A 121,896-nucleotide genomic window follows, 5' to 3' on the forward strand; every position below is an offset into this window, starting at 1 on the left:
CTGGACCTCCAAAGCGGAACGTTCCTGTTTCACTGCTGTGCCACCGGGCCGGCCCCAGGCAGATGTTTTTTGAACACTGCCAGGTGACATCTTCTTTATGGAAGGTTTATAACACGAATGTGTCTACAAATTCTTTGACACATCTCCCATTGAGAGGCGGGGTCTGTGTCCCCTCCCTCTGAATCTGGATGGGCTGTGACTGCCTGGACAAATGGTTGTGGCAGAAGTGATGCTGTGTGATTTCTGAGGTTATGTCCATGCAGGCCATGTAGCTTCCACCTGGTTCTTTTGGGATGTTCACACTATGGAAAGCAGCCATGCTTATGAAGGAAGTCTGGCCACCCTGTGACCACCAGTCTGATCGACGGCCCAGCAGAACCCCCAGCCACAGAAAAGACTAACTATTGACCATGTGAGTGAGGGAGGCATCTTGGACGTCCAGGACGGTGGAGCCTTTAGATGACCACGGCCCCAGCTGACATCTGACTTCAGCCGCATCAGAGAGCCTCGAGAGAAAACTGCCAGTCAAGCCCTTCCTGAATTCCTGACCCACAGAATCGTAAGCCAAATAAAATGGTTGTTTTAAGCATTGAAGTGTTGGAGTAGTTTGCAGTGCAGCGAGAGTAACTTGGGCACTTCTCCACAGTGGTTCTTAATCTTTATTTTCAGGCTCCCTAGAAAACCTTTCAAATGAGGGCCCCATGGGTTTACCAGAGTAGATGGCATTTCTAGCTCACTGGCTCAACTCTGGTCCCGTCCAGCCCAAGAAAACATAGGAGAAAGTGAGTAAGAATGGCATTATTATCGGGACAGCCTAGAATCAGCACTAACATATTTTAAAAAGTTATCCATTAGTTAATTGCAACACTTCAGCTGTTATCTGGGAGGCAGTACAAGGACTCATGAGCCCTTCTTTGGGGTCTGAGAGATTTTGGTGTGAGAATTTGGGAAAGATACTTCATATCCTCTGAGTCTGTTTCTTCATCTGTGCTGATAAAACTCAGCTCATGGAATTTTTTATTAAGTAATATAAATTTCCTACATTAAATAATACAAGGTAGGAAAAATGCATAATACAAATTGTCTCAATACACAATAGTTAGCTGAGGTAAGATGAAGAGTTGCTTATAACTGCTGCCCTTCTAGGCTGTGAGTCCCTCAAGGCTGGGCACCACGAGGCTTCTTACGGGAAACCACTCCCTGCAGGAATACTTCTATAAAACTACTATTCAGAGCCTCCTCAGTGGTTGCCCTGCTTCCACCTTTGCCCTCCAATAGTCCATTTGCCACCTTGCAGGCAGAGTGATTCTAAGTTGGATCATGTCACTTCTCTGCTCAGAGCCCCCTGAGGGTTCCCATTTCGTCTGGGGTAAAAGCCAGAGTCTTTGCTAAAACTGACAAAACCCTAGATCTTTACCTCATCTCCTATTTCTCTTTACCTCACTCGCTTGGCTCCAGCCACTTAGACCTGTTTGCTGTTCCTTGAAGCGCTCCCAGAGTCACCACAATCTGTTGTGTGGATTGTGCCCTATAGGAAGGACCCAGCCAAGGGGGCAGAGAGCTGAAATCCAGCCTGGGCTGCACTTACTGTGCTGTGCTTCTGGCATGATTGACACCAATGTGCCTTCTTGCCCATCAGCAGCCCTGACTTTCCAACGTGTGCTCCTGCCCCAGGGCCTTTGTACTTGCTGTTATTTGCCTTGGACTCTCTCCTTCAGAATACCTGACTTATTCATTAACTTCCTTCAGGCCTTTCCTCAAATGCTACCTCATCAGAGAAATTTTCTCTGACACCTGTGGAAGTAGTAAGCCCCACCCTCCCTTGCCCTGCTCTCTCTTTCTCCATATCACTAATTGCCATCCGACGGGTACTGTATGTATTTATCCTTGCTCTCCCTCCTCTGGAAAATGTCTAGACAATGATTTGTGAAGAGCAGCCCCTGGACCAGTAGCATCAGCCTCACCTGGGAACTCGGTAGAGATGCAAATTACCCCACCTCACACCTGCAGAATCAGAGGCATTGGAGGTGGGGCCCATTACCCTCGAGGTAATCCTGAGGCACACTCAAGTTTGAGAATCCCTGGGCTAGGAAATGAGAGAGAAGGGCTTTATCTGTTTGTTTGCTGCTGCACCCTCAGAACTTAGAACAGTGTCTAACATAAAGCAGGTGCTCCATAAATGTTTGTTGAATGACTGCTGAATGAATGGAGCACTTCTCAAGAACAGGGCTCCCTTTTAAGTGCTTTGTAAGTATTAATTCATTTAATCTCCAATCAGTGCTATGACTCGGGTACTATACTTATCTCATTTTACAGCTGAGGAACCTGAGACAGTCCAGGTAACTAGCTCAATGTCACACAGCTAGGAAGTGGCAGAGCCCGGAACCCAGAGCTCGCCTGTTTAACCACAGGCTACATACACTGCCTCTCAGCGGGACCAGGGGTCCCCAGCAGCAGTGTCAGGCTGCTCCAGGCTGCTAGCTAGGAGGAGCTTTTTATAAGAAAGACAGAAGTCCTCCTGTCTGAGCGAGGTTGGGAGCTGAGGCACACTGTGTTAAGGGCAGGAGACACAGGTGCAGTCCTTTTCCCCCGCTTCCTGGGAGAACAAAATTGGAAGCCATTCAAACTCTGAGCCTCGACTGTCCTGTCTGTGAAATGGGCCAGAAGCCGGGGGTCTGGAAATTTGGAAAAGGACGGGGTGGCAGCCAGCTCCTCCTGGCTAAAATAGGCACTGTTGGCACCCCACGTCACCCCATGCCACCCCATCTCTGACTTCAGAGGCAGCTGTAGTGGAACGTTCTGGGAGGGCCCAGAACCTCTCCCTGTGAGGACTTTTCCTCAAGTGTATGCCCTGCCTCTTCCCTGGTTCTAACCCAGGGCCTTCTCTAGTGCGGAGGGAGTCCACTCAGCCTTCTAGGAAGCCTGGCCTGAAGTTGATCCCCTTGGGAGCAGCCCTCAAGTAATGGGGAACAGGAACCAGCGGAGAAATGGCCCGGCCTCCCGCCTTTTAGGTGGACCGTTCTAGGAGGCATGTGGTGCACTTGAGAGGCTGCAGCAGGATGAGGCCTCCTTTCCCACAGCAGCAGTGATCTCAGGACACTGCCTCAGATGGCCTTTCCTCCCTCCCTGTCTCCCTCTCCCTCCCTCCTGTCCCCTGGGCTCACCTTCCAAAGAAGTCCCTGCCTCCAGGTCGCTGTGTCTAAGGCTCTGCTTTAACTCAGAGACCTGCCTTTCTCCAGATTAGAAAACAGGAAGCTGCTCAGGGAGAATGCAGCGCTGGTGCATCTTGGCTAGGAGTGTGGCTGGATCAGCATCTGTGGGCTGTAAATGTGCCCAGCAGCCTGAACTCTGGTCCACGCCCTGATCAGATAGATGGGGAAATGGAGTTTTTCCTATTTCCTCTGGCGGTCAGCTCATTCATTCCATCTTTTGAAGGAGCTTTGCAGAGGGACTGACATCTCTGGCTTTTGTGTTCGGAAGCTGGGGCCAGAGGCTAAAATTTGCTGAAAGTTCAGCTTTTATCCTTTAGATTCAGAAAAGACCTGCCCCTGTGGCCTGCTCCAGGTAGATGAGAGAGAAGAGCTCAGCTGCTGGTGGGTCATGTGGCCAACCTGGCTCTTCATCTCTGCCCACAGGCAGGAGTTATTGTTCTCTCTCCGCAGCTCATCTCACACCAAGACCGACCACAATAAGGGAAAACAACCTTCAAAGAGCACAGCGAGACACGCTTTCCTTTTAAAAGAGCCCCTGATCTTATTTCTGGGCGGTGGGTGATGGGTGACGTTTCTTTTTCCTTTAGGCTTACCTATGTTTTTTAGGTTTTCTATCAATACCCCAGAACATGTATTTTTTTGTGCAACATAAAAGGTTAAAAAATAAATTCAGCTGCACAATTTGTGAAATAAATAAATGAATCATCAAAATAGGTGAATAGAGAGGGATTTTATATATATATATAGTCATATTCTTACCTTATTCCTCGATTCTTAAAGTCAAATTCCTGCATTCTTTGTCCAAATCTCTCTACCAACCCCAACCCCCACTATTGACCCCACAGAAGCTTTACAGGAAACAAGTTTTTTGGTTTTTTTAATTGAGGTAACATTCATTGGTTTATAACATTGTATACATTTCAGGGGGGAATCATTATATTTCGATTTCTGTGTAGACTACGTCAGTTTCACCACCCAAAGACTAATTACCGTCCCTCACCACACACGTGTGCCCAGTCACCCCTTTCAGCCCCCCACTCCCCACTGCCACTCTGGTAACCACCATTGTAATCTCTGTCTCTCTGTTTGTTGTTGTTGTTTTTACCTTCTACTTATGAGTAAAATCATACAGTATTTGACTTTCTCCATCTGACTTATTTCACTTAGCATAATATCCTCAAAGTCTATCCATGTTGTCGCAAATGGCAAGATTTCATGTTTTTTATAGCTGAGTAGTATTCCATTGCGTGTATATGCCACATCTTATTTATCCATTTGTCTCTTGATGGGCACTTAGGTTGTTTCCAAGCCTTGGCTATTGTGACTAATGAAGATCAAGAGTACTACCATCCTCATTTTAGAGATGAGAAAACTGAGGTACAGATAGAGTAAGTAACTGGCCCAAAGTCCCACAGCTAATAAGAGGCAGGGCGGGGATTGAAACTCAGAACGGTTAGCCCCGGAGTCCCTGCACTCAGTGAATACACTCAATTTCCTCCGTACTTTTTTCTCCATGTGATGACCTCTTCCAAGGATCCCTCTACTTGGCTGGTAGAAAATTCAGTGTCAGATATTATTGGGGTTCTCTTCTCATTTCCACAGGGTCAAATAAGAATCCTCAGTGTGGAGCTAGGAAGGGGTCATGAGTCCAAGGTGCTCCCTTCTGGTCTGTGGTTCCTCGTTCCATAGTGGTGGCCACCCTCAGGGCTGGTTCTCCCACCTGGCTCCCAGCAAACCAGAGAAGCACCCCTCTGGGCTGCGTGGTGCTGCAGATTCACACGTTGGGCCCCCCAACGGGGCTCCCATCTATTGAGCCTCAGTGGGCACTCAGGGCCCAGGCGCTGACCTGTGTGGAGACCCCAAACCCCACTCCAAGCATATAGTTTCAGGTCATTTCTGCTTTCCTTCTCAAGCCAAGTAACGGCCTCTGAATCCTCAGCTGTGTTGAAACAATGGATTTATAGTTCCCGAGGTTGCCTGGAGGAGGGGGCAAGGGTATCTTAGTGCTGATCCCTCCTGCCAGGGTGGGAGGTGGGCAAGGACAGACGAATAGCGTGTAAATGTTTGTAAACTATTTATCCTATTGCAGATTCCCACGAGTCAACATGTGAAGTAAGGGAGTCAGGAGCGGAGGGAAGGCCAAGTGGGAGAACTTACGGACTAGAAGGTAGAAAAGAAGAATCACTTGAGGATGCTTGTTAAAAATACCTGAACCCCACTCCAAGTTTATGGAATCACAATTCCCCAGGGGATTTTATAAATATTAGAGTTTGAGATCCTTTGGTCTGCAGGATCTGGGAAATTTTTGCTTCCCCCATGAACTGGCATTCTACTGTTGACCAAAGAAAGTTACGTAATATACAAGGTCAATCAGGATGGCCAGAGCAAACCTCGTGGATATAACCCAGCTGCAAGGGGTGGCAATGATGTGTGTGAGTGGGAATGTAGGGTTGCTTCTGGAGTTTATTCATAACAGCAGTCAGAGGGAAAGTAGGTTATTTGTTGACTGAGGTTAGGAAAAAAGAACGTGTTCAGGAAAATTACCCATAACTTGGGAATAAAGTAAAAAGACGATTGCTTGACATTTTAATGCTATGCTAGAGCATTTTGTAATAAGCTTGCTTCAGGGTCATCCGAATCTCAGGGACTATAACTTTGACTTACTGTTTGAAATTTGATTAGATTTCATTTGTTTTACAGCTCTGAAAAGTTGGAGATTAAGTTGTATTAAACTGAGAAGGGATTTTTTTTTCCTTGTCCAGTAGAGAAGATAACCCCAAAGATTAAGTTTTGATTGCCTTATAGGACATTAATCAGCATTGTATCTGACTTAGCACTTCTCTTTCAGCATTCCTTTCTTCCACTGACCAGACAAGCCAATTTTCTCCGATTCTCATGGACCTGGCTTTGTCCTTCTGCTAGCTTCTGCATTAATGAATTGAATAAAACTTAGAATGTGCTTATTATCTATTCATATGAGAATTATGATAACCTTCAAATTATGCCTTCGCAAAGCATCCTGAGCATTTTTAGGTCTGAGGAGAAAGCTGAGGGAATAAACAGGAAACGAGTCAAAGGGATAAGAGTTAAATTCATTAGGAGCAGATAGAGAGACAGAGCTCTAGAACAGTTGAGGTGAGCAGTTCAGGATGAGGGCCACGAACATGACGAGGCTGTCAAGCGTCTTGGGTGTGGCCCCACTGGGGTAGACCCAGATTGTTTTGAGACACCATTCTGGTTGGTCACGTAACTCTTGCTTTGATAGAAAGCTCCAGGCTAAGTTCTATGCTCAATTGCTATTCCTTTCCTCAGCCAGCAGTATTCAATTTTTCTTCCTTTCTTGCCTTTTTGTCACTTAGTCTCTCTCTTTTTGTTCTGTGTTTATTATTTGAGGTAACTTCCTATTATAAGCTATTTAAATTCCTGTTATAACTAAGCAGAGAAAAATCAATCAATAAAGTAAAGGAAGATGCCTCAGTATTGCAACCAGACCTAAGCTGATGTGGTTGTTCACAATTTTTTAGGCTCTTTGTTTTATTTTATTTTAGTTTTTGGTTATCTGTAGTGTCCAATCGTTAGAAGCTAGAGCCATAAGTCTAGATGTAGAAGAGAGCAAGTTTCAGGTTGAATTTATCCAGTTAGACATTTATGTTTAAGCAGGCACAAACAGGCAGAGCAGGGTTAGGGTTAGAGTTAGTTTACAGGCCAACTGTTTGGCAAGATGGAGAAAGTGCTGGTTCTTTGTCTTGTAGGGGCTCTTGGAAGCACCCTGCATGAAAGACAGGCTCTCCAGAGGCCAGTGTGACCATGTTCTAGGGGCAGGATTTGGCTCACCGTTTAGGTGAGTGAGGGGACCAAGAATCCTTTCAAATCGGGGCTTGACGCAGAACCTTTGAGAGTCAAGTCTCAGGGGACATTCCCAAAGCATGCTGGGCTTCTTAAATTCTCATACTCTCTACAATGATGGGGAACATCTCTAGCATTTCTGGCAAATCCACATATCTGGAACATCACGAGTTTCACCAAAGAAAATCTATTTCCAATGGTCATTATGCTAACTAGCAAAACACCTGGTGTTGGTTAGGTATAAAGATAGTTGAAGCACTGGCAGTAGCCGTCTCTGGTGTGTGGCCTTTTGATTACATTGTACTTGACCATCCAGATCAGGCAATCCACTTCTCCTGTGGCATAGATGAAAACTGAAACCCACACGCCATACTGTGGGAAAATGATCTAAAGATTTTACCAACCACATTACATCCAGGATATGGGAAAATTCACTGTGCTCTATGTGGCTAATGTAGGAATTAAATTATAAGCCAGAATGTCTTTTTTTTTTTAAAGATTTTATTTTTTTCCTTTTTCTCCCCAAAGCCCCCCGGTACGTAGTTGTATATTCTTCGTTGTGGGTCCTTCTAGTTGTGGCATGTGGGACGCTGCCTCAGCGTGGTTTGATGAGCAGTGCCATGTCCGCGCCCAGGATTCGAACCAACGAAACACTGGGCTGCCTGAAGCGGAGCGCGCGAACTTAACCACTCGGCCACAGGGCCAGCCCCAAGCCAGAATGTCTTTAATCACCCTTGATTAAAATTAAGTTTAATAATTTCCATAGCTGTAAATTTGAAAGGATAGTAAGTTGTCAATGCAAATGCCTTTGAGAAGGTAAAGCACTGCTTTACGTAGATTAGGAAGATTAGAAAATATTTATATACCAGTTGCAAAAAAATGGGATTAAACTTAATTTTTAACCTGTGTCTTGTCATCATAAAGTTTGGGTTAAGTCAGTTTTCTAGAAAAGCAGAGTTTCCTGTAATAGTCAAAAGTTTACTTAATATAACCCTTGGAAGGACCTTTGACTAGTAACCTTGAAACCATTAGTTTGTGTTTCAAGGAACTATATTTGTTGGAATATTTATTATAGAGAGCAGTGTTTACCTCTTAAAATTGTAAACTACTTTTGTCACTGGAGGTTGAATTCATGGCCAACCTTGGGGTCATTAATCCCTGACTATGACCTCTTGATCTGATTGTAATTAACTAGTCATTGTATGAAAATTGAGCATTATTTTGGAGGGAAGAATGTTATTCTTCCTTGCACAAGTTCTACCCAAGTAAATGTTAAATACGTGACTTTAGCAGATAAAGACACAAAGCAAATTCTCTTTCTCCCACAATGGGTTTGGACCTGTTTCCCCGCAGCCTGATGAAGTTGTATAACAGAATTACTGAACTTTCTGGGTACAGCTTTGAAAGTGAAAATATCATATGAATGACCAAAAAGCCCAGGCTTTGACTGTGCAACGTTAGCTATTTTTTTGCTTATATTTGGTTTCTCAACCCCTTCCTGTCTGCTCTTTGTCATGGGGGCAGAAATCTTGTCTCTCCAAGCAGCATAGCTTTGGGGATTAGTCCTGGATTCCAAGAGGCCAGTGAAGTGCCACTTCTGCTGTGAATACTCAGCCAGCATTTGTTGGTGATAACTGGGGCTCTTCATCTCTCCAGGGATCCAGTTTGGCGTGAGGACAGAAATTGGATAGTTTAAAAATCCTTGATGCCTTCCTCTCTGGGACAAAATGAGGAAAGCCTTTATGTCTCTGTGTCTTTAGGGAGTGCAAGTGGGGAACAAGACTGTAGTCCTACGTATCTTTTCCAGCTTCCAGATCAAAAGGAATTTGAGAGAGATGAGGCTGATGTTGCCAATGGAAGCTACTTCTTCCACTAATAAGCACATGTTCTTCTGATGGGGGTCTCATATTGGTTTATGGAATCGACAGTGATTTCTATTCTTCATGGCTGCCAGCATCTTATCTCCCAAAGACCCCGCAAAGATATTCTGAATCACAGATTACATTATTTGAGTCATTTCCCCTCTTGCTATTTCTTACCCAAGAAGGGCTTGTGAGAGGTGGCTTATCACTGAGATTCTTCCACAGCCTGGTTTTTATACAGATCTAATTAAAAACAGTACATTACAAATTTGTGCCTAGCATTGCCTAATTCATTCTACTGGGTGTAAGTAAATGTCTTTAAGTTTTTAGAGGAATATAACTGTAACCGTGTTTTAGGAATTCCTGAGTTTAGTACCAAGTCTTCTCTTGCCAGTCTTAAAGCTCCCCCTCCCTGGCTCCTTAACAATCCCTTCCCTTTCTGAAATCACTGTGAACTCCCTCTCTTGTGTAAACTTCCCAACTTGTGTAGGATCTGAACAGTATTAATTCCTTGGTTAAATCCCATTATCTCTGCCCGTTTCCTTCCCTACTTTCCTGGGATCATCTCTTCATCTTCTGCCATCTGGCTTCCCATCAGTGAAGATGAAAACGGAAATGCTCTTATTTGAGGCACTTTTCAATAAAAGAACAGAGAATGTAAAGAGAGTAGAGTGAATAGATATGATCAGCTATCCAAGAAAATGGCTGTTAATTGCTGATGTGTCCTTTGGGCAAATTGCATCACCTTTTTGACCTCAAGTTTTCTCTTCAAAATAACGAGTTTTGACTAGCTGATCCATAAGATCCTTTCCAGGGCTAAATTCTGTGAATGTACAGGCATTTGCTGCAGCTGGATGTTGTATTCAGCTCTAGGATTCCTGGTAGCAAAAGAAAATTGGAAAAGATGTTGAATTATATGGCGTTCATTGGCTGACAGAAAGAAGTGCAGGCTTGCATTTGCAGAGATGGAATAAAACTCAAGCAAGGAAGTATACTATAGGACCCTGGGAAAGGTTTTAAACTGTGTCTACCCAAAGTCATAGTGATGACTCTGAGTTACAAATGACCAAAATTCAAACTGAGCTAGCTTAAGCAAATAAAGTGATGTACTGACTTTCACCAAAAAAAAAAAAAGTGGAAAGGCAGGCACTTGAATGTCCTCATGGTTTCATCTCTGCTTCCTTCTGTGTTTTGGGGTCAGGCTAGCTGTGCCACAAAGCTGAAACCATGGCAACAGGCAATCTTAGTGTTATATCTTTAAAACTTCTTAGCCAGAGATGTTAGGAACAAAATCTAAGGAAAGATTTTGATTGGCCAGGCTTGGGTCACATGATGATTCCCGGACCAATCATGGTGTGGGAACTGCAGCTCCTGCTGGAGCAGAGGGTGGAATGGAAGTTTCCCATCGGCAGGGTGGTTACCGTTCCAGGAAGGCAAAGAGTATGACTGTTTCACCTTGTCTTGGTGGCTGCCTTCACCTCTTCTCCCCTATTCAGGTCTACCATCTAAATGTGCCCTTCTCAAAAGTCCATTATACTCTCAAAGCCCCTATGTCTTTTGAAGAGTTTACCTGCCCAGTCTTCTCAGTCTCCCTCTCTAAGAGCTCTTCATAGCGGTGACTAGCAACCTTGATAAATTAATCTGTGCTGCAAACAAATTGGCTAGAGGTGCTAAAGGCCATCTGATAGAGACCACCAAGGACACACCAACAAAGTTAGGTTAACTTGCTGAGCAAGGGGACCACCCACCAGACGGATGACTGGGCATGTCACCAGACAAAGGAACACACAGGCTTGCTATGTGATTGGGGGGAAAGGGTGAGGTTCTGGTAAAATTTTGACAAAGTAGTGTTGTGCTTGTTCAAAGCAAAGCAGGGCCGTGTATAAAGGGGTTGACATGAGGCCTGAGCTGAGATGAGAACTCAGGGGTCCTTGGAAACAACAAAGTTAAGATAAATGTGGAATGTTGTGTGCAAAACCCTTATCTGAAGCTCTGCACCTGGGTTGGAAATTGAGGCTGTTTTTCTGTGTTACAATGACTTGGATCCTCCAGGGAAGAATGAGGTGTTTCATTCTCCCTAAATGTGGTTTCAAACAGTGTATGATTTTAGAGAACAAGTTTTCTCATGTGTTTTTGTCAGTAAACAAAGGCATTTTTTTCACAGCTTTACAGACAAGATTCTTCCTCCTCCACTCATCGGATATACACTTGATCAGGGTCTCTCTTGACATAATAGCATGTCTTTTGTAGTCAAACATGAAGGAGTGAGTTAAGGTGGAAACGCCATGTCAGTTACAAGGAGGTTGGAGACGGTCTTTTGGTGTTTAGGTATATTATTGAGGCGATTATTTGCCGTTTATTCACTCTGCAAATACTTGTTGAGACTCTACGAGGTAACAATCATTGCAAAGGAGATAGGATTCGTATCCTTGAGCACCTCACAGTTTAGTAGGGGAAGCATTGTGGAAGGAAACAAAGCCAGAACTCCACGGCTAGTGCAATAGTGCATTTTGGCATAAACGTTTGCGAGAGCAAAGAGGAAGTAGTGAACTCCAGTCTGAGGAATTTGGTGCCATTCATGGTGAGAATAGTGTGGGAGGGGGAGTGTGAGGTTTTAAGGTGAGGAGATTTCGTTTTGAAGAGGTTGGCAAGTGCTGCAGACACTGTCCATTCTGCGTTTCAGATGCGCTCGGTGCATCTCCGAGCTCCGTGGACAGTTCCTGAGCATGCGCGCAGCCTCCCACCGCAGAGCCTTCCTTTCTCCACCGCTGGCTGTCTCCGTTGCTAAGGGAGTTTACTCAGCCTATTCACAGGCCAGCCTGGAAGTGTGGATCCCTAGGGGCAATCGTCAACCACTGACGGGTGGTGCTGGGTGACTAAATCCCAGCCATCTCTCGCTGGGACGGTTCTGAGGGTCGTTCTGAGTTTCTCAGAGGGTCCCCAACGGGATGCAACCCCAGTTGCCTACAGAGGTGATGCAATTATCGAGGCACACTTTTTGGCTTTTATCCCTTCAGGTCTTACTTAGTTTCTTTCTTTTTTTAAAAGATTAGCACTTGAGGGCCAGCCCGGTGGCACAGCGGTTAAGTTCGCACATTCTGCTTTGGTGGCCTGGGCTTTGCTGGTTCGGATCCCGGGTGTGGGCATGGCACCACTTGTCAAGTCATGCTGTGGGAGGTGTCCCACGTATAAAGTAGAGGAAGATGGGCATGGATGTTAGCTCAGGGCCAGTCTTCCTCAGCAGAAAGAGGAGGATTGGTGGAGGATGTTAGGTCAGGGCTAATCTTCCTCAAAAAAAAAAAAAAGAAAGAAAGAAAAAGATTGGCACTTGAGTTAACATCTGTTGCCAATCTCTTTTTTTTCTTCTCCTCCCTAAAGCTCCCTGGGACATAGTTGTATCTTCTAGTTGTGGGTCCTTCTGATTGTGCTATGTGGGACACCGCCTCAGCATCGCTTGATGAGCGGTGCTAGGTCCGGGCCCAGGATATTAACCACCGAAACCCTGGGCCACCTGAAGTGGAGTGCAGGAACTTAACTACTCTGCCACAGGGCGGCCCCCAGGTCTTACTTTCTGTATTCCCTCTCTTGCTTCCTTGGATTGCTTTCCAAATAAATTGCCTACACTCAAGTCCTTGTCTCAGGATCTACTTTTGGGTGAACCTGAACTAAGATAGCAAGCTTCTCTCCTGTGGGAGAATAGCACACAAGGAGAAGTGGGAAGATGGCTTGAGGATCAAGGAGAGGATACAGAGTAGAGAAAAGTGGTGAATGCTCTGGAGTAACAGAGGAAATAAGGACCTTGCTACTTAACCAGGGTCGGTGTTAGAGTTCAAGACCTTGAACCTAAAGTCATTTGGTGTCTAAGCTGCTGCCTTGGGGAATGAAAGGGAGTCTAGAGGAGGGGGATGCTGTTGGGTGGGTGAGTCAGAGGGGAGAACATGGCTCCCTGAGCAGGAGGGAGGAGAAGACTAAAAGCACTGGTTGGCATTAAATATCTGAGCTTAACTGTTTTTGCTGAAGAATTTTACCTGTGATAGCCTAATTATTTCCCTGAGAGAATCAGAACATTTAGTGAGCGCAAATGTGAAATGACTCCAAGTAGAACAAAGCTTTGCACCTGCTAACCCACTTCATGAATAACTAAGGGATAATTGATGAAGAGTGAACTAGCCTATCGTTTCGGAAGTTATCTTCTGTGTAGGAGGCTCTCTAGGTTTTACGTCAAATTTAACAATCCTGGAAAAACACAGAAAAGCTTGAATTCAACTCTGTTAATGACAGACTGTCCTTCTATTGACCGTTTGTGTCAGGAAACTTCATCTGACCCTGTTTCCTTGAATACTTATGCCAAAAACTAAACAACACTCCTTTCCAAGTATGAGTCTTTGGATTTTGAGATAATGGTGATAGACATGTGTACAAAATGTGACTGAGAGGGTAGCTGACCAGCTCCTCCTCTCCATCCATCCTCCCTTTCCTCTTCTATGATAATAGAGTTGAGCTGGGCACATGGCTGCCTAGTTGGAAATCAAATCTCAGGTTGTCCCTGCTGCTGGATGTGGCTGTGGGACTAAGCTCTGACCAACGGAATGTGAGTGGAAGGAATGTGAGCAACTTCTGCCTCACTTTTTGGGAGGAAGTCTCTAGATTTAACTCTTTCACCCTTCCCAGTGGCTACCCTGGTGGTCCTTGCAGGAAGCTCAGATGCCATTAGCCTGGTTTCTGAATGATTGTGGAGGAAAGCCTCTTGCTGACCTGGAATACCCAGCTTGGACTGAACTGTGTGAGAGGGAATTGACCTACGTTGTTCTTTAGGCCATATTATTGTTAGGTCTCTTGTTACAGCAGCTTAACTCTTACCCTAACTCGTGTATGCACACATATAAGTACTTGTATATTTCCTTTGCCTCTATCCTGATCCCTGATCTGGTTGGTGTAGGCTAGTTTAGAGCATCCAAGATGAATACAGACACTTGAGCTTTATCTTGCCAGGTAAAGCTTGTCAATGCAGGGAGTGTTTGTCATTGTTCAATTCATTAATTTATCCATCCTTCCATCCAAGCGTCCATCCATCCATTCATCCATCCAAGTATCCATTCACCATCCATTACACATGCTATTTTGAGACCTAATGTGTACAAGACTCTTTGCTTGGGGATACCCAGGGAATATGAATGACACAAAGATGAATGATACCCAGTCTCTGCTCTCAAGGAGTTCACAGTCTAGAGACTTTAGGTGGAGACTAAATCATTGAAATAGGAATAATTATAGTTAATTTTTCTTTTGTAAAATTTTAATCAAAATTGAAAAAGGTAGGCCTGGCCTGGTGGCAGAGTGGTGAAGTTTGTATTCTCCACTTCAGTGGCCTGGGGTTTGTGGGTTCAGATCCCGGGCGTGGACCTACACACCGCTCATCAAGCCATACTGTAGCAGTGTCCCACATACAATGTAGAGGAAGACTGGCACAGATGTTAGCTCAGGGCCAATCTTCCTCAAGCACAAAAAAAAAGAAAAAAATTGGAAAAGGCTAGTTTCATTTATATTACTTTATTATTGTTATTACCACTATTTTTTGAGAATGCTGTCTGCTGTCCCTGGTGAATTTTTGTATTCATTTCTAAGACCAGCGTTTACAGATGATCATTTTCATTTAATGGCAATAAAGCATGCTTAAGCACAAGTGATGTGTCAGTCACCATAAACACAGTCCTTGCTCCTCCCCTCGCCCCCCCTTTCTTTCCCCCAGGAGAGTATTAAAAAGAGCTGGAAAAGCTGATGTGTCATTGTACCCTCGAACCTTCCTGTACTCTAGGGAATTCCAGAGGCTCAAACAGTTTCTTAAGGGATGAAGATAAGAAGAAGAAATTGAAAGGACCAGCCTGAAAGGTTTTGCCAGGTAGGAGGAAATTCCTTTTGCCAGGCACAATTTTGTAGGTGGGAAGTCTAGTTTGTTTCCATTTGTTTTTGCAAATGCACTGCTTCTCTTTCATTTCCAGGCAGAGAGAGGCAGAGACATAGACAGACAAGAGAAAGAAACAGAGACTAAAAGAGAGACCTCGAATAATGAAGAGATGGAGAGAAATTGAGATAGGGGTAGAGATGCAGAGAAAAAACACCCCAAAGTATCTGCTAGATACACAGAGCAAGAGTAACCTCTAAGATGCAAACAATGATGGACAGAGATCTGTAACTCTCTGAACTTTTATTGAGCAGGAAGATGTGAAATATTTTGAGATTGCACTTGGAATTTTCTGTCTGCGTGGAAAGGGAAACGTGACTTATGGGGACTCATGCAAGTTCCACGAGTTATTTCATTGATGCATTATCTCTTTGGGGGATATTAAAAATGAAGAGTCGTGTTAGAATGGTAAGACCAAAGGAAGAAGAAAACACTAAAGATTTAACAAATAAACAGGCTTAGTAGAGATATAAAACTCTGTTATAAAATGACTCTCCCTCTCAAAGCATCCCCATGGGCAATGGGGACAATTTTGAGTTAGGAGTTCTTTTCTTCTGTCTAGCTTTCTAGGATTCATATAATTTGACTGTCATTTCTCTTTCCATTTGACTACCATAGACAATTTTAATAAATAATTTAAATGATTATTCAAATTGTTTATGAGAAATTTCAAACAGACATCAAAATTTAAAGAATTCACAGAAAATACGTGTATACTCACCACCTAGATTCGCCATTAACATTTTAGTATATTTTTATCACACACCATCCCTCTATCCATCCATTAATCCATCCTATTTTTTAATGCATTTTAAAGTAAATTTTAGACATCAGTACACTTCTCCCTAAATACTTCAGCATGCATATTATTTACAAGAGTTCAAGAAAATGATCTTTTTATAAAGCACTTCAAGAAAAGTTATTGTGTTGGGGCCGGCCCGGTGGTACAGCGGTTAAGTTCTCATGTTCCGCTTCAGCAGCCTAGGGTTTGCCGGTTTGGATCCCGGAGGGTGGACATGGCACTGCTTGGAAAGCCATGCTGTGGCAGGTGTCCCACATATAAAGGAGAGGAAGATGGGCACGGATGTCAGCTCTGGGCCAGTCTCCCTCAGCAAAAAGAGGAGGATTGGCAGCAGTTAGCTCAGGGCTAATCTTCCTCAAAAAAAAGAGAGAAAAATTAATGTGAAATTGATCAGGATTAGATTTTGTGTGCAATTTTTAGATAACTGGGGCTGATATTTCTACATTTAAATTCGCTGAACAAACCTGGGGACGGTGACAACTATTAAGATGTGAGGTGAAAGGATCAAACATTGGCAGAGAATTAATCCACAAGATCTACAGGAGAAAAATCGATTATACTTTTATTCTCTTTGTATTGATCTTCAGAGGCTCAGAAATAGGCCCAGGGAATACAAAATACAGAAGGACCCTTTTTTAATTTCAGTCCCTGAGTGTGTGGCCCACAGGCCTTTAAAATTTGTCTGCCATCACAGATTCCTGTCTGGTGGTTTCCAACTCATAAGAATGGGCTTTGAAAGGTCTGTGGATGTGTTTCTTCTGCCACTGGCCAAGAGTGATGGAGCCCTGCCTCCATTTTTGCAGAAACAGCAAGTATGGCACATTACAGAGTCACTAGGAAGTGAAGTGATGAATTTGTCTACCTGATATTTTGGCCTGAAATATCCTGAGCCTAAAAACACAATCACTCCTTTTAAAAAGATCATACAGAAAATTGTTTTGCCCAAACATTCCAGCCTAATCTTGTATCTTATGTTTAAGTAACTCGCTATCTAAGTGAAATTTTTTGGCTGTGAGTTTTAAAAGATTCAACATCCTCGTCGCGTCTCTCCCCTGCCTCCTTGGGTGTGGGTTGCAGTCACAGTCTGGCTCCATTTTAGATTTCTCAGAGGTCTCAAACCAAGTCTCCTTTAAATACTATGCCCAGGATCTGCTTTTACTCATTCTACAAATTTGCCGAATGTTTACTTTTTTTTTTTTTCAAGATTTTATTTTTTCTTTTTCTCCCCAAAGCCCCCCGGTACATAGTTGTGTATTCTTCGTTGTGGGTTCCTCTAGTTGTGGCATGTGGGACGCCGCCCCAGCGTGGTCTGACGAGCAGTGCCATGTCCGCGCCCAGGACTCGAACTAACGAAACACTGGGCCGCCGGCTGCGGAGCGCGCGAACTTAACCACTCGGCCACGGGGCCAGCCCCCGAATGTTTACTTTTATCCTGTTTGTTATGATGATATTTTTAGCACAAGCGAATTAAAAATATAATTGTAATTAAAATATATAAGTGAACCCAGTTGGCTCTGAGTTCTCCGTTTACTAAAAAATAATGGCCTAGAGGGCACCAATCTTCCCAAGAGTGCCTCTAAGTCTTGGTATAGAATATTCTATCTTAAGAACAGCATGTCATGTTTTTGTTTTTCTGAGCAAATGAATTAATGCAACAAATATTTGTCAAACACCTGCTATGAGCCAGGCATTGGAGATGCATCAGGGACACAGAAAGATTCCTTGTAGCTCTTATATTCTAGCTGAAGGTGGGGGCGTGACAAAAGATAATAAAAACCACGATAAATATTATATAGCGTGTTAGAAGGTGATAAGAGCTATGGGAAAAGAGGAAAAGCAGAGTGGGGTAGGGGGTTGGATATGCCTGGAGAACAAGGGTGGGTAGCAATTTTAAGTAGAATGGCTAGGGTGGACCTCACTGAGAAGATGATATTAGAGCAAAGACTTGAGGGAGGTGAGGGAATCAGCCACGTGTATATATCTGGATATATGGGGAGAAGCCTTCCAGGCAGAGGAAACAGCACATGCAAAAGACCCTAAACGGGGAGTGTAACTGGCTTGTTTGAAGAACAGCCAGTTGGCCAAAGTGATCAGAGTATAATAAGTGAGGATGAGAGATGAGTCAGAGAGAAAACGGGGCCAGATCACCATAAGGCCTGTGGCCTATTTCGTCTTGAAACAGGGAACCAGTGGAAGGCTTTGAGCAGAGGCGACTTCGGTTTTAAAAGATCTCCCTGGGTATATTTTGAGAATAGACTTCAGAGAGAAAGGTTAGAAGAAGGGAGACCTATGGAGGTTGTTGCAGTCATCCAAAAAGAAAGATGATGGTGGCTTGAACAGGCTATTTGCAGTAGACGTGCTGAGAGAGGACCAGTTTCTGGATAAATGGCTTTAAAGGTAGAGCCAACAGGATTTCCTGACGGGTTGGATGTAAGGGTGTGTGTGTGAGAGAGAAGTTAATGATAACTCCATGGTTTTGGGTCTGTGCTAGGAGAAGATTGCAGTTTCCATGCACTGGGAGAAATGAAGGGAGGGAGGGAGAGAAGAAAAGAAAGGGCAAACAAGGGAACTATTCTAGGTGCTGAGCAAATATAAATGATGAAGATGTGGTCATAACAAATCCCAGTTATTCACTGAAATAAGTGTACAAAGTTCAGAGGAACAGCAGAACAGGGAGTGACTCCCCATCAGCCTTGGGTTAGGGAGGTGACATCTGAGCTGGGTTTTGAAAGATGAATAGGAGCCTGCCAGGTGTGTGCGAATGTAAGTGTGTGTGCATGTGTACTGGGGCCGAGGAGTGGCGTGCAGCCTTCTAGGCAGAAGTAAGGAATAAGTAAAATATTCTGAATTTGCGATCTGGATGAACTTGGCATAACTCACCGTCTTATAATTGTGTAACCTTCGGAAAGTTTTGTAGCCTAGTCAATGCATCCTGCAAGTTTTAAAGCAATATTTTTATCTTTCTGAGGGCTGGATAGGTTTGTGTTGCTGCATTTAGTGGGTAATTTTTCAATTGTCTTTAAAAAACTTATTATACATGATTTGAGATATTCAAAAAAGATACAAAGACTGGTTCAATGGCACTTAGTTATTTTAAGCTGAAGTCCTGGAGACAAAAGTGAAAGATTCAGCTCAAAGAACATAGACAGCTAGATTAAAAGAGCTTATCTCATCTAGATGACCTCACTGCCACCAGCCTGGTGTCCCTCCTGGTACCCTACTCCTTCAATTTAGGAAATCTTCTCTCACTGCTGTAAAAAGTGTGTCAATCCAAAATCCCACTTTCATCATGGTGTGGTTATTTCCTAGATATAATGGAGCAAATATGTGTTCGCAGCTCTTTGATTTAAGCAAAGCATTTATCTTGGAATAGAAAATGCTGAGGTTTGGTTCTGCCAATGAGAAAGTTCTAAATTTGGGGGATTTTGTTCCATAGATTATTGCTTGACAAAAGTGATGGTGACCTCTCAAGTCATGTACCTTTTTACAAAGTCCTTCCTCCACCGTTAGCTCTTGCTGTGCTCACAACCACCCTGCCACGTGGTGGTGGCAAGGTATCATTGGCTCTATTTTATGCTGACAGAGCTGAGGCTTAGAGAGTTCAAGAGACTTCCAAGAAGCCACATCACAAGAATGTGGCAGGGCTGACACTTGAACCAGAAAATTCAAAGTCAACTTCTGTGCAATTTTTACTGCTCCGTGCTACACTTTCTCTCCAGTTTCTGGAGCAACATTCTTCTTAAAGGACATAAAAGAAATAAAGGACTTTGTATATGATGCCCGGCTAGACAGTTGCAGAGGGCAGTCAGACTTGCCCTTATTCACTATCATGACCTGCTCTTTCTGTTTCCTGGTGACAGGAAGTAGGGAGTGGCAGAGTGCCCTGACCTGCCCAGGGTGTTTGGAAAGGCCTGCTTTGCTTAGTAGATTTTAGACATCCTTCCTGAATGAAACACCTCAGAAAGATGGAGTAGTTATTCCTATTTCTCTGGCAAGACCAAGCTCATGAAATGCTTGGATGATGGAGTTTATAAGCTACACATAAGTAGAAAGAGTTTGAGTAAATATTCTTTTTTCTTTGGATTAAATCATTTAGCAGTTTGTTCAATCATTTATATAATGATCATAAAAGGAAAAGATTAATTAGTTGGATTCAGTGTATCCAAGACTACAAAAATTTCTCAGGCTGAGGCTCTGCCCTCTGTGTGTTCACAGCCCAGTGAGGGAGATAACAATTAAGCAGACCATGACAATGCAATATGACAATTGGCGTAATTGAGGTATGAACCAGGCATTACGGGAAACCAGATGACTCAGGATATGAAGAGGGTTTAGAATAGTCAAAAACTGCCCAAGAGCTGAGATTGCGTTCAGTTCTAAAATTTTAAACATTTCACAAATTGTGTGCTAACCTTGTAATTACCACGGCTAATGGGAATATCATGGCCATCAGCACCCATTTGTCGCTTTGTACAATGCTCTGCTGAACTCTGGCATTCTAATCCTTATCCCTCCCTGGAAGAACACGCCAAGATTCTGCATCTTGTTATTTTTTTTCTGAGCCTAATGGCGCATTAATTGTCATTGAAATGTTTGACATAGCCTCCCTCAAATATTTTACAACAAAGTTGTATATATATCCGAGCCGTCATAAGATTTGTGAATGGGCACAGAAAGCAAATGTTACTGTTTATGCAATAGGTTAAGGCGAACCTTTAGTTTTTTTAACTGTCAAACATGCTGTGTGGATTCTAACGTGATGTGTACAGAAGAATCTGAGCATGTCCTCCAATTGTTTGCCTTCTGGAGCTTCCTGTTGCCCAGATGTGGTACACTACAAGACCGTCTTGTAAGAAAGCCAAAAATACAGTGCTTAAAATAACCCTAAGTGACCAGAAAAAAAAAGAACATAGCTCTAGATTTTTGAGAATAATTAGAAAGCAAGTTGAAAAAAATGTGTTAAATTAGTTTTGCACGTTTGCGTTGGGTCTTTCATCCAAATATTTTGAAACTTCTGCTTATCCCTCAGTCATGTCTATATAAAGAAAACATTTTTAATAGGTCATCTATTCCCTTTCCCCACTTAGTTGATAGACACAAATAGACACTTGATTTTCTCCATATGGAGCTAGACATGCTGTTGAAGGTAAGTGGACCACACATATGCCTGGGTGGGAACCATTGCATGCTAAATACATAGAAGAATGGTTTTCAATGTGTGGTCCCTTGGACCAGCTCAGCATGCAAGTTCTCAGGCCCTACCTCAGACCTACTGAATTACAAACTCTGGAGGTGGGGTCCAGGAAGCTGGGTTTTAACAGGGCCTCTGGGGGATTCTGATGCTGTGCTCAAATTTGAGAGCCGCTGGCGTAGAACATTAGTGATGGCATCTTTTCATTTTATAGTTGAGGGGTCCACAGAAGGAGAAGAGAAAACTTGAAGGAGACTGGGATATAAAACACTGTTGATTTAATTAAATGAAGTTAAGGTGGTTTATGGTTGAAGACTGAGAAACTCTGCCCAGATCCCCTCTTCTGTCCCACCTGCTCAGTTCAGGCATTTCAGGAAACCAAAGGTCTCCATTAGACTTACCACGCCTTCAGAGCTTATACAGCACAGGTGTATGAGCTAGTGAAGGCTTAGCTGAGTCCCCTACACTCCAAAACCTTAGCTCCCGAGGCTTTGGATGAGCTCTACTTGGGGTGTCTAATACCTCTCCTGTGTTCTTGCACATGCTGTCCTTCTGCCTGGAACTCTCCTTCTCCACTTGCTCACTTGCAGATTTCCACTCATCCTTCAAGTCTCAACTCCAGTGTCACCTGCTCTGTGAAACCTTCACCCAAGAAGGTGCTCGCCCAGTGTGTTCCTCGGCACCTTCTATTTCTATATAATTCTATTTCTATACAATTTTACTCACCCTATGATATTGCAATTTATCCATCTCTCTCTCCACTAGAGTTCCAAGTCCTTTCAGGATCTCTCTATTCCATGATTTTTAGTGCCTAACATATTGTCTGGTAAACAGTAAACACTCAGTTAAAAAGTTGCAAGAGTATTGCAATGCTTTCCTCCTCTCTCTCTATGAATTGTTGTAATTCTGCTGAAGATTTGAGAGTAAGTTGCTGACCTCAAGACTCTCTGCCTGATAATATATCATGTGCATTTCTTAATAACAAGGATATTCTCTTACATGACTATGACACAATGACCAAAATCAGGAAATTTAACATCAGTACAGAATTATTATATAATATTCAGTTCATATTAAAATTTTACCGACTACTCCACCAAATGTCCTTTTATAGCAACTCTTTCCAATCCAAGATCACGCTTGCCTTTAGCTGTCATGTCTCTTTAGACTGTTTTAACCTCAGCTGTTTCCTCAGCTTTTCTTTGTCTTTCATGAGATTAATGTTTTAGAAGAGCACAGACCAGTTGTCTTTTAGACTGTCCCCAAGTTTTGTATTAAATGATTTTTTCTTCATTACTAGATTTAGGCCATGGCTTTTGAGGAGGGCTACCGTATAAGTGATGTTGAGTTTTCTCATGCATAACATCAGGAGAGATGTGATGTTGGTTTATTCTATTATTATCCTATTAATGTTGTTGATGTCAACTTTGAACACTTGGTAGTGTCCACCATGTTTCTCCATTGTCAAGGTACTTTCTTTGCCCTTTGTAATTTATAAGTAATTTGTCAGGGGATACTTGGAAACTGTGTTAAAATCCTGCTCCCCAACATGCTTTTACCTGATGGTTTTAGCATCTCTTGATGATTCTTCCCTGGATCAATTATTACTGTGGTGATTGCAAAGTACTTGCTTTAATTGAATGACTTAATCTTAAAAGATGGATTGTTCTGGTGAGTTAACTATTTGAGCAGCATACTTTAAGAGAAGTTGCTCTCTTCCCCAGACCCATTAGAATTATTTCCAGAAAGAACTGACATCCTATACCATCCCTGCCTAATTACACCTCATTTAATCGCTTCATTTTTTGCTTCCACGATGAGCCCTACATATTCAAATGCAAAACCTCTTCAGCAGCTTAAATTAAATATAAACATCTTCATGAAATAGTATATATAATATAGATGTTAAGTCCTTAATCTACAGACATTTTTCTCTTCATTGAAATAACACACACATAGACACAGCTGTGAAATGTTTATATACTTTTGACTTTCCCACTAGATTTCCATAAACAGCTCTAGTGCTTTATTTACAACTAACTAAAAATACTTCTCATTTCTTATGACTAAGTGCATTAATGCTAATAATTAGGACATAATGAAATATGAAAATGTAGATACCGTACTTGAAGCTTTTATATTTCATCTAACTTTATTAACCCGACTTTAAAAAATTGAAGTACAGTATTTTATTGTGATAGTAATCATCATCATCATCATCATCATCATCATCATGGTAAATTTATTTTGGAACATTCTTCCTGGTACTTTCAAACTTGCCAGCTCTTTACCCTCATACTGTCCCTAATCCATTAGAAGAGTTTATTCTTTAAGATTCATCCATCCATTTATTTGCCGTTAGATGAAAATTTATTGGGGAATAGGATATTTACAGTCTTAGAGCATCTTCCTTCAAGTTACTTATATGCCTCCTTGAGGAGGTATTAATGGGAGGTTGATGTAGAAACCGAGGAACAGAGAAATCCAATTATATCACATCTATTTATTGGAAAATCACTGGGTGACTGTCCCGGGGAATGCTTATAATATAGTGGGGTATACAGTAGGTGTCCCAAAGCAGCGCGAAGCTCTCTAGAGTCCTCACATAAACCTTGAAAGGTGAACCGGCTTGCTGTGGTTCCTGGAGCAAATGGTCAAGCTGAAACCAGAATCAGGGCCTTTGGGCTTCCTCTGAAGTCAAGACTTCTCCTGGTATTTTCTGTGGGCATAAAATAATAAAATAGATGCGGTTATCTCCATCCTCTAGTTACTCTGAAGGAGTAAATTAAACGTGCACAGTAGCAATGTGTCCTTAGGGAAGGAGGGTGGCTACGCTTATACTTTCTGGAAAGAGGCCCTCAATCCTTGGGGAGCTGCTATTTCTAGGCACCACGATGTCATTTCCACACAACATTTTGCTTAAAGGTCCCAAGACTGAAAAGCGATATAGGTACTGTGAGATTCTTGCTTAAACTCTTTGATACGTTTAAGAATGTGCTTTAAAGTTTACTGAATTTCTTATTGTTTCCAGTATGTAAAATTTCTCTTCCCAAATAGATTGTTCAGTTCTCTAAACATGAAAGCAAGGTTTATAATTCCATTCTCTGGAGCACCAAATACAGTGTTTTGGATATAACATTATGCTCTTTGAAGACCTAATTGGTGGGCAAAGGAACTTATGGCTTGAGCTCACGTTTTTACCCCATGGTAAATTGCTCCTAGGTCCTCATCTTACAAGAAGTGGACTCTGGGGGATCGGTGACAGTCTGGACTTGGAGACTTTCATTGAAGGGTTTGAAGTCGAGCCATGCACTAGAACTGGAGTTGGGTTCCCTGGGACAGAACCTGACAGTGCATGGCTGTGTAGCTCTGGTACGCTACTTAACCTCTCTGGGACCCGATTTCTTTATTTCCATCAACAAAGTGAGCAGACTAAGGCCTGATCTGCTGGCCTTTCCCAGGTGTGAGGTGAGGAACGTAGAGATATTAGTCTAGTAACGTACAAAGCAGCAATCAATTGAAAGTGAAAATTAAAGGAATTAAATAAAAAATATAAATTAAAATATACAGAATGAAATAACTGCTTTCTTAATACACAATGCAAAACATTAGTCTCCCTTTACCTCTACAGATTCTGAGTTTCAAATTAAGGGGAATACTTTTTTATTATTACATAGTGGGTTTCCAAGAAGACTTACTTTATTTAACAAACACTTAAAGAGTGCTTTTTATGTGCCAGGCATAGGTACGGTGTTTTACAATAATGAACTCACTCAGTCCTGATTACAAGACCATGAGGTTGATGCTATTATTGCCCCCATTTTACAAATGGGGAAACTGAGGCACAGAGAAGCGAAGCCACTTGCCCAAGATCAACTATTAAGTAGTGGATCTGGGATTCAAACCCAGGCAGTCTATCTTCAAGAATCCTTACTTTTAACCCCATTACACTCTGCTGAGGATGGCCGTGAGGTTGGCTGGTTAAGAAGATAAAGATGAGGTGTCCCCTGTTCCAATTGCAACATCTCAGTCAATGTGATTGTCACGTTGGTCTTATTTTTCAACACATGGGCTTTCTTAGAGCAGAAAAACAGAAATGAAATTGGGAGGGGATAATTTTTATGGAGGCCTTTGAAATGGGATCCAAATTTAGGGGAGGGAAGTATGATGTTCTGCTTCTTCTGGGAACATATAAAATATTTTCAGGCTAGCTTGATGTTATCAGGCAGATGAGCTCCTGCAATATCTGAATATTTCCGTCTGCCACAGATGTTTACCAGGTCCTCCAACACTTGTATAAAAATACAAGCAAAACCATCCAGAAATGTTTATGTCCCACCAAATGAATTCAGTGTGTGAAGCGGAAGTTCAACCCCACGCGCTATATGCTTTCTCCTTTTATAGCCATATCTGGGCAACTTCAAACAGTGGAATCTGAGGTATACACTGTGGGTGTTTACAAAATTCTTCCTTAGTTAGGTCAGCAAGACCATTTTCCCTGCACAGTTAAGATGATGTGGCAACATGTCCTTAATTTTTATAAAGCTTTCATTGGTCTTGGGAAGGACAGTTGCGTTTTTTTAAAATCAGTTTTATTGAGGTATAATGAACATACAATAGGATGCATTCATTTTAAGTGTGTGAAGACGTAATTTTAATTCTGAGATTTCTTTTTCTGTCTAGGAACATATCGAGAATGGAGACTTGGACGACGTTTTGGGGGCTCATCTTCCTTGCAACTAATTTTGGTTTTATCAAGTCACAGAGAATTGGTAATGCATCAGATTCTTTAAGCCGAAAATGATGACCTTGCCTAGGAACCTAGAGATAGTGACAATCTTAAAAGCACATATTACAGGAGCTTCATAATTAACAAAAGGAAAATGATTCTTTCAAGGAGAACTTAGAATCTGGAAATTTCTAGTGAATAGTGGGCACTGATTTTTTCAAAGCTTAACTTGGAACGAGAAAACAAAAATATTAAAAAATACTATACTTTGGACTGCGTTTCCAGGCTCTCAAATGCTTTTGTAAACATGGGCCTGTCCTATTGACTCTGCATTTTGCTTTGTCTCCTTCTATTCCGAGGGGTAATTGTCATCACAATTACCTAAGCTACTGATAGATAGCTTCACCAAATGCTGGTGACACCTCTGCAATTTTTTGCAGTGATTAACAGATTGTTGGGACTTTTCAAGATGAAAGTCTCATCAAGAGAAGATTGTTTGAGTAGCCTGAAGCCCCACTGAGACAGTATTGAGGTTTAAATATTCAAATACAATTACATAGACTGTTACTTGTTGGGAAAAAAACATGAAGCTGTCTAAATTTTCCCTTTGGCTCCGACTCCCCTCACTTGTGAACAGAAGCTGTGACAGTCAGTCTTTTCAGGTTTCAAACACTTAAAATGACAAAGAACTAGTGGAGGGGTTAAGAAAGTAACAATGTATGAAAATGTAATACATTTCTCAAGTTGCACAGGATGGAACCAATACTTATTTGCCTGAAAAATATTCTCTAGGAAAGATCAGGGAGACATTTGTTAGATCTCTTCTGAAAGAGATGTTAAGGGGACAAGCCAGTCAGCCACCCCTGGAGCATTCAGTGAATTCTCTCCTCTCAATAGGATTGCATTCTGGAGGGCCAAAGGGAAACAAAGCTTAATGGGCCTTAAGCTCATTTATTTTCTGACTTTTCCATACTCATGACTCTACTTGGCTTTATGACCAAAATCCGGCAAACTTCTGAGAGAGGTGGGACTCAGGACTCTCGAAGTGGACAATGGATTTAATGCCCCTGGAGAACACCAACCTTCCCCAGCCCTCTGGTCTAAACTCTCACGTGGTCTTTGCCTCTCTCTCATATGGACTTTTGATTTAATCTTCTTTATGGCAGTCCAGGGTGTGGACTGGATGGCAGGAGACCTGGTTTCTAATATAGTAGTCCCCCCTTATCCATGGTTTTGCATCCTGTGGTTTCAGCTACCCATGGTCAACAGCAGTCTGAAAATGTTAAATGGAAAATTCCAGAAATAAACAATTCATAAGTTTTAAATTGAGAGCCATTCTGAGTAACATGATGCAATCTTGAGTTGTCCCACTCCATCCCACCTGGGACACGAATTATCCCTTTGTCCCGCATATCCATGCTGTATAGTCGCTTAGTAGACATCTCAGTTGTCAGATCGACTGTTGAGGTATCACAGTGCTTGTGTTCACGTCATCCTTATTTTACTTAATAATGGCCCCAAAGCCAATTTTATTATTAGTTATTATTGTTAATGTCTTACTGTGCCTAATTTATAAACTAAACTTTATCATAGATATGTATGTACAGGACAAAACATAGTCTATATAGAGTTCAGTACTATCTATGGTTTCAGGTACCCACTGGGGGTCTTGGAATGTATCCCCTGTGGGTAAGGGGAGACTACTCTACTGGCTTTTTGAACAGATTTACACAAGTTACTTTGCTTTTCTAGGCCTTATTTTCTTTATCTATGAGATGGATGAATTGGTTTCATTATTCTATATCCGTACAGTTCAAATACATGGCCACTAGCCACATGTGACTATTGAAATTAAAATTCAGTAAAATTTAAAGTTTAGTTTCCCAGTTGTGCTAGCTACATTTCAAGTGCTCAATAGCTACGTGTACCTAGTGGCTACAGTATCGCGTTGCATAGTCTCATGGGATTATTTCTAGTTCTAAACTTTTCTAAGTCCCTTATTTGGTTTCATTAATGTTCAATATTTCCCTCCTTGTAAGTGATGTCTTCCTTCCTCCCTCCCTCTCTCTTTCCCAAATATTTCCTTCCTCAAATATTTTTTGAGTGATGGCTCTATGCTAGACACTCAAGTGGTGGACAAACAAACAAAAGATATGGTGTCTGTTTTCGTGGAGCTCACAGCCTGGTGGGGAAGATTGTCATTAACTGAATAAGCACACTGATAAATGTTACATTACAAACCAAGATCAAAGAACCTGATTCTATGGAAATTTACCAGAGGAAAAAGAAACCCCATGGAGGGATTAGCATGTTAAAGGCCAGTGGCAACTGGGAGCATGAGAGTTTGAGAAACCAGATTAAGGAGCCTGGAACCCAGAGAACAAAGTGGAGAGGGTGGAGAGAGAAAGCCAGAGAGATAGTGCAGGGCTAGTCCCAGCCAGTGTTTTAATCCTCCTGGCACAAAATCAAATGCAAGTATGTTTGACCAGCGTGGGATAATTATCCCTGGTTTTCCAGCCACTTGAAACTAAAATCTTCGTTAGCTGGTTTCTGCCTTTGTTCCTCCTCTCATCACTAACTTATGTGTTCTCTTCCCATCATCACAGATAATCAAATTGTGAGATATGAGGGTCTCCCGCATGAGAAATAGATAAATCATAATCTCCTCTTCCTCTTTTTGTCCACACGAGCACTGTACTTAATCCACGTTTTACTTCTTGTCACAGAAAAGCAAAGTTTGAGTCAGAAGAGGCCAGGTCATCTGGTCAACCCCTTATTCTAGAGAACTGCAATCTGAGAACCAGAAGATAAGCTATTTGCTCAAGTCCTGTAGCCACCTGGTGCCTGATCCCTTCCATGCAGAAGACCGGGGTGGACCCAGCTGGAGTACCACTTGGTCTGGCCACTGTTGGGGTTGTGGTTCCCAGGATGAGAGCTGGGTTCGGGAGAAGTAGTTGCACAATGCAGCCTCGAGTTCAGGCAGCCAAAGGACAAACGTGAGCCACACATGTGGTAATGCCATGAGTCAAACTAACAGAGGCTGGTGGTAGCCAGGCAGTGCCAGAGATGAAAGCTGGAGAGCTGCTGTCTTAGGTCAGGTTTTCTAGAAGCAGATCTTAGGACTGGGATTTGGTGGGCATGTTATCTTGAAGGAGTGCTCTCTAGGACAAACCTGTAAGAGAAGTGAGATAGGGTAGGGGGCAAGGAAGCCAAGGAAGGATGTAGCCTTAGGTAAAATCAAGCCTTGACCTGAGCCACACGAGATGCTGGAGCATAAATAGCACTATGAATTGTTTCAGTTAAGGCAAGAGGGCCAGGTGTTTGTATCCCCACTTGATCAAACATTTGCCACCCAGGGTGGTGGTGGTGGTCGTGTAACTTCCTGGGTGTCTCCAGATGAGGCCACTTCCTTCAGCCAGGAGCAGGTCTCTGGACAAAGTCTCACAGGGGAGCAGTTAACTGTAGCACTTGAAGCAGCTGTGGAATAGATGTGCTAGCCAGCAAAGGAGATCTGGGGGGGGTGCCAACAGCATCCTCTACTGGTAGAAGCTGGTTTCTTTTATCAAGTTTAAGCAATGAGTGGAGGGCCACAGTCAGGAATCTAATCGAAGGGTCAAATGTCTGTTAGAATGGAACAGAGGGTGGCAGGTGAACAAGGGTAGATGGTGACCATGAGGGAGCAAAGGAAGATGATGGCGTGCCTGGGCTGTGCGCGTATTGGCCATCATCAGAGAGCTGGGCAGGCAGATCTGTGGGGGGTAAAGGCAATGAATTGGGAAAGATGGATTCCAGCCAGCCAGGAGTTGTCAATTTTGTAATGTTTTATCTTAAATTGACCCTATTCCCCAGCCTGCAGGGAGGCCTCTATGGGAGATGTCGTGTTTCTGGTGGATGCCAACGTCAACCCCCAGCATACCCGCAGCATGAGGAACTTCTTGTACACCCTGGTAAACGGCTTCAATGTCAGCAGAGAGACCATCCGTGTGGCGCTGGCCCAGTACAGCGATGTGCCCCATTCAGAGTTCCTACTTTCCACCTACCACCGCAAAGGCAATGTGTTGAGACACATTCAGAAGGTTCAGTTTAAGCCTGGGGGCAACAAGTTGGGCCTGGCCCTGCAGTTCCTCCTAGATGACCACTTCCAGGAAACAGCAGGGAGCCGGGCAAGCCAGGGTGTGCCTCAGGTAGCCGTGGTGATCAGCAGCGGCCCAGCTGAGGACCACGTGCGGGAACCTGCTGAGGCATTTAGGAGGGCAGGCGTCCTGCTTTATGCCGTTGGCCTCAGAAAGGGAGCGTTGGCAGAGCTCCGGGAGATTGCCAGTAGTCCTGTGGAGAAATTTACCTCCTTTGTTCCCAACTTCTCTGGTCTGGACAGTCTCGCTCAGAAGCTTCAGCAGGAGCTCTGTGATATTTTGGCAAAGGCAGCTCAACCTGCTGACCATGCCTCTCCAGGTACAAAGGCTTTTCCCTTTTCCTTTCTGATCAAGAAGTCACTGAACTCAAAGCTTTATCTCTTATTCATCCTCCCACCATCCTTCTTATTTTCCGTGTGTGTGCATGCTTAATTTTACTATTAAAATTTCACTAAACCATCTGTACTCTATGCTCCTCTCCAATCATTGATCAAAAACTTATGAACTCTTTTTATTAATCCTGTGGGCATTATGCTGGTTTTATATATGGATGTAGTGTAAGTCCATTTTTGAAGGAAGATATAGTTGCTCCTAGAATGATGTTATTCCTAGATTAACTTACCCATGTTGCCTGGATGCAGGGCAGAGGAGGGGAAAGGGCAGTAGATCCCCAAGGAAGCTTGCTTATTTTATTGCCAGTGTGTTGCTATGGTACTGGTTAAGAGGATGAATTTAGGGAAAAGAAGCATCTGGGTTCAAATCCAAGTTCTCTTCTTTCTGTCTCATCTTGAAGAAGTTACTTTATCTCTCTGAATCTAAATTTTCTTCGTAGAATGAAAGTATCTGCCTCAGAGAGTTTTTAAAAGCATTAAATAAAATTATGCAAGTAAAGTACTTATCACAGTGCTTAGCCCATCAAAGGTGCCTGTTAGCGTTACGGTCGTTACCTGTGATGATACACCTGTCCTCAGCTTTGTACTTCTGCTGGTGGTGATGGGGCATGTAGAGGAGGAAGAGAAAGCCTCTACCATCTGGGTCCTTCTGGCCGGTCTACAAATTAAATTGACATGAGACAGAATAACAGGAGAAAATCAAGCGAAGCTTTATAACATGTATACATGGGAGAAACCCAGGAAAACTGGGTAACTCAGCCAGCACGGCTGAAGGTCTCACCTTAAATACTGTCTGCAACTAAAGACAAAGGAGGATGTTGGGGGTAGTGCTTTGGGGCTTCAAAGGGGAGGAAGGCAGTTCACATGAAAAAGCAAATGTTTGGTAGACAGAACTTTGATAAGGATGGGCTTAGCAAGGACCCTCACAGTCTACTGATACCCAGAGTTATCTGTGGTGATGGCCTGTCCTGGGGATGGGGCTTTTAATCTTTTTTTTGGCTATTTTGTGAGGAAGATTGGCCCTGACCTAACATCTGTTGCCAATCTTCCTCTTTTTGCTTGTGGAAGATTGCTGCTGAGCTAACATTTGTGCCAATCTTCCTCTTCTTTTTATGTGGGATGCTGCCACAGCACGGCCTGAGTGTTGTGTAGGTCCGTGCCCAGGATCCAGACCCACGAACCCTGGGCTGCTGAAGCAGAGCCTGCGAGCCTCATCACCATGCCACCAGGCTGGCCACGGCCACAGGCCTTTTATTTTAAATTCTTTTTTTTTTAAAGATTTTATTTTTCCTTTTTCTCCCCAAAGCCCCCTGCTACATAGTTGTTTTTTTTTTAAGTTGTGAGTCTTTCTAGTTGTAGCATGTGGGATGCCGCCTCAGCGTGGCCTGATGAGCAGTGCCATGTCCATGCTCAGGATTCAAACCTGCGAAACCCTGGGCCGCCGAAGCTGAGCACGTGAACTTAACCACTCGGCCACAGGCCCGCCCCGATCTTATATTCTTTTAGGCAGTTAGGGGGAGGGTCAAAGTTTTTTTTCAGAGTCTTTTGTCTTTAAAATTAAGCCAAAGAGACACATTTTGCGGTGGCCACTTCTGATCCCCCACGGGCATTAACTGGGAAAATTCTTTATAAATCAATTACTAAACTGTATAAGAAAGCATAGAACTTTGAGCAGAGGGGAAGATTGCTTGTGGATTCCATCAAAACCCACAAGAGGTTAGAGCCTCCGTTACTTATTCATTCTTTTGGTATTTCTGCATGGGGGAGGTGAATTGGAGGAGGTGCTAAAACTTTCGACCCATTTGATGCTGCAACTGTGTGCTGGTAGATTGCATTTGTACAGCCAGATTACATACCTTACTTTGGTATAGTGCTTTAAAGTTTACAAAGAGGTTTTATATACATAGCAATGATAACTACCATTTGCTTGGTGCTATATAGTTTCCAAAACTTGTTTATATGCCCCATCTGACTGATAGTTAGATACATGAGGCAATTTTTTGTTCGATACATAGAAATATGTATGATACATAGGGCAATTAGTATTTGTTTTTACATGGATATGTAAGGCACTTAGTATTATTATTTGCATTTTTTTTTTGAGGAAGATTAGCCCTGAGCTAACATCTGCCACCAATCCTCCTCTTTTTGCTGAGGAAAACTGGCCCTGAGCTAACAACTGTGCCCATCTTCCTTTACTTTATATATGGGACGCATGTCACATCATGGCTTGACAAGTGGTGTGTAGGTCCACACCTGGAATCTGAACCAGTGAACCCTGGGCTGCCGAAGGGGAATGTGTGAACTTAACCACTGCGCCACCAGGCTGGCCCCTATTTGCATTTTTTTATGTGAGGAAACTGAGGCCAAAGGTGCTATAACTGGATGGCAGAGCTGGGACTTGATCCCAGGTCTTTCAGAGCAGATCCATCCCAATAGAATGGTTATTACAGATTGTGTCCCCAGAAGCAGAGCCTGAGGCAAGGATTTGAATACATGTTACTTCTTACAGAAGAGCTCCCAAAGGTGGTTGATAAGGATGTGAAGGATGCAAGACAGAAAAAGTAGAGGAAAGTAAAGAAGGGTGTGATCTCAGGCAAAAGTTCCAAACAGAGTAGTTTTAGCTTGATCTTACAGGAGTTCTCAGGAGCATAAGTTATGCCTCAGGGTTGTCTTGACCTAAGGCAAGGAGCTAGGCTTTTATATATTGCAGGCAAAGCAGCTCCAGTAGCCAAAGAGAAATCCTCCAAAGATCAGTGTGCAGAAATGGTAAAAAGAAATCCAAAAGGACTTGTGCAGAGTGTTGCTATTGTCTGCTGTGATAGATTATCTTATTTTATCCTTAAAACAACCCTGTGAGAGTATGAGCGCTGGTGTAAAGATTTCAGTGCTGCTGCAGAGAAGAAAATTGAGTCTCAAAGAGGTGAGTGATAAATAGGTCACAGCACTACTAAGTGGCGGAGCTACAATGAGATTTACCACGGAACATGGACTACATTCCTGCTCTCTGAGCTGTTGGTGCCAGCACACTCCCAGAGATGAAGTTTATTCCCACTGGAAAGAGGACAGCCCCTTTCTCAGTGTGCTGCTACATTTATAGAAGTATTTTTCTTCTGAATGCAATTCAGGGGATTGTTCAAGTGGATCTCAAGATTGGAGGTCTCAGTAGAGCAGGTTAGAAGCCTCAGAAGATGATGGAATGGAGGGAAGGAAGGCACAGGGGATGTTGTTACTTCTCTGAGCACACTGTCATTTAGGGTGTCTAAGGACCACTGAATATAGGCTTCCTGGCATTGCTCTCCTTTCTGTACACCATTTAGCTCCATTGGCTCTAAGAATTTTGAGTGAAAGCCTGCAGACCCCATCCCTTTTGTCCTCTCTCTTACAGCTTGCAGAGAAGCAGTCCTGGCGGACATTGTCTTCCTAGTAGACAGCTCAACCAGCATTGGACCACAGAACTTCCAGAAAGTGAAGAACTTCCTTCGCTCTGTTGTCTTGGGGCTTGACATTGGTAGTGACCAGGTCCAGGTGGGACTTGCTCAGTATAATGACAACATCTACCCAGCCTTTCAGTTGAACCAGTACCCTCTGAAGAGTGTGGTCCTGGAGCAGATCCAGAATCTACCCTACCGTACAGGAGGCACAAACACAGGGAGTGCCCTGGAGTTTATCAGGACCAACTACTTGACTGAGGCAGCTGGAAGCCGGGCCAAGGACAGGGTTCCTCAGATAGTTATCCTGGTGACAGATGGGGAGTCAAACGATGAAGTCCAGGAGGCAGCTGACAGGTTGAAAGAAGATGGAGTTCTTGTGTACGTGGTAGGAGTCAACGTCCAGGATATCCAGGAGTTGCAAAAAATAGCCAGTAAGCCATTTGAGAAGTTTCTCTTCAGCACTGAAAACTTCAACATCCTGCAGGATTTCTCAGGAAGCATTCTTCAGACTCTGTGCTTGGCAGTGGAGGGTGAGATAAAAGGTAAGAAGCTGTGTGAAAACCCACCCTTCCAACCAGGACACCTAATTCCAATGTGAGCCAGGATACGTTGAATATAGTGGGAGGGCAGGAGAAGCTGTCCACCACTGCGAGACAAGCTGGGGAGCCTTCCTAGATGAAGAAACATTGGACCTGGGGATCGAAGGATAAATGAAGTTCTCATGGGCAGGAAAGAACATGGGTTTTAGAGTACAGAAGACCTGTTTTTAATCCTACCTTTGCCACATTTTAGTTATGTGAGCATGAATGAGCAGCGTCACTTCTTCACTTCACTTTTCTCATCTGACAATGAAGATAATAATACTTGCTTAGTAAGATGGTTTATGAAGATAAAATCAAATAAAGTACATAAAAATCTCTAGCACAAAGTGGTGGCTCAGTATGTGTTAACTTCCTTTGCCTCCTCTATTGGTTGAGGAAGAATAATTGGAAGGTGCTTTAGCCTAATAAAGCAGACAACAGTGGCAGCAGAGTGTGAGAGGGAGAAAGCTTCGTGATAGAGTCTCATGTGGAGGAGGTGAAAGTATAATCTACACAGTGTTGCATAAATGGAGTACCTCTCCCTCTTCTATTCCCCACACAAACCCCTCCTTGTGTTCCATTTTCATGAGATCTTGACTTGATTTACTTTCTCCTTTCCTTTTCCTTCCCCCTTCTCTCTTCAATTCCAGAATCCACCCAGGCCTATGCAGATGTGGTTTTTCTTGCTGACACCTCACGGAACACATCATGGACCAGTTTCCAGTGGATGCAGAATTTCATCTCCAGAGTTGTTGGCATGCTGGATGTTGGCAGGGATAAGTACCAGATTGGGCTGGCTCAGTATGGTGATCAAGGTCACACTGAGTTTTTGTTCAATACGTACCAGACCAAGGATGAGATGATTGCTCACATCCACGAACACTTTGTGCTCCGGGGTGGCTCCAGGAGGACAGGCAAAGCTCTGCGATACCTTCATCAGACCTTCTTCCAGGAGGCAGCGGGAAGCCGGTTTCTCCAGGGCATTCCCCAATATGCAGTGGTCATTACCTCAGGCAAATCTGAGGATGAGGTCCAGGATGCTGCACAGACATTGAGGGAAAAAGGCGTGAAAGTCATGTCTGTGGGCATACAGGACTTTGACAGGAGAGAACTGGAGGGGATGGGGACCCCACCCCTTATTTATGAAATGCAAGGACAAGATGGAGTCAGACAGATGATACATAATGTGAATGCGGTGATTCAAGGGACTGGGCAGCCCGAGTTCAGCACTCAGGCAGAGAAAGAGGCTGCAGTGGGTAAGATTTGGTCTCTAGGTGTGTAAGTCACTGAGAGGTCTGTGCATAATAGAGAAGTCTGGGGAAAGAGCAGAGAAGAGGGTGCATTCTGGATTCTTCAGTTCTGGGACATTAGCACCAGTAGATGAGGAAGAGGAGGATACCTGGGCTACCTCAGGCACATACCTTGTATTAGTTAACTATGGTCACAATGATGTTGCATAACAAGCCATCCAAAAAGTCAGTGGCTTAACAGAATCATTTATTTTCCCAGATGTGCTGGGGGTCAGCTGATCTTTGTTGGGTTCAACTGAATGGCTTTGCTGATCTTGCTTGGGCTTATTCACAGATTTAGCATTTGGCTGAGGGTTGGCTGATCTACATTTGGCTTTGCTCCGTAACTCTCATCTTCCTGGGATCATCAGGCTAGCATGGGCATATCCTTCCTATGGTAATTGCAGAGGTGCAGCAGGGAAAACCCAATTGTATAAGCACTTTTCAGATTTCTACTTCATCATCTGCTAACATTCCATTGGCCAAAGCAAGTCATATAGCTATGTCATCATCAATGGAGTAAGAAAGTATATTCCACCCATGGAAGTGAGGTGTAGGGAATGAATATTTCTGAGCAATAATCCAAGTTACTCCATACCTTTTCCAGAAGAAGGAGCATTCAGACTTCTCTCCAGAGATTAAATAAAGTCCCCCCTTAAGTTGGTATTCAAGGTGCTCAAGGGAGATGCAAATTGGCATTTTGGGTGGAACAATTCACAGTGTAGTTTTTGTCCTGTGCATTGTTGGGGTTTTAATATCCCTTGTCCCTGCCAGTAGCATCCCTGAATCTTAAGACAATCCAAAACATTGCCATATATTTCTAAATGTCACCTGGGAATAGGTACCACTGTTGGTTAAGAACCACTGAGTCTTATCTCCTGCCAAGTCCTTTCATATACTATAAGGAGTAGCCTAGATGAACTATTCACCACTTGCTGTATATATGTCAGATGTTTTCACCTCTGTCTATGCCCTTGAATACACTATACCATCACAATCAAAACATTATCCTTCAGTTCTCAAGTTCCCCTTAGCGTAGCATCCCTACAACTAGAATCTTGGTGGAACTTCCAGTTGATCCCCACAAATGGGAGTGACCAATCCTTCCTTTCTCTGAACTATCACAGCTCTGCCCAGACCTCTCAACATCTAGAGCCTGAGGGTACTTGGAATTTTACAGGCATAAAAGACAAACACATGTGAGACAAGAAGAAAATCCAAGCAGAGATAATAAGGAACTAAGAAGCACCTTCCAGACATTACATTAAGTAGAAATAGAGCAAAATGAGGGTATAGTGGAGAACCAGGCCCGGGAGGAATTGCATTGGCCCCTCAATAATGAATGTGATTTTAATATATAGGGAGAAGGGAGGAGGGTACTCTCGGTAAGTGGAAGAGCGTGAGTAAGAGTGTGGGAGTGGGAATGGGCTGAGTGAATGGGGAAGCAAGTGAACAAATGGAGCCAATTGGGGTTGGGAGGAGGCTTTAGAAGTGGTGAGGGATGAGATTGGATTAGGTAGGATGGACCCTGATTATGGAGTCCCAAAGGCACTGGAAAGTAACTGTAAGCTTTTAAGCAGGAAAACATGACATGACCAGAGTGGTCTTTAATGGAGACTTCAGTGGGCAGCCTGGATTCCACATGATACTTCAGACTCAGAAGGACTTTAAGGCTGAGCTGTCATCTGTCTACATAGGGAGGATACCTGGCTCTAGACCAATGGTGGCTCTGACCATAAGGAAAGGGGATGAATCCTGAAGAAAACGCAAAAGGACAATAATAGCTCTTGGTACCAGTACTAGGTGAAGGAAGGGAGAAGTCAAAGATGCTTGCAGTTCCTAGAGAAGGTGTTTTAGACTTGGCAAAATCATAGGCAACAGCCTCTTTTTAAATTGAGCATTGTTTTGGTTCTTTATAAAAAAGGACCAACAGGGAAATTTCATGACACCAAGAGACCAAAGATAAGTCAAAAGATTATACTGTTGCCCCTATATTCTCTTCTCTAAACTTTGTTCCACAATATTCAGTTGTGTACACATTAGGTTCAACCTTCTGTACATGTGGTTTTGGCTCTCTGCTAGGGAGATTTCTTTTTTTATATATCAAAGCAGATTTGGACCTTTTTTGCATGTGGGCACAGTGGGTTTCCCAACATTAGTTACTGCCTTAAATTGGGAGGGAGGTGTCTGGACTCCTCTCGGAGGGGAGTTTATGCAGTCAGAACTCTGTGACCCCATTTGAGGCAGGTTGAAGGGAAGACTGTTTCATAGCAAAATGAAACAGCCAGTTAGCTCAATTTTTGGTGAAAGATTTTTCATAGGAGCTTGCAACATTTCATGTTACCTCTATTGAAATGACATAAAATTTGTCAGAGAAAGGCACGTGAATTAATAGTCATAATTTGTAATTTCCATTTTTTACCAAGAGAGAGGAAAAATGATTAAGTCAAGGAAGTTTCAGGCCTATAAAAAAGAATTTGATCCAGGGTTCCCTAGCACTGGAAAACTGAAGAAAAAATTAGTTCAGCAAGACTCAAATGCTTTTAATGGACTTAGATGAATTGAAAAATCATTTTAAAGCACTTGCTTGTGGGTGTTCGTGTATTTACAGATTTTGCAAGTGATGTGAATACTTTTTCACGTGAAGAGTTTTGAGATAGGTAGGAACTCTGTGATGCTCTTTGACCATCGTGCCAAATGATGGTCATAAAGGCTTCTACTGAATTCTAAACTGCATTAATATGTTAGTATAATATATATTATTACAATTCATAGTAGTAAATATATTATTACAATATATAAAATATAGCGTAATACAACTTTTATGTACAAAATGAGTGTTGCCTTTATTCCCCTGTTCTCACGCTAAAGCCCTTCTTTCTGTTTTGTTTCTTTACAGTGTGTCCAGTTGCTATCCCAGCTGACTTAGTATTCCTCATTGAGGAATTTAGCAGGGCTGGACGATCGAATTTCCAACAAGTTGTCAATTTCTTGAAAACCACCATCAGCTCTCTAAGCATTCATCCTGATGCTGTGAGAACTGGCTTGGTCTTCTACAGTGAGGAACCACAACTTGAGTTTTCACTGGATACATTTCAGAATTCAGCCAAAGTCTTGGAGCGTTTGGACAAATTAACCTACCAGGGACAAAGAGGAAGGATCAAGACTGGGGCTGCTTTGGATTTCCTAAGAAATGAGGTTTTCATTCAGGAGAAGGGCAGCCGGTCCAAGCAAGGTGTACAGCAGATAGCTGTGGTCATCACGGATGGCTTCTCCCAAGACAATGTGTCCAGACCGGCTTCTCTCCTCCGGAGGGCAGGAGTTACTATCTATGCAGTGGGCACCCAGCTTGCCTCAGAGAGTAAGGACCTGGAGAAGATAGCCTCATATCCTCCTTGGAAGCATGTCATCCTCCTGGAATCATTTTTGCAACTCTCCGTTGTGGGAAGCAAGATTAAGAACCAGCTCTGCCCTGAGATTGTGGGCACAAGGGCTTCCATTTCTAGGATGGGCAATGCCCTGCAAGAAGGTAGGAAGACCTTTCCCAGATTTGATTGTTTTTTAAAATCTTTACTCTGCTGCTCCATTCATTCACCTACTCTACCCTCCATCAAAGAAAAGATTTTGGAGTCAGATCATTGAGAAACAGAAACACAAACTTGTAAAATCCTTATTTTGTCTTGATTCCAAATAGTTCAGAGAATATGAAGTAAAAAGTGAGCGTTCCTCCCTCTTCTGTCTTACCCTCATGCCTTTTAAGAGTTTGATGAAAATATGCGTATGTGTATTTACAGTAAAGCCCTGGGGATCTGAGAATGGATTGACCAAACCTTTAATCACTTAAAGAAGAAAATTATTTCTAAAGAGATAGACACATTCTTGAAATTGGAAAATTTTAACTTAAAGCATAATAAATGAACATTAATTTGGCAATCTTTTGTGTAAGGCCAAGGCTTCTTTGGATATGAGCCCTGCTGATTGGAGTTCCCTATGTTTTCTTCATCAGTCATCCAATATTGTATTTCCTATAATTTCCAGTTTCAGTTTCTTTGAAGTGAGATGAGAACTTAGCCACTTTTGAAACAATCTGAGTATAGAAGTCCTTATTGATTTTTTATGATCTCAAAAATTCAATCTTTGTAGTGTTGTCTAGTACACCAATAATTTCTTTTAAAACACCTTGCCTTTATTGTTTTTTTTCTAAGCAGTTAACCTGATTTTCAGAGACACAATAAACCTGTTTTATTCACACTCATGTCCTATTGATTTGTACCATATTTGATTTGTTGTGTTATTATAATAACAAAACTGCCATAAACAGGCTGGGGACAAACCCACTTTGTTCTTGGTCGGCTTATTCTTCCACTGAGGGGAGCAGAACTGTATGATGTCCTACTGCTCCAGAGGAGGGCTCTGGATGTACTGGAGGAGCATCACTTGTGTGTTACAGAAGGAAGGGAGAACGTCAATTATCTGGTGAGCTATTTAAGAGGAGGTCAGTTAGGAGAGCTCCTACTATACACGTAGTTAAAAAAAAATACCAGAAAAAACATAATGGTTAAGTATATACACCTTGGAGTCAAACTTCCTGAATTTTAAATCCCAAATTTGCCACTTACTGGCTCTTATAAATATCTGTGTGTCTGTCTACCTACTTGTCTATTTTTGTCTACCTATGCTAGTATTTCTTAGATTCAAATCAGAATTATAGAAAGAAGATGACAGCTTGAAGTGTAGATAATTAACTTAAAATTCAAGGCTGTGATTATATCATCAGGGGGAAATCACTGAGCTTTCTTTTTTTTTTTCTTAAAACAATCATTAAATGATCCTGTAATTTCTTGATTACTTGTGCTGAGGTCTAGAGATTTGAAATATCTGAATAAATTCTCCTCTTTCTCTCTGGCCTGTATTTTCAGTCCCTTTCTCTTTTCTGGGAATGGGGAACAAAATTGTTAAATATGAATTTTATTTCCTTGTACATCCCCTGCCTATATGTAGGGGAGAAGAAAACACAACTTACAAACAGTATAAAGAGTTGAGAGTTGATTTCTTTCCCAGACTGCATAGCAGCTAAAAATAAACCTGGAATCAGGAAAATCAGCCCGAAGTCTAGAGTGGTTGGGGGTGGGGTAGCTTAGGTAAATAGAAGTTGGGGCAATTTTACCAGAATTCGGTCCTGGGTGATCATAATGATCATCACATATACCATTTGTTGGTCATTTGCTATGTGTCAGACACTCTGCTAAGAACTTTGTGTATCTAATAGATGTGGATGCATAGCAGCATCCAGCTTGTAAAGAACATTCTCTTTCTCTCCCCTGACTCGCCAAATTTCCATCTGCCAAGATTAGCAGGAACGTGTAGTGCCAGACAATATTCAGGACTCTTGGCTCCTCTGGACACTGTCAGGGCAAAGGCCCTGGGCTGCAGGGGAGCCTCCTCGACCACTGCTGCCCGGGGCTGGCTACAGAGATGGCCCTTCCTGCACAGCGGTCCTTTTCTCAGCCTCAGGCAGCCATCCACCTGTCACCAATGGGTGCTGGCTTGCTACAAGGTCTGAATTTCCGCCTTCTTTTTCTATAATTTCCCCTCCATTCTCCAAGCATTCAGTGAACACTTACCATAGGGGCAGACCAGTCCTCTTCGCATCCCTTCCAGTGCCTGCCCCTCTAGGGGAGGGTTGCCAGATAAAACACAGGATGTGCAGTTAAATTTGAATTTCATTCAGATGAACAACAAATACTTTTTCTAGTCTAAGTACGTCCCACATGTTGCGTGTACAAGCTCCTTCCAAATGAAGGTCTGAGCAAGGGAGCCCAGTGCCTGCCTCAGACCGTTTCCCTCTCAACCAGGAAGCATGAAAAGGCTTTTGATCCTTCCCTGAGTCAAGAGAATCCAGAGATTAATAACAAAGGCTGGGCTGCCCTTAATGAAAGGGGCAAGGAGAAAATTATGTTTCATTCTTTTTGCGAAATCTGCTATGTGACAAAAATAGAACACTGGATGATCTTAACGGTGAATTTTTAATACTCAGCTCGGCTGTGTTTCCCTGACCTTATTTCATCCTCACAATAAGCTTACTGAGTAGGTGTTAAGATTCTTGTTTGACAGATGAGGCAATTGAGATGCAAAGGGACAAGCCGGCTGGAAAGTGGTGGAAACAGGATCTAAATGCAGAGCCATTTGCCCTTTGGAGTCTAGGCCTTAATACAAAGCGATTCATATGAGTAAGGCTCAGTTAAAACAGAAAGTTTTAAATTAATTAAACTAAGTTAAATTTCAGAAAATGCAGTCTTTTGCCCATGTATTTAAAAAGTGTGACTTGCGTGGGAAGCAGGAATATTGGATCCTGAGACATTTTGTAGCTTCAGATATGCTCTGATGTTTTACTCTTAGCTTGTTCTAAACTTCCTCATTTGAGAAATGTCGAATAATATTTACTTCATGTTTTAAGTGAGGTTCTCCAGAAACAGACTCTGAGATAAGGATTTGGATGCAAGTGATTATTTGGGAGGTGACCCCAGGGGACACTGCTGGGGGAGTGGAGATGCGAGAGAGGAAGGGAAGACAGCCAATACAGGCTGAGTTAGCATGAGCAGGTTATTGTAGGTTATTGTGGGCAACTGGGTCTCAGTTCTGCTGGGGCCTCAGGGAAACTATGCAGAACTCATCTCCCAAAGGGCAAGGAAGCTGGGGTGTTTATCCATCAACCCCTGTCAATCATTGGTTGGTGGTTGCTCCCAAATTCACTCCCAGGTATTCTGGCCTGCCCAGTGTATGGGCTGATCAAGCTCCTGGCCAGACAATAGCCTTAGGCAGAGTCACAGGTGCTTTCGGTAGAAAGCTATTGGTTCTCAAGGGAACAATGAGTGCTGCGGGGGTGTGGATGCAGATCAGGATCAACAGCTTTGGCTGTGCCGTCTCACACTCTGTTCTAATGGGTTGCTCTTCTTATTGCCTAGGCTGTGTGCACATTGAGAAGGCAGATATTTACTTCCTTATAGATGAATCTGGCAGCATCAACCAAGAAGATTTTCTTGAAATGAAGGCATTCATGAAAGGGGTGATAAACGAGTTCCATATAGGACCTGACAGAGTACGGTTTGGAGTTGTTCAGTACTCAGATGGAATTAATAGTCAAATTATCCTCAGCCAGTATTCCACTGCAGCAAGGATGAAGGTAGCCATTGATGGCATCCAGCAGAGGGGAGGCGGCACCATGACAGGTCGGGCCTTGAGTAATATGGCTCGAGTCTTTGCAGACACTGCTCGCAGCAATGTACCTTGGTATCTCTTAGTCATCACTGATGGTAAATCTGCGGATCCGGTGGCTGAAGCTGCAGATGCACTGAGGGGAGATGGAGTCATCATTTACGCTATTGGAGTCAGAGATGCTAACACTATTCAACTTAAGGAGATAGCTAAAGACAAGATGTTTTTCGTGCATGAGTTTGACTCCTTGAAGTCCATTCAACAAGAAGTGGTACGGGACGTCTGCTCCTCAGAGAGTAAGAGCTTTTTTCTTTAATCTTTCTCTCCAAGTATTTATGTCTAATCTATTTGAATAGGTTTCATTCTCAAAGTGTGGATTCACTGATCCAAAAGTGAATATTGGACACAGAGTGACCATGGCCTAGTATGAACCAAGCCGGTCAAACTTTATGTCTTTATCATACAGCTGTGTCTTATTTTGAGACTGGTTTGTGCTGGGTCACAGAAAATTTATTTGATTGACTTCCTCTTCGACCCCCTGTAAAAATATTTTCATGTTGTATATATGTCACCCCAGACTGTCCCTGGGGCCTTGTAATTAATTGGTTTCAGGCTCTGAGTGAATGTTCTGTTCTGCTCCTTTTCCCCACAGCCTGTAAGAAAAGGAAAGCTGACATTATCTTCCTGATAGATGGTTCAGAATCCATCTCCCCAAAAGACTTTGAAAAGATGAAGGGATTCATGAAGAGGATGGTGAGCCAATCCAATATAGGTGCTGATGAAATTCAGATTGGCCTTTTGCAGTTCAGCTCAAGCCCCCAGGAAGAATTCAGGCTCAACCAATACTTCTCAAACGTGGATATTCAGCGAGCCATCGAGAATGTTCAGCAAATCTATCATGGCACCTACACTGGGAAAGCCCTTGATTTCACTCTGCCCTTTTTTGACAGTTCAAGAGGAGGGAGACCCAGTGTTCCTCAGTATTTGATTGTGATCACCGATGGGGTGGCCCGGGATGATGTAGCCGTACCCGCTAAGGCTCTCAGGGACAGAAATGTAATTATTTTTGCCATTGGGGTGGGAGAAGCCAAAAACTCTCAGCTCTTGGAGATTACCAATGACCAGGACAAAGTGTACTATGAAGAAAAATTTGAGTCCTTGCAGAACCTGGAGAAGGAAATTCTTTATAAGGTCTGCACTCCACAAGGTGAGTGACAGAGGGTTTGTTATTTGATCCATAAGCCCGTCATAGATGTCAGGGACACTGTTGGCTCTCTCAATGAAACAAAACTGATCCTTCCAGTTGGAGGAGTGAGGGAGGGTCACTGTGTGGGGAGGACATCTGGCCTGAACTCCTGATGCTGTGACTTACCTTCCCCTGGGGATTCTTTTAATCATTCCCACGGCTGTCGCCACTCTGGACTCCAGAGGCCCGAAACTTCTCAGAACTCTGTCTCTCGAAAGTCCTCCCTTTCTTCTTTGTAGATAGATCAAACCGGAGTGGAATGTGTAAACACAACTTACTGAAGATTTGGGCATATCGAAAGGGAAAACGAAGCAGAGAGTATCAGTCAGACAGGCTGTCTTATGAGATAGAACACACTGTCTTTTCTCTGTGGCTCTGTACAGGGGTCTTCTCTCTATGTTGTTGCCAATCTGCTCCCATATGACTGAGGTCATCCTCAGTCCTGTTTTATCTCCTCAAGCTTTCATCCCAAACAGCAAGGCCCAGAGACAAGGGTTCCTCCTCCTGACAGCCTAGGTCTGCTCTTCTGCTCTTTTCCCGAGTCCTGCCTTTCAGTGGGTGATCGACCCAAGGTCTTCATGGATGAACCCACATCTCCCCCACAAGTGGTGAGATTCTATGGCACAACTACGTTATGAGCAGAATAGCTAAAGATTAGATAGTGCTTTCTTGTGCCAAGGGTTGTTCCAAGGGCTTCCAGATATTAAAACATTTAATCTTCACAAAACCCTATGAAATAAATATTATTTAACAGATGAGGAAACCAAGGCACAGCAAAGTCAGATTATTTGGCCCAAGCTGAGATCTGAACCTGAGGCAGTCTGGGTCTACAGTCTGTGTAGTAAATGCTGTCCTATATTGCCTTTTGGTATAGTACAGTAGAGCATAGCGGGGACTCTGAAACTTTATCGTGGATTTGAATCACCTGGAGATCTCGTTAAAATGCAGATGCTGATTCAGTAGGTTGAGGTGGGGTTCTGCATTTCTATGAAGCTCCCAGGTGATGCTGATCCTGCTTGTCCTCAGAGCACACTTTGAGTAGGACGGTAGTATAGTATGGTATGGTGTGGTGTGGTATAGTATAGTGAGGTATAATGAAGCGTAGTATAGTATAGAAGTATAAAATAGTATAGTATAGTATACTATACTATATATCATATAGACGAGTATATAAGGGAACCCATAAAGCCTAATATTTCTAAATCAGCCCCATGGGAAGCAGATGCTATTATTATGATACCCAACTTCCAGATCAGAAAAACAAGGGAGAGGGTAAGAAACACAGATGGGAAATAGTGGCAGCAGAGTTTGAACTTCCCTGTAGCTTAGTGTCAAAAGCCTGAGCCAATTTTCTGGATTATTAAATCAATATTTTTGCTTATACCATTTAAAGAGTATCACTACTTTGCGGCGTCCTTGGTGAATTCAGAAATCAATTGAGGGCCAGCCTTGTGGCTAATGGTTAAGTCTGGCATGCTCTGCTTTGGTGGCCCGGGTTTGGTTCCTGGATGTGGACCTACACCACTCATTGGGGGCCATGCTGTGGCAGGAACCCACATACAAAATGGCAATGGATGTTAGCTCAGGGCAAGTTTCCTCAGCAAAAAAAAAAAAAAAAAAAAAAAAAAAAAGAAATCAATTGAAAAGGAAAGAGTACATGTGTAAAATTAGTTTTTAAATAAGCATGGATTATGGGATATCCTGCATTAGGTAGTTCAGATTCTTCAGGGATCAAAGTCTCATTTTTTTGTTTATATGCACCTGGGTATTATCCTGGGAGAAGAGAAGAGATATAGGATTCCAGCTTCTCTTTTCAGTTCATTTTGCTCCATGTAGCAAATTAGGATTTATATTTATCTTTGTCTTTTAACATTTTTGATAAAATTAGCTGGGTACATTAATAGTGGCTTGAACCTAATTAATTCTAGAATTCTAGAATAATAAAGCTGAATTATAAAAACTTCAGAAGTTATCTGGCAATGTTCAACCCTCTCCATTACAAAATAAAGCCAGCTGACAAAGTTCCTGGGGAAAATGTAGATTAGAAATGTTGGAATAATACACTATGCTACAAAAAGGAAATTCCTTTTTTTCTGAAATTAGATGTGGTATAGAAATGAGATTTACATCTGTGAAAACTCCTTTTGGTGAATTTCAATTAGAGATTTAAAAAATTAAAACAAAGCCAAGATGTTTTACATGAAAGAAGAGGAGGAAGTCATTTTCTGTCTTGGCCAGCTAGCATGGAGTATAATATTTCGAGGATTGAAAACTCACGGCTCAGCCATGACTCTCAGGTCCCTGAGAAAGTTTAAGCCACCATCCATGACCTTTTTCATTAGTGAAGAGTCTAGTATTTACTTATTTTCCTCAAAATTGCCCACCCTCAATAGCTGCAGTTTTATTTTTATTAATTCTGAGCCAAATAGTCCAATGAGTGCTGGTCTAAGGAGAAAATGTCCACATGTCCTGGCTTGCCCTGGAGAGTCCCAAGCTATGCTTTTTGTCTAGAAGTAGTTAATAATTGTGGCCCTTTTATGATTGATATTTAAGTCATTGACATTTTAAGTCATTCATCTAGATTCTAATGCAGGTGTGTCTGTGACAATCAACTTTTGCCTCCTCAGTGGAATTTTGTGGATGGCCTTATTATTCACCTGTGAGAGGGTGGGTGTAGTCTGAAAGATCAATGGGCCTTCAGATTCTGGCTGTACCCTTCTGTGAAGGCTTAAAAGTTTTCAAGTAGAAGAAACAGAAATTGAGTGTGATTTTCAGTCTTGATCTTTTCTGATATGGTTTCCTGAAACAAGGTCTATGTGTGGGTGGCGAATGAGGAAGGAAACTTCCAGGGGAGAAGGAAATAGTACAGCTAGAGCTGAAAGAAACTCAAGGCTCATTTATATTTCTTTCTTCATTCATTTGTCAAACATGTGATGAGCTTCTGTATTAGGCATGGGAAAAGTAAGATGACATAGTCCCTACTATGAAGGAATCTTTATTTAGTGGGAGAGAAGGTCAAGTAAAGTAACAACGGACATGCAGGGGCATTTAATAACTTGATTGAAGCGCTAGGGACATGAGTCAGACAGGCTTTGAGAGGGGGTTACGTGACCTGCTCCTCGAAGGACGTATATGAGTTAACCAGACTGGGGTGGAGGGGGCGGGATAGGACACTCCAGGTAGAGGGAATAGAATCTGCAGCGGTGTAGAGGTACGAAACAGTATTTATTGTATCAGTTAGCTTTGGCTGTGTAACAAACCATCCCCCCCAATTAAACAACAACCATTATTTAGTTTGCACTTCTGTGGGTTGGCTGGGGGTTCTTCTTTTAGGGCCAGCTTGGTTGATATCTTCTGGGCTTGGTTGTGCCTCTATAGCTGACTAATTTGATTTACTTCTCCTCCACTTTCAAAGGATGCAACGTAGAGTTGTCTGTAGGAATTGATATCTCCTCCCCCACAAGGCAAGTTCAGCAGAAGCTTCAAAGGTTGCTGCCACAGCTGATGCAACAGCTGGCCTTGCTTTCCAACATCAGCTGTAGCGTTCCTGGGCAGTTCAACACGATGTTCCGCTATTTGGTTCCTGGCCCAAATGGGCAGCTTATCTTTGACTCAGGCTTTGAGAAGTACAATGATGAGATCATTCAGAAGTTCTTGGTTCATCAGGCTGCCAAGAGCAGCCATTTGGATGTGGATTTTTTGCAGTCCCTGGGAGATAATTCTATTCGCCTCTCTTCTGCTAAAGTGAAGGTAATAAATGCCGAGAATCCATGTCATGGGGGCCATTGGGCAGGGTTGGAGGGATAACGCTTTTGTGACTGAGGCCAAGGAAACTGTTCTTCATTGGAGATCCTACATAGTCTTACCCAGAAAAGACCAACAAGAGAAGTGTTTTCATTCAATCAACAAATGTTTACTAAGCCCTAGAGGCTCTGTGCTGAATGATGCCAGTAGGCATAAAAGGATAAAGACCTTGCCCTCAAGTTGCCCACAGTTTAGTGATCCAGAGTCTTCCACTGAAGAAATTCATTCCAAGACAGCTTGGAAGATATTTTAAGACTCCTTAGCTCCTATGGTCACTCATTGCCATGTAGAGTAGAGCCATATTTTTCTAGCCAGCAGTTTGAACCATCTTTAGTGACAGCTAATGACTGGCTAGCGTAGCCCATCTCCTCCCTTGCTGGTGCCCCAGAATTATACACCCACAGAAGTCCACAGAGCTGGAAAGATCTCATGTGATGTCTGTTAAGGAATGACATCCCCAAACTTTGACAGTTACATTTAGTTTTCCCTTCGATCATACATCCAATGGATTTATTTCTTGACTAATGTAATTCACTTTTTAAATTAAATTTTTCTATGACTAACAGTGACAGATTGTAATTGTAGAAAATACAATAAAATTTTGGTATTTTTGCATTGATAAAGATGAATATTGTAAGATAAAGATAGAATGCCTTTTTGGAAGGTATTTTTAGGTGAACACATTAAGCTGGTTCAAATTCTTTTTTTGGGGGGGGGTGGGGAGGTTGAAGTAAAAGTGAATGGGTAATAAAAGAACAAGTAAATGAAGGGGTAAAAATGAAGAGGGTGAAAGGCGGGATACAACCAGAAAAGCTAAGCTTACTCTTGTATTTTTAAGAAATGTGTAATTTATAACAGCCATGTTTCCCATCCCCCTTCCCCTCTCCGTCTCCTTCCTTCCTTCCTCACTCCCTCCGCCCTTCCCCCTCCATCTCCCCTTCCTCCATCCCCCTCTCTCTCATAAACAATAGGTCCTCTTAGTGTTTACAGACGGACTGGATGATGATTTAGAGAGACTGAAGAAAACATCGGAGCTTCTCCGCAGCAAAGGTAGGTACAATGAGTTGCCCTGCGTGGGCCTCGCTCCTCCCACAGGGGCTGAGATACTCTTTCAGATTTCCCGATGCACTGGACTCCATTAAGCCTCCTGTATGCTAACCCAGGTGGTTGGAGCTCAGTGCCCCTGAGGCTGATGCCCAGTCTCCCTCTTTGTACAAAGCAGGGGGCTCTTCAGGGCTGAGAGACCCCAGGGCCCCACATCCCTGACACTGACCAAGGGTCTTTCTGACAGAGACAGGACTGACCAATTACCACCCTGGCATCTGCTTTGAGGGTTGAAGGTACAACTCCTCCTTGATGGCCAATGGATGTTGTTTGCTCTTTTAGGCTGCCTAGGGGTTGGTATGTCTCTTTTTCCTAAACTCTGGAGTCAGCCTAAAGCTGAGCCTTGCTCTTTCCACTGCCCTTCCTCCATCCTTTGCTTCCTAATTCTTCCTCCTTTTCCATCTCCAAGGCCTGCTAGTCTATATGGCATCCTTGTGAAATTAGGAAAAGATGCCCAGTGCTCTGGGTGGAAGCAACTCCTTCACCTGGCTCCGTGAGCGGTGTGCTGGCTGGATTTTGGTGCCCGCCAGCTCCCTCAGCTGGGTTCTTGGGCAGCACCACCTGTACGACTGTGAGTGGTTGCTCTGGCTGTTCCCATTTTGTGCCACAGTAAGGCTCTAAAGCAAACTTGGGACGAACAACCAGCAACTCGACTTGTTCAAGCTCTTTTCACCCTTCTCCCTCCTCAGTAGAGTATGTTCAGTATATTCTTCTGGGGATGATGTTTTCCATTGGTTAACAATGTGCTGGAATATTTTTTATGACAACTTGTGCCCAAGTGAATTTATCTCATAGGTTGCCACTGGAAGTTTAAAACGTTGCATGTTGCAACTTTTCTGGAAGAGATTTGGGAGAATAGGACAAAAGTTTGCAAACAGCCCGTGTCCTAGGTTGGCAATTCCACTTCCAGGAATTTATTTTAAGGAATAATTAAGAATATGTATACAACTTTAACTACAAGATTGTTAAGCAGCTTGTTTACAATAGCAAAAAGCTAATGTGTGCTTGTGAATTTACCATTCAAAATATTAACAGTAATATTTATTCTGAAATTCTACAAACAGTGATTTCTAGCCATATTTGAAAAACATCCTTGTCCATTTGTTCTGTATGTGGACAAATCCATGTGATCTTCTAGCGCCTGCATCAGTAGGATAGGCTGGGTTATGCTGCAATAACAAACAACCTCCAAATCTCAGTAGCTTAAATCAGCAAGAATGTATTCATTTCCTGCCTCATGCCCTTTCATCTCTGCCTGATGCTCACCATCCAAAGACCCAGGCCGAAGGAGGGGTAGGGGAAAGGCTACAGGGCGAATTGTGTATTGCTCTTAAAATTTCTCCCAAGGAGTGACACATGTCGCTTCTGCTCATATTTCATTGGTTAGAGCAAGCCATATGGACACTTTTAACTTTCAGGAGATAGATAATATTTTTACAGGCAAACAATTTAAGCTTAATGAAAATTTACAACTTTCTCAAAGAAGTGAAATCCTACCACGTGCCCTTAAGTAGAAGAACCAGAAAATTCATGAACAGTCCCAATGACTGCCATAATTTCTAAGAGTAAACCAAGTCTATTTCAGGAATGGGTTTAAAGGATGTATCTTAATACAATAAGAGATGAAAACCCTCTGAGAAAAAGAAGTAGCGGCTATCAGAGAGCTGAGAATCCTTTGTGGTTCTACCTAACTGCTTAACTTTCAGCCGGTAGGACTGAAAGATTATCAGATCAATTCTTTAAGAAGGCACGCCATAAGCTAGTTCTGATTTTAACAGAAGTGCAGTTTGAGACAAGACAGGTGAAAGATATGGGAAGGGTGGGATGATGGACGAAGATCTGAGGCTGAGAAAAAGACAGACCATTCAAAAGACATGCAAATAAATCGCCCACCTGTTGGTATTTTGAAGGATTCTCTGGACTCCTCATTATTGGCCTGGAGGGTGTGCATAGATTAGAAGAGCTCCAGGAGCTAGAATTTGGCAGAGGATTTGCATATAACCAACCTCTGAGTGTCAAACTGCGATCCCTCTCAAGCATCTTAGTGAAGCAACTCGTAAGTATTATTTTTTTAAACACCATCCTTCACTAGGTCTATTAATTCTAATACTTTTTAAAACCTTGAGGGAATTTTGTCTCTTTAGTGTGTAGCGTGATGTAGATTAACACAGGTGAAAAAATTACATGTGATATGGATTCTGTTTTTCAGAACACAATCGTAGAAAGAACATGCTGCAATATGTGTGTAAAGTGTTTTGGAGAAGATGGGCACAGAGGTGATGGTGGGAGCCCTGGCAGGAAGGTGAGAATTCCTTGGGTGTGGATGGGGGAAGGAGAGAGATGACGTTTTAGTATGTACAACATATCAGGCCCCGTGTTATGTCTTTGACACACCTTTTCTAATTCTGTCCTCTTACCAGACTTTTGAGGTAAATGTTATATTACAGGTGTGAAATTGAGGGTCAGAGAGGGAACATCACTTTCCCAAAGTCACACAGTTGAGAAGAGGCATTTTGGGATTTAAACCCCTATGCCAACCTGACACTAAGTCTCACATTCTTTCCACTATAGGATGCTGCCTACTTATGTTTATCTGACAAATGCTTTCACATATTACACCACTGCACAGATGTTTCTGCTTGTCTACAAAATTGTCTCCTATCTAACATTCTATATTATAGCATTAAACTCTGAGGAAAGATACAGTCAGTGGTTCATGAGTGGTTAACTGGCATTTCTCTAGCTCCAGGGTTAACTGATAGGAAAATTACTACTTCACATTTTTAAGGGAGAGTATCTCATTAGAAACGGTCCTCAGATATCCAGGGCTGACAAAGTTCCATTCTCATAGGGACTATAGCTTTATGGTGGGGTATCACCACAAATCCCCATGTAAGGTTGAGTCAAATCCACCGGCTTTGCTCATCATTTTACATTCTTTCTTTCTAAGGTTTTCCATGAGGTTGTTGCAATGAGCTCTTAATGACTTTGCAGATCAGTCTCATTTTAGCACAGTATAAAGTGTATAGTTACTTTTTGAAAAATAAATTGTAGTTATGACTTAGCACTGGATTCCGCCCCCCCCTGCCCCATTGTTCTTTAATATCAGGCTGGAGAATCAGAAAATCAAACTTGGGAACCTGTTGATATATTTTCTCTGCAACTCAAGGGCACTGAAATCTTGACTTCTCCGCTCTTTCTGTTTGCTAGAATTCAGTGGTTGATTGACTTTTATGTCTTTGTTGATCACAAATAGACCATGGCTGCTATATCTCATTGACCAGTTTTTAGACTAAATAAACACATCCGGCTATAAAATGGCAAGCCAAACTTCCTTGGGAGGAAATGGTTTGTGTGTTTAGGTATCTCAGAAGAAGTATCTAAAAAAAAAAAGGAGACTAAATAGCTGAGTTATACAGAAGTAAACAACCATTTCTCATCATGGGCATTAACACCTTTGCTTACTGATATTTTATAAAATGATGTCAAAGACCTCTTGAATAGTACTAACCGTTTTTCTTAAACTATTAAGTAGAAACTAGTTTTGGTTTGGATTTTCAAAATAGGATGGCTTAAAAAGATATTTTAGAAAAATAAGAATATGTTGATGTACGGACTATGAAGACAAACAGGTATTCAAGTTTTTACTTTAACACAGACCAAGACTATTTGTCTCTGTAGGTCTCTGCACATCATGCCCACCACTTAGCAGAATCTCAATGAAATGTCAACTCAGTGAGACCAGGGTATCTACTAGTAACAATTTTTATTTCAGGTAGATTTGAGAAATGAAGACTTTAGAGTTTAAGTTATTTATTTCAATTGGTTTTCTTCTCAGGGAGAGAAGGGTTCTGACGGATTACCTGGTTATCCTGGTGAAGAAGGTGGACGTGTAAGTACTGAGTCTTGTTTTTTCCTTCAAAGGAATGTGGTAAAATGGGTCAAGTATTAGCAAAACTTAATTGCGCTTAAGTCGTGAAAGTTTTCTCATCTAAGCCGTTTAAAGTAGGTATGCCATCCATCTAAAAATAACCGTTTATTATAACAAATGTCAAGTGGATAAACTTTGTAAAGATATAGTCTCAAAGATGTGCAGTGATGAAGTATGGTCATTTTGTTTTTTAATCAGTGAACTTGAGATAACTGAAAATGTGGTCTGTGTCTAATCTGCTGCATGTAATAGTAGTTGTTAATCATGAGCTAAATTGTAGGTAATTTATTACTATTAATGAGGTAGCTGTGTTTGTAGTGGTTTAACTAAATTGTAAAGAATCCAACGCCATTCTTATAACAAGGCCGCTCAGATGCCTCTCTGAGTGGGAGAAGATGGTGGAGGTGTCGTTACCCACCAATGGCTTCCCTATGACCATGGACACATCCCGGGGAATGAGCTGGGCAAGGGAAAGCTATCTATCATGTGCGTGTGGAGAGAATTGTTTATACAGAGAGAATTATTAGCTAGGCGACTGGGATGTGGGAGGGACCATTTTTATTACAACACATAGATAACAGAAGGATTTAAAAACCCCATGGTTTTTTTTTAGTTAATTTTAAATTACAGAAAACCTCTTTGCCACAGGTGTCTATTTTAAAACTGACTTATACATACCACTGGTTCTCAAACTCTGTGGTCTCAGGATCCCTTTATACTCTCAAGGATGGTTGAGGATCTCAAAGAGCTTTTGTTGATGTGGTTTCTATCTACTGATATTTACCACATTACAAATTAAAATTGAGAGAATTTTAATTTTTTTAATTTCAAAATAACAAAACAAAACCCCATTATATGTTAACATAAATGACATATTCCTTTACCAAAAATAACAATATTTTCTGAAACAAAATATAGAGTGAGAGGAGTGGCATTGTTTTACGTGTTTTCAAATATCTTTAATGTCTAGCTTATTAGGAGCCAGCTAGATTCGTGTATTTACTTCTGTATTCAGTCTGTTGTGATGTCACTTGCTATGTGGCCTCTTAAAAACTCTTCTGTACACTTAGGAGAGAATAAGAGTAAAAAAAGATAATAACATTTTAGTGTAATTGGGAAAATAGTTTTAGCTTTGTGAGCACCCCCTCCCAAAAGGGTCTTGGGGGACCTGAGGGGTTCTCGAACCAAACTTCAAACTGCTAGTCTATATAGGTATTAGTGTTCTCATTGCTCCATTTAGAGTAGCCCACTGTTTTATTATTCTGAACCTTAAGGCTGCCTGAACTTGAAAATAAGCAGAAATCAGAGAAAAATGCAGCTGCTGAGACCTATGTAAGCCGATCCATTTCTTTGATTATGTTTATGGGAGAACTACTCAACTTTTCTCTCTTTATTTTACTTCAGAAAGCATAGTCTTAGACGTTAGAAATACATTCAGAAATGTGAATTGTGGACTTTTGCTATTTTGTTTAGGAGTAGTGAAAATATTCCTTCCTATTTTTTTGATGTTTTAAAATATACTTTAAGTGTTGTTTTATTTTTTCTGCTTGGCCTTTGGTTCAATGAGCCTGGCCAAAGTTAAGAGGATAATTTAAGGTGACCAACCCATTATTAGCATCATTGACACCAATTTCAGACAAGTGGTATAAATAAGCCCTTGTCTGTTTAGGGTGGGAGATGGTTTTGTCCTCCTTCTCTGCTGTCTTAACATCCTAAAACCAAGATGTTTTATAAAGACCTTCTAGTACAGAGCTAGAAATATAATGCAAGTGACATATATAATTTAAAATTTTATAGCAGCCACTTTAAAATAAAAAGAAACAGGTGAAGTTAATTTTAATACTATATTTTATTTAACATAATATATCCAAAATATAATCATTTCAACATGTAACTAATATAAAAATTGATGAGACATCCTACTCTTTTTAGTATACTGTCTTTGAAATCGAGTGTGTAATTCACACAGCACATCTCAATTTCGACTAGACACACACATTTCAAGTGCTGAGTAGCCGTGTGTGATTAATGGCTACTGTATCTGCCAGTGCAGCTCTAGTTGGTCTCATTTTCTTTTCATTTCATTTTTCCCAAGAGAAGGTGACTTCAAAATGTGTTGTCCTCTGAATGGCTTTTAATACTGTTTCTCTGCAAAGTGGGTCAGATTGTTCTGCTCAGCAGCAAACATCTCTCTTGCAGATGGAACAATTTCAGAATGGGGCTCATAATTTGTAGTTCAAATTGAAAGCGTATAGGGACAAATAACTAACTCACTGTTCTTGTTATTTATTACTACTCTCTCCTCCTTTTCCTCCAAAAAAATCCTTAGTGCTGTAAAACAACAATTATTTTACTCAAATAGTCCCCCCCTTATCCAAAGGGGATATATTCCAAGCCCCCCAGTGGATGCCTGAAACCGTGGGTAGTACAGAACCCTATGTATACTATGTTTTTTTCCTACATATACACACCTATGGTAAAGTTTAATTTATAAATTAGGCATGTAAAAGATTAATGACAATAACTAATAATAAAATAGGACAATTATAACAATATACTGTAATAAAAGTTACCATAGATCTTAGCTACCTCAGGATATGATTTTTTTTCTTTCGTTAAGTCGAGAACTTTCACCTTTTCACTTACAGGAGCACTTTACAGTATCTCTTTGGCAAATCCAAATTGCCAGCATCACTACCCTTGTGCTTTGTGGCCATTATTAAGTAAAATGAGGGTTCCCTGAACATAAGCACTGGATATGGGAGACAGTCGGTCTGATAACTGAGATGGCTACTAAGTGACTAACGGGTGGGTAGCATATATAGTGTGGATATGCTGGACAAAGGGATGATTCACAGTGGGACAGAGCAGGACATAGCATGAGATTTCATCACACTACTCAGAATGGGTGCACAATTTAAAACTTCTGAATTGTTTATTTCTGGAATTTTCCATTTAACGTTTTCAGACCATGGTTGGCCACAGGTAACTAAAACCATGGAAAGCAAGAAGTGGGGACTACTATACATTCAGGGACTCTGTGAGTGGAGAAACTGAAAAGGGAACAGTGGGGAAGCTCTTTGCTATGAGTCTGGGGGCTGAGAGGCTGACTAGACCATCTGGGAGGACCAACTGCCAAGATGGCTTCCCCTCTAATGGGTCTGGTGCTTGGCTAGGCTGGGATGGTGGCAGGACAGGCTGAGTGGGAATTGTATTGTGGCTGGGTCTAAGAGGGAGCACTCAACAGGGAGGGTCCATCCTGAGACTGAGTATTGCAAGAGACCAAGTCTGAAGCTGCAAGGCTTCTGAGTGAGCCTCAGAAGTCAGGCAGTAACTTGTCTGCCACATTCTATTGGGTACAAGTGAGTCACTAAATCCAGACCATGTTCAAGGGGTGAGGTTGAGGAGGGAGGAGTTAGACTCCTCATCTTGATGAAGGAGTGGCAAAGCCACATAGCAGAAGAGCATAGAGATTTTGTTGTGGCCATCTTTGGAAAATACAGTCTTTCAGACTCATGAATTCTTATTTTTAAAATTTATCTACTATGAGGTGGTGGTTTGAATAGTAACTTATGCATTGCTTACACATCGAAGACTTAGTTATATATTAAGTTAATCAGATATTCTAAGGTCACAAAAAATTATTACATAACTTCAGTAGTAAAAAATACAACTAACGTATATTGAGAGCTTCATATGTGCTGTACAGAGGGCCGAACAGTTTGTATACGTTTCCACATTTCATCTACAACATAGGATATTATTATTAATGTTATCCCCATTTCTCATAAAACAACTTGAATCAGCCCAGCATTTGAATAACTTTTGGTGATGTTATTATTTCCATTAAATTGTGGTTATAATCAATAGCTTTAAGAAACTTCTGTGAGGGAGGCCAATTTTTAAACATGATAGATTTTAATATCTGAATGAGAAACACAGTCAGAGCCAGCCTTGATGGTCTAGTGGTTAAACTTTGGTGTTCTCACTGCTTCAGTGGCCCAGTTCCCCAGGTGCAGAACCATAGCACTCATCTGTCAGTAGCCATGCTGTGGTGGCAGCTCACATAGAAGGATTTACAACTAGAATATACAACTGTGTACTGGGGCTTTGGGGAGGAAAAAAAAAGGAAAGATTGGCAACAGATGTTAGTTCAGGGTGAAGCTTTCCCAGGAAAACAAACAAACAAACAAAAACGAAAAAAAAGGCAAAAGGAAATTATCTAAAAAAAAAAAAGAAACAGTAGAGTTGGTGTCAAGATGATGGTGTAGGCAGACTCTGAGCTTGCCTCCTCCCATGGACAGAACAAATTTACAATTGGAACAATTATCCCTGAGAGAGAACTGAAAAGCAGATAAAAATAACCTTTGCAAAAATGGACAGTGCTGACTGAGGTAGAAGAGGCAGAAATTCCTTTCTGGAGACAAAAAATGCCACCTTCATGAGCTGCGGTGCAATCTTAAGGTATGCAGCCTTCCCTGGAGGAGTGGGGGAGCTGAGCAAAGGAGTACTAGTGCTATAAGGAGCTCTTGGACTCAGCACAACCAAGACAAGTGTCATAATATCTGGCTTTGCTGGCTACTAACAACAATGGGGAATACCCCCAGAAAAGCTATTGGACATAAGGGGAAAAAAAGCTTGCTCTTAAAGGGCCCACACACAAATTCAGCTATTTTGGAAAGCAACCTGAAATCACCAGAAAGAAAGATGTACAGTCCTTTGGTGAAGAGACTCACCTGATAGGCTCTGGGAGCATCTTGGTGAGAGGTGAGACCTCTCCAGGGACTGAGACATTGGTGGCAGCCATTATGGTGACCTAGTACAGGTGTGCTGACACAGACGCTGGCAAATGCCATTGGAATTCTTCCCCTGGCCTGTTAGCCCAGGGGCTTCCCCACCCACAAGAGTACCAATTTAATCCAGCTCTGCCAGGGCAGGCAGCCCACCCAAGGACTGGCCCCACTCAACAGCAAGCCCTAGGACAAATTGTGGGCCTGCATATTTGGGGTGCCTGGATCCTCTGCAGCTGCTGGGTGAATGGGTCCATTTCTGCAGTGCAGAGCATGCACAAGGAGTAGATGGAGTTTGTGGGGCCTCTGCAGTGGGGCTACTGGGTCCACTTCAGGGGGTCAGGGCACATGCACAGGGCAGGACTGTGTTGATGGTGTGTGTGGCCCTGTGGGTGGTGGGACCTGTCAGCTACAGAAGACTTGGACTACTCAAACAGCCACATAGGTGATCTGCCCCACCTTCCAAAGCCTGAAATAATTGGGTGCTCCTGTGCCTAGGGGGCTGACTCCACTCAGCTGAAGTCCTGAGATAGCTGACAACAGCGTTGTGGGCTGGAGGCCTACAGCAATTGTAAGCCCCTGAGCCTAGCAACCAGCCATGCTGGGGGCCTACTCACTTAACAGAAAAATTGCAACAGGAATGTATTATTAGACCTTGCAGCCAACTGTTCTGGTGCTCTGCACATACGATAATGTGACTTAAGGGTCCATAGCAATTACACACAGCTGTGCATTACAACCAGCTGGCCAGGGGGATAGCCTAGCCTCCCTGGGCAGCTGCAGCAAGGGCAACCTTACCACAACAGAAGGACATATGTAGCCCACACATGGGTCACTCCTGGAACATTTGGAACTGGTGATGAGAGGGAAGCACGCTGTTGGGCCTTATAAGGCGTCTCTGACATAAAGCCCACCTCTTGAAGATCAGGAGACGTAGCTGATCTACCTAGTACAAAGATATAAGCACAGAGAAAGAGGCAAAATGAGGAGGCAAAGGAATACATTCCAAGTAAGGGAGCAGGACACAACCCCAGATAAAGAACTAAGTGAAACAGAAATGAACAATCTACCTGATGAAGAGTTCAAACAAAAAGTCATAAGGATGCTCACTGATCTTGAGAGAAGAATGGATGAATTCAGTGAGAACATCTACAAAGAACTGGAAAATATAAAAAAGAACCAATAAGAAATGAAGACTACGATACTGAAAATGAAAAATTCACTAGAGGGACTCAATATCAGAGCAGATGATATGGAAGAACGGATGAGTGAGCTGGACAAAAGACTAGAGGAAATCCACTCAAGCTGAACAGATAAAAGAAAAAAAGAATGAGGACACCCTAAGGGACCTCTAGGACAACATCAAGCACACTAATATTCATATTTGAGGTGTTCAAGAAGGAGAAGAGACAAAGGGGAAGAGAGTCTATTTGAAGAAATAATAGCTGAAAACTTTCCTAACCTAAGGAAAGAAACAGACATCCAGGTACAGGAAGCACAGAGAGCACCAAACAAGATAAACTCAAAGAGGCCAACACCAAGACACATTATAATTAAAATGTCAAGAATTAAAGATAAAGAGAGAATCCTAAAAGCTGCAAGAGAAAGGCAACAAGTTACGTACAAAGGAAACCCCATAAGTCTATTAGCTGACTTCTCAGCAGAAACCTTACAGGCTAGAAGGGAGTGGCACAATATATTTAAAATGCTGAAAGGAAAAAACCTGTAGCCAAGAATGCTCTACCCAGCAAGGCTATCATTCAGAGTGGAAGGAGAGATAAAGAGTTTCCCAGAGAAGCAAAAGTTAAAGGAGTTTATCACCAAAAAACTAGTCTTACAAGAAATGCTAAAGGGACTTACTTAAGTGGGAAAGAGAAGACCACAGATAGGAATGAGGAAATTATCCAAAAAACAAAAAGCAATAAAATCACTGGTAAAGGCAAAAATACAGTAAAGGTAGCAGATCAACCACCTATGAAGATAATATGAAGGTCAAAAGACAAAAGTACTAAAATTACCTATTTCCATGATAAGAGGGTAATGGATACATGCACACACACACAAAGAGGTTAGATATGATATCAAAAACATAAAATGTGGGAGGAGGGGAGCAAAAGAGTAGAGCTTTTAGAAAGAGGTTAAACTAAAGAGACCATCAACTTAATATAGATTGCTATATATGTAGGTTATTATATATGAACCTTATGGTAATGACAAACCAGAAACCTGTAATAAATACACAAAAAATTAAGAGAAAGGAACCCAAACATAATATTAAAGAAAACCTTCAAACCACAAGGGAAGAGAGCAAGAGAAGAAGAAAGGAAAGTAACAAATGTCAATAAGTACATATTTATCAATAACTACTTTAAATGTCAGTGGAGTAAATACTCTAATCAAAAGACGTAGGGTGGCCAATTGGATAAAAAAATAAGACCCATGTATATGCTGCATACAAGAGAGGCACCTCAGACCTAAAGACACTCAAACTGCAAGTGAAGGGGTGGAAAAAGATACTCCATGCAAATGGCAAAGAAAAGAAAGCTGGGGTAGCAATACTTATATCAGACAAAATAGACTTTAAAACAAAAACTGTAACAAGAGACAAAGAAGGACATTACACAATGATAAAGGGAACAATCCAAAAAGAGGATATAACACTTGTAAAATATCTATGCACCCAACACAGGAGCACCTAAATATATAAATCAGTTATTAACAGACATAAGAGGAGAAGTAGACAGTAACACAATAATAGTAGGGGACTTCAACACTCCACTTACACCAATGGATAGATCATCCAAACAGAAGATCAATGAGGAAAGAGTGGTCTTAAATGACCCATTAAACCAGATGGACTTATATACAGAACATTCCATCCAAAAACTGCAGAACACCCATTCTTTTCAAATGCACATGGAACGTTCTCCAGGATTGATCACATATTAGGCTACAAAATGAGTCTCAATAAATTGAAGAAGATTGAAATAATACCAAGCATCTTTTATGACCACAAAGGTATGAAACTAGAAATCAACTGCAGGAAGAAAATCAGAAAAGCCACAAATATGTGGAGATTGAACAAAATGCAATTGAACAATGATTGGGTCAATGAAGAAATCAAAGGGGAAATAAAAAAATACCTGGAGGGGCCGGCTCCGTGGCGCAGCAGTTAAGTTAGCACATTCTGCTTCGGCGGCCTGGGGTTTGCCGGTTTGGATCCTGGGTGTGGACATGGCACTGCTCAGCAAGCCATGCTGTGGCAGGTGTCCCACATATAAAGTAGAGGAAGATGGGCATGGATGTTACCTCAGGGCCAGTCTTCCTCAGCAAAAAGGGGAGGATTGGCAGCAGATGTTAGCTCAGGGCTAATCTTCCTCAAAAAAAAAAAAAATACCTGGAGACAAATGAAAATACAGCATGCAAAAATTTATGGGATTCAGCAAAAGCGATTCTGAGAGGGAAGTTTATAGCAATATAGGCCTACCTCAACAAACAAGAAAAATCTCAAACAAATAATCTAACAGTGCACATACAGGAACTGGAAAAAGAAGAGCAAACAAAGCTCCAAATCAGTAGAAGGAAGAAAATAATAAAAATCAGAGCAGAAATAAATGAAATAGAGACTAAAAAAATTATAAAAAATCAATGAAACTAAGAGCTGATTCTTTGAAAAGGTAAACAAAATTGACAAACATTTAGCTAGACTCTCCAAGAAAAAAAGAGAGAAGAAATGAAAGAGGGGAAATTACAATGGACACCTCAGACATACAAAAGATTATAAGAGAATACTATGAAAAGCTAGATGCCAACAAATTGGATTATCTAGAGGAAATGAACACGTTCATAGAATCATACAAACTTCCAAAACTGAATCAAGAAGAAATTGAGAATTTGAATAAACCAATCACCAGTAAGGAGATCTTTACAGTAATCAAAAATCTCCTAAAAATTAAAAGTCCAGGACCAGATGGCTTCCCTGGTGAATTCTACCACACATTCAAAGACTTAATACCTATTTTTCTTAAACTCTTCCAAAAAAATTGAAGAAGAGAGGAAGCTTCCTAACTCATTCTATGAGGCCAACATTACCCTGATACCCAAACCAGACAAGGATAACACACAAAAAGAAAATTACAGGCCAATATCACTAATGAGCATCAATGCAAAAATCCTCAATAAAATACTAGCAAATTGAGTACAACAATACGTTAAAAAGATCATACACCATGATCAAGTGGGATTTATTCCAAAGATGCAAGAAAGGTTCAACATCCGCCAATCAACCAATGTGATATAAGACATTAACAAAATGAAGAATAAAAATCACATGATTGTCTCAATAGATGCAGAGAAAGCATTTGACAAGATACAGCATCCAGTTATGATAAAAACTCTGAATAAATGAGTATAGAAGGAAATCATCTCAACATAATAAAGGCCATATATGACAAACTCATAGCTAATATCATTCTCAATGGAGGAAAACTGAAAGCTCTCCTTCTAAGAACAGGAACCAGACAAGGTTGCCCACTTCACCACTCTTATTCAACATAGTACTGGAAGTCCTAGCTGGAGCAATCTGGAGAGAAAAAGAAATAAAAGGGATCCAAATTGGAAAGGAAGGAGTGAAACTGTCACTATTTGCACATGATATGATTTCATGTATTGAAACCCTAGACAATCCACCAAAAGACTTTTAGAAATAAATGAATATGGTAAAGTTGCAGGATACAAAATCAATATACAAAAATCAGTTGCGTTTCTATACACTAACAATGAAGTAGCAGAAAGAGAAATTAAGAATGTAATCCCATTTATAATGGCAACAAAAAGAATAAAATACCTAGGAATAAACTTACCCAAAGAGGTGGAAGACCTGTACACTGAAAACGGTAAAAGATTTTTTAAAGAAATAGAAGACACAGAGAAATGGAAAGATATTCCATGCTCTTGGATGGGAAGAATTAACATAGTTAAAATGTCCATACTTCCTAATGCAATTTGCAAGTTCATTGCAATCCCTACCAAAGTTCCATGACATTTTTCACAGAAATAGAACAAAGAATCCTAAAATTTATATGGAACAAAAAAAGCCCGAATAGCCAAAGGAATCCTGAGAAAAAAGAACAAAGCTGGAGTTATCACACTCCTTGACTTTAAAATATGCTATAGTAACCAAAACAGCATGGTACTGGCACAAAAACAGACACACAGATCAATAGAACAGAATCAAGAGCCCAGAAATAAACCTACACATCTACGGACAGCTAATTTTTGACAAGGGAACCAAGAACATACAATGGAGAAAGGAAAGTCACTTCAATAAATGGTGTTGGGAAAACTGGAGAGCCACATGCAAAAGAATGAAGTAGACCATTATCTTACACCATACACAAAAATTAACTCAAACTGGATTAAAGACTTGAATGTAAGACCTGAAATCATGAAACTTCTAGAAGAAAACATAGGCAGTATGCTCTTTGACATCAACAAAATGAAAAGACAACCTAAGAATTGGGAGAATGTCTTTGCAAGCCATATATCTGATAAGGGGTTAATATCCAAAATATATAAAGAACTCATACAGGCACATGAAAAGATGTTCAACATCTTTAGCTATCAGGGAAATGCAAATCAAAACTACAATGAGATGTCACCTCACTCTGGTCAGCATGGCTATAATTAACAAGACAGGAAACAAGTGTTGGAGAGGATGTGGAGAGAAGGGAACTCTCATGCACTGCTGGTGGTAGTGAAAACTGGTGCAGCCACTATGGAAAGCAGTATGGAGATTCCTCAAAAAATTAAGAATAGAACTACCATACAATTCAGCTATTCCACTGCTGGGTATTTATCCAAAGAACATAAAAACAAGAATATGTAAAGATACAGGCACCCCTATGTTCATTGCAGCATTATTCACAATAGCTAAGACTTGGAAGCAACCTAGGTGGTCATCAAGGGAGGAATGGATAAAGAAGATGTGGTATATATACACAAGGGAATACTACTCAGCCATAAGAAATGATGAAATCCGGCCATTTGTAACAACATGGATGGACCTTGAGTGCAATAAGTCAGAGGGAGAAAGTCAAATACTGTATGATCTCACTCATAAGGAGAAGATAAAAACAACGACAAACAAACACAGAGAGACAGAGATTGGATTGGTGGTTACCAGAGGGGAAGGGTGGAGGGAGCAGGGTGAGAGGAGTGGTTAGGCACATGTGTGTGGTGATGGATTGTAATTAGTCTTTGGGTGGTGAACATGATGTAATCTACACAGAAATTGAAATATAATGATGTACACCTGAAATTTATGTAATGTTATATACCAAGGTTACCATAATAAAAAAAAAAAACACAGTAAGCCCAAATTTTGTTTTCAAAACAATTTAACACATATACCCATTATACAGTAATTCCCATTTTCTCACAAGAAAATCCTAAAAAATATTTTGCCCAATTAGAGTATATGAACTTTTAGGGATATAGGCAAACTAGACAAATGTCTACTTATTATATTTAACTTATTTAGTTACACATAAACATTTTTAAGTCTTTCATTAGGACAAATGATACATCACATTAGAAATTGTGGGTTTTTTCTCTCATAGTTTATCAAACTATTTTATTAAAAAATTCTTCCAATGTAGTTTTATATTTATTACTGGAACCACTTTTTGGAAACATCTCACCCGGTTTTCTAAAGAATTTTGTGTTTGCCTCTAAGTTCTTTAAGAGAAATCACTTTTTAGACTATTTATGAAGTCTGTTCTTGCAAACTTTAAAAACTTATTGCCTCATTTTTCTTGTAGGAATATTTTCATGATCTCCCCAATGTAATCACGAGTTCCATTGCTCTTAAAAGTGATTTTTAAAGGCCTTGTTTGGATAGCAGTTAACATTGGTAATCGTGATGTCTGTCCTCAAATATAATAAATAAATCTCAGATTTCTTTACTTCCTTTTTTTAGCTGATCTGGTAGGTTCTAGAAACATACATATATATTCCAAAAATATCTCAAATTAACACTGACTTGGTGTCAATACTATGCTGTTCAAAGCTAAGTAATGGAGAGAGTACTTTGAAATAAGAAACTTTATGCAGACTTTGTGAAGACTCAAATTTAAGAATACTCTTTTTTCTGAAGACTCATTTTGGGAAAACACATACTTAATCATGTGTGAACAGCAACTGAAACTTTAGAAACTGGGAATAAAAGTCATAAAAGTAGGTTTTTTTTCTTTTTCTTCACCATTAAAAAAATTTAATTGTGATAAAATAAACATAACATAAAATTTACTATCTTAACCATTTTTACATGTACAATTTAGTGTTATTAAATACATTCATATTGTTGTCCAACCTTCACCACCGTCCATCTCCAGAACTCTTTTTATCTTGCAAAACTGAAACGCTGTACCCATTAAACACCAATTCCTCATTTTCCTCTCCCTCCAGCCCTTGGCAACCATAATTCTATTTTCTGTCTTTGTGATTTCAACTGCTCTAAGTACCTCTATAAGTAGAACCATACAGTATTTGTCTTTTTGGCTTATTTCACTTAATGTCCTCAAGATTCATCCATGTTGTAGCATGCCAGAATCTCCTTCCCTTTTAAAGTTGGAGACTATCCCATTGTATGTATATGCCACATTTCATTTATCCGTTCATCTATCAGTCAAATGATGGAAGTTTTGCCCGTGATGCTTGATTGAATTGATGAAAATATAGATAATTCGGATTTGTATGATTAGGGGTCATCAATATGGGCAGTTGATGGATGAACAATCTGATTGCCTTGAGGTGATCTGGTCAAGTCTTTGAGGATGTAGAAGAAATTGTAAGGACCATCTCATATTTTAGTCATTCTGATCATCATTATTGCTGGTTTGAAATGGTTGGGTGGGGATAGAGATAGTTCCTTGACTATTTCCACTTGTGTCTTTATTTCAAAGGGAGAAAGAGGCCCCCAAGGTCTTCCTGGACTCCGAGGTGAGGAAGGATGCCGGGGTATAAAAGGACCTAAGGTAAGTGTGACCTTGATCTGTGGAATTCTTTCCCCATCTCTGTCTCATCCCTTGCGTTTGAAGAAAATCTTAACTCTTCAGCATAGCTATAGCATCTTAGCTCCTCCTCTGAGTGAGGGTTTCCCAGCTGTAGAGCCTGAGAAAAAGAATCAAGTGCAAATAGTTTCCTGGGAGGGGCTCTCACTGCAAATAGTTTACTAGTAGGGAGGTAGGGAAGTTAGGGAGGGAAGGTGGCCTGAAAAGGATGCATTATCAATTAGGTTACCACTGTGGGTAGACAGACCCTAATCCTGCTGAGGAACTCTGGGAGCCAGTGTCGAACATGCCCCTCAAGGTTATCCCACTAAAGAGGTGGGGGAGCTGGGGTATTCATACACCAAATCCTATCAGGCATTAGGTGAGGCTGCTCCTAGGGAGCATGAATTCCCCAGCACTTCTGGCTTGTCCTGCATGTGGACAGGCTCCGGTACCAGAAAAACCCACAGGAAAAGAATCACAGTGCTGGCGGCTGAGAACATTGGAATTTTAAAGGCTAAAGGATAATGGGTGGGGAGCCCTTTTTGAGTGGTTGCATTAAATATCTCCTAAACTTCCAGGATTAGAGAATCTCCTTTAATAAGGCCAGAGAAAATTTTCTACAACCTCAGAGACCTATAGAGAATTTTCTCTGGTCACAAAGACCATATTCTGTATGTTGTAGCAAGTTACTCTTTCAATTAATTTGTCCTGCTGTTCCTGGCAGCCCTCTCATGCTTGTTAGCCAGTGCATTATCATTTTTGTTTGAAAAACCTGATTGTTATAATAATAGGGGGCATGTCACTGCTGTGTCTTGCTCACCCCTACTATGAGAGGAGTTACAGGGTGCAGGTTTCTCCAAATCACAGGCAAAGGGGCATGGTAGTAATCAGAGTGCTGTGACATCCATTACAGTCACTGGAGAAGAAATCTTCATTTTGGTCTAATAATTGCATTTTCTTGAAATTAGAGAACATATTGTTTCCTAAATGAAACAATGGTTTAAGAGTCTCATTCAAGCTCAATTTTTATTTCTTCCTAACTTTAGGGAGCAAGAGGATTTTCGGGAGAGAAGGTAGGTGACCTTCCTTACTCTGCTTATACTGGAGAGCAGTTTCTTTGGGAAACACAATACTGAGTCCAACTGCTTTTCCTTTGCTTGAGTGAGGTGGGCTTAAGACTTTCAAACGAGGGGCTATGTTAGATGGTATTAACAGCCAAACTGCCGTGCTAATGAATGGTTATTTGTAAGGCACATATTTCAGGTTTAAGGCGGGGGCACGTATTATCATTTTCAAGCCTTGCTGACTTTATAATAATTGAGCCACCGTGTTTCTCCCATGATGGTTTGGAAGAGTTGGTCCTGGATTCAAGTGGTGATCAGGAGGGTCTCAAAGTGGGTGTCAAATGGGAGAGGGATGCCAGGACAGGGTTGATAGGAAAGGAGCTGGCACAATACGGAAATGACTTTACATTCTGATTCAGAAGCAAAGTATCCATTTGCTCATTCATTCATTCAAAAAATATTTATTAGGTATCCACTTTGTTCCGCACATTATCGTAGGGAGTGGTTACAAAGTGATGAACAAGACGGACAAGGGCTGATAGAGCTTCTTCACTCACATCTCCTGGTACCACCGAGGCACCCTCTATGGCCTGTGGCAAATGTATCATGTGACTTCAGTCTGAGAGTTTCTTCTGCTTATTTTCATGCACTAACTCAGCTGTACTTTCTTTAAAAAAAATGCCCGAAAGATGACTTCCTCGTGTAGACAATAGGAGTAGATCACTATTCCACACATGTAAAATGCATTTTATTCTGCTTGCAAAACTCTGGATTTTTTCCCCCAAAGATACTTTATAGTAAATATATTAACTATCATCTTGAGATAGTTGGCAAAACCAAGGGCCAACTAATTTGAAATAATTTGAAAGTGATGGAATATTTGTTGAGATGTCACTATGCAACTGCTGGTTTTTACTCTTATTATCTAGTTAGACTCAGTTTTTCAATTCTTTTCTTAAGGAGTTTTTTTTTATTGTAAATCTCCCCAAATGCACACATATGGATAAACTCAAATTTAATTCCTCCTTCATCTGAGATCTTCCAAGTTTCCATTATGCAGGTTAATTCAGGAACATTTACCAGTCTTTTGAAATTAAAAAAAAAAAAAATCAGTGACAAGAGGACCATCTTTAACATGCAGACAACCCATGGGAAACGTTTCATTCAGCTTTGTGAAAGTGCTGCTTGTTCCCAGTGCAAAAGTTTAAAAGGAAGTGTTACTATCCATTCAAAATTTGCGTTACTTTTTTTCTTATGTTTTTTTTTTTTAGCATCTGAAACTGTCAGGAAAAGCAATAGGTAACACTAATCACTCTTTCTGCAAGAAGAAAATCATTGCTTTTGAATAATTGAATGCAGTATATAAATGTTGCTTCGGAAGTTCTAGATTCTTCTACCAACTGAAAAAAGTATTAGCAAGGAAATTAACATCAAAGCAATAAGCACGTAAAAGCAATAAGCACGTACTCCTGGTCCTCTTGATGCTAGCATTCTCACCTTCCTTTGTTCCACAGGGAAACCTTGGTGATGATGGTGTTGATGGCTTGGATGGAGAACGGGTACAGAAAGTTTCTCATCCTGTTTCTCTCCTCTACTAGTTTGGCATTTATACTCTCTATCTGTATTTTTCACAATTAGTCTAGAAATGTTAACATGCATACTCAGCAATGTCTAAAGTTTACATATTTGCCCTTATCCCCAAAATACAAGGACCCTAGAAACTTAACTCTAATCAATTGCCTCCCATATTACCTATTATTGTTCAGTATTTTATTTCCATTTTTTGTGAAATTCTACCAGTTAGCCATCGTTATTATTATTGTTTTATTTAGTCAATGCTCATCTAGCTGTCCCCTCACATTAGTTACTTTCACTGGTGCCTTCAAAAGAACCTGAAAAACGTCATGTTTCTTTTGCGTAAGGTACACCTTTTAGAATTTCCTTTAGTGAAGTTCATAAACTCCCCTGATTTCTTTTGTTTCTCTAAAAATCTCTTTATTTTACTTTTTTCTTGATGGAGTTCTTGGGTAAATAATTATTTTCTTTCATCACTTTGAAAGTATAGTTTCAGAGTCTTCTGGCTGCTGTTATCTTCTGTCTTTCATTATTGCTGTTAAGAAGTTATCCATCAAATGAATTGTTGTTCCTTTGTCAGCAATCTTAAAAAAATTTGTCAGGCTGCTGTAAGAGTTCCCCTTTGTTTCAGTTTTCTGCAGTTTCAATACGATGTGTCCAGGTGTGGATTTCCTTTTATTTATCTACTTGGGACATGTTAGGCTTTTGAATATGAGCAGTTGCACCTTTTATAGGTTTTGGAAAATCCTTAGCAAATTATCATTTTGAAATTTTTATCTTTCCCCTTCTCTCTATTGTCTCTTTATGGATGTCCAATAAGAAATTTGTGAGAACCTCTCTTTCTATCCTCAATGTCTCTTAACCTCTCTTTCATATTTTCTATTTCTTTGTCTTTCTGTGCTGCCTTCTGAATAATTTCTTAGTTTCTATTTCACTATTCTTTTTTTTTTTTAAGATTTTATTTTTTTCCTTTTTCTCCCCAAAGCCCCCCAGTACATAGTTGTACGTTCTTTGTTGTGGGTTCTTCTAGTTGTGGTATGTGGGACGCTGCCTCAGCGTGGTTTGATGAGCAGTGCCATGTCCGCGCCCAGGATTCGAACCAACGAAACACTGGGCTGCCTGCAGCGGAGCGCGCGAACTTAACCACTCGGCCACGGGGCCAGCCCCTCTATTTCACTATTCTTAACGTCACTTGTGTTTAATATGCCATTTAACCTGTCAATTGGATTTTTAATTTCAATTATTCTAATTTTCACTTCAAGAAGTTCTATTTGATTCTTTCTCGAATCTGCTTGAACTTTTGAAAAGTTGCTTATTTTTTACTCATTCTTTTTTACTTATTTAAATGTATTAAATATAATTATTTTATATTCTGTATATAATAATTCCAATATCTATAGTAATTGCAAGGCTGATTTTGTTGTCTGTTGTTTCTGCTGGCTTCGCCCCCATGGTATCTCCCTTGTGCATGTTGTAACTTGATTTAAACTCATTTTTGATTGAACTTGATCTGTGAGAAGTCATTTAGGCCTGAGTTGAGGTTGTTCCCTTCTGCCACGTACTTGATGGCACTACCTTCTGGAACCACTTTAAAATAAATGATCAGCTTGTGGTTTTTCATACACACACATCCAGAGTGATCAGAAGTCATTAGGACAGGTGGTGGCTATGATTTCCCTGGATTCCTGCTTTCTCTTTATTCTGAACTCTAAGGATTTCTGTTTTTATTTATCAGCTCACTAATGTAAATGAAAGATATTTTAATTTATTTTCTAGAATTTTGAGTTGTTTTACAAAGGGAAGATTGCTCAGGGCATCTAGTCTGTCACATAGTCAGAAATAGAATGGTAAATAAATTTTTTATTCTTGGTTAGAAGGTGAAACTACGTGAAAAAAGTTTCTAGTGTGACTAATATAACAAAGATTCTTTGTATATTTATTTTTTTTTCTAGGGTAATCGTGGAGTCCCAGGGTCATCTGGAGAAAAAGGAAATAGGGGAAATAGGGTAAAGTATGAGGACATTCTTCTCTCATATTTCTACTTCATAAACTGAGCTTGAAAGTTCATTTTTAAGCTCTGGGAAAGAATCATCTAGTGCCTTAAGTACTAGATTGGGAGATAAAGGGGAGTAAATATTAGGTGACTATTTGGAACCTTTACTTAAGGCTTGACTCTGCAGATAGTGAAATGAGTAATGTAAACCGAGTTACTCGACCTATCGTGCTTTAGAACAGTAATCCTCATTCCCTCTCTCACAAGCTGTTCGTGGCTTCTTACCCCCAATGATTTAGTGTTACATTCAAGGCCTTTCAACCACATCCTTCACTAATCTCAGTCAAGAAGTATCCTTCCCAGTCAAATTGTACTACTCATTGTCCCCTGAAGATTCCTTATGTACGCCCTGCTCTGTGTCTTGGCTCATGCTAGGTACCCCATCCTGGAATACCTTTTCCTTGCCTTCATTTTTAGTGCTTCTTTGAACATCACTTTTTCTTCAGTTTCCAGCTCCTGACTTTCCTCCTTATGATGCCCTCCTTGACCATGTCAGTCTATAGCGATCTCCTCCTCTACATCCTTCCAATGTACGTTATTTGTACTATCTCCTTGACAGTGACTATACACTGCCTTGTGCTGGTAATTATATTTCTATGTAAGAGAAAGCAGATACTTGGCATATGTACTGTAACTCTCCCTTCCTGTTCCCATGGCAGACATTACTAACTGATTGTGGAATCTTGTCTAAAGGATGTGTCTCAACACAGTACTATAATCAGCTTCTGTTGATTGACTGGGTTATATAAGAGGGGTGAAATTTATTTACTTATTTTTTTTTGTATCCTTCATGGAATTAGAATGCTGCTTTTACCCCAAGGTGTGGATTGATTTCCTGATAAGTAAAACAGGGAGTCACAAGAAATGGCTCTTTATTGAGGTTTAATTTCCAACCTGCAGTTTGTGGATCAGATTTTGGAGAAGGTGGACAACACCATGCTTCCTTCAAGACTGGGGACTTCGAGACTCAGTTCCCACTGAATTTAGTTAAACTCAATAACCACCTGTCAAGTGCTTCAGGGCATTTTGCTAGACACAGGAAAGGGTTCAAAGATAAATAAGTTATGGTTTTGACCAACAAAGAGCTTATTATCTGGTACAGGAGATAAGATTTATATAGGGAGAACTATAATACAAGACAGGATGAGATAAAGGCTGTTAAGAATGGTTCAAATAAAGAATCAATGGGAGCACAGTGACTTGGAGAGGAATCTAGAAGAGAGTGGTATTTTTTCATCCAATCAATCATCAAAACTTATTGAGCATCTATCATAATCCAGGCATGACTGTAGAATGGGGAGCAAAACAGATGTGGGTTCTGTATCTCAGAGCTGGCCTCTTTAGGGAGATACAGACATTAATGAAATAATTATGGAAATAGATGTAAGATTACCTCTGAGATAAATGCATGAGGGAGGGGTAAATGATGGGGATCCGCTCCCGCCTGTGCAGTCACAGGGGTGAAGATGGGATGATATTTAAAGAATGAGTAACAATCAGATGATGAAGCAGGAGGGAGGGGCCAGAGACCAACCTTCCATACTGAGGTCCTATGGCATTTGAGAATGGTGCCGAAGGGTGGAGAAGACTCTAGAATTCTAGGGAAATCAAGACATTTTTCACTCAGACCTCTGTGAGAGACACACACAGGATGTTCCAGGTTAAGAAAGAAGGTAGGCTTAGAGTTAGAAGAACTCAGGGTAGGTTTGGACAAACAAGGATTCCAGTTCCATAGGAGTGGAGAGTGAGAAAGAAGTATAAAGAGTGGGAGGAAAGTCTGAAGTGGCAACTTGGAGTCAATTTAATGCCATGTTTGGGGTCTTATTTTTTCTACTGAGTAATCACATGCTATCAAAGGTTTCTAGGCAAGGAAGACACATGTTCAAAGATACGGGTGTGGAAGATTACTGTAAAGCCAGTGTCTAGTCAGAAAAGGAGGGACTAGGAGTTGGGCAAATCATAATAGGAACCATATGCCAGGCTCTGTACTCAGTATTTTAATTTATTATTCCATGTAATCCCTATAATAGCCCTATAAGATGGGTATATCTGTTTCACAAATAAGAAAATTGTGAGAGGTCAAAGAAATTTTCCTGGCTAGTAAACTAAACAACAGGATTGCAATTTTGAATTAACTAACTCCCTTTTATCATTATATCAGGCCAGGTAAGAGGTAAGGAGGAGTCTTAAGTAACATTATGAGGTGGCTTCTTTTGGGGCCTAGAGAACATTCCATTCCCTGTGTGTCTGAGAGCCAGATCTTAGAGAGGGGTCCCAGTTTGCTATTCTCAGAGTGTGGTGTATCCCCTCCAGAATCAGGCACATAACATCATCTGAGGAAGTTTCCTGGGGTGGGGGCTCTCCCCAACTCTGTAGGAACTACTACACAGAGATGGTTCCATTAATGGCAGGTTTTAAGAGAAGAAACTATTTGCTTATCATGTCATAGTCTCATGGCAAGTTGCTTCACTTCACTGGTCTTCCCTGTCTACAGCAGTCAGGAGCTCTGGAAGCATTTTTTTCTTTTCTCTTCTTTTTCATGAGATCTTGCTCTCCTAATGCTGCCTATGCCCATGAGGGAGAAAGCCTTCTTTTTCTTATATGTGTTTCTGCGTGGGAGCATCAGGGGGGAGTGGAAAGATCAAGGGACTTGGTAGTAGGGAGTCCTGGGTCCAACTTCTCTGAGCCTCAGGTGCCTTGTATGCAAATAGGGTAATTTCTGAGTTGTGAGTGTTAAATGAGGTAATGCACACCTAAGGCCAAGCATATCATCGATTTCTAATGAAAGTGTGTTCTTTTCTAGTCTCAACTTGACCTCTTTAGTAGCAAAAGCTTTAAGTTCAAGTACTAAATTGCTCTTTTAATGGGATTCTCATTTTTCCTCATAATGTTCTCTTCCCTAGACAATAAGTGATTTTAAAAAGTGACACATTTTTTTTTTTTGTGACTTAAGGGCTTGACGGGACCACCTGGACGACCTGGAGAGCATGGACAGCCTGGGTTAAGGGGCGATCCTGTGAGTGGTGGTTGGGGGGATTTCTGCTGCTTTGATCCAGGGACTTGTGAACTATTTGCTTATGGCACAAAGGTGGAGAGAAATTAATTACTCATTAATGAGGCATCTGCTCAGCCTATCTTAGTATTGCAACAAATGAGAGATTTGAAAGGAAACCCATCCTATAGAAAATTTGGGTTCTTAAAAGAGTTTGGAATTTTAATTGCGTTGAGTATTTGGGAATTATTGAGCAGGCCCAGACAATTAAAAGGGTCCACTTTGGTTTGCCTTTCTTTTTTAAAAAATCATACTTCCTGTCATTTCTTTTCCTTTCTTTCCTGTCCATTTGAGGTAAGCAATCTTTTATTTTCTCAGGGGGATCCTGGAATTGATAATTACATCCAAGGTCCTAAGGGAGAAAAAGGAAGGCATGGACATCAGGTAAGATGGTCCCTGTTTGCTTGGCAATACTGAAGTGCTTAGGAACAGATGCTAGCTGTGCAAGAGATGTGGGTATTCTGGTTGGATCAGTATAGAAAACCAGAGAGCAAACCTGTGGGATTCCATTGTCCACGGAGACAGGAGCTCTGAATGTTAATCCCCACTTATATCCTTGTCCTTGCATCCTTGTCTCCTAGGGATTTCCTTTTTCTTTTTTTTTTTTTTGTACAAATCTTTTGTCCCACAACACCAGTAATACAGGTTACTTTACCTCTTTTGTCCTTGGTTTCTTCATCTCCAAAATGAAACCATCAGACTCAGTGATGCCTAAGATCTTTCCAGTGTTAAAATTCCCCAATTTTATAATAATGTCTTGATTTAAAAGATACTCAGGGTCATTACCCTGTTGGCTTCCTTTCTATCACTGACAATGTTGATTGATATGAATTGGGTACTAGCCATTTTTAAAGATAAGATCCTTGTCTAGTTCTGAAGACTAGGAGCATCGTGACAGAAGACATCTTAGAAAGAAAGACTTGTTAACTTGACAGATGCTGATTTGTTGGAAGTCACTTTCAGATTTTTACGTCCTAGATATTAAAATGCATGACTCTGAAAAATGATTAAAATAATACAAGTACCTCAGTCCTCATATTTCATCATTGCCAATTTCCAGAAATGAGGTCTGCATAGCAAAATGTTTACAACTGTAGAGGAACCTTTATTTACTTTGAGCTCCAATTTTGTGTCCTTTGACAAAACCTTAGGACATCTGTTCTCCTCCCTGGATTGTGGCAAGTTAGCATCCATTTCATATATGTACAAGTCCTGAATAAAATCCAGTTTGTAACAAGATCATTACTATGTAGCTGTGTGAGAAAACTGTCATGACTTGCTGCAAGAATTTCTCATTTTGTGGCTAATTACAGTTGGTTTGGACAAAGTTGATTGAGAGAGTTCTTTCCGGTGAGTTGAGATCAGAGAACCCTGTGAATAGCCACTCAATCAGCTCTGGGATTGAGCTAATAGAACAGCAGGGCAGCAACCCTTAACCAATCTGGGTTCCAGTTTCCTCCTCTGTAAGGTGGGAAGATTAAAGAAACCATTTCAAAGTTTCTATGAGTTAGTGATTGTCATTGGAAGAACGGTTATAAACTGAGCTTTGGTTTCATGGTTCACTCACAGTTTTACTGCTGGGAAGGAACTCAGGCCTCTAGACAAACTGTCCAGGGCTGTGTCCATCACAGCACCACAACCATGGGGAGAGCCTCACACAGCTTTCAGAGGTCTCTGTTGCTGACTTTAGCTAAGGGTCAACCTTGAACATCAGACCTCTGAATTGTGTGCGCAAACAAAAATTGTAACCCTCTGAGGCAGTGCCATGCCATTTTGTATTTGTGTTCCCCAAGGTTTCTATCCCATGCTGAGCTCAAACAAGGGTGCTAACTAAGTATTCTTTGAATAGACTTGGTTAACAGAAGTCACTCCCATCAGTTATGTTGCAGCTGGTGGATGCTGAAAATTCTAGCCTGCGAAGTGCTATTAGAAGATAGTCCTCTAGGGGACAATCTTTCCTTGGAATTAGTTTAGCATTGAACCAAAGAGCACATTCCGCGCTGCATGTTGGATGGAGAAAGTGCCCTGATGAAGCAGTCTTTCAAACCAAACAGAGAACCTTTATCATATTCCTCGTATTGGGAAGGAGTGGGAAGTCAGTCATGCTTTCACACTTCTGGGGAGAATGAAAACCAGTACGATCTTTCTGGAAGTCCATCAGGCAAGATATATGAGTTAGGACTGCTTTTTTCTTTTTGTTATGTTTTTTAATATACAAATGACAGAAAGCCTGAATGGCAGTGTTTAGCTAATAAACATATTTGATAATCCAGGCATAGGTGATTCTAAGTTTGGTACACGAGCTTGATAATTCCATCAAGATCCACTGATGTCATCAGGGGCTCAGCCCCTCTCCTTCCATGATGCCATCCTCGGTGTGGTCCTTAGGCTTGGCAGCCCAAACATTTTGTCTTCACCTTTATGTAAATTGCCAGAAGGAAAGGGACATTCCTTTCATCAGAGCGTTCCCAGCAATATTTTCTTTATAGCTTATTGGCCAAAACTAGGTCCTGTACTCCCCACCTGCCCTTGCCCCATTTTAAGAGAGCCAGAGAAAGCAAGTCTCTGACAAAGGAAATGGGATTACCATGATTGGCTTAGACCTGTCATCATCATCTCTTGGAACTAGGCATGTTGTTTCCTCAAACAAAACTAATGTTTTCTTAGTATGGAACAGAGGGGAGAGTATATTGTATAGGTACCAACTGTGTCTATCATGGCTTAAGATGTGTATGTCCTTTGATCCAGCCTTTCCAGTTCTAGAAACTTATTTGGAAACTAATCATGGACCCATACAATGATTTAGCTCCAAGGATGGTTAATGTCGTGATTTTTAATCACTACAATGCTTAAATTTCCAATGATAAGGGATTGTTTAGACAAACAATGCTACATCCACATGATAGAATATTATTAACCCATGAAACAGTTTAGAAGACTATCTTAATAAAGAAAACATTCATGATGTAATATTAAGTGAAAAACCAGATTATAAAATACTATATTCAAAAGGAATCCAAATTGGTAGAGTATATCTACATCTATTTATCCTGGAAGGATAAACACTCGGAAATTATGCATTTTTTCCCTTAACCTTTTATTTTCTGAAGTTGTTGAAATATCTGTGATGAACCTGTATTGCTTTTTACCCCAACTTTTCACTTTAGAAAATTTAATATCTACAGAAAAAGTTGTCATTGCAAGAATAGCACAATGAACACCAATTGTTATCATTTAGCCATATTTGCTTTATGTCTTTCTATACATATACATAGATTTTTAAAGGTATATATATATATTTTTTTTCTGAATTATTTGAGCATTAATTGAAGGCATCATGACATTTTGCTTCTAAATATTCAATAGGTATCTTTCAAAACAAGGACATTCTCCTATATAAGCACAAAGCAATCATCATACTCAAGAAATTTAATATTGATACAATATTACCTTCTAATATACAGTCCATATTCAAAATTCTCCACTTGCCCCAGTAATGCCCTTTCTGGCTATTTTGGTGGTTGTCATCATTGTTCCGGGATCCTATCAGGGATCATGCGGTACGTTTAGTCACCTTGCCTCTGTACTATCCTTTAAATACACCTGTCACTCAATTATTTCTTTGTTTACATGACCTTGATATTCCAGACCAATAATTTTGCTAAACATCCCACAATTAAGATTTGTCTATTTCCTCATGACTAGACTCAGGTTAAACATTTTTGGCAGCATATTAAGTAATGCTGTGTCCTTCTCAGTCACGAGGAGGGACACTGTGTCAGTCTGTCTCATTATTGGTGCATTAATTTGATCACTTGATTAAGATGGTGTTCACCTGATTTATCCATCATGAACACACCTTTCCCCTCTTTCTAATGATTAAGTAATCTAGGCAGTGATACTCTGAGACTGTAAATTTCTTGTTTCCCAACAATCTTTTATTCCATGGTTACAGCATCTGCCCAGATCATTCCTTTACTGTGCTGGCTGTAAAAAACTGTTTACTATTGAAACGAGAAAATGATAAACATTTTAAGAAAGAATCCTTATTATATGTAGACCAATTGTGAGAGTGCTTTATCTAAAGGTTTCTCCCTCATACAACCTACTTTATTTTTTTAAAATTCCCATTATAAAAGTAACGTTTACTACAGATATTTGGGAACACAGAAAAGTCAAGTGTATAGAAAACAAAGCATCAGTAGTTCCAGTAAGCAAGAAAACCATCAGTTTACTGAACTTTCCTAACTTGTGGATGACAAAGTTACTGTCCCTGAGAAAGATGAGGATCCCATGGGCTGATTAAGAAATGTTCCAATATAATATGAAAAAAAGAGGAATCACCATTTTGTCTTTCTCTAAATTTGGCATAACTTATTCTTTGAGAGAATTTAGTGTACTTGAAAAGAACAACACTGTAGCACAGTTTTTTTCTACTTTATAAACTTTTGATAAACAGAATTTTTAATTGTTGCATTCTATTTCAGCATGTGTTTCTACCACAATTTCACTAGCACTTCCCTCATATAAGATTGTTTTGGAATTTAATCTATTATAAATAACAGTAGGAAGAACAGCTTTGCACAAAACATCTTTGTTTCTGTATTTCACAGTCTTTCCCAATTTATGTCTTCTTATTGAGTTAGTATGTGACTTCACTGAATAATTATATAAAATGTCCCTACCTTGTTTTTCCCTACAAGATGGTTTCCAATTCTCCTGAAAGATGGACTCATTCTTTCTCTGGACACCACTCATTTTCCTACTTCTGACCTGAAAGAAATGAGAGCATTGGAGAGTTTCCTTATTGTGACTGTGTTTAACCTCTTTCTCCATCACCATGTGTATCTATTGACATTCCAAATGTACAGAGACACACTCTTATACCTTCTGTTTCTGTTGGCCACTCTGTACCCTATACAATGCAGGTAGAAAGGAAAGTGCCGATATTTTTCAAATATTAAGCACGCCTTGTTGGAGAATACATACAACTACTGTTCCAGCATGTTGAACCCTGAGGAGTCATCAAATGAACAACCTTTGGGGAAAGATACCTACAACAGGGATATTTTTAAAAACCAGAGTTAAATCCATTTGCTTCTAGGAGCAAATGGAGCGTTGACCAATAGAACTTTCTTAGATCACGGAAATATTCTGTATCTGTGATATCCAATATGGTAGCCCCAGCCACATGTAGTTATTGAACACTTGAAATGTGCCTAGTATAACTGAGGAACTAAAATTTTAATTTAAAGTAATTTTAATTAATTTAAACTTAATACTGCCTGTGGCTAGTGGCTTCTGTATTGGATAGCCCATGTGTAGAGAACAAATCCAGAAGTGTGTAGACATCTAAACTGATCTTTCCTTTACCTCTTACTTTTCAGGGAAGCTCTAGTTTCAGTGGACCTCAGGGAGAAGCTGGAAATGTTGGCCCCCAGGTAGGTATAACTGCTTGTTGGATATATTTCACCTGCTTTTGTGGAAGAGAGCGGTGGGTGGGGGTAAAAATTGGTTTATTTCCTTCTCTAAGGTCTCTGCTTCCCGTCTATTCTTAGGGGTCAAGAGGAAGACGAGGTCAGCCAGGGTTGAAGGTCAGTGTTTTCTGGAAAGAGCTGCTTTTTGTTCCACATACATGGCTGCCCTAAAGAGCTCTCTCTGAGGTCAAGGGGAGTACTGGCTGGGCTGTCTGAGGGTGCGTGCATATCACTGGGAAGTTTCTCTGGGGGCTTTTTCCATGAAACAAGGAAAGCTCACGTGGTTCTTCTCTGCTCCCTCTCCAGCCTGCTGTAATATTCCATTTAGATCAAAAAGAAGCTAATACCTTAGAGTATGGCTTTTGCCTCTGAAATAATGATTTTTCCATTTAAAGAAGTGGGACCTCCTAAAAGTGCATAAGAGGACCTCATAGTCACTAAATAAAGGAAAAAGATTGAGTTTTTATTATTTCCAAAGGGGAATGATGTGATTTGAGGGTGGGATGGGGGATATCTCTGTGGAGGACTCATATTTTACTGAGCATTTATCTAGTACCAGTCACTGTACTAGGCCTTTATTTATATCACCTTGTGTAAACCTCTCTAAACTCCAGGAGTTATGAGCATCATTGGTTATTTTTTATGGATAAGAGAGGAAATATAGGTTTAGCAAAGTGAAGTTGCTGGTCGGAGGCCACATAGCTAGTAATTGGTGGAGACAGACAAAGATCAGGATGTTCTTGGAAATTTTTGTGCAAAATAAGAGTTAAGTTTATGAGGTAGACTTCTCTCTAACATAGTCTGGTCATGCTCTGCTGGAATTATTTTTTCTAGCATTCTCATGATTTAGGGATTGTGAAAAAGTAAGAGATCAATTTATGTCATCTCTGAGTCTGGGAATGGATGAGTGTGTGTGCGTGTGCGTGTGTGTGTGTGTGTGGTGGGCAATGACCCCCCAGGTACAAAAGAAGCTGAGTCTCCTGTGTCTTCAAACCAAACATGTTGGAAAAGCATGGATATTGAGAAAGCCCAAGTCTCAACAATCCAAACAAATTTTGTTGACACCAAGTAAAATATTATTTCTCATAAAATGTTAGGATTTGAAATAAATTCTTAAATAGATAATTTCTTGTGCCGTTAATTCAATTTTAACAATTGTGAAATAAATGATGTCTTGAACTCTCATTTTAACCTATTGTTTTTAATACCCAAAAAAGCAGAAGGAAATAGACTACAAGTTGACTAGGCTAAGTTTTGGAGAAATTAAGTGACTCTGGGCAGTGGAAGGAATTTCCTACTCCTGAATTCTTTAATTCTTTTGTGGTGCTATGTGTAGTTTATCTAAATGTCCATTAACAGTGGGTCCTCTGCTCAGTTGAGTCTTAGTTATTTTTGGTTCCCTGTGTCGCTCCATTTCCTATGTCTTTCTTTTTTATTTAATTTAAATCAGAGCTCAGCATGTGCACAAATTTAAAGTCAAATTGCACTTGCAAGCTTATGATGAAAAATATTTCCCTGCCCATTCTAACTGCCTGCTCCTGATTCCCAGCTCTTCGGGAGTGCTCACTTTCATCTCTTTGGGCTGTTTCTTCTGGTTTATTGACATTTTTCTAAACAACATGCTTAGTTCGCTGTTTCTTGGTTTTCAGTTCTGGATGTTTTTCTATTGATTTTTTACTATAGAGGATAAAGATTTTTCTTAACCTGTTCATCTCCTTCTCTGTACACTTCCTCCAAACTCATCCTTGCAGTACACTTATTTTCTCCACTTTGGGTTAAATCAATTCTTTGTTCACACACTGACTGGGTAAATATTCTTTACAGCTACAGAACTTCTGTTGGCCTCCAGTCACCTTTTCTCCCATTTGCTTTGTGTTCTAGGTGCCTGTTACTAGTTAATCATCTTTAACAGAACTGATAACCTCCCAATACATTCAAATGTGTGAGCGTTATTTTTCTTGTATTCCTCCTTCCTGGGCCCTCTGTCCTGCTCTAATCCAGACTGATTGCTCTCTGGGCCTCTGCACTCTTGTCTTATTGGGACAGATTTTGGAACAGCAAGCTCTCATTTTGGGAGCAGAGAAAAATGTGTGCAAACTGCTGTTTTTGGTAGGATGCCTCTTCCTTTTTAATACACGGTAATCTTGATGAATCTCCATAGTTCTTTGCTCTTTTTCCTATTCAAGGTCTGATTTTTAAGTAAGAGATAAAATCATAACTATTTGCAGAATCCAGGGTGAACTGAGTTTATCTAATATGTCGATGGTTTGCTAGTTAACCCAGGGTTGGAGAATTGGTCACATAGACTTTATGTTTTTGAGGCTACAACTTGCTAAAGATCCCCAGTACTTTTTGAAGAATAGAGCTTACAGAGGTGCTGAATTCCAAATTACAGCATCCCGTGGACCTTGGGAAAATGTGGCTCATATTGTCTGAAAAATTAGGTATGCTGGCTTTTGCAAGATGCATAATAAAATGGAATTCTAAATAAGATTTTATTTATGGAAAAGATTGTATAATGGCAAACAAATCAAGGCATAAATTATTTTGGCAATAAGAGAAAACTTTAATTTGTTAATTATGATAAAACTAAGAATATCATTAATTTTTTAAATGTCTGTAAACACACCATCCTCCTGCAATTGTTTTCATGTTTGTGTATTTACTTGTATAGATAATAAAGGGTTATCATAATGTATATACTATTTTACATTCTGCTTTTCTATGTTTCCAAATCTTCTAATTATAATTTTAATATACTATATCTTACCCTGTTGAAGAACAATGACTGACTAACCGATTCTTACGTTAAACATTTAGATTTATTTATTCTATTTTGTTAGATGACATGGTCAGTGATGTAAAGAAAAATTGTATTACAGATTTTTTGCTTTGTTCGTACATTCGCTTTGCTGAAAGTGGTTCCTTACTATAAATGTATAGGCACGGAGTTGCCATAAAAGAGTGTGAACTTTGCTATATGGAGCCACATTGTTTTCAGAAGCGTTGCAGTACTATGAATGTCACTAATGTGATGTGCAAATTAGGTAATATTTCACACCCTGTTTCAAAATTTCTAGCTACATGCCTTTTAAAACTTGGTTCATATTTTTAAGTCTAGAAATCAACTCTTGAAGAGCAAAATAATAAAGCAGTAATGCTTAATAGAAGTGCTTCCCAATTATCTGAATAGTTTACAAAACTTAAGAAGCACAAGAAATTGATCCACATGTTGATTAATTCTGAGTTGAAGCTTTTTTTCTCTCTGCAAATCTATGAATAATCAGTAACCTACTCAACATGTGAGCAACAAGAGCAGGAAGGGGCAGAATAATTCACAAAATGGGTCTTATCCTCAATCTTGGAAAATGCATCTTTTCTGTAGAAATGAAAATATTAATTTGAGGGAGAAATTAAATCTGTTATCAGAGAAATCATTTTAACAGCCAACTCTTTGCCTAGAGAGCTAGCTTAATGCTGTAAGAAACTATAGGTTTTTAAAGCCAGTTTTCTGCTATTTCTCTGTGTGTTTTGTGCCTTTGTCCTAGAATATCACACTTGCTACTGTGTTCAACATTCTGAGTTTCCTCACGTGGGGTAAGAGTCCTTAACACCAGTGAGCATTTTACCCATATCCCTTAAAAGGATGGATGGGCTCTTAGGAACCAGTTATTATGTAAGATGGGAGTTTGAGTTATTTAAACAAAGTACTTTTGCTTCCATCACTAGCTGAGGCATTGGAAGATGTGCAAAGACTGGGAAAGACAATAAGCATCTGGTCTTGCAATTTCCCAGCATAAGTAGACTCCCCCCATTTCCTCTCCAGCTCTGTATCCTAAGAGGACTGAGCACAGATAGTCAAATCTTGGTTGTCTTTCTCTTGTGGCTTTCAAGTTTCGTCTTGCAGGGAAGGCTGCCTTCAGTAGGAAAACTAAAGATGCCTGGTGAGCTGACTACATTTTATTTATTTCGACAGGGTGTGCATGGAGAATCCGGTGAACAGGGTTACCCAGGAGAGCTTGGGTATCCAGGCCCACAGGTTGTATCGGTGAACTTGTTTTTAGTGCTAAAGGATATTTGTTTGAAATTTTAACTTAGATTCTTTTATGGAGATTTAACATCTATCAGAATGACCTCGGATACCTCCCCCTCAGGACCTCCCAAAACAAATTGTGTAACCTCTCTTCTGGGAGGATTAAACCCCAATAGCTATTTATTGAGCTCTTACTATGTCCTAAATATGGCCATAAGCACTTGTATTATCTCATTTAACGCTTCAATGGGGCTAAGGCATTATTATTCTCATTTTACAGGGGAGAAATATTGGGGGGATGAAGAAGTTAGGTAAATTGGCCAAGCTCACACAACTAATAAGTGATAAAGATAGGATTCAAACTCAAGGAGTCTAGTTATAAAATCTGTGCTCTTAATTACTGCGCTGAAGCTGTGTATTCAAACAACTCAAATAGTATTTAATTTATTAAAATTGTATTCAATCTGGCAGGAAAATCAGCAAAGTGTTTATTATCTATTATACACAGGGTGCTTTGCTAGTGGGCCTGGGACGTTCAGACCATTAAGGCAAGGGTCTTGCCCTCGAGGAGTTCAGTCCAGTGGGGCATTGTAAACTATTCAGTGACAACCAGAAATTTAAACTTCCAACCAGTGCTTTTGGAATCTTCTAAGCATAACCCAAAGCTGTCATTCTGTAAGCCCTTCTGGAATACTTTCTACATCTTTCTTTTAAAAGTCAAATTGTTTCCGAGTATCCTCAAATGGGGGAACTTTAAAACAACAAATTATAGAGGCTGGCCCCGTGGCTGAGTGGTTGAGTTTGGGCGCTCCACTGCAGTGGCCCAGGGTTTGGATCCTGGGCGCGGACATGGCACTGCTTGGCCACGTTGAGGTGGCGTCCCACATCCCACAACTAGAAGAACCTGCAACTAAGATATACAACTATGTACTGGGTGGAGTTGAGCAGATAAAGCATAAAAAAAAAAAAAAAAGATTGGCCACAGTTGAAAAAAAAAAAAAACCCGAAAACCCCCAACAAATTATACTAACACATTGAATCATTCTCCATAACTTTAAAAATCCTATGAGTGTCAGATGATAATTTGAGAAGGTTTCTGCTGCTGTTCGACTTAACAAAGGTGCTAAAGGAAAAAATGGGTAATCAAAGTGTAATTAGAGATTATATTTATTTTATGATAGAAAATAATATCTGAACATAAAGGGAAACAACTGAGAAATGTATTTTTGCCTTTTCTTGTGATTACTGGCTTGAGTCAAATTTGGACCCCCCACCACTGTGGTGTCCTGATCTTCTCCTTTATAGTCACTTTATTACACAGCTGAGTGCAAAGGGAGCAAGTCGTGCTGTGAGCCATGAGCAAGATAGTCAATAAAACCTCTCCTTAATTCTCACTTCCCGCTGGGGTGTGGGTATGATGGTCTATTTAAGCACACGGTTACAATACCGCATCCAACAGTACAGAAGCCGTGATCAATGCTTCCAATAGGAAAGCATTTCTCAGAAAAGTTGGAGAAAAATTCAAGTGTCAAAAATCAGTAAAGTAAAATAGATTGGGGGAGAAATGAGCAACTCCTCAGCAATGTGCTCAGTGAGATTAGGCCACTTAAATGTGCTTTTGGTTCTTGATAAAATCAGAATGCAATCTCTTATCTTTTGCCTTTGTATGTACAAGGAAAAGGTTGATTTTTCAAAGGAGATCAGCATCTTAGCAGCTCCTCTCATTCACCTTTTAGGATTTAAAATTAGTTGGGTGAATTAAAATATAAAAGCAATGTTCTCAAACATTAGTGTTCATCACATTTAACTGGAGAGATGGTTGAAAGTCTAGATCCTGGGGACTCATCCTGTGCTTTGGACGGAGGGAGTTTGGAGGGAGTGTGTGGGGGTGCTTCAGAGTGAAGATGCTGCTTGATGGAAGTGTGATAAAGGAGATAGTGATGCATCAGTGCACCTTAATTTGCGTTTCCATCCGCCTCCAAGATGATTTTGTGGGTACAGGGAAAATAAATAGCTCTGTAAAAGTTGGTTGAATTTTATTTTCATCTTCGGGCCAGGGACCAAGAGGAAGGCAAGGAGTACCAGGAACTTTTGGACAGAAAGGTTCACAGGGTGCTCAGGTAGGTTTGAAACTCTAACAGCTACAACACAGCTGCTCGTTAACAATGGCCGGTTCGTGCCCCTGAGTGCTCCTGGACAAACGACATAAAGCTACATGGTTTGTTCTGGGATCTGTGGGTATCAGGACTTTCTACAAATAGCTCATTTGACACAATAGACATTGATCACCAGATGTGTGCCCCCTTCTACTTTAAGTGTATTGTGGGAATATAGTGATCACTGAGATTGGATTTGAGCCTCAAGGTTGTGTAACACAGTTCATACTTCCCTATAGTGCAAGAAAAAACAGTTCTGTGAAAGGGGTATAAATGACTAATTTACTCCTCATAAACATACAAGGAAGCATTACTATACCAATTTTACAGATGAGAAAACCAAGGCTCAAAGGGATTAAAAGACTTCTCATCTGGATAGTAAGTGGCCAAACTAGCTTCCAACTTGGGTCTTTCTAGTGTCTATTCAGCTCCCCACCCAGTATCCCAGTGCTTTATAGAAAGATCAGACCAGATTGAGACAGGTGGTTAGGAGTGGTTTCCTGAATAAGGTGGCATTTGAGATGGCCTAAAAACCTGGGCAGCATGATTAATTTAGGGATGAGCGTCCCTATCTGGAGATTGAAAATAGCAGCTCCAGGATGGCCTAAGCCCTCGTTCTGTCCTCGATCTCTCTCTTGGTCGGGAAGAACTGGCCCCATAAGTGATTATATTATTTTCATTCTCATTTGATAATATTTTCTATTTGGAGAGGGTATAAGTTCAGGCGTTTGTCTTCCCAACTGCTTAATCAAGTGATGTTTTTCCCTCTAGTAGCCAGGTAATTCCTCCAGTTCTCGGTACATGGTGATGTGGCCTTTCGCACAGAACACCTTACTCCCCCACCCCAACACCCAGCCCAGAGATTAAAAGTGTATGTTATGCGTTTTGTGTGTAGGAGGATAAAACTGTGAAAAACATTAAAGGTGCTTCACGAGCGTATTACCAGTTCCAGACCATTTCAATAATAACAAGAGAGTCAGATAGTTAACTTTTTGTACCTTGAGGTGATTTTGGTCTTGGTCTTGTTGCAGGGGAATCCTGGGCCTCCAGGGCTTAATGGTTCAAAAGGAAAAGCTGGACCAAGAGGAATGAAGGTAAATGTCAGAGAACACAATTTTCCTTGATTCCAACTCGGTATTCTTACAAGAATCTCTCCTCACGTGATCATTTCCAGCATGAGTTTCTGATGTGGTTGGTGATGTTATTGACTGTCCATTACCTTATAGCTGGATAGATGGATACAGAGAAGGAAAAATTTATAGACAGACATATAGAAAGATGGATAGATAGACGGTCATATATATCAGTAGACCAAACATATCAATAGATAGATAAACTTATGGCCTGATCACAAATATAGATTCACACACCCATACCTAGAAAAAGCCATAATAATATAACATGCTGGAACCAGTGCTGTAAACCTGGTTTTGCTGATTTTCAGTACTAAAATCTTTACTATATCTGTTAGTTATCTATATTTAACAAAATTTAGAGGAAGATATTTACCTTGGACTGTATGGTGATGCTAACAGGACTTGAAAAGATTGACTGTAAAATCTAAGGAAAATGACATAAAATCACATGAACTCACAGGAGAAATTAATTTAATCTTTATCCTTTACTGTAAAAGGGAGAGCTCGGTGATGAAGGGGAAAGAGGCCCACGGGGTCAACAAGGACCAAGAGGGCAACCTGTAAGTCTAATTTCTCTGTTCTGGACTCTTGATTGAATCTCTTGTTTGTTATTTGTTCTTGTTTCACATAAAATTCTAATGTTCTTAATGAATTAAGTTTGGGATCACAAATATGATGTGATCACTAGAGCTGCCGTGAATCTAAATACTCAAAGATTCTCAAACTCCTTGTATAAAGAAAGACTCCAAAGATGTCCTGGGAATTATTTTGCCTTCTCACATGTTGAAGAAGGAAGTGCCAGTCAGCCTCTGCTGCTTGACAAAGAGATTTTGTAAGCAATTGAGTCTTTTAGGAATACAGAGATGTTCAATGAAACGTTTTTTCCTGGGGAACAAATAAGACAGCCAATCAGAGTTGCAGTCTTTTAAGGTGTGAGTTCAATTATCCAGAGCACAGAAATGATCTTTGGAGCCCAAGGATCATAAAATGTTTGCTTCACAGATAACATTTCCAAAGACAGGACTCTACATTTTTACCTTAATCGTGAGAGCGAGTTAGTTATTTTATCGATATTTTCAATTCACCACCTTATTGGAATTAGCTTTATGATGCAGTAATGTTGTCTTTCCTGCAACTCATATTTCTGAGATTTCTTTCATCAGCAACGGGAAGGACCTGAAGTTGTTTTGCACTCAGCACTCACACTGCATTTGAGCAAGGAGAGAAAACAGAAACTTAAATGTGGAAAGGGAAAGAACAGAGTAAGATTACCATCAAATGGAGTATAGGGCAAATAGTGTTTTGTACCTACACTCAATTCAGATGATGAAGTTAACACTGCTTAACTTTAGTAAAGTATCCTGATTTAAAATAACAGAAAGCTTGTTCCTACTGACCTCTCCCTGGGACAGACTAAGCTGGGGAGCAATGCCTTTCTTGATGGTGTCAATCAGGTGTCACATCACATCAGAGGGGACATCTCCAAAATATACAGTTTGGGTTTCTGGGGTTGCAGATGCTGGAGGCTCTGCATGTCCTTCAGCAGAGAGAAGCTGGAGTAACAGCAAATGAACCTCATTCGCATCCTTCTTTTTCCTCAAAATAATTCATTTTTGGTGATCTTCTTTATCTTATTTTTCTTTCTTTTCTAATACTTCGCTCTCTTGTTCTTAGGCCATAGGAATGATCTTTGTGGCTTAAAATTTTTAATTTTTCTTCTCAGTTGACTTACTTGATTTTGGTGCAGTCCTTGTCCTTTCAGCAAAAGGCACCTAACAGGTTCTGAATTCACTCTTTATTACAGGAAGCTCGCTGTACATATAGATGCTAAGATCTCCAGTAGTATCATCAAAATTTTCATAATTATTATCATCATCACCACCACCTCCACTCCACCATCATCACCAATGCCATCACCGTGAGCTTTATCACCACCACTACCACTACCACTCCCCTGCCGAACTCATCACTGCTACTGCCGCCATCAGCAGCAGAATAATGACCACTTATAAGTATGTTCTTGGTGCCTGGCATCATGCTAAGTGCTTTCCATGCACGATCTCACTTAATCCTTCCCCAAAGCTTACTATGTAGATGATATTATTATCCTCACTTAGCAGATGTGGAAACTGAAGCTTAGAGAGGTTGAGTAACTTGCCCAAGGTCACTCACATGAGTGTTGGAAATGGAATAAAAACTCAGGTCTGTCTGGGCTTATATTCTGTGCACTTATTCACTAAACTGCATTTCCTCTATTCTGGTCTTTTCCCCCCAAAATCTGTCTTTCTCCCTAGAGATTTACCAATTCTGGAGCTTCTTCCATTGTTACTTTATACTACATGGAAAGCAAGTTTAGCCCAATGGGAACTTTGTACAGTGATTTGGCTTCCTACAAACATGCTCTTATCTTGCTGAGGTACAGAAGCTTGCTGAAGAGGGGGTTAAAGATTTTTTTAAAAACCCACAAAAAACTTACTTATATCATGGTCTCTCAAAGTTTTCAACCCTTATCCCCTCCTTATCCTGTGAAAGTCGTCTAGTGGTCCTCTGTGAAGGTGGGATACGCCTCCACCCAGCCCCTCCCGCCTTCCCCACCTCCTTGTGCTGCTGATGTATCCAAGAGTTCGGAGAATATTACCAACCACGTGTTAATCTGGATGACTCTACAATTTATCGTGTATCCTTTTCTTAGGGTCTTTTTGGTCCAGATGGATATGGACGTCCAGGAAGAAAAGGAACAAAGGTGAGGGTTACCTTACAGAGTATGCTGAACTAAAGACATGGTTTTTATTTTATTTTACTAAAGTAAGAGTTATTACCCAAGTGGTCTGCCAGGACCGGTTTCTACATGCTGTTTATAACATGTTGTAGCTACCAGAGTTTCCTCCTTAAAATATAAGAGCTAATTTTTATCACTCCTTTATTTAAAAATCAGACTCCTTATTCATCTTCTACCTACACCTGATGTTCCCGTCCCAGCTCTGGGAACATCAGGCCCTTTCCCAACTCCTCGCCTTTGCAAACACTCTTGCCTCTACTTGGGATGTCCTTCTCATCTCCCTCCTTTGGGCAATTTTTACTCATTTTCCAGGATCAACTCAAATATCAACTTCTCCTTGTGCATGCCTTATTGGACTTCCCCAAACAGAATTTGTTGTCCTATACTCTGTGTTCCTAAAGCATCTTGTTCATATTTCTGCAGTAGCCTCTTTCCATCTAGGTTGCATTATCACTTATCCCTGCATATGTGTCTGCCTCCTAGTTTGGGAACTTGACTGCAGGATTACATCTTATTCATTTTTGTATTGCTGGAACAGAGCCTGGCACAGAGTAGGTGCTCAATAAGTATATTTGAATAATGTATTTGAATATCTCCACTCCTATAAGAAGCTGGTATTTTAACTTGTAGTTAATGGGCTCCTGACAGAGGTTTCAAAGCATGGAAGCCATGTGAAGCTTGTTGAACAAATCAAATGTCAATAGTCATGGTTATTCGGGGTGCTTTAGTCTGGGAGTTACTTTTATTGCCTCACAAAATAAGAAGTCACTGGAATGTTTAGTGATACTTAACAGGACTCTGGGCTGGCTTCTCTGCAATTCTCGTTTCCCTTGTGGCTGCAAGATGGCACCACTTTATCAAACAGGAAAATGCCCAAAACACAGTCAGCTCTTGGTGAATATCTGTAGAATGATGGAATAATGGGGGTCCTTAGTGATCATCTAGTTCAGCCTAGTTGATTTACAGATAAGAAAATTGAGACTCAGAGAAGTGAAGTAACTTGGCTACCATTACATGGCTAGTTAGAAACAGAGCTGAGTGTGGAAGGTAGCCATTGGAGCCCCATCCTGGCAAATGAAGTCTTTTTTCTCCAGGGAGAGTTTGCATAACAGGGGAATCCTGGGTAGAATTCAAATATGCGTGTTTTGAGCCACATACCATCTCTGAGCTAAGCACAAGGGCAGTCTGTGCTTATTGTGATACAGTTAACACTCTGAAACACAGAGGTTCAATCCACATTTGCATGAATTTTTCCTGGCAAAACATAACGATCTCCCTTTAAAGGGCCCTTACTGCCGCTTGGCCTGCCGACTATGCTTTCCTCTTCTGTTCACTTTCTTCCTCTCCGAATCGACTATTTCATATCCTTTCCTCTCCCCTCAACCTCCAAGATCTGCTTTCTCTCCTACATTTTCAGTGGAGGATTGTGCTTCCTATTTCATTAATTAAATAGAAGCAATGAGAGGAGAACACCTCATACATCCACCACCACATAGGCCAACTTACTTGCCTCTCTACTTGTGGACCCTGCCTTCCCCTCTACTGATGGGGATGACAGTCCATGCCCTTATCTGAAACTAATCTCTCCTCTCATGGCCTGGATTCCATTCCCTTTTTGCTTCCTTAAGGCCCTGGCTCCTGCAGGTGGCACCTTTCTTTCCTGGATCATCAAATTGTCTTCCCTTCTCCATAGACCATTACCAGCAGTATACAAAGATGTTCCCACAAAGAGGTTGGAAAATCTCCCATCTAAAAAACCCCAATAAACAAAAAACCAAACCCTCACTTAACTCCGAGCTCACATTGCCCCATTCCTCTCTGGCGAAACTCTTTGAAGGAGTAGGTCTATACCAGTGGTTCTCATCCAGGGGTGATTTCACCCTCCAGGGGACATTTGGCAATGTCTGGAGATGTTTGGTTGTCACAGCTCGGGGAGAGGATGATACTGATATGAAGTGGGTAGAGACCAGAGATGCTGCTTTTCACCCCATGACACGGAGGACAGCCCCTCACGACGAAGAGCCATCAGGTCCAAAATGTTAGTAGTGCCAAGCTTGGGAAACTCCGCTTTCTTTCCTCTGGTTCTAGCTGATGACGCTTGAGTCTTCACCCCTCGGCCCTCCCCACTCAACTCCATCTGCTTTATTGTGGTAAAACCCATGGTGCTAAATCCAATAGTCAGATCTCTGCCCTCATCGTACCCCAGCTCTCAGCAGCATTTGACAAAGGTCATCATGGGCTTGTTCTTGAAACCTTTCCTCTCTTGTCTCAGCACACCCCACTTTCCTGGTTTTCGCTGGCTGTTCTTCCTCAGTCTCCTTTGCTAGATCTTCTGAATGTTCTTGATCTCTAAATATTGGAAGACTCAGGGCTCTATCCTCATATTTCTTTCCCTCTTTACTCACTCCTCAAATGACCTTATCCAGTCCTGTGGCATCAAGTACCACTTCTCCTGTGATCTCCAGCTTGGGCCAATCTCTTAAACTCCAAATGTCTCCACTTGGTTATCTAACAGGCATCTTAAAATTGAGATGTCCCAAAACACCTTTTTTCTTCTTCTTTTGTTGTTAACCTTTTATTATGGAACAATTCAAACATATATACAAGTGGCAAGACTAATATAATGATATCGCTCCCCCCCACCATGGACCCATTACCTAACTCAGACAATGAAAAATCCTTGGCTGATTTTGTTTTGTTTTATTTATACTCCTACCCGCTTATCCCCCGCACCCCAATTATTTTGAAGCAAACCTCAGATATCATATATTTCATGCATAAAGTTTTCAGGTTGCTTCTCTAAAAGATTCTTTTAAAGTAGAACCACAATACCATTATCACACCTAAGAATTTACAATAAGCCTTTGATATCATCAAACATCCAGTCAGTCAAAACTGATTCCCCTGACAACTTGCCCCCCCTCCAGCCTTCCCTTTCGCAGGGAGTGAAGACTCCATCCTGCCAGTTGCTCAAGATGGATACTTGCACCATCTTTAATAAGTCCCTTTTTCTCACCTCCTACATTTAATCCATCAACAAATAATGGTGAGTTGAGTCTATCTTCAAAATTCATCCAGCATTTCATTACTTCTCACCACCACCACTGCCACCCCCTGGGCCAAGCCAATATGATTTTCCACGTGGATTACTGCAGCAGCCACCTGACTGGTCACCCTGCTTCCACCCTTGCCTCATCTAGTTAGTTGTCTATGCAGCAGCCAGAGCCGTCTTTTAAGTGCATAGTCAGATCATGTCACTCCTGTACTCAAAGCCCAGCTGTGGCTTCTGATGTCATTCAGAATTAACCCCACTGTTAACATGACCTACAAGACTCTACACAATCTGGCCCCTCTGTCAACTCTCTGAGCATCTCTTGCTGCTCCCCCCACATTCTCCTTCAGTGTTCCTCAAACACAGCACACAGTCATACTCTTGCCTCTGCCTGAAATGCTCTTCTCCCAGATATCTGCTTGGCTTGCTTCCTCAATTTGCCAAAATGCCACCTTTACCAAAAGGCTTTGCCTGACCACACTACATAAAATAGTTACACCCCCGACTCCTACCCATATCATTCTTTATCTCTTAATCCTCTTTCCAAAATAGCGTTCATCTCTCCCTGACATATTATATATCTCTTCCTCACTAGTGGGTAAGTTCCATGATAGCAGGGTCTTTGTTCTATTCACTGCTGAATTCCCAGTGTCTAGAGAAGTGCCTAGCACATACTAGTGCTAAATGAATATTCGTTGAATGAATAATTGCTTTGTAGTAAGCCTTTGACCTAACAATGAGCACCTGCTTCCCAAGAGTCAATCTGGTCCCCCTTCCCTTGGCTCAGATCTCTGGTTATTTAAACCAACAGATAAAATGCGTAAGCTGAAAGTTTCACTACACAATATCTCAAGGACAGGGAAGAATTTGTAAAAATCATTTGCAAGTTGTTTCACATTGAATTATAGAAATAAAATATAGCCACTTGGGAGTAGCTCAAGACAACTGTTCCTGTAGCTGTTTTTCTGGCACTTGGTTTGAGTCTATTTCCTCAAAATTATAGTTTCCTTTTTCTCTCCAAGGAATATCAAAGAAAGACTTATCACATGACGTTAAACAAGCTCTTTTCTCATTTCTGACACTAGGGTGAACCCGGATTTCCTGGCTATCCTGGTGTACAAGTAAGAAGATATCTTTCTCGGCCTGGCAACTGGTATGCAGCATGTGTCATTTGTTTGTACTTATTTTTATTTACACTCAAGGTTCTGCTTTTGGTTCTGTTAAGGGAGAAGACGGTGACCCGGGCCACCGAGGAGAGAAGGGGGCAAAGGGAATCAGAGGGAAGAGGGTAAGAACCAAAGCAATTTCCCAAGATCCACAGAGGCCCACATCATGGGACTCTACTCACAGGAACATATTTCCATTGGCTTAGTGACTTCTTAGCAGGAAGCCCACATCCTCCTCAGTCAGTGCATTTCCACACCTTCCTTGGGCTACCTCACTCCCCACTTAATCCCACTCACATTTATCTTCTGAATGCAAATGCAGCTCACCAAACCATAACAACAGGCAATCCAAGTTGGAGTTTTGGTTATGCAATATCAACCTTTTAAAAAGCAAGTTTGGGGGCAACCCTGTCTTTGGTAAGTCTAGATATCATTTGGCTAATTTAGCCAATTATCTGCAGTTAATTTAGCTGTAGAGCAAATGTTGCTGTTTCTTTAAGATTCTTCCAAGCCTTAGCTTTCTCTTAGCTGTTTTGGGACTAGACTGACAAGAATGTGGCTACCATCTTGGTGGACTTTGAGCCATGTTTTCACTGTGCTTTATAGAGTCTGTCACTAAAAATCCATTTCTAAGGTTCTGAAGATTCGATCTTGAAGAGTTGCAATCACTGGCAGCTCTTTTTGGAAGGAGTAACCCTGTGGATATCTAAAACCTTGGTAGTGTTTAGCTGATAGACATTAGAGAGCAAGGCCTTCTGGGAAAAGCACACAGACTAGTGTTCAGTGCAGAAACGAGGCAAGGAAAGAGAATGTATATTTACTAGGCTCTCAATAATTGATATTTTCATATATTGGCAAGGACATAAGGAAAAATTTGATCTATGCCTAACTTGGCTTGCTGCTGGCTAATATTGCCCTGCTCAGCTAAACTTATCTGTCTGGTTTCAAACAAAAAAGCTAAAGCATCGATTACGTACAGATAATGCTGTGTCGCTTCATATACCTGTAAAATGAGCAATGAGCCCGTCGTCAGTGTAAACCTTTTCTGAGACACTGAAGACCAGAAAGTGGTGGAGGAATTTTCTTGTCTCCTGATGCCAGGCCCTCAATGCAGATTTCCTGCATTCTTTTAATTATATGACCTGAAGGTTCAACTGTGTATTGAGTCATCTTTTAAGGCTCAGTTTGGAAGTGAGTGTTTGTGTGTGTTTGCATCTGTTGGCTGGGTTTAGGTAGATGAGGGGAATTTAGATAAAGAGATCACTCATTCTAGTCTCCATGTCTCATGCCACTGATCATGGTTTATAAACTAACTGGTCCATAGCAGACTCCTTGGACCTCAGATGTGATGACAAGTTGGTATCACAAAGTGGGTCTCATGGTTTTAATCAAGTTGTATTGAAGAGGGGACGCTTATTCCTTTGGTTTGGTCATTTTTAGGGCAATGCCGGCTTTCCTGGATTTGTCGGAATTCCAGGTGACCGAGGCCCACCAGGACCAAGGGTAACATGGACTATTCTCCTTTCTTTGATTTTCAACCTTTGTGTAAAAATGAATAAGGATTTGATAAGAGGCATCTCTAAGAAGAAATAAGCATTTGGGACACATAAGAAGAGCTATATAGGAAACGGGCCAAATTTGCTTTAGAGGACATCAGCTTCAAGTCCTTATACAGTATATATATTTAATATATGTATTTTACTTGAATGTGGGGAAAATATTAGAGTGACTGGAGATTTACAAATCTGTCTAAATACATAAAACATGTATAAAACTCACTGGAGAGTGAGTTTTTCAATATAAACAAGATAAAAACAACATTTATGCAAAAATCAGAAGGAAATCCTAATAAAAGATGACATTTATATAATATGAACTGATGTAGCAAGCCCACATATATTTTTAAAAATTCCCTGGAAAGTCATTTGGTATGAAAGGAAAAGACTGAGCTTATTGTTGTTTTGCCCCATGGCTCATCCTCAGAGGCTAGGCTATCAGTCTATCGTTCTAGGGCAGACTTGTTCAGTACTAGGGCAGAGATAGGGGTGGTGCCTGAGCAGAAGGGATGGAGGACAGACTGGGATCCACTTTAGAACTGCCTATGAATGGTCCTGGGATCCTGAATGGCCTTTTTCTGAATTTGATCCTAAATTGTAGCTTAGTCTCAAGTGATGTTGTTTTCCAGAAGTCTGTATATACCATCTACCTGGGCATCCTGGACTCTGAAGTCTGGGATATACCTCCTAGGCACTCTGACCTCCTTCCTTATGGGGTCACATAGAACTCCAGGGCCAGGAGTGAAGGGCAAAAGGTGGTCTATGTACTATGGTGAACTTTTTGAGAATTTCTTGCCAACTCGGGAGAATAATGTGTGAGACCTCAGAATCTTGCGTTTTAAACGTGCTTCTGTTCTTTCCAGGGCATCAAGGGCCCCAAAGGTTTGGTAGATATGACGGTAGGTGAATATTTTAGTTCTAAACATCACTCTTTCCAGAACATACAGCTTTCCGTTTTCACAAAATAGAAATCAGTAAAGATTCTTTACTTTCTCCTCTTACAAATTCTCTTAGTACTTGAAGTTTATAGGTTTTACTCTGGAATATTATAACCATATCAAATAAAAAGAGTAAAATAATAGTTTCAATCCTGGAGGGAATCTGGATGTTTTTGAGTAACATTAGTTGACAAAAACGGAGACTTTGAGGCTACTAGCCTGTACAACATGCCTTTTTGTAAAGTTCAAAAATTGCTTATAAAGTATTTATAAGCCAACACATGGTATAGTACAGCACTTTGTGTCTCATCACACACCTGGAAACAATTTCAAAAGTCATGATGACTTTCCATCTCACAAGTACAAAAATATTATGGTGGGGGACTAGGGGCAACTGAGGAGCAGGAAGTAATGGGGTTGAGGGAAGAAAAGAACAGGAGGAAGGGATCAAAGCAATGAAGCAGAATTCTAGGGGAGGCGTCTGGGGTATCTGTCTTGGCATTCTAAAACAGTGTTTGAGCAATGGCTAATGTAGAGATTCAAGAATTGGAGGCATTTCTCTGCCCTCTGTGCTGAATTTCCTGGATTTAAACTTCTTCAAAATCAGATTTGATTCCATCCTTTTGTGATGCAAATTTAAAAAGAGTTCCTCTTACCTACCTTTTTCTTTTTAAAGATTTTGTTTTTTCCTTTTTCTCCCCAAAGCCCCCTGGTACATAGTTGTATATTCTTCATTGTGGGTCCTTCCAGTTGTGGCATGTGGGATGCTGCCTCAGCGTGGTTTGATGAGCTGTGCCATGTCCGCGCCCAGGATTCGAACCAACGAAACACTGGGCCGCCTGCAGTGGAGCGCATGAACTTAACCACTCAGCCACGGGGCCAGCCCCTTATCTATCTACCTTTAATAATATGGGCACTATATTGTATACAAGATGCTTTAAATGTTTTAAAATATCCACTGGATCCAGAAATAGAACTGCTGGAAACTTTCATCTGCTTTAACAATTTCAAGGTTTTCTGTTGTAGATTAAAAAACTTGAGATAGGCACTGATAACATCCATATGACATTTCTAAGTCATGAGGGTGAGGAGAAATATGCTTCAAATTAAATACTTTTTCCTTTTTCCTTTCTCCATCTTTCTAACAGCCGTGTGAAATCATCAATTTCATGCAAGAAAATTGCCGTAAGTTGTTTGGGAAAGGCTCAAAAGGAGCCAGTGATGTGAAGTGGGGATGGATCATGGACTGAGGACATAAGTCACTCGTGGATTTGGTTGAGGTTTGAGAGGTGCCATTGTCCATCACGAAATGCTCTTATAAATTAATATATTCAGCTCAGTCACCCCTTGGGTAAATAATCTTCCCCAATGTGGTCTCAGAAATGAAGTGATCAAAAGGCGTGTCATCTCAATGGTGAAGAAAAATTCCATCGTACAATACAGTGCCTCATGAAATGCCAATGATGATTGCGCATCTGCATATCTGCATTTTGGTGCTTCTTATCACGAAACAGGAAAAGAGAAGCTTTGTTCTTTTCATCTCATCCATTCAAACAAGAGGAATCAACAGTGAGCCTTCAATAAGAAATGTGTCCTATTTTATTTACATTCATGTTTTAGAAATGGAAATATGAATCATCAAATCTTAGGTAATATTTTCTCACATTCCCAGATTAGAACTTATTTGCAGTCTTCAGTAAATTTGCAGGATATGTATCCCAGGATATTTGCATCCTATGATATACATATTTCTCCACTTACTGGCAACAGGGAGAGAACACTGACTTGGCAAAGTGCTTAGTTTGGGAGCTTAGGTTTTCTCCACAATCATCTGCTTCTCTTACTCTGATTCTTCTGTATACTGTCCATCCCCATCCAGTTTCTGTTCAGGGAGATTATGGAATCCTTTTTCTAGGAAATCATAAGGAATAATACCATCCTCTTGACCACAAAGGAAAAGAGTGTCAGAGTTGACCATGTGAAAAGCTAAACCCCCTTTTCATTGAAGAGCCCTGTGAAGTCAAATGCAAGCAGAAAAATGGGAAAAAATATATGCGATATAAGCAGTGGACCCAAGCAAAGGACCTAACTTCCTTTCTCTATCATGTTGAAATATATAAAATTATTGCTACTCAGTCATTTTCATCAGCAAACACAGATATTTCATATTTGCTAAATATAAAAAACTCTTAGACTGAAAATGGGCAAAACACCTGAATGGACAATTCAGAGAAGAAAAAATACAAATGAACAGTAAACCCGTAAAAATGTTCGACCTCACAAGAAGACAAAGAATGCAATTTAAAATAAGATACTCTTTTTATTTCTCAAATTGGAAGTATTTTTTAAATGACAAAAAAATGCGTATCCAAACGTGGGAAATGTATAAAAGTACACATTGCTGGTAGGAATGTCAATCGGTACAACCTTCCTGAAGAGCAATTGGATAATGCATACAAGGCCACAATTACAGAGCTTTATAGAGGGCTGGGTTGGACAGAAGATGCACAGGTATATCTACAAGTGCACTCATCAAAAGGGATGTTGGCAGAAGAAATCATGAGACATCTCTAGTAGACCAGATGATATTGCTCTAAATTTCTTGACAGAAAAAAAATAGATGTTCCTGAGATACTAAGTGAAAGAAGATGGAGAATAGAATATATCCTGAGCTCCAAGTTTTATAAAATAAGTTGAAACAAATTATATATATATCTACTCAAACATATATATGATGAATGAAGGGTAATTTTAAGTTTTTGTTTTCTAATAGTTTCCATGAAAATATATTACTTTTGTACACATGCTTATATAGTACATAATTAATATATATTGTATATTATATATATAGATAGTTTTAGGTATGTGTGTATATGTGTATGTATATGTGTGTGTGTATACATATATATATATATATATATATATAGTTTCAGAATAGCTCAGTGTATTAGTTAGATGTAAGTTCAGTACAGTGTGACCTCAGTGCTCAATAGCAGTGACAAACGTATTTCTCAAATCAAAACCTGGAAGTAGCCCGTCCAGTGTTGATACGGAGCTCCTCGCTGAACACAGGGATGCAGGCTCTTGATATTTTCTTGTTCTGCCATGGGGGCGAGGGTGCTCTGTTTCCCAAATCTCCTCCTGATCTAAGATGTCTGTCAGGCTTCAGTCATCAGGAAAGGAAAGGAGAAGGATACTTTTTCGAAGTTGTACCTACCATTTTTCTTATTCTATTATCCAGAACTTAGCAAGATGGCCACCCCCCTGGGAAATGTAGCCTTTGTCCTACGCAGCCATATGCCCAGCCAGAGACTGGGGTTCTAGCACTTTAGAACAATGGGAGAATGGATACTGGGGAGCAAGCAGAGGTCTCTGCCACACTCAGGCAGGAGTTGGAGAAGGCCACTGCTTGAATTTCTCAGAGGAGGTGGTTTTTCATGTTGAAGCACTCAAGTGGAAAACATGCCTCTGCCCATGTAAACTAACGACGTCTTCTTTTCTCTCCAAAATAATTTCCCTTCCAGCTTGTTCAACAGGTAAGTAATATTTCTTATTCAGTCAAATCTTCACCTGTTTAGAGGCGTTACAGAAAGTCTTAAATCTGTGTATCCATTGTGTCAAGGTATTTCCAAATGTCCAGCGTTCCCCACTGAAGTGGTCTTTGCCTTGGACATGTCAAATGATGTCTCCCAGTTGGATTTTGAGAGGATGAGAGACATTTTATTATCTCTGTTGATGAAGATGGAAATAAGTGAGAGTAACTGCCCAACAGGTGCCCGAGTGTCCATTGTTTCGTACAACACCAAAACAGATTACCTGATTCGCTTCTCAGACTACAAGAGGAAGCCTGCGCTCCTGCAAGCGGTCAGGAAAATCCCCCTGGAAGTGTCATCTGGCAGCAGGAAACTTGGGGACGCCATGAGGTTTGTAGCAAGACACGTATTCAAACGTGCGCGCTCAGGCCTGCTCACGAGGAATGTGGCTGTGTTCTTCCAGGCGGGCTGGGCCCGTGATACAGATTCCATCAGTACTGCCACACTGGAGCTCAGTGCACTGGACATCATCCCTGCAGTCATCGCCTTCACAGAGGAGCACAACCTCCCAGATACTCTGCTGGTATGCGGGGGAACCGCTGGTGGGCAGGGACACGGGGGGCGGGGGTTAGTGCCTGGTTCTTACTCCCCCATCAGGGACCACATGAGGAATGAGAGCTGTGCAGGGGAAGAATTCCCCAGAGACTGATGTGCATGCATGAGGGAGTACGTGTCTCTTTATGGACTCTGCTACCAGTGCCGCTACTAGTACTGACTTGGCCGTTCTTGAGCACTTATTCTGTGCTGTGTGCCTCATAAGCATTATCTTATTTAATTACCCCCCAGACTCAATAAGGTACGTGTCATTGTATATCTCCAATTCAGAGATAAGAAAACTGAGGCTTAGAGAAGTTAAGTATACCACTGAAAGTCAAATGTCTAGTTAGTGGCAGACCAATGTTATCAGCCTTCAGAATCTATGCTTAACCACTATGTTAAATTGTATCATGAGGGTCCATAGAATGTAGTTTGCCTTCTTTTTTTTTTTTCACTTGGGGCGTAAAATACATGCCCATATAAGAAAGCAGGTGAAGGGCATTGATTTTAAGTGTATAGCTGGATGGATTTTTATATATGTTTAAACCCCTGTGACCAAGATGTGCTTCAACATATTGAGCACTCTGGGCGTCCTGTAAGTTTTCCTCGTGTCCCTTCCCAAACCACACAGTCCCCAGAGTGTGGCTTCCATCACAATCAAATCATTTGCTCTCTTCTGAACCTTCATATCAGTTGAATCCTATAGCACGTACTCTGTTGTGTTTGGCTTCTCTCACTGCACATAATGTCTATTCTTGTTCAACCATGTTGTGTACATGGGTAACTTGTTCTTTTTTACTGCTGTTCTGAAGTATTTGAGTGTGTGTATTCGCCACAATTTCTCCAGACTTTACTTTTCTAACTGAAACTCATGTAGCACATTCTCATGGAATATCTGGGATGATTTATCAAAATGAAGGGCAATTCTCTATTTAAGAGATTCCAGGATGCTTATGAATGTCAGGTTGAGCCATGTGACATTGCCAATATTCAACTGTTTTGACAGGAAAAAAATGGAAATGTCATATGGTTCAACCTAATAGCTAATTAACTTAGCTGTGCTAGACCGTTTAATTTTCCCTTAAGGTTGAGTACACGATAGAAGTTGTAGGTGACAGATTTGTTGACACAGCTGTGAATATGCTTCTAACAATCAATAGGTAAAACTGTGATAGCTTGCAAACAGTTGGGAACGATGCGCTAAATATCTTGGGTTCTGAGAACAAAGTTAAAATGCAGTGGATAAGTAAGTGCCTGGTTCACTGCTCCATCCCTCTCGCCTAGAGGGATGTCCGACAGGGATGGGCTGGTGAGAGGCAGCTCTCAATAACTTCCTGAATGGATCAATAAACTCAGAGTATTAACAAATAACAGTTTAAATTAGAGATGTAGCTTTTATCTTTGGCTCTTTTATGAATAATGAGGTGTCTCTGGAAAAAAATCTCTTCATCTTTCTGAGTCTCATTTTGCTCAGCTCTAAAAGGGAGAGAGGGTCACAACTACATGTTATCTAGGCTCCCTTTGGGGTGTAATTATCTATTTTCAAAAAGGCATTTTCCCTAACATTTGGAGAGTGTTACTCAGGGTACAGTTACATCGGCACAAATGCTCATCAGCTCTGCTCTCTGAGAGGGGATCCTGGGTAGACAGCGAGCTGATGATCCTTTGTCAAGAGTTTCTTGCCCTCTAAGCTGCCTTATGTTCCAAATGAAAGGATGTAATGGTGCGTGAAAAGAACTTGCCAGCTTACATATACTTGGACCTCAGTTCTGTCATTTCTATCCACTCTCCTCTCCATTTCTTGGACATATTCTTGCCCAGGATGCCTGGAGACACCTCTGTGCCTTAAATTTAACAGTGTAGAAAGGATGTTAAATGGTGCTTTCCAGATCAAATGTAATGAATGACCTCATTTCTGGTGACACTGGCAAGGAGAGAAACCATAGAAACAACAACCCCCTCCTCAGGGTCTTTCAGAAAATCCTAATTTCTTCACAGCTGGGCATATTGCAGCCCTTAGCATCCTCCACTCTGTGCTGTATCCTTATGGGAATCCAGGCAGGAGAGTGGGAATATCCTACAAGGCTCCTTCTGAATTATCTACCTGAGGGCTCTCTTTGACCGTCCATAGGCTTTGTCTTTCATCTCTATATTATTTTATTTTCAGAACAACACCTGTATGCTGCTTCTGGAAAAATGATGGTGGTTCAATTTGAAATGATTATATATAAACAGTTGCCCTAACTTCTCAGTCCATTTAAACATGCTCAGAGGCTGTGGGGCATAATGAAAAGATTTTTAAGCCATCCATTGAGTCATATTAGCCCTAAATAAAACAGTTATAGCATTTGGACTATTTGCGCCTAATCTCATTGTTAAGAACTGTCCAGTTGCCTTGTGTCTCAAAACAGAAGACTTTATTTGCCCATTTTTTAAAATGAAAAAGCTGAGAATTACAGGGAAAATGCAATTTGTGTGTCGGGTTTCAAATTTCATTTTTCTTTTCTTTTTTGGTTTTTTTTTACCATTGATACACTTTATTAGAAATTTTAATTTGGTTGTGGAGTTCACTAATCAGTAAATAAATGGTCAATGTTTAACAATTTAAAAATAATTCTGTAATTGCACTGAAATGTTCAGTAATATCTTGTTGCATACTCTGAGCATTGCTTAAAAGAACATTTATTCAGACGAGAAAATTACTGGGTGGTATAAAATATCTAGAACAATAACATGAACTTTGTGAATTCTTTTCTTTTTCAGATTTCATTTTTATTTATAAACAGTCTAGCACATGTTCCCTTGAAATAATCCCTAGGAAAGTAACTCACGTTTATGGATCCAGGCACTGTTCTGAGATCTTCCCACTTATTGATTCATTTAATCCTTACAAAATCCCAGTGACAAAACTATTATTATGGGCCCATTTTTAAGTTGATGAAACTGAGACACAGAGAAGTCAAACAACTTGCTCAAGGTCTGGAATTCCCATTAGCAATGAGATTTTGAATTCAAAATTCAAAAATAGGAAAAGAAGAGTTTAGAAGTTTTTTCTTTCCATGTATTCATTTTATCTTTATAATAATACTATGAGATAAACCTATGAACTGGCTCTATTTCTGTTTCTGTGTATTGCTCTTGAAAAAAAAAATCCAAAGAATGGAATGTTGGCTATCATGGAGACAGAACAACAACAACAACAACAACAACAAACTTATGAAAGCATTAAGAGGAAGGCCAAAGGGATTTTTTGGGTAATTTTCAATTTTGGCATAAAATTAGAAAAGTTCCAGGAGGACATTCTTTCTTTTGAAGAAACTGTTGAGTTGCCCAGATAGGCCCTTTCTGAGGCCAAGGATGACCCGCCGTGGAGGTTTTGTGGGCTGCTGTTTTCCATTAGATTGTTACTCTCCTAGGGCCAGGATCAACAACCGAGGGAAGGAATTAGGCAAAGAGGCTTCAAACTCTGGCTTTGTCCACTTTGTAATCTGGACATGTTACTTGACAGTGGGGCCTCAATTTATTCAGCTGTAAAATGAGGATAAACTCACAAGTTTGTTGTGAGAATTTTAAGAAAGAGTTCCTACGGGGACATCTGGCACTTCCCGTGTGTATACTCAGTGTAGGCCATTATCATCACCGTCTTCACCAGGTCTTTAAGAGTGCCCCTTTGTCCAGTAACTATTTATTAAATTGGATAACTTCCTTTTAGTGAGGGCCTATGAAGTTCCAACCACCACGCGACGTACTTTTCATGCTTTGACAGCTTAACTTCTCACTACTTAAAATGTGGTCCTGGGACCAGCAGCATCAGCATCGCCCAGCTTTGTGAGAAATGCCGGATCTCAAGCTCCACCCCTGATCTAATCAATCAGGCTCTGCATTTTTAACAGGTTCCCCAGATGGTCTGCATGAACGGTAAAGTTTGAGGAGTGTTGGTCTGATCCTCATAACTATCCTACAGGTTAATAATAATAATCTACGTTTCCCAGATGAGGTAAAGGAAGGTCAGAGGTGGAACAACTTGTTCTAAACTACATAGTCCTGGAATTTGCACTCCGCTATGTCAGGTTCCCAAGTCCCACTCTGCCACCTGACACCTCAATCCAGTGCTGGACGCTAATGGTTGCTGGGGAGTCCAGGAGGAGTCAGTTGGTTCTCGGAGGGACAGTGCCAGCTGGCAGGAGCCAAAACTGGACTCAGCTCCTGGAGGCAGTCACAAGTTGCATGACAACTCTCTCCTTCTGCCTCCTTCCCCTACTTTTTTCAGTTTTCCCTTCTTGTTCCCCAAACCCTTACCTCAACTGGATGCCAGATGGTTTCTAACTCTCCCTCCTTAGGGTCCAGTTAGCTCTTCCTCTGTCCAAGGCAAATCATCCTCCCAGCTTTGGCTTCCTTCCCCTCTACTCCCATCTGGCCAAGCCAAGAGCCTCCCCCAACCCAGTTCCAGGAACAAACACTGTCTCATGGCCTCTGGCAGCTTAGAACAGCAGCTGAGGACCTATGGGGCCCTCCAGCTCCTGGTTTGTGGGGAGTCCTTTAATACTGGTGGCTGAGGTTTGAGGGTTGTCTATATCCTTTGAGAAAATATCTGTCTATTCAACAAAAGGGGTTGTTGATGCAAATCCCCATGCTGCATCCTCGTCCCCTCCATACACTCCTGTTGTGAGTACATAGCTAGTTCTAACAGACCACAACTGGACATTCAGGAATGAAGTTGGTTGAGGAAATCGCCAGAAGTGCTGATTTAAACTACAGTAAAGTTCTGAGCCTCCAGCAGATCGCTGGGCTTGTGTGTAAGGTCCTTGGGTTTGAAATTGCCTTCTCTAGCACTGAGGGGAGTTTGCAGGATTCAAAGGGCCCGTTTTCTCCTCGCCTTCTGCTGGATTCCCTCCCACACTCTCTTTCTGCTTGAGCTTTCTCAGGCTTTGTCTTGTCCACCTTGTTAGTGACTAGGACCATGCTGGCAAGTCCACAGTCAAAGTAATTAAATGATAATTAAGAACAACTAGGTACAGATGCATCTACGCTGAATCATAATTCCCTGTGGGGTTCCGCTGTGGTTTTGTGTACTTGTTGCCACGATATTATTTTTGCAAGGACAGTGAAAATTTTCAGCTTGATCACAGAATTATTCTTCCTAAGAAAAGTTTTAAAAAGATGCAAGTTTTGTAGCTCTTCCAGTTCAGTTGAATTTGGTAATTTTCCAACAAGCAGAACAACAGATGGAAGAGTTACATCCTCTGAGCTGCTCAGAGTACAAAAGGTAACACAGTGTCCTGAACAAGAGGCAAATCCAGAAGGCAGTACCTCAGGGCCAGGCTGTGCTCAAACAGAAAGAAAACTCAGAGGCATTGACTCCTACATAAAACTCCATCACTGAGGCAGCTGAGGCCAGCGGCTTGTTCAAGGTCACTCGGCTAATTATGGCAGTTCAAGATTAGGACTCGGATTCTGACACCTAATCCGTTTGTGCTGCCTAGAACTTTCCCCATGAACCATTCCTTTGTACAAACTTAGGGGAACGTTTGAATTATTTCAAGTCTTCCATATTATCTTAAAAATTCATGCAAGTTCTGCATTTTGTAACACACTTCATCTACGTTTCCTGTGATTTAAAAATAGCGCACACGAATTTAGCATTTCTCCACAACTCTTGGTGATATTGAAGCTCCTAGGGTTAGCCCAGTCTCCTCATATCTCCTGGAACACTGCTGTGAATCCAAATTGTCTCATGTGATTTCCAATAAAGCTATCGATGTAACGTATCCATGCCTACGCTGTTCTGTTCTCTCTAATCGTTGATGATTAGTTAGGTCCCTTTGTTTGGTCAATACTCAGATATGATGACCACGTGCAGTAGATCTGCACTCATTCTTCATGTCGACCTCCTCCATCTGGAAAGGAGTTCCAGGGTTTCAGATGTGCTTTGTAGCTGCACATCAGAAGTGGGTGTCCTCTAATCTCTGGGCAGGGGGGCATTGAGAAGAATTCTATAGATAACCACTGCCTACCTCGGGGCCTTTGTACATGCTGTTCCTCCACACTATAACATTTTTCCCTGCATCTTTGCCACGTACATATCCTACTCATTCTCTCAAATGTGCCAGATGCCATTCTCTTCATCAGGTTCCCTCTATCCCTTCCCCTTGAAATGAATCTCCTCTTCCTGTGTTCCTGAAACATATTATCGGACCTCTTTCTTTCTCGAAAATTGCTTTCTCGAAAATGGACAATTCACATGGCTTCTTAAGACTTTCAGGCAGTAGCTGTTTAATCAGTCTTGGTCGATTTGAATTTCTAAGTCAGGAAAAAGCATAATTTAAGGTTGCCTTTGCCATGTGAAGAACGAGAGAGAAGAAAGTTTTGCCTTTCTTCTCAGGAGACTTAGGAACCTTCCCATGGTTTTTTTTCTATCCTTCCACTTAGGTTTATGCTCTTTGAAGGTGTGGCTGTGTCATTTTTGTAGCTCCACATGGCTTCTTAAGACTTTCAGGTAGTAGCTGTTTAATCAGCCTTGGTCGATTTGAATTTCTAGGTCAGGAAAAAGCATAATTTAAGGTTGCCTTTGCCATGTGAAGAACGAGAGAGAAGAAAGTTTTGCCTTTCTTATCAGGAGACTTAGGAACCTTCCCATGGTTTTTTTTGTATGTGTTGCATTAGTTCAACTAATGTAATTAGTAGAATTAGTTACAAAAGTTCAACTCTATATATCTTTCCTCACGAGGGTTTTTCCTTCAAGTAAGCTCACTGTGAGAGACAAGGTTTGGGATACGCTGCAGTCCCAAGCAGAAAGGGTGAAGGGCCCCATAAGGAATATGTGTTACAGAAAATTCTTTTCCAAAGTAACCCTTGCCTATCTATCTCCCTGAGGGCTAGCACAACATCTGCGGGTCCCCAGCACCTTGTTACCAAAGGACGGTCCAGAGCCTGCTTGGTCCTGGCCACAGGGATGAAGGAGGAGGAGCTGACCCTCAATGGGGCCCTGTCCTACATGCTTTGGTGAGAGCAAAGAGATGGATGTGACTAAGCTAGGATAGCCACCTCTTTGCAAACCACACCTCATGTCCTGAGAGAAATAATTGGAAAGCATTCCTAATTTCATCATGAGGTGGAAATCCTGCAAATAGTATTAGTCCCTGTATTAGTCTTGGAAGGTTAACTGTGAAAGCACTCATGTCCCAGTCTCAATGGCTTAACACAGTAGGTCTTATTTCTGCCATCTCTCACAAGTGAATGTGGGTCCTTGGGGGTGTGTGTGGACCGGAGGAGAGTTTTGCTACATGCAGCCATTTCAGGACCTGGGCTGCTTCTTTCAGTGGCCCCATCATACCCTAGGGCCTCAAAACCTTTCTCTGGATCCTCTACATCTGGCTGGCGGATGAGGGCCGAGGGAGCCGTGCAGTATAGTTTATGAACTGGAAATGGCACATATCTCTTCCACCTCCATGCCATTGGCTAGACCCCAGCATATGGTCCCAATTAACTGCAAGGGAGGGTGGGAAATGTAGTCTACTTTTAGCCCTAGGAAGAAGAGGGAATGGGTTTATTGATTATCTAACCAGTTGTCACATGGACCTTTTCGGATTTCTTATTGCTATTATTACTATTTGATATCAGTTATTAAATTGGAAAGGTTAAGTGAAGGAGATAAACAGATTTGCCATCCCTACAAAGCTTTCCCCGATTCCTCCTTACTCTTGCCTTCTGGTTTTGATAAGTCCTAGCTCTGAACACCAGGAATACTCTAGAGGGACCTCCCTTATAGTATCTACCTCTTGCCATTCTAACGGTATACGACCTATACGACCACCTCCTTGAAGGGTCTGCCTGTTTGTGTTTAACTCCCACCACACCGCACCTTGTTTACTGTGGACAATCAGTAAAGATTTAAGAAACTTATCAATGATTGAACCCTCAACTCCCTTACCCTCATTCCAACTCAGCATGACGCTGGCTGAGTTTCACACATTGGGAGTGTGAAGACCCACAGCTCGTGTACCCACACCAATGCTAGTCCAACTTCCATATTAGAACTAAAGAACTAAATGACTATAAATAACTGTAACAGATAACGCTAAATTCTATATACATGTATAATTATATATATTCGTCTTTAAATAGCATACTAAGGTTTTTCTCATCTGAATTGGAAAAAGCATGAAAAACATGGCCTGAAATTTAATTCAGCTAATGATAAACTTGTGTATGTGTTCGGCTTAGATGGATGGAGCCAACAGATTTCACCTGTTTGTCTGGGAGACCAAGGGCCAGCAGGACGTGGGGCATGTGGCCCGCTGCACTCTCTGCTATGGTAAGCCTGGACAGCATTTCTGGCCAGACTAATGTCTTTAGAACAGGATGAATGAACTGGTGACCAGAGACCAGGTCTGCTCTGCAGACGTGTATTTGCAGTCTGGGAATCTGAGGATTTCCTATTAAGTCCAGATTTCCAATTTTTCTTAAGAAGTCAGAATAATCTTGAGAATCACAGACACTGCATTCCTTTGTGGCCACAGTCATGGCCACATGTGGCCACAGTCACAGCTGAGTTATGCCTGCCCCTTTTTAATGGGGGAAGTGTCTGCTAGTGCCCCACAGTCCCTTCCCCTCTCTATCGTCTTACCCCTGGCCTGCTCTGCTTACTTTCCTATCCTGCCAGGCTCCTATAGATGGCTGGGCTTGTGTTCCTTCCTCAGTGGCACCTTAGTGTGAAGAGTAGACTACTGAACTAAGGGTCAAGAGTCTTGGGTTATAGGCCTGGAACTGCCGTTGACCACCAGCAGGATACTGGCAAGTCATTCAAGGTCTCTGTGTCTCCAGCTTCCATCACTATATCCCACACCCCACACCAGCCTGTGCCAGAGAGAACTTTGTGCTGAAACCTGTGGATGCTCCATGTGAAGAGCTCTCGTCATCAAGCCCAGGCCAGACTGAGTCCTATAGGGGAAATCAAAAGGGGATTTAATTGTTCCCTCTACTTGATCCACACTAAGACCTAACACTGCCATGAGAGATTTGGTTCTGAGAACTTGCTCCAGTCAAATACAGTAAGTGCCATTTGTAGAGTGTGTTAGAGTTGATGAGCTGCTTTCCCATCCATCCTCTCATTTGGTGATGAGACACGTGCTCTCTCTGGGCCCCAGTTCCCTCTCCTGCAGAAGCATGAACACAGCTGCTGTTGACTGAGCTTGAGCTCTTACTATTCACCAGGCCTTGTTCCAAGCTTACATAGAACTCATTTTTTAATTAAACCTCACAAACAACCTCATAAGGTAGGTACTATTATTATCATTATCTCCATCTGACAGAAGAGGAAACTGAGGCACAGGGAAGGCTGAGTATTTGCCCAAGTTCACTCACCCAGTAAGAGGTAGAGCCTGCATTGAACCAGACGAGTGTCTGTGAACCTAGAGATTACGAAGCCATATGGCTTAGTGGTTAAAAACATTAAATGTGCAATCAGATCTTCTCGATTCTTTCTTCTGAAAAACGGGCACGCAGAGCGCCCATTGGCTTGCCTTGTCGACACAGTGCAGGCAGCGCTCAGCCCCAGCTCTCCTTAACGAGAGCCTGGAAACGTGTTTGCACAGAAAGGAAAGGGATGCGTTGTTTAACTCTGGCCTTTCCTCGTGCTTCCTCCCCAGACAAGTGCCGACCAGCCCCAGAGTGCAGGCTGGGCACTTCCGGGCCCCTGGCGGTGGACGTGGACGTGGCATTCGTGGTGGACAGCTCCCACGGCGTTGGGGCCGACGAGTACCGCGCCGCCTTGAGGCTAGTGGACGCTGTGCTCGACGACCTGGAGGTGGCTGTGCAGCCCAGCACGTCCCCCAGTGGGGCGCGCGCAGCCCTGGTGATGCACACCACTCCTGGCTTCCTGCCGGGCGCCGGGCGCCCCCCTGTGCTCGAGGGCTTCCACCTGACCTCCTACGGCCACCGGACACAGATGCAGAGGCATGTCCGCGAGGCGTTGGGCCGCCCCCTGAACGGAGCCCCTGCCCTGGGACATGCCCTGGAGTGGACGCTGGAGAAGGTGCTCTTGGCAGCCCCGGTGCCCAGGAGAGCGCGGGTCCTCTTCGCCATCGTGGCCAGCGAGACCAGCAGCTGGGACCGCGAGAAGCTAAAGACTCTGTCCCTGGAGGCCAAGTGCAAGGGCATCACTCTATTTGTGCTGGCCTTGGGCCCAGGCGTGGGGACCCGCGAGCTGGCCGACCTGTTCCACGTGGCCAGCCTCCCTTCAGAGCAGCACCTGCTGCGCCTTGAAGGAATCTCAGACCCAGAGGTGACCTACGCCCGCAGATTCACCCGGGCCTTCCTGAATCTCCTAAAACGTGAGCAGTCCCCAGCACTAGAGATGCCCTGGGTAGGGTGGGGATAGGAAATGTCAGAGCCTGGCATTTGGGTGAGTAGGTGCCCACTGCCCTTTCACTCTAGCTGAGGTGTGTGCAGCCTCACAGCCTCTGAGGAGCCCCCAGAGAGCATCCTGTTTCCTGAAAACCTTGAGCTGTCTTGTTCTGACACCATGCCAAGCGGTGGAACCTCTCATCGGGTGGCTGGGAGGCCTCGGGTTTCCACCTAACCTCTTGGTTTCCTCATTTACCAAAATGGGAATTACAATCTCTTTCCTTATTTGTGAAGCCTCTATTCAAATATGCACACGGAGGGGCTTTGAAAGCACCAGTACTGTACAAATGTAGGGCGTGGTTATTGTTATTACAACAGCCAGTGATCCAGACTCCAGAATCCAGGTGTATATATAACAGCGCTTCTCAAATTTTGACGTGTGCACGTAAATGTGGGTTCTGACTCCATAGATCTGAGTTGGAGCCTGAGATTCTGCGTTTTTAACAAGCTTCCACGTGATGCTGATGCTGCCAGTCTTCAGAGACTTGCCAGGAAGTGAGGGAGACAGGACAGAAGTCCCGGGTTTCCCATCTCAGGTTAGGTGGATGAAACCAACAGTGAAGATCAAGGGGCACGGTGACAGTGTGACCTGGGTGGAATTCCTCCCTGCCTCCTGTCCTAGTATCCTCACCTCCAATCAGAACTAGTTGAACTCCATTTAGGGGCAGCCAGTGCCACATCTGTATCCCTAGCATGATAATGGAGATTGCTGGGATTGGGGGCGGGCGGCCGTGTTATCCTGGTCACGCTTCCAGGAGATGGTCTTGGGCTTTGTCCAGAGGTGCATAATCCAAAACAGCTCATGCAGGGGGCCTTGTGACATGTGAGGCCTTGCCCTCCTTGCTTGTTAGTTTCTGGGTTTATAAGTGGATGTGACAGCCTGTTGGGAGCCTTGAGGGACGTCTCCCCCTTCCTCACTGAAGGAATAAAGGGAGTCTGATGGACGTCTCAGAAGTATTGACATAGCGTTCTGCCTCTCCAATTTAGTACAAAGACCAAAGAATTGCTTCTTGTCCTAGCTTTGCCACTACGTAGTGAGCTGTGTGATCCTAGAAAGGTCAGCGAACTACTCTGAACTTTAGATTCCTTGTCTTTGCAGGAGGTGGAGTAGAGAAGTGCAATAGGTGGCTGATGGCTTAGTGGTTTTTTGAGGGAGAAGCAGGCTGAAGGAATCACTTTTTAGTTTGTTGTAATTTCATTTTACTTTTTTTTTTTAAGATTGGCACCTGAGCTAACATCTGTTGCCAATCTTTTTTGTTTCTTCTTCTCCCCAAAGCCCCCCAGTACATAGTTGTATATTCTAGTTGTAGGTCCTTCTGGTTGTGCCGTGTGGGATGCCATCATAGCATGGCCTGATGAGCGGTGCTAGGTCCAGGCCCAGGATCCAAACTTGTGAAACCTTGGGCCGCCGAAGCAGAATGCCCAAACTTAACCACTCAGCCACAGGGCCGACCCCTTATTTTACTTTATTTTTATGTTTCACGATGTTAGGTTGCATTTTATGTTTTGTTATATCCTTTTATGTCTTGATTTTATTTTATAGTATTTATATGATAGGTTGCATTTTATGTTTTTATTTTGTTTTTGATTTTATTTGCTTTTATTTTTGTATTTATTTTATGCTTCTTTACATCTTTTTGATTTTATGTCAATGGATTTTTTTTGGTTTTAAGTTTTATTTGAGTTTGTATTTACTCTGTGAGGATTTTTGTTTAGTTTTATTGTATATTTTGCTTTATTTTATGTCTTTTAAATTTTATATCTTAATGGATATTTTATTTTTATGCTTTATTTTAATTTATTTTATTTTTGAGTTTTGTATTATTTTATGCTTGATTTGATTTGATTCTTTAATTTTATTTTTAGGTGGAACAAACCAGTACCCACCCCCAGAGCTCACTGAAGAATGTGGGGGCCCGAAACGAGGGGACACTCGGAGGCGAGGAATTACACCTCTCAAGAGGTAGGCCAAGGGCAGAGCTGAGGTTGTCCCATGGCTCTGCCTCCTGCAGGAGACTGTCTCCCCAAAGAAAGGTCACAAGCAATGCCAGTCCTTGACCCGACCCAAACCATTGGGGTAGGCTGCTCCTGTGTTTGACAACTCTGATATGGTTTGATTTTTCTTTTCTTGTTTTTTAATGTTAAGAGTAATACAGGACCGATATAAAAAATGCAAAGAGCACATAAGTGTATAAAAGCAAAAAATGAAAATTTTCTGTTCTGCCACATCCCCCCATCCTCTCATCCCATGCCCCAAAGGTAAAATTGATAATGCTAAGCATGTTATTCTGAGGTTTGTCCAAACACCTCTGCAAACCCAGGAAAATAGCTAAGGCAACAAGTGAAGCCATCAGGAAATACCCAAACCTAGAGCTTACTGAGCCCAGCAGTGTGAACTGGGAATCCAGCTCTCACCCCAGGGTTTGGTTATGCAGTCTGACATGGGTTGTTTCCGTACAGGGTGCCCGCGCGCCAGTTTGGCATGTCTGGCTTTGCTGATGACTTGGAAGCACTTGAAGCCACAGACTTTTTTCTAGAGGAAAGTAGAAAAGCCACAATGCCATCTATGATGCAGCAAGAAGCACTGGAAAATTATGAAAAGAGTGGAGATGCCGCTGAAGAAAATAAATCAGAAATGCCTGCAAAACCAAAAGAAACTGGAAAAAAAATAAATTCAGACACTGCCTACGGTAAGAACCAAACTACTTCTTATTCTTTAGGTTGAATTCACTTTTTAAAATTTTTATTTAAAAAAAAATTGCTGTGCACTGTGTTAGCGTGCATGTTTTGGCTTTTAATACACTTTCATTCCAAATGTACAGTTTCGTGTATGCAGCTAAAGAAATTAGGAAAACACACAAAGGCTCCCTTTCATCTGACCATAACACTGGGGCTGAATGGAGGCTATTTCTGGGAGTATTGGGGAGGCGCACCCTATGAAGTGTCTGTGCTTCGTTGTGGAGAGGCAATGATCTATTGCAGAAATAGCAAACATACTCCTGACCTTGAGGGAAAATGCACTGGCTTGTAGAGGCTCCTTCCTCCATGAGTGGCCACATGCGTTCTGACCATGTTTAAGGAACATTTGGATCCATCTAAAACAACTGTAGCATCAGTTTTGGATGACAGCATGTAGTGATGCAAATGCCCTGTTACCTCTTCCATGGGATCAATAAATTAAGCAAAACAGTAAACACAGAAAGAGATTTGGGAGGATTTAACTCTGAAGTTTTTAAAAGGAGGGAAAAGATAGCTGAAAGAGATTCTAACAAGTGGTGTGGTCAGTCCTGCTTAGACTAAATGAGAGAGAATTGCCCAGAGGTTTTGAATGTGTGAAGGTTTTAAATGCTCTCCATCTGGGGCTGCCAGCAAGGTGGCCATGGGAAGTTGTTTAATCTTTCTGTGCCTCGGCTTTCTGATCTATAAAGTGGGGATAATGCAAATATCTACCTCACACGGTTGTTTTGAGAATAAAACTTGATAATTCACGTGTTTGGTGCATACTAAGCATACAATATAAGTTAGCTGTTAAGATGTTGATGTTATGTCCTGCTTTTTAGCAAACACGTGTCCAAAGGAAATAACAAAACCAGATAGCCAGAGGAATAGGCACTCCCAGCACAGACAGTAACGTTTCCTCTCCTTAGAGTAAAAGTTAAGCATGGAAGAACTTATCTTGTTGATTATTATATTTTCAGTGTATAATATCCTTAGGTAATGTTACTAAGGCAGTGATTTTCAGTCTTGGCTGTAAATTAGAATCGCCTGGGAATCTTTAAAAATTCTCAGTGCCTTGACCTCACCCCAGACAGATTCAACCATCATCTTTGGGGCTGGGACTTCCCCCAGTGAGTCCATGAACAGTCAAGAGTGAGGACCGCTGCTCGGAGGCATCTCTCCCCACAAAGTTAAGGTGAAGAGATGGAGGAGAGCTGATCAAATCCATCTAATCTGACCCTATTCACAGACAAAAACTGAGGCCTGAAGATTCCCACAGTGTCCCACCTGCTCTGTAACGTGGCTCCGGCCAGTCCCTCTCCCATCGCATTCCAGGGCCGCTCTAAACTTCCCCACGTCCTCTAGCTCCTTCCTCCGTGTCTCTTCCTCTAGCAGATGCCCTTATGTTTTTTCTTTCAAAAGAAAGAAAGGCGGCCAGCTCCACCCTCCTCCAACATCCTATATTGCTGCACACCCGCTCTTCCTGCCCTCCAGTCAGAGAAAAGAGCTGGCCCTTGTCTTCGAAGGTGTTCTGAACTGCCAAGAAAGACCAAAGGGCTCTTTCACACCTCACTGACTTGAGCTCCTTGAGACACGGCCTCTGTTGACCGCTACCTTCTTCTTCAAACACTCTCCTCCTCTCTTGGCTTCAGAGACAGCATTCTTATCTTGTTCTTTTACTTCTGCCCAGTCCCTCTCTGTGGGCTCCTCTTTCCAGGTCCATCCTCATAGGGGGATCCTTATGGAACCTGAAGTTTACACAATTTAGGGGGCCTTCTTTTAATTTTATGAAAGAATATAAAATTATTAAAATTAAGTACAAAAGTGAATATTTAGAAGAGGCTCATGCAAATGAGGATCCCTGAAACTTGGGCTTCATTCATTTCCTGGTAGGCGTGCAATGCCTTCCCCAAGGTCCTTTCTTCAGTCCTCTAAGCACTGCACACACTACTGGGGCAAGCTTTCCTACTGTAACTTCAGCTGTCCCCTTTGTACCGATGACTCCAAATTAGTATCTTCCACCTTTAACTCTCTCTTGAGCTGCAGACCGGTATATTCAACTACCCTCCAGATTGCACCATTGCACGTGCCCACAGTCATCTCAGCAAACTCAGGTAAAGAAACTGGACTCGTCTTTCCCATTCGAACCTTCTCCTCCTTTGTTCCTTTACTGGAATAAAACACCATTGGCCAGGAGTAGAAAGCCAACACCAAACATCACTCTAGTTGTTCTCCTCTCCTCACCTCCCACCTCCAGCTGGTGACCAGATCTTGGTGTGACTTCCTCCTCAGCATCTCTCAGATCCATCCTCTTTCCCCACGTCTTCCCTCTTAATACCTTGGCTTTCCTGTGAGTGTAATTGCAGTGCTCTCCAGCTAGTCTCATTTCTTTCAATTTGTCCTCCTGCCAATTCCTTCTGAACACCAAATTAATTTTCTTCTAAAATGCAAATATGGTCGTGTCATTTCTCTTCTTCTATAGTTCCCCATTGTTTATCTGATAACGTCTGGGTGCCGCGGTAGGGCACACAGGCCTCCGTGATTACAGCCCTGAGTGGGCCTCTGGACCTCACTGGCTGCTGCTTCCCTCCGTAGGCCTTTTGTGCTGTTTGCAGTTGCCTCTCAGGCCCTGTTATTCATCCCAAGTCTCCCTGCCATTGCTCACCCTTGCCTGCCCGTCCCCGTCCCCTCTCTCCACAGTGTCCACCTGGACCACATCTACTCATCTTTTACTACTCAGGTCAAGTTCCACTTCTCCTTAGAGTCCTTTCTGGCCCCCGGGTAGTATCAAATTTTTATGGCCTCCTTTGTGTCCCTGTATCTTAGCCCGAATTCTGCCATAGCACCTGCAACTTTTTATTGCACCTACTTGTGAAGAATTAGTTGAGTGTCATGTCTCTTCACAGAAGCGAGGCTGATCTTGGTATATTTTCAATTTCAGTGTTATCTCTAAAGCACACAGATCTATTTTTTGGTTTCTCCTCCAAGTAGGGCTACAATATAAGACATAAATACCAGAAGACAGAACCAGTGTAGGCAAAATTGCCATTTCGTTGTGGCTACTCTTCATACCTCCCCAACTCCATGTTTTCTCTCTCCCTTTTCTTGCCTTAATTCCTGGATTCCATGGACTTATTTGAGTAAAATTGACTGTGCTGCAGGGTTCTTCCAAGAAAGCAAAAGTTAATACTCATGGGAAAAATAATGCTAATGTAAAATTGGGGGCTAGCAATAATTGCTTGGGTGAAAACTGACTGGCCCCCCAATGCCATATCATTGTGATAAAAGAAAAATTAAGACTCTGAGGTTTCCTGGGAGTTATATTACAAAGAATACCTTAGAGATAATTAGTTTAAAGCATTGAGGATTTACTCACCTATAGCTGTGCTGATCAACCACTAGCCACATTGGCTATTTAAATTTAAATAATTTGAAATTAAATAAAACTAAAAATTCAGTTCCTTAGTTGCAATAGCCACATTTTAAATACCCAGTGGCCACACAGGCAGTGGCTACTGTATTAAACAGTGCAGATATGGAACAGTTCCCTCATCGCAGAAAGTTCTGGACAGCGCTGCTCCAGAAGAGTAAACTAGGGGAAGCAGCCCCTGATTGTCTCCCAGACTAGAGGCAAGGGTGGGGCTTCTAAAGACAACAGCTGTGACGTCTCACTAGGAAAGTGAATGATCTGTTTGGACAAGTCCTTGGCTTGTCAGGTTGAAATCAGTTCGTAATGGTAGGGGTTGGTGCCCCCTGATTACTGAGGCCCAAATCCATCTGTTGAACCTACAAAGTATGGTCAAAAGTTCACAACTGGAGTGTTTTTCTGTTGACTCTGACAAGTTTTTGGAGAAGCATTTGCTCTGGTTTCTTCTGGGCCCTCGCTGCTTGCTGTCTTACATCTTCCAGAGTCAGTCATGCCATAGGCCAAGGCATAGGACAATTTCCATGATCAACTCTTTACCCCACTAACAGTGCGTCTCACTCTCTTGGGTCCAGTACATCTGGTCACTCCTTCAAGAAAACTGATCTGTGCTAATTATACTAATGAGAGGTTAGTAGGCAGCTTCCCAGGAGCAGACCATGAATTTTAACTGTTGCTTTCTGAAGACATTTCATTTGCAGAGGCTTGGAAGGCCCAGGGAAATGAGCTGGAGGCTGCCGTTATTCTGCACTGTAGGGCTGACCTGAGATGGGAATATTTTCTGTGATATAAGGGTGCCCAGAGAAATCCCCTCCCTAGAAGGCAGAGGTTACATACCTGGGAAAGTTAATGTCTGATTTAAAATTCAAGGCATCCCAGATCCTGCTCTCTTGTAACGTGTTGACTCTCAATGCTATTTTTCATTTTCCAGGAACACCATGTTTTTTTTTTACTAGATATCTTAACTTGTCAGGTTACAGTAAATAATAAACAAGCTGGATTTGCTTCGGCCGTTAAAAGGCTGGATGGCTTAGACGAGGGATTGAGATGATTTGAAAAAAGAAGGAAATAAGCATAATAAGCAAGTGAGGAGATCTCAGTATCAGAAAGCTCTATTCATTCATTCATTCGCTCACTCACTTATACATTGTCTGGTGTATCTGCCATATGCCATGTACTGTGCGAAAGAATAGCTCTAACTGTCTTGTACCTTTCACATGTGTTATGTGACACCTTACAACAACTTTGTGATGTAGGTTTTTAAAAAAATATTGCTTTTATAGTTGAGGAAATCGAGGCTCAGAGAGGTTAGGTTATTTGCTCAAGGTCACAGAGCCGGTTGGTGGTGAGGCTAGATCTGTGACTACAAACCATTGCTCCTTTCCTGTCATGGTCGGGCACGAAATTCAGCTGTCTCTCTATTTGTTTTGTTGCAGGTCCTTGTTCTCTGGATCCAGTCGAAGGCGAGTGCCAGGATTATGTCCTGAAGTGGTACTATGACAAGGAAGAGCGGGCTTGCCAACAGTTCTGGTATGGCAGCTGTGGGGGCAATGCCAACCGGTTTGAAACCAAGGAAGAATGCGAGGCTCACTGTGTCCCCAAACCCCTGTAGAGTCAGCCGAGCCTCATTACTGCTGCCTCTGTTGTAATAGCTGATGAAACCGAGATGACCTTTCCTGACACAGGGCCACACTGCTCATGAGTGATGACACCCGCTCTATAATCTCAGGGGTCGGATTCCTAACCTCCTGAATTTTTCCTGCCAGCCAGGGCTTAGGCCAGATGATTTGTGATGAGAAGGACTGCATTCTACTAGTTACAGAAAGTAACCAAAACTTTTTTGAAAGTCATTTAAATGATTTAGAACTGAGTGAAAAAGAAACTTGAACTTGACCTATAAGATTACTTTAAAACTTCTTTTGGCTATGTAGCAACAGAAAAATCAATGTAAGCAATGAATAAAAACTATTTTGGAAATGAGTTTAAACTTGATTTCTTTTTTAACGCTAGAGAACCCGAAAGTATTAGTCAAAGCGGAGGTCTGGAAAAAGGGACGTCTAATGTGAAATTTCATCCTTACGACTTTGTGTCAGAATAAAGGCATTGCTGATGAAATCATTTGGTGTGACACTGCTTGTGATACCTGCTCACTGAAGTCTTTGTGACATAACAGTTGATGGAGAGGAAACAGCAGTGACTTTGCCATGGGACCGATCCTTTGTCATCAATTTCAGTGACTCTTGTCCTTCAAAACTTGGTGACTAAACAATTAAGGCTGGTGTCGTCGATGCAAAGATGAAGCGAATGGTCTAGGTTCATCTTGGGTGAAAATAATTGTGAGAATAATTGTGATCTTGCAGGATCTTCCTCTAGTTCACAGCTTGATTCTCCAGGCCTCTGAACTTGGGCCCAGCTTCAGGACAGAACTGGGCATTGTGTGGAATTCTAGAGCTGCTGGTATTGAGGGTGCCGGGCATGGGGCCTCTGCAGGACCATGTGTTAGTCTGCTTGGACTGCCATCATAGAATACACACACTGGTGGCTTAACCAACAGAAATTGGTTTCTCACAGTTTTGGAGACTGGAAGTCCAAGATCAAAGTGCTGGCCAATTTGGTTCCTGCTGAGAGCTCTCTTCCTGGCTTGCAGACGGCTGCCTTCTTGCTAAGTCCTCAAGTAGGCTTTCCTCTGTAGAGAGAGTGAGCAAGTGAGAGTATTTGGGAGCCCTTGTGTCTCTTCTTATGAAAACACTAACTTTACCGATTAGGGCCCCAGCCTTATGGCCTCATTTAACCTTAATTACCTCCTAAAGGCCCTATTTCCAAATACAGTCACAGTGGGGATCAGGACTTCAACATATGAATTTTGTGGGGGACACAATCATTCAGGTCATAACAGATCACAAGCAGCTGGTGGTTGCCCCCCAGGGACCCAGAGTGGAGCTTGCTTCTGGAAAGTTCCTGATTCAATAATGAAAGCTGTGATTTATGGAATCCTTTTTATTCCTTCTCTAGGCCCAATGACACTGGAGATGGGCTAGGAACCAGCTTTATACAAAATGATCATAGAAATACTAAAATTCTATTTTTATGACAATTATTTTTATTTGATCACAAAAAGTATAACTATTGATGGTAGCAAATTTGTAAAACACAGAAATGCACATGGAAGAAATATAGATCAAGCATAATCTTTTCTCTCAAAGGTAACCATTTTGATATAATCCAGGTTTTTCCTATTCCTGGAATACTATCTTTTTAAAAAAATTTCTTCCAGAACACACTATATTGTAACTGATTTTGGCTAAAGCATTTTCACGTTGGGAGTGAAATGGCATATGTTCATCTTGCTTGGCAGAGCTGCTCGTTGTGTATTTCTCTCTTTTAGGCATAACCTCGGCTACCTGGGCATAAAGGGGCCAGGCTTACCTATCCTGAGGATGGTATGCAATTGGAGCTGTGATCTATCTGTTTTCCACCTATCCCCACCCTGCCCTTCCCATGTCCAGGAGTTGGGAACAAAGGCAATGATTCCATAATAATAGGGCCATTGGGACGAGACATTCAAGCGTGTTGGCTGTTCCCATCCTTGGAACACTTGTGAGGTCCTCCTGCAGTTCTCCTTGCATTTACAAGGCAGTGGTATAACCCTTCCACAGAGCTCCTCTGACCCCAGCAGAAGTGACTTGAAAAACCATGAGGAACAGAGACAATGTGACCAAGGAGCAGAAGCAATTGACTATTGTTTGAGATAGAGTTCAGCCCCACCCGTGTATACACAGTTTATAAAGCACTTTCCCACATTATCTCATGTATTTCTCCTCTCCCACCGCTAAATCATGGATATTGGCATTATTCTTCCCAATTTTTCCTGTTGTTCTTCCCATTCTCAGAGAAGTGAAGTGGCTTGACCTAGACACCTAACAGAAACTGACCTAGAACTCCTTTTGATTCCAATGCTAGGGCTGTTTTTGTTCTACTCCATTCATTCCGAAACATTAGCTGCAACCAGAGAATTCTGAAGGTCAGAGCCACAGGGGAAGGAGAACAGGCTGAGACAGAAGAAAGGAATTTCCTGGTTGACATAAAGGAGCTTGACCTTGCTGTCTGCCTCAGATGCTCCCCTCTCACCTCTAGGAGTTCTGGTTTGGGAGAGGAAGAAGAAGGAATGGACCAAAAGGGAAGTTGAACTGAGATGCAGAACAATCCTGATGACAGCCTTGGCCAAGCCCACAGGGAGCTCTGGAACTAAAAGAGATTGTCAGAGTTGCCCCAGGATGGCCCAAAATGGCTGGGCCTCCATCAGCCATTGGATGTGGGCTGCCCTGGAAAGAGCATGCTCACGAGTGAGTCAGCTCTGCAGCTATGGCAGAGCCTGAAGGGGCCCAGCTGAAGGTCGTCCACCAAGAGCGCTCCTAGCAGCTGGGGCAACAAGTCCTTCATTGAAAGGAATTTGGGTGGCGCATCTACCTGGAATGTCCTTTTGCATTCTGTTTCCAAATTTCCACAGCTTCCTAAATCCAACAGGACACACTTAGAAGCATTAGTATGGCATGCAAGGCCTCAGAGATCTGGTCTTTGCATCCATCTCCAGCCTCACCAGTGGTGGCAGTTGTTCTGTCCCCCCAAGCTTTCACTTGACCGATACTAGGTAAATCACTTGTAGTTTCCTGGAAATTAGACATTCCATCCATCCGTGCTGTTGCTCTCGGGGATACTTCTGTGGGTAATACCTTTAATTTATTAGTTTGAAAAATATTTAATAGGCATCTGCTATCTACCAGATCCATTACCTGTGTCAAAATCCAGCTCAGCTCTCATTGCCTCTGTGAAAACTTCTCTGATTTTCCCCTTTCAGGAAAGAATTAGTCATTCTCTCCTATAGGCTCCTATATACCCTTTTCTTTTTGCCCTTTTCCCATCATATTTATACCATTTGCCCATTGGTCTCCCTAGACTGTGAGCCTTTTCACCTTGGAATTGCCTGCCTTGCACAGAGCCTGACAGATTTCCTTTTGTTTCTGATTTTTTAACTCTTTGCTTGTTTTCAAAGACTATTAGAAATGTCCCCCCAACAATGCGTGACACTTTCTTTCCTTCCATATCTCTTGCTCTAGAAAAACTCTTTGCTTTGTAGACGTTCTGCATTTATTTCAGACACCAGGGCATCAGTGCCCCATCAGCCAAGTGGAAAAGGTTTACATGTTTTTAATTTCTCCCTTGGATCTGTTAGCTCATTAATTATCGCCATGCACTGCTTTGAGGATATTAATTTTTCTGATGAAGGAATTAAGACACCGAAAGTTCAAGTGACATCAGATCTCATGCAGTGAATCAGTTGGTAGCCTTAGATGAGAATTAAAATGTATTTGGAGCTGACTTGGCGTCTGCTTGGTTCACTCTGCACAGGTTAAGGGTCTTCATCATTGTGTGACTTGACTGCTTTTTACTTTTAACCATATAGGGGATTTTGTTGATGTTAGAAAATAGAAGGATTTAGGATTACTAGGCTCAGAACTTGGTTCCCAGCCATCTATCAAAGTGTATAAGTGAATCCAAGGATTATTCCTGAGCTCTCCTGAGTGGAGCTCTTGCTGACTGGGCACTTT

General features: G+C 41.5%; 1 protein-coding gene and 1 long non-coding RNA gene across 2 annotated transcripts; one reads left to right on the forward strand and one right to left on the reverse strand.

Moving 5' to 3' along the window:
* Positions 1-14,719: 14,719 nt before the first annotated feature.
* On the forward strand, positions 14,720-118,395 carry LOC100064145 (collagen alpha-4(VI) chain). The gene is made up of 38 exons (XM_070239069.1): positions 14,720-14,819; positions 25,559-25,647; positions 29,454-30,056; positions 33,518-34,105; positions 34,795-35,400; positions 38,333-38,962; positions 42,399-42,944; positions 43,301-43,855; positions 47,310-47,644; positions 48,670-48,748; positions 50,713-50,858; positions 51,012-51,104; positions 52,641-52,694; positions 65,488-65,559; positions 66,624-66,650; positions 68,156-68,200; positions 70,169-70,222; positions 73,223-73,285; positions 73,640-73,705; positions 78,709-78,762; positions 78,880-78,915; positions 82,775-82,837; positions 84,889-84,951; positions 86,019-86,081; positions 86,621-86,683; positions 88,816-88,866; positions 93,040-93,075; positions 93,180-93,242; positions 94,561-94,623; positions 95,540-95,575; positions 96,763-96,799; positions 99,139-99,150; positions 99,237-99,730; positions 107,968-108,058; positions 109,392-110,075; positions 112,015-112,111; positions 112,609-112,838; positions 117,727-118,395. The coding sequence occupies exons 2-38, from the start codon at positions 25,572-25,574 to the stop codon at positions 117,900-117,902; spliced, it is 7,050 nt and encodes a 2,349-aa protein (XP_070095170.1). The 5' UTR covers positions 14,720-14,819; positions 25,559-25,571; the 3' UTR covers positions 117,903-118,395.
* On the reverse strand, positions 75,507-92,070 carry LOC138918256 (uncharacterized). Its single transcript, XR_011427360.1, has 6 exons — positions 91,919-92,070; positions 87,161-87,328; positions 86,497-86,538; positions 85,986-86,061; positions 78,007-78,094; positions 75,507-75,738 (listed from the first exon to the last, which is right to left on the reverse strand). It is a non-coding gene; the product is annotated as an uncharacterized lncRNA (long non-coding RNA).
* Positions 118,396-121,896: the final 3,501 nt, after the last annotated feature.

Source organism: Equus caballus, chromosome 16 (assembly GCF_041296265.1).
Source record: "Equus caballus isolate H_3958 breed thoroughbred chromosome 16, TB-T2T, whole genome shotgun sequence".
Classification (NCBI taxonomy): Eukaryota; Metazoa; Chordata; class Mammalia; order Perissodactyla; family Equidae; genus Equus; species Equus caballus.

Excerpts from the sequence above, each read along its gene's own strand:
- LOC100064145 (XM_070239069.1), top strand. The coding sequence starts at position 25,572 with ATGGAGACTTGGACGACGTTTTGGGGGCTCATCTTCCTTGCAACTAAT. Across the intron at positions 30,057-33,517 it reads TGCTGACCATGCCTCTCCAG|CTTGCAGAGAAGCAGTCCTG; the intron begins GTACAAAGGCTT and ends TCTCTCTTACAG. Across the intron at positions 66,651-68,155 it reads GAGGATTTTCGGGAGAGAAG|GGAAACCTTGGTGATGATGG; the intron begins GTAGGTGACCTT and ends TTTGTTCCACAG.